The 121,896-nt window shown below is 37.7% G+C and overlaps 1 protein-coding gene across 4 annotated transcripts; it reads left to right on the forward strand.

Annotated features, from left to right (window-relative positions):
* Positions 1-44,760: 44,760 nt before the first annotated feature.
* Positions 44,761-103,328, forward strand: KITLG (KIT ligand). 4 transcript variants are annotated; one of them, XM_082064838.1, is made up of 10 exons: positions 44,761-44,984; positions 72,125-72,238; positions 81,901-81,963; positions 85,820-85,999; positions 87,881-88,043; positions 88,935-89,030; positions 95,713-95,822; positions 96,287-96,363; positions 97,824-97,907; positions 99,221-103,328. In XM_082064838.1, exons 1-9 carry the CDS (start codon positions 44,970-44,972, stop codon positions 97,861-97,863), a joined length of 858 nt encoding a protein of 285 aa, XP_081920964.1. In that variant the 5' UTR covers positions 44,761-44,969; the 3' UTR covers positions 97,864-97,907; positions 99,221-103,328. The 4 variants fall into 4 exon arrangements, 2 of the variants coding, with proteins under 2 accessions (XP_081920964.1, XP_081920965.1); XR_014185340.1 differs by lacking the exons at positions 97,824-97,907; positions 99,221-103,328 and adding an exon at positions 94,811-94,963 and having other exon boundaries at positions 96,287-96,306; XM_082064839.1 differs by lacking the exon at positions 88,935-89,030.
* Positions 103,329-121,896: the final 18,568 nt, after the last annotated feature.

Below are 121,896 nucleotides of genomic sequence, written 5' to 3' on the forward strand. Positions count from 1 at the left end.
CTTCCTTAGATTAGATAATTTTTTAAATGAAAAACACTATTTAGCACAGATATGTAAGTTCTCCACCTGTAGATTTCCTATCACGTTTCTGTTTTCTCTTGCTATGCATTAGACTTCGCTGCCATACAATTTTCCTTATCAGGTCAAAATGGGTACAATACACAGTTTCTTTGGTGAGCTAGATCTAGGTAACATATAAACTGGTATACTTGCCACAATAATCAAGAAAATGTTTGATGAAATTCTTGATACTGAAGTAGAAAGTTGGGGTTCTTTTTAGTATTATGCAAGAATTTAATCCTTTCCATTTGTCTACATAAATAATTTTCAAAAAGCCAATTAAAGATATTGCCCAGATAGGTGCAATACTTTCTTTATTAAATTTTCAAAAGGCATTCAGTACCTCTTAATGTTTTTCTTGTATTCACTTCACAGATGTGTAAACTCACATTTCTAGCAGCTGATGGCTGCAGTTGTTAGCAACAGGTGTTCCCATACTAGGGCTGAGGATGGGATACCTATTGAGCCGATAAGATTTATTGTTGACACAGCATAAAATCATTTAAAGGCAGAAGTTTGCAAAATGCTTTCCAAATCAGTTTGCAAAATGCATAACAAGAGGTGGAGTCTAAGGTTAATAAGAACACAGAAGAGGCATGGCTGGATGGGAGTGTAAAGATGATGCTTCTAGTATGCGTGGGAATGCAGACACAGGTCTATTGACTAGGAGAAATATTTTAATGTCCTTTGATCAAAATAAAAAATCAAAACAGTTAAATAAATTTTGAATTTAAAATACTAATAAAGCTAATGTGTAACGAGGGTGTGGGGTGAGAATTCCCCATGCTATGAAATGGATAACCTTGTTATCCATAATCATAGGCAACTGTTCATTACTTTGCTAGTCTGCACTCGTGATTTTATTGAAACAGTCTGAGATTTTGCATTTATACCCTGGAGAGCTAATTTTCTCTCCAGGATGCCCCAAAAGTTTTGGCAGTTAGTAGTGCTTTTGCTGCCCCTCCAGGAAACGAATGAGTTGATGAGGACGGATAAGAGGAACTGTTTGCTGTTCCCTTGAAGACTGACTGGGCAGAAAGCTAGTTGTTTCCCTAATGGGACAGGAAGATGAACCATGCCATGGTATCAGTGGTTTTCCCACAGCCATCTCATTAGACCTCAGCAGCTCAGTCTTTTTGGAAAAGCTGACATCTCCCTTTCTGATTTCACATCCAGGCCAGAACTAGCATGCCTCCTTTTAAGTGACAAAATATCCCAAAACACAACATCCATTTCTCTTCAAGTCTTTCCTCAAGTATCTCCAATCCAGCCATTTCTTCTCTACTGACAAGAAAACAAATATGGTACGAAAGTTGTCTTGGAGACTCATCCTAATCATGGGACATCTGGCAGCTGAAATTCACAAGTGGGACTCTTACACAGGACACCTTATCTGTTCAACTATTATAACCCCCTGGCCAGTTATATAAAGGTCAGTTGATTTGCCATTGTTATACTAGAAAATATACTGCTTACACAGCAATATCAACAGTAAGTGTAAGACTATTTGCATATGAACCACTTGAAAACTGACATAAAATAAACTTATATCCTTTCAGACATTTAAACAATTAACACTGAAAGGCTTACATTTGAAAACAGAATTGTTAATTAAATGCAAAAAAGTAAATTAAAAAGTAAAGAAAAACATATAATATCCAATTTGGCAAGTGATGTTTTAGACATTACTAGAAATCACTTTCAACAATAATACTTCTAAAATAGCTTGTAAGAGCTTAACAAAGACTTTGTTTTTATTCATAATGAGAGCAGCTAGGCTTGGCTGGCCTTGACTAACCAGGTGTTCCCTTTCAGAAAACAGAAAAATATCCTCAGTGGTTTTTAATGAGCCCTCCCGCTGATTTAAAATAATTGCTAAAATCACAATTTACTTTCATCCCTTACCTATAAACAGCAATTCAAATGCCAACAAAATACTTTATCAAACACCAAATTGCTTAAAAAGTAACAATTATATAGATATTTCTTACACAGTATACAGTTACACAGATTATTAAAGCAAAACATCTGCTCAAAGGTGCCTTGACAAAACCTGTGGCCTATGAGATATTCCTTATATTACTGCCTCCCTTGAACCATTAAACTAGCAAACATTTTCCCTTCTTTACAAACTGGGTCCATGAAACCAAATAAACATGTGTTTTATGTTTGAAAGGCCATCATTATGCCAAAAAATAATCTGAAGCAAGGTGCAGAAATATGTTCTTCTGACTTCGAAGTTTGCTGCACTCCTTCTTAACACCGTTGAAGTTCCAATGGCATTAAGGATAACAACAGTATTATTGTATTATGCTGAAAACTGTGTGATGAGTGTGGTATTTTAAAATCAGTTTTAGAAAATTAAGTTTTTTAAATTATGTTATCTACTTAAATGCCCAAAAAGCCTACAGCCAGAAGTCTTCTGTGCAAGTGAATCTACATTAGAGGTCATAATTTTAGATATAAAAATACTACAGCAGACATGACTGTAAAGAATATCTCCTGGACACTTATTAATGAAAACATTTAAATGAATTATGTAAGCAACTTCAGTGGAGATTTAATGCTACCTAAAGGCACAATCAGAAGCAAATATCAACTACCCTTTTAAAATACTCACTTAACATCTTGAATCCATAGTACATAAGTATTTTAAAAGGGAAAAAAGCCTGAAGGAAATTGCTTAGCACTAACAGAAGGATGTAAAATAGTCCAGCTTAAAAAATCACAAATCAAAATGAGTTAATTAGACAGATAGATAAAGTATATAAAATTGAGTACTTCAGGTGCCCAAACAGGATGTATTTTTCAAAAATAAAACAAAAAAATCAACAAAATTTACACAGGTCTGATTTCAAGGTGAAAGCTGATTCTAAGTTGCACCATGGTGAAACATGGCAAGATAGCAGCACAAATTTAAAATTCATAAACAGAAATGAAGATGCTTCTGTTTAGCAGAAGCACTATAGGAGCAACAGGTGGCTGAAGTGCAAATCTTGTTCTCACACCCACTTTTGCATTGATTTTATGAGGTTTATATGGGAAGAAGGAGAAAGTTTTTTCTTCTTTCTGTTTTACAAGAGAGCTGCAGTCTTAGGTTAGTTGATACATGTATTAATTGCTCTCTCATTTTATCAAAAATATTTTTCATACTTTATATCCTCTTCAAATTCATGTAAGTGCAGTAACCATCATACTGCTTGTGAAAAAAAGACTTTAGAAAACATTCCTGAATTTAGAAAATTTAAGACATGAGAAGTCAAACGAGTTATTCCTAGCTACACCAATTTCTGGATCTCTGCCACATCAGTTTCTCTTCAGGAACTACCCATATGCAATGTTCTTACCCTGAGGCACATGCTGGTAAATGCTAAGGAGGATATTCCTCTCTCTCTCAAGGATATGCTCTCTCATGTTTCCACAGAGTGAGAACATGCAGACAGTTTGTCTGCCTTGTTGTAAATCAGTACATAAGTTGACTTGCAATAAATAAATTGTTTAAAAGAAAACGGCCCACCCATATTCTTAGAATAAAAATTTCAAATACACTTTTTGTAACTTAGAAGAGAGCTAATACAGAAAAACAAAAACATTGCAGATTAATTCATGTCTCTCTTCTAAGAGAACGATACCTTGACCACTGTTTCATACAGAAATGATTGGGACACAAAAAAAACTGCAGTGATCAGCAATAATTGCCTGAGAGCATGATATATTTCCTACAGAGGTATTTACTTTAGTTGCAAAATTAACTAAATAATACAATCTTATTAGATCATGTGTCCTACCTGCTGTATAATACAGACTGCAGAACTTAATCTAGTTCCTCCATTATAGGTACCATAACTGGCATTTAGCCAGAGTGTAATCAATAAATCCATTAATGTTTTTTATAATAAAAACTCTAAGACCCTGATTGTTCCTTAGAAAACACATCATTTCAAGTTTCAGTAACAGGTATAGCGTGAACCTGTCTCTTCCACACGAGGTAAGTCTTATTAAGTCATTGCTTGATTTCATTTGTAATAACATGAACAGACTGAGCTTCTTAGCATAGGACTGTTTTCTGCTATTAGAATATTTTTTGTGTTTTTCTGCTATACCTCTAATTTTTTCAGTATTTTAAAATTATTTTTAAATCTATAACGAGAATATATATGGTATTCCATTATGGGACACAACTATGCTGTAAAAATAATTTCTTTTTCAGCTCATTCCTGATTTATTTATATAGTCTCTAGATCTAGATTTATACTTTTTCCCCGAACATTCATGCTGGCAACTCATTCCAGAACATCTATCTAGATTTTTTTTTTGTGTACAGGAAAAGATAGTTTGGAGGAGATCTGAGAGGAGGAAGAATTAGTTGGATATTCTGAAATTTAGGAGAAGCAATCTAGCTGTGGTGCTTGGTCAAGAAAAACAGAAGTACTTCTCCAAAAATTGACAATGGTGCAACTGAGGCTGGCAGCATAAACTGATCAAAGTGAAGAACCAGCTTTTCAGGACTAAATGACTCATAACTGACAAAGTGAGGGTAGCCTGTTCGGAGCCTTGGCTAGTCTTTGGGCCCTCTCCTACATCATATTGATAGTAATCCATAGGAGAAGAAAGCTATCAAATGTACAGAGAGGAATATAAATATGACCAAAGTGGCTAGGAAAATATTCTTTACTTGTTCTTGGAGTAAAAATAAGGTTCCACAAAGACTAAGCTAGGGCAATAGAAAGACATTTGGGAAGAATACACATGTAGCATCAGTGGGCTATGCAAAAGTGTGTTGTTGACCTTTGTCCAGTTTCCAATTCTATAACTGAAAAATGTCAGAACCTCAACCTTCTTTAATAACAGTTTCATGGTTTCACAGGAAAAGGTCATCTGGGTAGATGCAAAGCAGATACTATGACTCTCCGATAGGCTGAAGGATTAGATCAAGTTTAGGAACATTAATAAAAAGTTCAAGCTACTTGTACTAGCGTGCATGCTATCTTCTCTTCAAAGTTATTACACCTTTCATCTACAAGGTTATTAAGCTTTCCAACACACTTAATATCCAGTCAAAGGTGAAAAAGAAGTTTCACGCTGAATAAAAAAAAAATAGAAATTAGGCATCCTGAAACTAATTAACACCTTCCCATTTGACCTCCCACCTCACAGAGAGCGTGTTATTGCCCAGAAGGTGGATTCATGCATTTAACTCATTATTTTTATGACCTATACTTTTGATTAAGTTGAAATGTGTTAGACAACTATGAAAATTATACTCTTCAAATACCAAAGATATTTCCACTTCAGTTTTCTGTAAAAATACTTTTGATGCGATGCATTAAAATCACACTAAACACAGCAAGTTAAGACATAATGTAGACTTTATGCAGGTAGGTCTACAGCAGAGTCTCTAGGTTTAATTTAACACATTTCTACCATAGTCAAATTTTCAATATTATACTTCCTTGGTATAAAACAAATTAATTACCTTTTATAATATGTTAACTATTATCACTGGTAGATTTTTTTTCTTTTTAAGATCACACTGACAATCTTCTAAAAGTCACTGCTTAACGCTTTTCTACATTCACTAGTGTATTGATTTCTGTAACCTATTTACATTTTAAGCCTGCATTTAATCGTGCACCCTTCATGAATTCAGGCCAGCCTAGAGCCTCTGTAGGTATGACAAGATCTCAGATATAAATTTGACCCTGTACTTAGATTTCCATTGTAAGTACACAGAAACATCATTTTCTACAAGGATGAGAGTCTGGCAGTCACTAATGTATTTCAAAATTGACTAGGTCATTTATTCTCTCAATCTAAATAACCATTTACTGACAGGAAGCCATTAAAATGAATGGGAAATCTTATTTTATAAAAACAGTAAGGAGATGTTTTCCAGATTTCTACTGCATTACCTTTCACTTCATTCTAAGATAAAATCTTTAATAAATTATGTAATTATTAATCTTAGTATTTTCTTTTCTGGACTTTTTTTTTTAAATCTTTAAATATATAGCATGCAACTGTCCTAGTATAAGAGGACAGAAAAAAAAAAAATCAATGAAAACATGTATCAGATATTTTTAGATTTTTTTTCTCTGAGGGAGTAGTTCTAATATGTGGCATTTGAAGAAAGATGAAGAAGGGGGGCCGAATTAGTGTTTTTATTTAAAAAAATATATTTCCTGTTTCCCTTTTAAAATCAAATTATCAATAGACAGAAAATTTAATTCTCTGAACATCTGCTGTTCTTAGATCAAATGGTTTAAAGTGATTCTGTATGAGGCAAAGCAGGCAGAGCAGGTGCTGATCAGCAGGAATTGCTTTTCAATAAAAATATATTTCAAGATGGGCAACCCTTCTTGCCCCATTGTCCTCTGTTTGTCAGTTTTGATAAGAGAGCAGATTACTTGTTGGACTCAATCTTGTACAAAATTTGGGTTGGATTTAGTTATAAAGCATAGGCCAGGACCTTGCACTTCAAAAATTCCTTGCTTAAGGACAGTGCTGGTGCTCTTTACTCAGTAGTCGTTGTAACCAGAAACTGATTCAATACATTTTAAACCAAATATATGGGAATTATACTTTATGTATAGTCATTCACAAATATGAAAAAAGCTAATATTCTAGGTCCGTTTTCTTTTCACAGCAGGTTATATGGAGATACTTACATTGCTGTCCTGGTTTCAATTAAGACAGAACCAATTGTCCTTTCAGTAATTTTTCCTTTCAGTTAAGTTTCTTCCAAGTATTCATAGCTTCAGTTCCCAAAGTTACCTACATTTTTCAGTGAGTATTTGTTCCTAGAATTGATAACACTCGATGTTTACAGTTGCTCCTAAGGTAATGACAGAAATTATAAGCAGAAAAACCCATGTTTAAACTTATCCCTATAGAAACCTAGGTCACTGACAGTTCACTTGTGTTACAGAAGAAAAGGGCGTAAAACAGTCACACCAGCAGGGAGCAGCAAATAGAACAGGTTATCAAAAATCCTATATAGGTCATTCTCGGTTTAAAGCTGAGGGGTCATGAGGGTCACACTCCCTTCTTTCATGGCTGGCATCTGAAGAGGATTGTTATCATTGAAGCCCAGTACTGGTTTTGTGTAGTTTTAACTATTTCTATTATTAGTAATATTAGTATTAATATTATTACACTTTTCCCATTGTTACTGTTTTATTAAAGCTGTTTAAATTTTCCAGTCTATAAGTTTCTCTCCCTTTCCTCCTTTCCCTGGTGGGGAGGGAAAGGCTTAACAGAGAGCATCTGCCACTGTTTTTAATTCAGCCCACCCTTAAATGGTGACAATTGCTGGTTGATAAATAACAAAGCCTGATACCTAATTTTGGAAGATAATTTCCCTGGGCTATCTGTCCAGGGAAAATAATTTGTGTGGAACCCTTAGCTTAAAGATCCCTAACTTAATCCAGTCACAAAGGGTCAGGTGTTGGAGTCCCTGATTTGGGGAGATTACTGTAGTCCAGACATACTGTGGAAGATGAAGACGATAAGGCCAGCATCATTGCTCTACAGTGCCAGTGTGACATGAGAAAGCTGCCACCTGTATCAAAGTTTCAATGTCATTCTGTCTCCCTGTATCTCTTAGTGTTCATACTTGGAATGTTCTGATTTAATCTGTTCCTAGCAGAATGAGAATCATCTACTTTCCATCATGATAATATTCCTTGGCAGAGTAGTAGACAACAAATTACTTCAGTGCATTAATATTCATATTTGAGGGTCTTGTTTAAAGTACACCTTTGTGAACACTGTTCAGACTTGCATCCAGCAAATATTTTTAATTTAAATCCAGTTCTTTCTTAGAATATAAACACTTTTATTACTACAATGTTCATAAGCTGCATAAATACAAGACCTTTTTCACCTCTGACATTTCTTGTTTTAATACATTTCTCATAATTATGAAGAAAATTAAATATGGCTTACCATATGCTAGCTGCTAGCTATAGACTGAGAAATGTCCTGATGTCCCACACAGACATATTTAAAAAAAAGTTATATAAAGGAGAACCTTGTAGGCTGTAGACCTGAGGCTCACTGTTCATAACTGAACTTCCCAGCCGAAAGCTAGCTCTGTCTTTACTCAATATGATGAATAAGGCCCGGATCTTACTTTACGTCATCTTTGTCCGATTTGCATAACTGTATTCCTGATTTTAATGATGAGCTTTTTCTCACCAAATAAGCAAGAATTAGTTAAAAATGAAAGCAGGTTTGCTGCAGGTCAGTGTAGAGATTATGCTTTAGCCCTGCCTATTTGTATCATACTTCCATGAAACTTACAAGTCTTCTACTTCTTCAATTATTAAAGCCAAAGAAGTGGAGAAAATGTTGTTTTCTAATAAAAACGTCTTTTGGTTTATGTGCTCCTTACTCCAGATACTACACACAGAGGCTAATAAATGCTGTTGGTTTTTAATGTTTTCTTCTTGGGTGTTACATGATAACAGTAATGGTCTAGCATCAAAAGTGTATGTTAAACAAAGTCGGAATTAATTTCCAAGCACATAAAAATACTTGCAATGTTTTGTCCTTCATTAGTTATTTCATCTTTTTCAGTTTAGCTAATTGTAGATGTCCAGAGGCTTATACAGGCTTATTGACTTCTTTATCAAATGTTCTGCAAGGACTTGTTTAAAAAGGGTGTTGGTATTATATACTTTAAAGCATTTTCTCATTTAATAATCCAGAACATGACAGACAGCTTTGATTATGCAAACAAAACCCAGAGCTTTGTTTCATAATATTTTCCTCTTGTTATTATTGACTGCAAATAGTAACTGCTTTTCAAATAATTTTTCTGCCCTTTATTTTGCTGTGTTTTGCACTAAAAGCTTCTATTGCCTTTTGCTTCTTTTCATGTTGTTGTCACACAAGGACTTGATCTTTCCAGAAGGAATTGGTGTTCTTATCTGCTCCCTGTTAGCACTTTTTGGTGCTGTTTAAATAAAATAATCATAGAAACATAGAATGGTTTGTGTTGGAAGGGACTTTAAAGATCCTCTAGTTGCTACCCCCCTGTCATGTGCAGGGACACCTTCCACTAGGCCCAGTTGCTCAAAAAATAAAGACCAAAACTATGTTTCTTTTCTGCATACATTGTATTCAGAATAGGACAACAGATATCAAAGAAACAACAGCAAGGAACCCTGAAGTATCATCTAATTCAGTCCACTCTTCAAAGGCTGAACCAACCATCTTTAAAAACATTCTTGTATATTCTTCTAACTTGTTTTAGAGAACTGTCAATGACATAGATTTTACCTTTGCTAGTAACCAGTCTCATTGTTTAGGTATTTCTAACAATTAACCAATATTCCTGCTTCTTAAGTTCTGGTCTTTAATTCTTGTGCACTACCAGCTGGTTTGTGGGATTGAGTAAGGATTATGATCTGTTTGCAGTGAAAGTGCAGATGAAGTAGGAACATCATTGCTTTTTTAGAAAACCAAAGACATACACCCGAAAGAGCTGCTTGTGCAACAACGTTTAGCCTGGGGCAGCCCATAACATAACACACCTTCCTCTTTTACTGACAGCTTTCTAAAATCCTAATTTGTCCTCTCCCCATCCACTCTGCAGTAAGAACAGTGGACGTGACATGAGAAAGGATTGAGGACACCATGGATGGGCCTTTCTCACTACCTGTAGATTGGGTTGACCAGAAGCCCAGGTGGGACCATTCCCTTAGTCTCTTCTCCTCAAGAATGGGTTCAGGTTAAGTAGGACAGTGTAGATATATGGGACTTTTGCAAAACGAGTTTTGGTGAGTGCACTGTGGTAAATACTCTTGTACTGGGGCAGAAAGATATTAGAAGTTGAAAAAGTTGATGGCATGTAAGCTTTGCTTCAGGGTCACCCACTAAATGAGTCATTGAACAGGTCTGGCAACCAGGAGATGAAAATCAACAACATCCTGGCAGAAGGAGAAAGGTTCATGTAGACCTCACTCCCCTCTACCTCTTCCCACCACTCCCTGCTCCCCGTCAGCACCCAAGGGGAAATCCAGGCCCAGCCCAAGAGGGCCTGATGCACAGGGACTGCCTGGTTCTTCCTTCTCGTAACTTAACATGCAACATTTCCAGCTACTGCTGGTCAATCATGGGCCACACTGCCCACACACGAGGGATACTGTCAAAGTGTGCTAGGCCAGCTGTTGACAACTCATCCTGTCAATGGCCACTCACATCCAGTGGAGGTTTCTGATGGCAATGGATGTATCCATACTGTGGGTTGTCCAAAACAGCAGTTTTGACAGAGTTGCTATTTACTATTTTGATGCTACACCCTGGTGATTGTAACCCAAATCCTTCCCAAACAAGGTCCTCATGCATGTCTGTCTCTCCCTCTTCTCACAAAAGCAAGTGGCTGACTGAAGTGTGCAACGTCCCCCTTTATCTCCCTTCTGTCACCAGGAAATGTTCTCCCATAGTCCTGGCCATGCTCTGGAGGTTTTCCCACTCCACGGAATTCTGTTACAGGAGTCAGGAGGGAGGTGGCTTGTATCACCAAATGGCTGCCACTCCAATGGGCATCAAGAGAACTTCCAGCCATGCTCTGGACTAAAAACATAACATGGGCCTTTCTAATAATTTCTAATAACCCTTAGACTGGGTTCCTGTGTCCCAGAATGCTCTTGGGACTGTTTATTTTACTAATATTGGCACAGGCTGATTTTATAGGATGTACCCCTTTCACAGGAAACATCTTCAAGTTTACATCAACACCTTAGGTCTTAGGTCTGCCACACACAGACACGCAAATAAAGACTTGCCTAATTTGGGGCCGTGTAGAGGAAGTTTTGAGTATGAGTGCACTCATTTTTCTCTCCATTGATCAATCTGTTTCTTAGTATATTCTGTACCTCAGAGAAAATGGTTCAGCAGCAACACATCTGCCCTCTGCTCCCTTATAAATAATGGTCCTTCTAGCTATTTATCCTTGATACTGTTTTACAATCATTTACACTTTGTTGATTATGTCATGTACTCTTGAATGCTTTCCAATCTAACTTATGCTATTGGTATTTCTAACCCTGCTTCCCAAGAGATTTGAGTAGGAGGCATGCTAGATGATTTTCTATTCTCAGCTTTCATTGATAGAAACCTCCGGTTGTAGTGTCCAAAAGCTGACTGTAGATCAGGACTGGGAATGCATAGGCAGAAAGGGGGAGAAAGCACTCAGGATCTTTGTGTGAATGCATCATTCATGGTAAGAAAATCTGTCATCATTAGCTGCAGTTTGGCTTTTTTTTTTAATCGCTGTAGACTTTTCTTTACGCTCTTTCCTGACAGTCCCTTGTTGCTCATAGTTTATCTCCCACTGTCACCTAATCTGTTAATTTTTCAGCTGTTTTTTGTGTACATAAAGCCTTGTCCTTTTGTTAGGTATCACCAGTAACCAAAACCAGTGACAACATGACAGCCAGTTACACTTTTTCATTCTCAGTCTCCACGTAACACCCACTCAAGCAACAGGCCTGACACTATGAATCACCCACACTCTTCCATATCTTTCCATCCTCAATTACTTTTGCAGCACAAATTACAATTTCTTACACCATTGCAGGAAATTTTAGGAATGATAATACTACTTTTTCATTCCCTCAGTAAATAATTGTTTTCTTCCTCACCTAAATTCCAGAAATCCTTACATCTAACTGACAAGCAGCAGATGAAAAAGAAAAAAGGAAAAAGGAAAAAGAAAAAAGAAAAAAGAAAAAAGAAAAAAGAAAAAAGAAAAAAGAAAAAAGAAAGCAGAAAGCAGAAAAAAGAAAAAGAAAAAAGAAAAAAGAAAAAAATAAGAAAAGAGAAAAAAAGAAAAAAGAAAACAGAAAACAGAAAAAAAAATAAAAAATAAAAAAGGAGAAAGAAAAAAAGGAGAAAGAAAAAAGGAGAAAGAAAAAAGGAAAAGGAAGAAAGAAAAAAGGAAAAAGAAACAAGGAAAAAGAAAAAAGGAAAAAGAAAAAAGGAAGAAGAAAAAAGAAAGAAGAAAAAAAAAGAAAAAAAGGCATTCTGTTCTACAAATTAATACTATGTCATAACATGATGTCATAAGGGGAGAGAAGGGTGAACTAAATTTCACGGGATGCTTGCCTATATCATTTCATAACTTCTGAGCACTGACCTTGTCACCTTAGATATTCTTAGAACAACATTTTTAACAATATCTATTAGTCCAGCTGAAACTACTTCTCATTATTAAAAGTTTTGTTCTTTTACTGCCCAGTGGTTTCCATTACCTTAGAGAAGACAGGTTTTACTGCTTGAATGCACAGAGATCTGTTCAGATCTTCATCTCTGAACTTGTTTACTCAAGCACACATCCTTTCCTTTTGAATTTTCTGACACCTACCTTACTCAATCTACTCTAAACACAGACACATCTATTTTTCTGCCATTCTGCCATTCCTATGCCTACTCAGAATTCTCTATTGAATAAAATTCAAACTGCTGCTTCTCAGCATCAAAAATTTTACTCCTCTCTACTTATCCATTGTCTTGCAAGTTATTCAGTCATACCTTAAGACACCTCCTGCTCTTCCAGAAATGCAACATTTCATAACAGATGACTTTCTGTTTTCTACATTTCCACTTAAAAAACCTCAATTCTTTAAAATTCATGTAACTTATTACAACACCCAACTCGGAAGGGGTCAAAAAGTAGTCGTATCATTATTTTGTCATGTAGACATGAAAACAACTTATAAAAATATATAATCATATGTCTATTAATTTATCTGTATTCTCTAGCTTTTGTGTATTACATCTGTCTTACTCTTTTGAGCTCTCTGCAAATACAATTTCTGGAATATCAGCAATATATAAAAGCTGAAATACAAAGGTCACAGGTTATAACAAGTTAGGAATTTCAACACATTTCAGAACGGTAGATTAGCACAAAGACCTGAGTAACAGTAGAAACATGGAGAGTGTATATCAAGAAACACACTGTTAGGCTTTCTGACATTGAATATGACTTTATATCATCATCAAACTTGCTTAAATAAAATGGCAATTGTTCCAGATTTACTAGAACTAGAACCAAACACAAATAATCACAATAAATTTTGGAGGAGAAAATATAGAGAGAAGATACTTGTCAAGATGTGCTGTGTTTCTGAAAGACATCTTGTTCAACAAATTAAATGTGAGAGATTTGGCAGCAAAAATCCAAGCACAATTTAGGTTTCACACAGAGAAGAATCAAGCCACACTGCACAAAAGCAAAAGTTACTTTCCCCATTACTCTGGTGACACTACATGTGGAATAAAATTTACGTCAGACAAATCAAAACATTGAAAAACTGGAAAGTGTTTGGAGAACCACAACTTTTTAAGGTGTTTAAAGGAGGAAGACTTACAAGAAGAAATTAATGGAGCTTTTTTCTTTTCTTTGTTAAGATATGGTTAGAGAAAAAGTCTATTATTCACTGTTATTATTTATGTCCATATACTAGGAAACAACCTCAGCTAGCATAAATCTGTGCATTTTATATGAAAACAGAGTAGCTATGCTGATTTATATTAGTGGAGGATAAGGCACTCAGAAGAGAAGCAAAATTTAAGTTTATATGAAGATGTAGTAAGAGAATTTTAGTAGAATATAATGAAAAAAAAACCCAAACTGTAAGGAACCATTACATTTTAGAGCAGCCTCCCAAGGAACTGGAACAATGGAGACTACTATGACTAAGAAAGTAAGTGTTACAAATTGTAATTATTAATGGTAAAGATGAAGGACATCATCAATGTGACTAGGGCTTTTTCTTTTCCTATTTCAATCTTGTGGAATCAAACTAAAAGATTGAATTAGAAGATTATAAAGCTGTGATGTGTTTTTCTTACTTTTATACACATTTTTAGATGACAATAAACACCACAGATTTGTGGTCTCTCGAATTACTATCCTGACATTTATACAAACAATAACAGATGATCATGCTTTAGAAAATCACAATGAAAATATTTTAAAACCTCACTAAACAGCAGTGTCTGATTCCTGTAAGAAGTGTTGTGCAGTGCCACTGTCATTTGCAACAATCTGAATTCTGACACGTACTATTATAAAAGGAGGGCACTCTCCCCTTGCGACAGTCATGTCATTTAATCATATATATTGTGTGGTATATATTTTATTTTCTTTTTGATATGCTGCCATTCCACCTGGCAGGCTCACAAGTTTGGAAGACATTCTCTCTTTCACTCACTGTCTTCCCTCTCTGCCCTTGCAAAATATAACTGTTCCCTACAAAATGGAACAGATGCAACAGGAGACACTGAAAGGTTAGCACAGACTTCCAGCTGAAACTTGAGTCCAAATTCTCCCATCGTGTGCACAGTTTATGTGTTGAATCAAACTGTGGGCTCAAGGCTAGCATCAGCCAACTGGCTCAGCATTAAGCAGAGCTTTACTCCAGAGTACTCTATGGAGACTATGACACAGGAAGAGGTGGGAATCAATCCAGCTCTCCCAGATCCTGGAAGAGAATTTGGACTACTCTTCCCTTGAGCAAGAAGATGGGCGGTCTGTCATCCTGTGCAGGGCTAAATTCAAGAGGTTCAGACTGGGAATGTACAATGAGCTGGACTCTTCAGGGAAGAAGTGCAGAAGGACACTTTGACAGATGATCTCAGGTGAGAACAGCAACCAGCTACTCAGTCCTGTCGAGACTGTGGCAGTTCTGACAGACTGGTACCCTAGAACCTCATTCAGGAGACAAGGGGAAATGTGGGCACACACAGTTTATAAATACCCAAACCTTTCACCGGCAGGTGTTGCTGATTATGATGCCTACTTGGAGAGTATTTGAGCAAGTATTCACATTTTTGTGAATCTTTGGGTGAGTGAAAAAAGGGAAAACTGGAAGCAGGACCACCTATGGACTGTTGGAAATCTGGTGCTGGGACAGGTTAAGTTCTACAGCTGCAACTGGGGGAGTGTAACACTGAGAGATAAGGAGATTTGAGAGTCTGGAAATACAAGAGAGACAACTCTCTCAAAGCGGTGGGGACAAGGCAAGACACAGTGGTGACTAGGGAAGGAGGGTGATCTGAGGAGTTGAAGAAGTGTTGGTGAGGACATATATGGGGTCCAGAAAGAAAGACTGTAAGTAGAAGAAAATTGTAAGCAAGAGATATGTAAATGAGAAGAAAACCAGAAAGAAGGAAACAGAGTTGTCTGTGCCAGAAAAATGGGATTTGGAAGAGAAATCAAGGGTAAGAAAGAGAAAGGAGTGGTCCTGGCTTCAAGTTAAAGAACACATGAAAAAGAAAAGAGACCATGTTTTGAGTGAATGGGCAGAAATATATGTATTCACAAGAGACATAGATTCTGAAAGCCTGCAGTGAAGCTGGCACGAACTGAGTCTCTCTCAGTCATGGTAATGTTTAGAATTAGAATGTTTAGGCTTAATTTTGCAAGTTTCCCATAATCAGAATTTCTAAAAGTCACTAACAAAACAGATGTATAAATTCTCTGTTTGTTATTAATAAATGACTGTATCATGAAGTTCTTATTAAAAATCTATCTAATATGTTTATACAAAAAACATAAAAACAGAATGTTGCACAATCTGCTTTGCTATACTCTTGGCCAGAGTTAAACAAAAATCCTACAATGAAGTGGTTCACTTCTAGCAACACAGCTCTGCTGGCTATACAGTAGATGCTAGTATGCATCTTAAAGGTTTCCTTTAGTTTTGCTACAAAATGCATAGCTCTGTATGAGCAGCATGATAGCAGAGGTACAACTAAGCATTGTTTTAATCTCTCAGATGGCTAAATGAGAGATCCACAGAGTCATAAGTACTTTTACAGTTTTCTGTCCCTTAAGTCATTTCCAGGGAGGAAAAGCCAAGGATGATTATATTATTCTTCACACTACTAATAGGTGTAACTTCCTCCTCCTCTGATATCTGGAGGTTATATATAATATTTTTGTCATTCCTATCTTAGGAGGAAGGAACTGAAGTAATTCCCTATACTGACAACATCAGGAATCTTAGTCTACCCTCCCCAAAAGAAAGTTAAAGGCCGAATGTGTTAAAATTCACCTCAGACATCTGCACATATCTGAAAGGAAGCACTTATTTTATTCCTATCTAAATCTATTCATAAGGGTAGATCTTTGGTCTTAAAAGTATCATCCTGCTCTTAAAAAAAAAAAAAAAAAATTGCCTAACTGGCATTATGCTTCTAATTTTTTGTCTTGTATCTGTTCAGTTTACAAATAATAAATGTTCTTGTAATTGTGCCAGCCTTACATACTCATTCTGAAATGTCACACTGTGGGCTTTCTCATGTGTATGTCAAAGAACAGGCGCAAACACAATTTGAAGTTAGTAGAAATCTACCCACTGAAATACATTCAACAGGCTTAAGACTAGAATTAGAGATTCCAACAATAAAATTTACATCTAAATCCTAGCATTTTATGTGGATTATATAGGTTTAAATAATCCCAGAATTTCACAGTGGAACACAATTTTTTTTTGTCATGATGCACAAGGTACATATGTGCGCATGTGTCTGTCCCTGAGGACCCAATTAGATTCAGCTGTCCAGAATAAACACAAAAAATATCCTGACATACAATACAGATGGCAGTGTATTGATGTGATACATGAGCTAGCTGTAAACAAGAATCAGAACGTACCTAGCCACAGTCACAAGATGGAGTGCAAACCACTGTACTTTAAATATCAGAGATTTAACCACCCTGAGTGTCATGCCAGACAGCTGCTGGTATCCTTTAGAGCTGCCTTGGCTGTTCTCACACAGCTTTGCGGCCTGGCGTGCAATCCAATCCATAGCCCCTCTGTAGAGGAGCTTAACAATTGTAGGAAAGCAGCATATGAAGAGCAGAAGAAATGACAATATGTCAACATATTATATTATTTTATCTTCAAATTTATCTTTCAAATGTTCAGCACTAAGATTATAAATCAGGCACTTAATTTGAAACAGTTATAGAATCACAGAATCATTTTGGTTGGAAAAGACCTTTGAGATCATCGAGTCCTACCATTAACCTAACATTGTCAAGTCTATCCCTAAACCTTGTCTCTAAGAACTTCACCTATGTGTCTATTCGCTTTGACATTAAAATCAACATTAGTTCCAGATACGCGGAGATCAGATGCATGGAGTAAGTGTGATGTTTTTACAGTTTAATTTTAATTAGAAATCTCTCCAACACCACCCTCCAGGACTGTATTTCTGAGAGTTATACAAAATAAAATATATTATTACTAATGTCTTAAATACAGTTATGTAAAACAACATAACGAATGTCACTATAATTCTACAGTAACATTAGAAAATCTAGAACTGAAGTTTGAAAACAAGCTTTTAAGCTTAATCAGAAAAAAAACCACCATAGTCAGTTCGTAATTCCACATCTCAGTTATGTTCACGGTGCCATTCATTGTTAATTACATTTTCAGTGCTCTCTATTCCTCTCTGTCTATGAAAACAGACATCACAGAAAGAGATGTATCTCTAGCTATGACATCATCACACTAAAAACCAAGACCAGCTTACTAGCAAGACTGGTCATGCAATTAGCTGTCTGAAAAAATGCTTCTCACTAGAACCAAACCTTCCTCTTTGATCCCTTTTTCACTACCCACAATGTCAGAACTCACACTTCCCATCTACCAGGCTCCTACCTCCCAGGTCTGCCTCAAGTCCTACGCATTAGCACTGATGTCCTTTCAAGCTGTTTCCTCAGAATCACCATGACACTTTTTGAATTCCTTCTGCCTGGCACATAAAGCCCCCTCGCCATGCCCCAGCCTAGGAAGGTCTCCACTTCTCCTCACCTCCAGCAGAGGTCTGTCCAATGAAACCCCTGAAACCAATCATGCAGCTCCCAGCAGCAGAAGAGCTTCATAGGAGGCCACTGAGGACAACAGCTACTTTCACCCCTTGCTGACAGGCGGGGTTGCTATGGCACAGCCTGTTCCCTCCTGCAATATGCTTGGCCAGGTCAGGGAATTGCAGCATGACAAACCACTTCTTTCTTCTCAGAGGAATTAGGCAAAAAAAATCCCTTGTGAAGTTACTGGTACTAACGCAACAAGAAGAGAGAAATGTGATCGCTATCTAGTATCTCACATTAAAAACAAACAAACAAAAAAACCCAACTGATTGAAATTTAAGCAAACTTAATGTTTCTTAGAACTCAGAATTCCTGTGTGTTGTCTAAACTAAAGATTATTCACCTCTCTGTCAGTTTGGCCCCACTTCCAAAAGGAAAATAAATCTAATCACGCTAAGAGATTTGAAGATTTTTAATGCATCTGCCCATTAGCTTCCATTTTTTAACACTTTTATACTACTTGCATTCCAGTCATTAAAAAAGTACCAGGAAGGTAGCTTATTCAAAAACTAAAAAGCCTTCATTTCTGGCACCACACTGCAAACTAAAGTTGTAGAACATTACAATATATTAAGGGTACACAATCAAGCTAATCAAATTGTTTCAAATGTTTCTCATAGAGATCCTGGCAGCAAACCGGTCTCTTATATGAATTTCAAATCTCAAAAAAAAAAAAAAAAAAGAGGTTAAAGTAAGCTGTTTTATTATACAGAAGAAGAGAAGGAAGATACCAGTGAAGCCAAAGATCTATATTCTCTTTCCACCACACACAAAGATACAATCTGAAACATTTGGAAGTGGGAGCAGTCAAAATCAAAGAGCAGTCATCCAGATTTACAATCTACAAATCAGCAGTTAATGAGCTTGTATGTAGGTTTATTACTTAACAGCTCTCTACTTCAACCAGGGACACTACAGCTGATGATGCTTTGAATGCAACCAGCTTAAGTCCTTTTCTTCAGTTGCTTTAGTGTTCTTTGGCTAAAGCCCCATTCATCAAGAAAGATAAAGGAATTGTCCACCACGAGCAGGGGCAACATGCACTATTACTCCTTGAGTGTTGAACCCTCCTGAGGGAATAGTGGGAAGAAAGAAGTTTTGGTTAAACTCTTCTCTCAGATACAGCTCTGTTATTGCTAAGTAGCTGCAGCTGCAGTAGGCTCTTATCCAATGTGGTCCAGCCACTGAAACTGGGTTTTGTAGTTGTTTTTTTTTTTCTAAAAAGAGAAGGGTCAGATTCAATAGGCAGCAGGCTGAAGTAAAACTCGGATGATTGTCATATGCTATTAAGAAGATAGTACATGATGGGAAATAAGACATCTGATATTTACTCACTGAGCTTTCCATCTTATCTAACGGCATTTGTAGACCATACAATCCTGCTTTGGCTCCATTTTCTGAACTAAGTTGTGGGATAGGCAGTTAGCCTACTGTGACACAAAAATACATGAGTTCCAGACTTGGCAGCCAGATACATCACATCCTGGGCAAAAATCTGAAGATTTCATAATCATCTGAGTTGCACAACTTCTGGTGGTTTTCTCATAGCTTGCCCTTTCATTCAAAGAAAATGCTCTTACTTTTTCTTTTCTAAAAATATAATATGCAGTGTAAACTACTGTAGTGCCAATACCTTCACCCAGATTTATTTAAAAATGTTTTCTGCCAACTGCAGATACAGGGAAAAATAACTGTGGTGTCTCAGCAAATATATCAGTTCTAGTAAGGTTGTGAGAGAATGTGGAAATTGGGGAAAATTCCCGTTTTACTAAGCAGGTAGGAAAAACCATAACTAAAGGCAAGCTACTTTTGAAAACTCTTGCTTACACTTCTCCTCTTTTTGAAAAAAAAAAAAAAAAAAAAAAAAAAAGTTCTTTCTCCACAACCTATTTTCCTATTTTAAGTAGCTGAAAAAGAGCATTTTTAGAGCAATAGGACTAGGAGAACATTAACATACCCATGTAGATTTATTTTTCTGTGTTACAGACTTGAAACATATTTGGGAAAAAGATGAACCTGTGCAGTTTACCTCTTCAAGAAAAATAACAGTGGGTAGTAATTCTGAAAGAAACATTAAGCAAAACAAGCTGATGTACTCTGTACTGTATGTTCAGTCACCAGTGAATCACATCCCATATTAATAAAAATAGTTACATGTGGCCAACACTACTCACACAACCGTTTGCTGTTTAATTAGAGGCAATGGTGAAAATTGCTATTTTGGTGGATATCACAGTTCTTTCTAGAGTAAATTCAGCAGGTTATTTCACCAGGTCAATCACGGGAGATAAGAGAAGATTTACAAAGAGAGGGTAAAAGTAGATATAATAAATTCATTTGAAAAATGTACACTGTATATTATACATTTTGAACATATGTTACTAATTATATTAAAACAAAATTACTCAAATTGAATGCAATGAGACAAAAAGGCTATAACTATTTTAAAGAGTCCCATGAAGATTCCTCTAAGTTAAGTGAATCCCTAGGGTCCAAGCAGCCTGTGTTATTCTATTCTTCTGACATTTATTAGCATATGCCTATGCCAAGACATAGGCAGGATGATTCTGCAACAGAGTCTAGCCAGATATACTAAAGCATTTTTTAAATAATTGCCTGTATGCTTCGCTCACACTCTTAGATAGACACTGATGCAGTAGAATGTACTACACAGAATCATTTAGCCTGTCTCCAGCCTGGACCTTAGAAGGAAGCTCAATTCCAAAACAAAGAATTCTAGGAAAGCTTTTAGGGGAAATAATGGTACTGAAGAAACTGGACAAAAATGTTGTTTGTTTTTACTCTCTGGAGAGATGTTCTATTTCAATTCAACTCAGATGTCTTCATCATGATTTACCGTCAAAGAACAACTTCATGAAAATGACCACAATATGCTTTAAAATATTAGCAGCAGCAGCAACAACAAACCACCCCCCCTGCCTGGCAAAAACAAAAACAAAAACAAACAAACAAACAAAAAACGCAAAACAAACCAAAAAAACACCATAAAAAAGTAATTATGACTATGGTCAATTCTGAAATGAAAAATTACCTAAGAATAATGAAGCCTGCTAAAATATCTGCTAGAAGAGGTAGCTAAAAGATGAAAAAGTAGCTGACTAAAAGAGTTAAATCTCTGCCAGCAGCATGAGTGCAACTTAGAGACTATACCAAAGGTAAAAAGGATATGCATACTTCCTGTCATGAAAGACTTGAGAAAAGCAAAAGGAAGCCGGCATGGCTAAACAACAGCACAAGAAAGATTAGTAAATGCAACAAGGCAAGTTGGAAAACACTGAAGTAGTATCTAAATATGGAAACTAGAGAGGATGAAACTTTGGTAGGTTAAATATAAAAACAAGGCAAACCAGAAGACCACTTGAAGAAAGTTTTCAAAAAACAATGATAAGTATATTTTCAAACATATCAGGCACAGGAAGTCTGTCAGTGAGTCCAAAGAGCCAGCAGATATTCAAGAGATAAAAGGAGCACTCAGGGAAGATGCCGCCATAAAAAAGAAACAAAATCAATCCTCTATTTTTGTGTTCGTGTAGATGCACGTGAAAAAGCTCAAAGTCCAGAAACTTTCTTGACTGGGAACTCGTTACAGCATCTAACTCAAATTTGAGTGTTGGTAAAAGAGGCTTTGGCAAAAATAGATAAAATGATAACAGCCAGGACTGGATTTCATTCACCAAGAAACTCAAGGATAAAATAGCTCAGCTCATAAGTGTGATGTGCAACCTTTGAATTAGAAGTGCCTGAGTGTCTGTGGACTGGAAGGGGGCAGATGTGATGCCAGTTTTTAAAATTGGTTCCAGAACAGACCCAATGAGCTAATAACTAGTAAACTTATCATCTGGACAAATTGGTGGTAATTACAGCAAAGAACAGAATCAGCACACACATGAACAAATACGATATACTGTAGAAGAGCTCAAGGCATTATTGATAAGGGAGGCTTTGCCTTACAAGCATTCTTTGGAGGCAACAAGCTTGTTCCTGGGCTGTATTAGAAAGGGGGTGGTTAGTAGGTCGAGAGACGTTCTCCTTCCTCTCTACTCTGCCCTGGTGAGACCACACCTGGAATATTGTGTCCAGTTCTGGGCTCCTCAGTTCAAGAAGGACAGAGAACTGCTGGAGAGAGTCCAGCATAGGGTAACCAAGATGATTAAGGGAGTGGAGCATCTCCCTTATGAGGAAAGACTGAGGGAGCTGGGTCTCTTTAGTTTGGAGAAGAGGAGATTGAGGGGTGACCTTATTAATGTTTATAAATATACAAAGGGTGAGTGTCACGAGGATGGAGCCAGGCTCTTCTCGGTGACAAACAATGGTAGGACAAGGGGTAATGGATTTAAACTGGAATACAAGAAGTTCCACTTAAACTTGAGAAGAAACTTCTTCTCAGTGAGGGTAACAGAGCACTGGAACAGGCTGCCCAGGGAAGTTATGGAGTTTCCTACTCTGGAGACATTCAAAACCCACCTGGACACGTTCCTGTGTAGCCTCATCTAGGTGTTCCTGCTCCGGCAGGGGGATTGGACTAGGTGATCTTTCAAAGTCCCTTCCAATCCCTAGCATTGTATGATTCTATGATTCCTATTCATCTTGCCCTTACCTGAATTGTATAGCCAGTAAATTGTGCTTGCTCTTTTGCCAGACACTCCAGTAATGGGTTGCATCTTTATTCTCACTAGTCCAGCAGACTGCAGACAGCACTTTGTAGATATTCCTTATTTTGTTAGTAAAGCTGCATCTCTAACCAGAGTGGGCTTAATACCTAATATTCAGCAGTTCAGGAATTTTTCCATGAAACTTTGGGAAAAAATTGTTATAACCAAAATTTTCCATGCTGTCTTGCCATGTTAAACATGCAGGGGGATTGGACTAGATGATCTTTCGAGGTCCCTTCCAATCCCTAACATTCTGTGATTCTGTGAAATACCACCACTGCAGTCTACCTGGATTTCCCAAAACTGTTCAATGAGGTGCTTCATCAAAAACTCTTGTGGGATTTAGAATAAGATAGAGCATTTACTCATTAATTAAGACAGGATAAAGAATGGAAACACCCAGTAGCATTAATGTGATTCCTGTAAAAAGATCTACATGTCTGCATGCTGGGACTGTGCTGCTCAAAATTTTAGAAAATAGAAAGGTGATACTGTTTCCGGAGACTCTTACATTATTCAAGGATAGTAAAGATAAGCATCAGCTATGAAGTGTAGAAAGAAAGCAGGAGACATAGTGACTAGATGCTAAAAGGGTAGATAAGATTTAGTGACAACCAGTGTAAAGTGCTGTGCAAAACAAAAATGCTAATGACCAGTACTCCACAAGAATGAATTCAAGGATTACAGTAGATGTTTCTATGCTCAGTACCTAGTAACCATCAGAAAAACAAACAGTGTTTAAAAGTATTATGAAGAAAACAGAGAGCATCATTATGTCACTGAATAGACTGTACCCTCTTTCTTCCAATAGAAGGCATCAGCAAATAGAACTAGTGATTGACTGGGTCAAAACAAACAAGGTAATGTAGCTGAGCTATGAAACCTATTGCTGCAGAATTTTCAAAGAATTAATGAAATACAAAATTATCAAGGGCTATTAAAAAAATTATAACCCCTGACACAAATTTAGGCATTGAGCCACAAGTTGCTGGAAGGCAGGAGAGTATTCTGGGGAAGTAATACTGCAGGATCTCTCTACTTCTCTATAAGTTGTCATGGAGAAGACTTAGGACGGACCTAATTGCAGTCTTCCAATACCTAAGAAGAGGTTACTGAGAAGATGGAGGTTGGACTGGAGATCTTCTGATGCCCCTTCCAACCTGAATGATTTTGTAATTCTACAATTTGCTAAGTTTCAGCACTACTGGAGACAGGCTACTAGGCTAGTTGCGCTGTGGTCCAATTCAGTATACCAATTCTCATCTTATACACATGTATGCATTAGAATACACACTTAGAAACTCAAGATCAAACTCAACCTCAGTAGCAACTCACTATCTTTGCAAACGGAATGATACAAAGTGTCGCTTATATTTGCAGCTTCAAGAAATAAAACTGGCTTCCTGAGTTTTACCTTAATGCTTTCAAAAAGACAAAAATAATTAAGTCTTCACAATTAATATAGATTAAAATATCATATCTGAGTAATTTAAAAGAAAATCAGTATCAGAGAGAAATTCATTCATAAACTGAATATTTACTGGGTTTTGGTAAATAATGAAGACACCAGTTTAATTGGCAATTTTAAAGCCAGTCACAGGACTGACATATTACTGCCAAAATGTGACAGATTCAGGAAGAATGAGCAAGGAAAAATGGGAGAAGGCAGTCTACTGTAAATTAAGACTGTTCTATGTTGTACAGATGTACAAAATGTTAGAGGTATAAAATATTATCTAATGAAGAGCTGAGAAGGTGAATAAAAGAATACTACAAATAAAAGTAAAAGAGAAAAAAAATATGTACACTGTCAGCACATGAGATTATATAGCTATTTTCATTTGAAATAAGTTTGTTGTTGTTTTTTGGTCTTTGTTTTTTTTTGTTTTTTTTTTTTTTTTTTAATGCAGACTCTCCAGTAAGATACTTCAATACACTCAGGCTTACTTTTTTATCTTGGAAGTAATTATTAGTGGGCTGTTGCATTAGAGGAGACTAACAAACAGAGCAAGCAGTTGAAAACAGGAAAATGGGCAATAATTTGTATGCAACTGATCAGAAAATACTGCAGTACCACTCTAAAAAGAGCAAGGAAGGGAAAGAGTGAAAGCAATAAAAAAAAAAGACAATAAAACAGATGTTATAAAATCTAATTTGGGAATGTGTGGTTTTGATCTCCTGGGAAGGTAGAGGAAGGGGAAAGTAGTAGGAAAGCAGGCACTTACTGAAAGAAACCTTATCAAGCACACAATTAATCTGAGACACAAAGAATAGAGGAGGAATGGCTTTTGCTTCATTAGGCTCAACTGAAGCAGAAACAAATCATACAAGAGGTGGAACATGACAAAAGGCACATCAGAAAGAAGTGTTACAAAAGAACATTAGAAGTGCATAGGGTAAATCAAATGCTATTGTTGACATTGAGAAGCAGCAGCTGAGGAGAGCTGGATGGGAAGAGAAAGGAGTTAGCAGGAGTGCTAAAAGACATATCAGTGTGGTGTTAAAGGAAGGCAAACAGGGCACTGCCATAGTTTGAATCCCATAATTCCCAACCCTGCAGAAAATTGGCTGTGGGACAGGCAAATATTCAGCGTCTGTGTAGAAAATGTGGGCCTAGGCTATACAGAGGATCTTCCATTTTTCTGCCATTTCAGGATTTCTGCGATGTTGTGTAGAAAGAGAATACAGTCAGATTTTTTTAAAAACACAAAGCCCTTTCAATATGTATCAAATCTGAGTTTGTGTAAAAACAACACTATATAAAAGAATGTTAAATAAAGTATTAAGCTATTCTACAGAGTTTAGATATAAAGGTATATAGTTCTTCTATAATATAATTTCTCTTCAGTTTTTATCTTAGTCTAGTGATAATTTAGAAATGTAAAGCATTGTCTTGGCTCTCAGATAGAACTCTATTGAGAATGAAAATGTGCAACAAGACTCCAGCAGTTTCACCTGCCTTCTTGATGTGGCCCTAATGAGTGCCTACCCAGTTCTGAGAGATACTGATACCACTCTTAGCTCTGTATGCGTGTCACCAACATCAAAGGGTGCTTCCCTTCAAAAGGAAGAGAAAGTATTCACCATGACCTAAACCAAAGACTCATCCATTAGGAGTTTATATTGAAGTTCACACTTGGACTGAGTGGTCAAGTGATGGAAAATGTTACTGGTAAATTCATCAGCTTCTTCATAAACTGAATAATCACATTACTTTGGATAAATTAGCACAGTTAAGGTTCAAATAAGGAAAGCAATATTGCATTGGAATACATCTCTTTTGTTTCCAGAGGTGTTCACACATAGCATTAATGTTCTTTCATTCATTTTACAAAAAACACAGGATGCTAAGTCAAACACTATGAAGAACATGCAAGAGCAATACCTCCTTTCCTTAAATGATTGACTGTCCTAGGAGCATGATGTGATTTTTTTCATTGAAATAGATTACAAAAGGCTTGTGATTCTCTGATTTTAAAATCACTGCAAAGCTGTTATCTAAAAGATCTTGTTAGAGGAAACACAGTTTGCTGGGCTATATACATGTTGCTGCTTGAAATTTTATGCCATATGTGATACAGTAGGTGATTCGCTTTTCATCTCTACATTGACTGTAATGATGAAAACTCTATAAAACATTATATATATAAAATACATGTAAAATATATAATGTATAGAATATAAAATCTGTAGCATACAACATGTAATATTTAATATGTTACATGGTATATAATCACATTAATTATATAAAACAGATCAAAAAGATAAAAACTTTCAAACGCAGCGGCAAACATTGCCTAACTAAATACATAGCGTACTGTGAGAAATAAGTGGGAAGACTGCAGAAACATCTGGAATTTTTTCGCTGGAAAATTCGTTCACAACAGAAAATCAAAACAAAGAAGGAAAAAAATAAAAAAGAAAAAGTAAAGAGCAAGGTTATTCATTCCCATCTGGTTTTCTTTTTTTTTTTTTCTTTTTTTTTTTTTTTGGTCTTATATGGGCTATGTAATCACAATTCAAAAAAATCACAGAATTACAGAATGGTTGGGGTTGGAAGGGACCTCTGGAGACCTCTAGTCCAACCCAGTTACATTATAACAGAAGTAATGAAAGTAAAAAATTTGTTTGTTCTATATGTGTTTAATACATTTGTATAACTTTACATATAATTACTTTCAAGCTAAGGATAGAAAAATGGCATTGTTTGTATAACTATTCAGGAGTGAAGCACCAGAGTTATTCAGGAACCAAGCAGCAGAGCCTAATTATCCAGTCAATAAAAATATTGTCTTAGAACTTATTGTCTTTTATATTCTGTGACATGGATTTCTTCACTTTCATCACTTTGAGCTCAACCAATAAATGAGATTCAAAAGGTACATAAAGTCTATGCCTGCTGGCAAGTACAAGAACTGATCAAAGCTAAAGCTCCAGTTGTGCAATGAAGGAAGAGTGTCTAAAAATGCATCTGTTTTGTGGAGTGCTTTTTGTTTCCCAGGAAATGATGGTATGAAGCATGCACTCCCACCAAACAACTCTATAAAATATAACCTCTAGGTGTTCCCATAGACATTATCTACCACAGGCTAATTAGCCTTTCCTCCTTCTAGCTCTGGGCTAGTTCCATGGAACATCTTCAGAGACCATAAACCTCTCTTCAAGCAGCTAAGGCTACATATACATTAACATGTAGTTCAGCAAACAAAAGCAGATTGCCAGACTGAAGCTGCTGATACCCGTATATCCACATTATGTGTGTTTCGGGGACTGTCCTTAAGAGTAGATCTGGTCTGATGCCTTGAACTGAACATCACCATCATGCACATGATTCATAGCTGCTCCAAGGAACGGTCAGTGGTTTGGACTGATACTAAGAGTTAGAGCACATCTGTAAGTTCATAGGGAAAAGCTTCTGGTTTAATTTCACACAGATGGAAACTAGTACACATGCACAAAACTGCTTTGAACTTGCTTTAGAAACCAAGCCAAAGTGCATTAAATGGGGATGACTGAGACTTACTTTCTCAACTGCACTACTGTACTGAATCAACACATTCATACACACAAAGCCTACATCCAATAAAGGAGTGTGAGTGGTCTTTTCATCTAGCTGTGCATATGATGAAATTTCTGTTCACAAAAACCTATCTCAGAACTTTGTGCAAGCAAAACTGAATTCTACCTTTATCTTCAGAGCAGCAAAGTTTGCCTTCATATGAGAAACAGACAAACTCCATTGAAACCGCCCTTCTGGATGGTGAAGGTAAAGCCCTGCTGAAAAGTCTGGTGTGGCTGCAATGCAGTCATCTGCAGGGGAAAAGAAGAGGAGATGATTATGGCTGGGATTCACTTGGCTATCTGTGTCTTACTTTCCTCCTCCCATTGCTGGAACTCCCTACTACTTCTATGACCTCTCCTCCAGCACAAAGGGGACAGGGTAGAAGCGACCGACCAGACAAGTGCAGGGTCATCCCTGCAAGCAGCAGGGATGTGGCTGACTGTTAAAGGGAACAAGAAAGTCACTCAGTCCTGTCTAAGGACAACATCTGTAGAATCACTCCACTGTAGCAAACTATAAGATTTTTGCTCTTGTTAGCTCCAGGCCCCTATCCCTTAAACAACTGGAATAGTGTTGCCTATTCCCCTTAACTTATTGGATGATATAATTCGGTGCTTCTTAGACTGCAGAAGCCACCCTGCAGAGAGCTGCCTGTGCTGTGGAAACAAGGTACAGGCAGAATTAAAGTGGCCAGTCAGGGTTGACTAGGAAACCAGGAGGACAATTTCAATGCTGTAAAAGCTAATGAAGTGAAAGCTCCAAATCTCCAAGTCATACAATTCAATTTGTGCTAATGGGCAATAAAAATTGTCAGACTCATATTGCTGCCACTGTCAAGGAAGATAGGCAGGTGATAAAGGCCAGCTTTGTGGCAAAATTATTGTAAATGGAAGATTTAATGGAATGAAAGCTAGAAGAGGGAAAGACAGCATGGTTGTAGAAAAGTTCTGTTTCTCAGGTTGTGCACAATGGTTAGATAAACTTATAATTTATATGTGAATCTTTTTCCATGTCAACTGCCCTAATGTTTTCTTCACTCACAGCCTTATTTAGACAGTAATAAGACAAACAGCAAAATGTCTTTCTCAATAGTTGACTTCCTCTATTCCGCAGAGCAAAGTTGGCTTAGCGCTTACAGGTCTAACCTTGGCTAAAATTAAATTGGAGAAGGTCTCAGAAAAAAAAAAAAGAAAAAAAAAAAGTGAGAATGTTGTTAGTCCCATCAAAGTGCTTAACAATAGCCTAAACTATTTTTAAAGCACTTGTTTAAATTTTAAAGCAGTAAGGGATTAAGCACAAACACAGGCATTTCTTGTCTCCTTTGCGTGTAAGTAATTTTAAAGGTCAAGCATGGCTTTTTTAGTCCTTGAAAAAGCCCTCTGCATTTTTGAAAGTTAAAAAGCATAGGCCAGATAATCAGCTAATGTAAATTATAAGAGCTCAGTCATGGTCAATACCAGAGGCCAATTTACACCGGCTGAGGTTTTGGCTGCTGTTTTGTAAAATTCCAGGAGAAAAAGATTACAGCATTTTTAAAGAAATATATCCTGAAAGAGGAGATTCAGATTTCCCTGTTTGAGTCTTGGCCAGAGGGAATGAACTCATAAGTACCATAAATCAAGACAATGAAAACAGGCAGTCAAAGTCCAGTTCTTGTGACAACAGGTATACTCTTTATTTAGGTTTGCAATAGAAAGCCAGGCTGTACATGCACCTGGGTAGGAGCTCTCTACCAAGGCAAAAAACAAGCACCATACTTTTCAGATGCCATTCCATTCATTCCAGTAAGTGTATTGACTTAAAAGCCACTAGAAAAGAATCACACATGCCTCTGACACAATAGTTCTCTCAAAAGACTTTAGAAGCCTTGTTGGTATCCCTTGGACAGAAGCAGCAAGTCAGCAGCTTGGAGTTCTCAAGAACTAAACCAGGAGTTTCCTAAAGCTGACTTTAGAATATGACACTAAGAACACTGTTTTCATCATAACATGTACAAACTGTTTCTTCTGGAATATCAGAGAGGAAGTTTGTCAGTTTTTAAAAAAGAGTTATAATTCACCTCTGAAATGTCTTTTTGCTGATTCTTGCCATGATGATGAAAAACAGCAGAGTGGTATTCCAGAGCTCTCTTTCCAGATCTGCAGCTAGTGGATATCTAAAAGCTGCTTAAGACCTGATCCAAAGGCTAATTAAATCAATGATATACCTGATCACTAGAGGAAACAAAATCATTATTAGCAGCCTAATCCTGATTCCATGGAAATCAAGGAAGTAAATTTTCAATGGGAATAGCATCAAATACTTAGGCTACTTTTTAGACCTTTACTGAATATCTTTTAAAGTATTTTCAGTAGGTACTATTTAACTTAAAATTCCTCATGAATAAAGCATCTTGAAAGATTTAGTATGAACAAAATTAGTAGCTCCTTATTATAAAATTTTGCTATTAAAATCAGACTCATAATCATTTTCCCAGTGCTTCACAAGAAGACATTTGCAGATCTAGGAGGAGGATTCCTGAATCTGTCTTTTCTTCTGCTCTCCCATGCTGTAATCACTGCGGAGTGTAAAGAGCATATTCATGTGAGAACACTTTATTTTCTAAATATGGACAACTGGTTATTTTTCTGAGTGAATTTCTGAAAAGAAATGATCCTTCTTTGGTCTGCTCTTCTAGGCTTAAGTCACAATAAATACGTTTTCCTTCACTTTTACTCTCCTATTTCAGTGCATGTAAATAACAACCAGGTTGTAGTAAGTTTTTAACTTAGTTCTATACCAGAACTGACTTGTATTCTCAATTCAAGAATCTAACACAATAAGCACTTCTGTGATTACTGCTAACAGAAGCTGAATAGTAACAGAATAGTCACATAAGGATTACTCCCAATGAGTAAAAGTTGAAAAGTATAGGGACAGATACATGTACTGTTTTGACTGAAAACGAGTCAATTTTCTTTGTGCAGTTAGAAACTTTTCTCTTTCGTAGCTAGCACAGTCATTATTTGGACTTAGTTTGAGAACAAAAAATAACATCCCAACACAGAGTTAATGTTTTTAATTGCTCTGGTCTGAGAGTCAAGGACATTCTGAGCGTTCTGCCCACAGGAGTGAAGCAGCAAGGAAGGGGGCACGGATGGGGCAGAGCTTGACTGACATCCAGATTGATCAATAAGAGTATTCCATCCCATTAGCATCATGCTTCATATTGAAAGAGAGGGGGGATCTTCTGCTCTCTCTCTTGGGTGTTCTCACTCTTGGTTTTGGGCGTTTTCTATCTCAAGCCTGGGGAGTTTGATTCAGGACATTTAGTTCAGCTATTTGCCATTTCGCAGAGGCCTCTGAGCCGTTCTGCCTTTTTCCTTTTTTTTTTCGTCTCTTGGGGACCAGGGTGCTGCTTCCTGGGACTGGCTGCTTAGTGTAGACGGCGTTCATGAATAATTGTCTTGAGTATCTTTTATTTCTATTTTATATATATATTTACTAGTAGTGTATTAGTATTTTGTTATTTTATTAAACTGTGTTCATCTCAATCCAAGTTTCTCCCTTCCCTTTTCATTCTCTTCCCTATTGGTGGGGGAGGGGGAAGGGGTGAGTGAGTGGCTATTGTGGTTATATTGCTAGCATGGGTTAAACCACAACAATATGCATACTCCACTCCTGGTTGTCTGAGAGGTTTCTAATTCCACATTTAACAGCAAGCAGGGCCACACATTAAACTGGTGTATACCCCACATACAATGAGTCTTTCCTAGCAGATAAGTCCTCTGAGAAGAGCATGAGGCTGGGTACTGGAATTTAGGCCACCTGAATATAAGCCATCAATAGGATTATTTAAAATGTCATGTTTTATTATTTTGCATTTTAAAAATTCAAATAATTTCTACATCAGGATCAAAGTATAGGATTCAAAAACAAAGATACAAATATCAACATACAAGCAAGACTTAAAATGCATTCGTTTAATGATCTTTTGCAAAAGAGCACTCTTTCTGTGCTTAGAAGGCATTTCAAACTGCATTTGACACAGAATGCAATTAATTACTTTTGGCGTATTTATTTTATCATATTCTGCTCTGTGACACTCAATGTAGAAAAAAGAGCTGCTTGTTTAAAATCTATAAAATGCTGGGGTTTAGCTTTGCTTCCTGGGGATTTGCATTCTAGGGTGACTACTCTTCTCTGTTTTCACTCTGTTCAAAACCACTAATAAATCTGTGTGATAATTAAAATACTTTAACTTTTTTTTGTTTGCAGTGAGTGATGCATACTTAGAGACTGGATTAAATATTATAAATACACACAGGAGGAGGGAAACTATGTTTTGGGTGAAGCATCTTTATTATCTCTGCTCTCTCAAGAAACACTAATAGAAAGTGTCACTATATAAGGAACCTCCAGAATTACAAAGCCTGTGTTATCTTTTTAAACCATATGCAGAGATTACTGCAGTTCTGGCATGCATTTTCCAGCCTATGAAACACTAAAAGTGATGCTATCCTCCTGTTATTAAAATATTTTTAGGATGCAAAAGCAAGGACTAAGAATATGAGGAAATGCCAAATCAGTTTTAGTTGTGCATTAGTTAGTCAGGATATTTTATCTCTTTATGCATCTGTTCCACACATTAAATGAAAGGGAAACAGTAGATGGGCATATAATTAGACATTCTGTACAATTAATTCATCAAAGACACATAAATGTAGTTTCAACAGACACACTGTATGTACTATTTACTAAATTCTGGAGCACTCACACAATATGGTCTAATGGTTTCTGTAGAGAATTTCCTGTCTTTAAAAAAGAAAAAAAAAAAAAAAAGAGAGAGAGGGATGGCACTTTCTGATTTATAAATTAAGTTACATGTCCAGGGAAAACCCCTAAACTCAATTCTTCAGCATGTATGCAGACCTGAGCCTGAGCTGCCAGTCTCATTTGAATAGCTAGCAGCTAAGGCCAGCTTCTGTTCCACATCAGAAAATAAGCCGCTGCCACCACCACCATTCCAGAAAGCCCAGTCCATCCTGTTTTCTTTCCCATCATTAGAAGCTTGTAATATGCCCACCTTTCTCCTTCACCTTCAACTTCCACTGTCATGGCTCTGAAAGCTTTAGGGCATTTGCAGTTCTGCATGTACCTCCATGGAGCAGAACAGATTCACTCTCAGGTTGTTCATGTTCAGCTAGTGTTTTAGCAGATTGCTAAAGTTTTCCTGGGAGATACAAGTCCCAGAAAAGAAACTGCATTTTTTTCAGTTTCTAATTTAGACAAACTCAAAGAGGGTTTCATGAGATAAAGGAAAATGCATTTTTCTAGGCTAAATTCTTGATTTGTGACAGCCTTAGAGGTATCAGAACATTTAACACAGATACAAGAAAAATGTAAAATGAAAATGGAACATATTAGGCAACCAGGCTGTTTCCAGCTCCCTGTATAATTATTTTAAACCTGTTTTCACTCATCCTGTAGATGTTCTGTGTGTTTGGAGACAGAGCGGAGCCTCCTTCCAGTATGCAAGTTCCTCTTGTGTATAATTCCTTTTCTGTCAAGGAAGAAACCTAAAGTGGTTACTAGACACTTATGTGGTTCCAGAATTCCAGAAGTGAATGTTGCCATTTGTCTCTTCCTAATTACCATGAATTCTTCCTTTGTGTATTCAATGCGGATTGGATTAACGCAGCTATTCTGTTTAAAAATCAAACCTCAGCATCACCACTTGCAACGCTCTAGTAGCTAAATTTATAGTATCTTATCTTACTGAGGAATCTTTGCTGTGTTCCAGGACCATTTGTTAATGTCAGCACAGCCATTGAAATGGCACAAGTTCATTATATTGTTATTGTACATACAGCATAACAAAAAACTAAACAGAAGGTCAAATTCTGATCATGTGAGTATGTATATAAATCAAGAATATTTCCACTGAGTAAAATGGAATTGTTGGAATAGCTGGCCAAAGATCCAATTTATTATTGTGTCACCCACAGAAATAATGATTAGAAATAAATACGTGGGCACAGATACAGTTAATAGAATATATAACATTATAACTCTGTACATTTAGATTTCCCTTAAAAAGCAAATGGAAAAAGATCAAGAGTACAAAGGGATTTTTCATTAGTTTACCACAAAAGAAAATCCAATATGGAGCCTAAACTGCTTGAAATAAGAACTTCAGTCAGCTAAAGGAATTTTTCAATACGATGAATATATTTGGCTTTAAGCCACTTACTTTTGAAGCCTTTTTTCACCACTCTACTTACCCCAGGAAAACCGGCCATTGAGAAAACAGGTTTCTTAAAACTAAGTGCAGGTTTTTTTAATCCCATGCTTTGATCAACAATTAATGCAGGTTTTATAAAATAAGCAGAGATGAGACCCATTACTAAATCTGTCCCATAATATTTCCTGCCTGGGTCAGAGATAGGATCCAGGATAGTTTCCAGGACCATTCTTAGTTCTTCTGTTTCTAGTACCCGCCTGCCCACTCAGGCCTGCCTGAGGATATTCAAACATGTTTGAAACATCCAAAGCCTGACACATTTCATTTCTTCCCAGACAAAAGAAAAGCACAGAGAGAAGGGTTTTAAACTGCTGAGGATCTAGCTCACATCACAGCACCAGGAAAGGATGGGTCTCTTTTATTATAAGTGTACGAATACATTCATACACGTTTTGAAAGACCAGTTCTTGTCGGCATCCTTGTCTTGCAAAAGACAAGTTTAAGATATTCCAAACTCCTTCCAACATAATATAGTCTATTTGCAGCGTACCTCTACATTGTAATGAGATCTTTTTCCTGGTTCACAGCATGAAAACATATGACTTATGAAGAACTTGCAAGACCTACTGATCCTTAGAGTAATGAAGAGACGTGCCACTGCCTCATGCAGGCTAGGGAAAACTCTTCTCCCTGTTTATCAATCACTACGTCACACATAAAAATCACATTAGGTGGTTCTATTGCTGAAAGTACAGATTACAAAGGACAACAGTGACAATGCTTAAGAGGGAAATGTTTCTCATCATTATAGAGAAGCATCACGTACCTGTCTGTGGGGGCATACTTGGATATTCATTTGTCAGGAAATGCAGAGATTAAAGAATTTCATGTGCTGACATTCACCAGGCAGTTAGGATAACTATCTCCCTTCTGATATGACAGCAAGGGATGGCCTTGGCCACCAGCTCTTGTTACCTGCCAATCTCTCCTACAAGCACAATGTATTATCCACTCTGTATGCTCACCAAACTTCACATAGGTATGATTTCTTCCCCCTGTTCCTTCTGGAAGGCCCAAGCTATATATCTGTATATCCTAGCTTACTATTCCTGCTTTACCTCCTTATTTCCTGACCTCCACAGAAAAGTATGTCTTAGCCTTTAGCCTCCCAGATGAAGAAAACCAAGATCTTTTTATCCCTTTCCACAAAACAAACACTCCATTCTCCAAAATAAGCCTTCTTTCCTGGTGTACAAAATGAATAAGATTTTTTATTTTGTTTTTTCAGCCAGGGTTAATAGAATTCTTCATCCATTATCAAAGGTGAGAACTTAGGAGGGCCTCATGCCTTGACACTTTTCTATTGCTCTAGGGTGTATGGTAGACCAACTACCATATCTGCCTCTCCGCAGTCACAAGAGTTTCTTAAATGATAAAAACACATCTGATTTTGCTTTATTTCATTTACAAACCTTCTTTTCACTGAAAAAGGTTTTATTTCAAATACTAAAGAAAACCCCTGTTTTCCACATTTGCAATTTCTGCCTTTTAGAATGAGATTTAATATTTCATTTTGCAAAGAAAATAAATGTGTTGAGAAAGTAAATGTGTTACAGAAGATGAAGCAGGCAGCTCAAAGCTGTGTATTTGTCACTAACTGCAGCATACAACTGTAGAGCTCCAGGATCATACGCTGCCAAGGGAACAGCAACCCACTTCAGGGCCAGGGCCAAGACCAAAAAGTTGGCAAGAATACACCCGTCCTCCTATAGAGACAAATGGACATACAGAGAAGGGGGGACATCTAGAGCTCAGTCTAAAAGAGGAGGGCGAAGGGCCATTCAAATACGGAGAGCCAAAGCTTCTAGGGAAAGGTTGCCATCAAGGACAGTAGAATTTGTTGATGGCAATTTTTAGCAGCTGGCTCCCGTCAGATCTAACAACATCATTTCCAGTACCAGCCTGTAGTGTGCTGTCCTCATCATGACATAAGCTCACATCCTGTCTGTCAGAATAAACACACCTCCTTTTTCAGACTCTGTTTGACAGGGTACGCTATGATAAAAGATAGAGAATGGAATTTATCAAAGTTATGGTATGATTTTCCTATTAAAAGGCACTAAAAACATTGAATTATTAGTTGAGAAAAGATATGCAGATAGATGTTAAATATATAACAAATAATTAAGCACCAAAACTACAGTAAGTGCTGTTTTGTAAATTCACTAATAATTAAAGAACACAGGGTAAGTAAATCATACTAAAAGACAGTTTGTTTAAAATAAAAAGTAGATCTATTTTACAAGATGAATAGTTAGCTTGTGGAATTGATATCAATAAAATAACAGAGCAAAACTTCAGAAAATTGAAATAAGACTCAAATGGATAACAAAAACAACTGCATTGCACTTTATCTTTCACTTGCTTTCCTAATGCTTTCTGAAATAACCATTTGCTAAACCTAGGACTAAGGTAGAAAATATGGCAAATCACCCTTCTGGAACAGCTGAGGATGATGGCTGTTAGATATTGCATGACACAGGGAAAAGGAAACAAAATGAAAGCCATTAAGCACAGTCCTCCAGAGCTGGAAACTCTGGGAAGGGAGTTGTCACATGAATCTGTCCTTCTGAAAACAATACTTTGAATTCGTATTACTTCATAAAGGAAAGCAGACTGAACTACATTTCCTTGTCATAACTACTCTTTAAAACTAGTGAGTGACTTAATAGATTGAATATAGTAAATGAAAATTGCCACTGTTTACAAAATCTTAAGAAGAAGGAACAGGAAAATACATCATCCTTTCAACAAACAGGTGGCACTATTTTCATGTCCAGTAGAAGAGCAATGTAGTGGTTAACCCCACATGAAGTCAGACGGAGGAATGACTCAGACTTATGTATTTGTCACAGCTCTCCATTTTGGATTATTTCCAAAACAGGGAGGTAGGGGAAAATCTCATTTCCACATTTCTTGATTATCTATCCTGTCAGACCTCAGGGACTGTGCATGGATTAGTATTGCCATCTCAATGAAACCGAATATCAAAGCAAAATACTTTAATTCTGTATTTTCTTATGGAAGTAAACACATAGTGAACTGGACACTCAGTTGGGGGGAATTAAACTGTCACAAAAACTAATTTAAAATATTTATCATCATTCTAAGTGGAAGTGGCCTCTTCCTACAGCTGCACTGAAAACAGCCCAGTCACATTGAGTCATTTTAAATAGGGAAAAATCATTAACTTTCTACCTTTCCTCTCTCTACTATCTTTAAAGGGAAATCTAAAGCAAATTCATGGTCTCCTTCAAAAAAGTCTCGACTCACTGCCTGATGTACCTGTTCTCCCTTCTTCAGCAGTTTAACAGCTTTGCCTGTTTCCCTACAATAATACATAGGGATAACAAGAGCAGACGATCTGTCAGTGTATCATAACCTCTTGTTGGCACAGTGAAATCTCCTTCGGTGAGCTCCAACAGCAGAGGATCTTCCAGTCAAGGACAGAATACTTCAGCATGAGGTCATTTCTGCATTCTCACTTTTTTCCATGTTAATAGAATGCTATGACTGAATTTACAAACCTCAAAAGGGAGGAAATTCCAGAATTAAGATTGACTTTTACTACACAGGTGTTGCCATTGGGCATTTCCTGAACACCTGTTTTACCAATTTATTTTTTTTTCCCCAATATAATTTGCAAATACTATTTTTAGTGCATGCATTAAAAGAGGCAATCCAAACCACAGCTTTAGGCCTGGATCCATTGCCTTGCCCCAGGATAAGTGGCAGAGGATGGCTTGCATCCACACAGTTTGACTCTCTTCCTTGCCCAGAATAGGGGGGAACTGCCTGTTGGAAATGGGTGCTGGCTTGTAGCCTTCCTCTGGCTGAGCTCAGACCTGGAGAACTTCAGTTGGCTGGACCAAAACCGTGCCAAAATAAGTACTAAAAATCAAACTCCAGAGGCCATTGCGTGCCAGTACTTGAGCCCACACTTTGTCTCTGCTTTGTTTATTAATGTACTTATTGCCAGTAGCTTGGGCAGTAGGATCAAAAAGTAGTAGGGAAAGGAAAGAGCTATTTATGGTAAAGGATAACTTTGGCCCACGAACAAACATATATAAATTGACAATGAATATATTAGGCTTCAAGTTAAAAGAAGGTTTCCAACCATGAGATGAGTCAAATTCTACATCAGCATTCCTATAAAAGAGCAGGGACAAGAAACTTAACTCATTTTATGCTGGAAGTGGATAAGCCTTCAAAGGACTGAATGATAACAGTTACTCTTGATGGCAGGGGACTCAGCCTTGGAAGTCCTTTTACTCCTACCTATAGTTTAGTCCTTCCAACAGTCCTAATGCAATCAGACTTCATCAAACAAAGAGAAGAGTGATGACATAAATATAGTTCTGAAGTCACTGTATCTAATACTGTACTCTCCCTTTCTTCAGTTCAAATGTACTATATATTAAAAAAAAAAAAAAAAAATCATTGAACAGGAATAGTCTCAGTTTTCCCTGTAAACAGGGAATATTTATATCCAGTCCCACTTATGTAGCTTTTTGTTTACAGATGAAACCATTTTGTCATGAAACTCCCTAGGATTGTAATTACTGTGAATAGGATGACATAGACTAATGCAAATCGAGAGATGTAGGCAACAAATCTGGGAACAGAGATATTTATTTCTCATACACTTATGACCTATAAATTAATGGAAACAAGATACAAATATAACAAGGAGCTACTTAAGTATGGTAAAAATTATAAACTATGTTGTTTTCTTTGAAAATAGAATTGTACAAGTAAAATAACATGGGTTTTTTTGAGCTTGTATAACTCTAATTAGTGCATTAGGCTACACAAACTGCTCTCATGACAGGCAAACAACTGAATTTCAGACATAATAAGCAGTGGTTGTGTTTTCCTGTAATAAACATCCAGTTGCACTGTAGATGTCCAAGATGGTATATCATCTTGCGTCTGCCTACCTCTAATATTGTCTGGCTTGCTCACTGTAGTGTATAATTGTCTTATTTTCTCACAAAGTGGAAGACAGGGCAAAATGTGAGGAAAGTTACAAAACATATGAACATTAGGGAAATAATGATTATTTAATACAATAAGTGTAACTCTTTGTAATGCTGTAGGCAGTGTGTTTTACACTGTCTGTGAATATGCTTCTTGGAAGCATGAGCTCCAGTACTTCCAAGTAGTCATCTCAGTGACTCTGGTATTCCTGTTTAAGAAGGAATTACAAATTTTCCTGTTCCTTTGTGCTTGGAAGACTGTGGAAACTGAAATATCCCCTGCTATAAATTTGGGCATAGAATTTAATCCTTAGAAATCACATCAACTACAGCATCTTAAAGAAACCAGTATCTGTAGCATAAATTGTTCTTTTTTCATCCAACATGTCAGGGGCAGGCAGCAGTGGATGGCTGGTGAACTTCAGGAATAAAGTATTCTTCAGAATTAGGACTACTAACTGCATTTGCCAAACAGAGAGTTGAGCACTGCTCTCCAATCAAACCCAGTACAGAAAGCTCTGCAAATAAGAATGAATTGTCCTTGCAGCTTGGGTACTCCATCATTTCAGAAACAGGACAAAGGTGGTATTTGGCCTCTGGCAAACTGAGCTGTGCTGAACACTGTTGAACTTCACCACCAGCAACTACCACAGCATGGTATACTATGGTTACATGCAAACTCGAGGCTTAGAAAAAAGCTGACCTGTCCATCCCAACATATACTCTGGTCTATTTCTGACCAAATGCCAAGACCAGAGTTAGATGGGCACCATTCATCCCTTCAACCTGCTGCAACACAGAAGGAAACAGAGGCATGCCATCAAAGTAATCACAGTGTACTCCAGCAGGTCTCCCTGATCTGGACAACTAAATAACTTTCAAGATCACACTTGTAAGTAAGTCTTCAAAAGCATATGTAGTTCTTTTTAGTGCAATCGCAGATGAATCAGATTCCTCTTAGAACACATGCAGACCAAAAAAAAATGAGTCACAACCAAAAAAATGTTTTAATGCTGCTGTCCTCTGATCTTCTTGGGATCTTAGTAGCTGCAAAACTTTACAAGCCTTTCACAGAGCCTCACATTTCTATTAACATCTGCTAAAGCATCAGTTTTTCCCAAATTATGTTCTCCATGTACTTTTTTTTTCTAGCTTAGAATTCCCTCATGCCAATGAGATCTTCAGATTCTTATTTTAGACTTATTTAAAACTGTAATATATTGAAAGAATAGTAGAACGAAGCTTTCATGTAAGTCAAGAAACGGACATTTACTTTTTAGCAGCTACCACTATGTTTTCACAGGCTCTGATCAAGTTTTATACAACATCAGTGTAACTTCCTAGTTTGGGCTACTCTTCCCTGCCAAAAACTTTTCTTAGCAAAAAAGGGTATCTTTCGCATGCTAATTATCCTGCTGTAAAATCCCAGTGGAAATAAAACTGTCACTTTACTGCAAAGTAAACCAGCAAAGGCACTAATAGACAGAAGCAGTTTTAAGCTTTCAGTAAAAATGGTTCCTTCTCTCCATCAGTATTCCTGACCAGTATGGAAGTCAGATGAACAAAGTCCACTTTCCCTCCAGGGAAAACAATGACTACACTCCAGTTTTGCCTACCTGCTTGTCTCTGTAGCTCCTTCTGGGCAAACAAAGCTCACACACAACTGTGCATCTCTAGCCTCCTTCACTGGCACTTTTTAAACAATTTTCCAGTAGTCTGAAGCCACCTGGTTCCAGTTCTGTGCTGTGCTGCTTGCTTCTTCTTTTTCCTATATCTAGATGGCTTTTAGAGTGCACACTTTTTTTAAAGAAGCTTCATTTTGAGGTACTGAGTGGCTCATACTGCCGTTTCAATAAATAACTGATTTTCAATTCATTTTTTTAATATAGAAATATCTCTATTCATCTAGAATATTGCATTTACCCCCAGCTGGTCTGCCAATCAGTCTGACAAATGAACTGGCGAATTAGTGATTTTACCATATCACAACATCGTTACCCCTAAAATCCCAGTCTGTACTAATATATTATGGAGAATCAAAGTTACATGGAAACTGCCTTTCACAAATTAATCTTTGGAGCCAAATCATGTGAATGAAAAAATGCAGCTGAATCCTGTGTTCTTATGGTGCTCAATGAAATAAAAGCAGCTCCATAGTGGTGCAGGTGTCCCTGTGGACTGAAGTCTTGATTGACTCATTCACTTACTTGTTGATTAGTTACACTGAATAACCACAAAAGTTCTCCCTGTCATGTGTATAAAGCACAAAGGATGTATGGTGCTCAAAATAAACAAACAGTCACTTCAGTATCTGTTAAGCATAAGAAAACTTAATTAGAAATTCAAAACACATACTTTGATCCAATATTAAAGCATTAATACTCAGTTGTGGTTATGCTTCAAGACTAGAATATATGAGTTCTTAATCACAGAATAACACTTAGTACATTTTGTTGCAGCAAAGACAAGGAAGTTCTCTTAAGAAGTTAGTTATCTCAATGTACTTCTTCAATATCAAAGTAATTCACATAACTTCTGTAGATCTTGCAAGTTTGCAAAGTTTTTCTTTTCTGTAGAGAAGCAATTCCTCTATCATCAGGTACTTCTGTAAATAAAACCTAAGGAAGCTTGCGGACACCTTTTGAGTTTGATTGTATATACTTCGATTTTAACTCTTATTTTTATTTTTTTCTGCCTGAGGTAGGTTACAAAACTTGTATCTATTACTTCATGTCCCCAAAAAAGACCAGGGGGAGTGGAATTAGCTGAGCTAATGCTACAGAGTGGGCCTCTGTGCCAGAAAAGACCTCCACATACTCAGCGTCTGTAACAGATTAGATGGGATCAGTGTGTTATCTTTCTAATATACACACACTGGTGTTTGCTTAGATGATTCCGTAGGAAAAATTTTTCAATTTTCCAAGCTGGTGCAGAGCACTTTTTAACCCAGAAACCTCAGTGGCTGACACTGGATCTAATTCTGCATACACCTGAATTCTGACTGTTCCAGCCAGCAGCCAAGCTATCGACACGCTGAGTAGGGTCATTCTTCTCATACCTGGAACCATAGAAAGCACAGCAGACATTCTATAAAATTCCAAAATAAACAGCCATTTCTCACCTGCAGAAGATGGTGAGACTCTTCCATTCACACTAGACTGGAAAGGTGTCATTTATGCTTCAGTTGTTGCTATTTCCATGTACACAGAACAGTACTCCTGGCGAAGGACAATCCTGCTGAGTAGGTGGAACCAAATCCTGTGAAGAGAAGACCTGGGTTGACCAACACTATTTTCCATAGCTTCCCTGTAAAGAAACAGGTTTACACAGAACTATTAGAAGAGCCTGTGCTCACCCTCAAGCATTTAGAGATGCAAATGAAGTAGGCCATAAAAGACTAAATGTGGTTTGCAGTTTTGCTTTGGAAACCTACCACTCAATTCACTAACAGTCCATGGCTTACTAGTTCTCACATGGTAAATCAAAAGTTGGTACTACATTGGAAATGGCCAAGACTAATAAAATCATGCTTTCTTATGGGTTATGGACATAAGTTAGTAATAAGCTTAAAGTATTAAGCTGTGAATTTCAAAGAAAAGACTTCCCAAACTGTACTGAGGTCAACGTCAGCAGCAATACACTGGCAAAGTGCCAGCATAAAGGGAGAGATGTAAAGGACATTATTTGACTATAGCTGGGCTTGTTTAAACACAAGGGCAGATTCAAGAACTTGGATCAAGGATGGAGAGAAAAGGTGTATGATGCCAGGGTGGCAAAGAAACTTAAGTCTTACCATCTCTGCACAATTATCAGTAAGGTAACTGGATGCATTCACTAAAGCTTTCCTGTCATGACTAACAGTGGACTATGACGAAGCTCAAGACCGAGAAAGACCAGAAGTGTTTTCCATAATGTAGGTAACTGCTACAATAGACTGCTCTTTCACACTTTCCAGGGCTTCTCCCCAGGAGACTAAACCTGTCATCTGTTCTAAGGAGGAAATATGCCATAACATTTTAATCTCCTGGGCCTATTTGCTAAACACGTAAACCGTGGAAGCAGCCTGGGTTGATCTCCACTAGGTGATATACAAAATATCCTTTCAGTGAGTGTGGTCCTTGATTTTTTTGTTGTTTCAGCTTCCTCCCTTTCACTGCTTGTCTATTGCTTGAATCATAACCTTTTAGAGGAAGAGACTATTACTATATGCATATAAAACAGTCTGACAAAGCTCAGAGCGTAACACAAGAACTCCAAGGTAATCCAGCAAGGTAATAATAAGGAAATGCAAAAAAAAAAAACCCACCAACCTGTAATGAATTCATCAGCAATGTCATGCTGTAACAGGAAATGATCAATCCATTTGTCTGTATTAGATGTAGAGTCACAAGAGATTAGGTGTTTATCTGTCCTATACTTAAACCCAAATATATAGTTGAGTTGGGGATTGGTTCAAAATCTTTCTGTACCTTAACAGCTCATCTTTACTTTGGAGAAACCTAGACTTTTGAAAGCTTGCCATTAATTCTAGGTTAAAACTAAGCAAACTTCTCTAATGAAATATCTTACTGTGTACTCTTAGCATATCTAATCTCCCTTAGGAAACGACCTTTGACTTGGGTAGACTATTATTTCTTCATTCCATGTTAATATGCTTCTTAATCATCACCGAAGACTCCTGTCTCAGAAATGCTAGTTCCATAAAGCACTCTGCTTTCCATTTAATGCACACTCAAGACTTAGCCTGTGTTAACCTGACAGCTGTCTTCTCTGACGAAGACTCAAATTCTGTCGCTACTGCTGGGATGGATTTGCCAGCAGGACTCCACATGGTATCAAGCACCGTTTTTCCACCCCCAACACATATACATTATTTACACAACATGCAAGCTGTAACAGCATGTTAAAAGACCTGCAAGATCACCTTTACAAAGCATTAGGAGGCACTGCTCAACAACTTATCTGTGTCTGGAGCAGGTAAAATGAGTTCTGAAGCTCCAGTTGCAATGCATATTACACTGCCTAACTTGTATTCGCCGATTATGGAAAAAGCAGCACTGAAATGGAAGTCGCAAATCCGGAGTCGCTTCCCGGCTGTGCGCGCCGCTGCCGCAGACGGGTGCTGCGCTGAAAATACCGGGCGCTGCCCGGGAGCCCTGCCAGCCCTCCGGGCCCGCTGCCTCCCCCGCCGCGGGCCGAGGCGGCACCTCGGCGGCGGGAGGGACCCCCCGTTCTCACCGGCGTGGGTGGGGGAACCCAACCCAAGGGCTTGGCTCAGTGCCGGCAGCCTAATTGCCCTGGAGCGCGGCGGCGGCAGGAGGTTTCCCTGCAAGTTGTCAGAGCCCACCGCGGAGGAGGTCGGGCTGCTGGGGTGGCTTCTCTCGGTCACTGCCGAGCCCCCGGGCATCGGATGGGACAAGCCTTCTGCCACCCTCCCAACGCCGCGGCCGTTACCGAGCTCCTAATCCCACCCCGCATCCCCTGCGCATCCCCTCCTGCCGCTCCTCCACGGCGGTCAGCCCGCGGCCCCGCCAGCCCCGCGGCGGGCTCGCTTCCCTGCTGCGCTGGGGAGGGGCAGGCTCGGCTTGTTCCTCCCTCCAACTTCCCCTAAGTTTACTCGGGTTTCCCCCTCCCGGCAGGGTCTGCCTGGGCTCCCGGTCCTCCAAGAGGGAGGGAGGGAGGAAGGGAGGGGAAAGGCGTGTCTTGCAAGGGCTGCTGCTGCCGCCGCCGCTGCTGGAGGCAGATCTGAGATATAAAAGACCTGGCCGGGGGCCGCCTGTGGTTCCAGTCAGTGCAGGCGCTCACGCCGCGGGGAGAGGGGCGCAGCGGGGCGCGGCGGGGCGCGCAGAGCGGCGGCGGGGCAAGCGAGGCAGGCAGAGGCAGCGCGGGGCTCGCCGTGGGCAACCCCAATGCGTGGACTATCCGCTGCTGCATTATGCTGGAGCTACAGTTCCTCTGAAGGGAGTTTGCACACGGCCGGCTGGGCTGGACTGCAGCGCTGCCGTTCCTTATGAAGAAGGCACAAGTAAGTGAGGCCGGGCTGCGGGGGCGAGGGGCGGCCAGGCGCTGCGGGGGGCGATCGGTCCGACCTGCTGGGCAGGGCTGGACCGCGGCTCGCCGGCGGGGAAGGTCCGCTGCGGACCGGGGGGCTGCTGGGGTCGGGGCAGCCGCCGGGCAGGGAGTGTGAAGCCCCGTCCATAGGGGTATCCGCGGGGCGCGGTAGCTCTCAGGGAGCCCAAGAGGTGACAAATTTTACAAAAATTACGGCACGGTCTTGCCTTTGGCTCCCGCAGCCCGTGGAAAAGTTGCAGCAAGCGGCCGGATCAGCGGCTGAGCCGTGGGAGATCACAGAAGGCACTTGGAATAATTGCCTTAATGAATCAGTTGCCTGTGTTACACTAACGAACTGAGTGCGAAAACGTGAAATAATCGGAGGCAGCAGTGCCGCGGCTGCTGTGCTCAGTGGCTCCATTCAAGCCGCTCCGGCGTGCGGCTCCCGGTTGGTGTTGCGGGCAGCCCCCGGCGTGCCGCCCCTCGCCCTCCCTCATCCCGCCGTGAAGAACCCCGCTGTACTGCTGTAGGGGATCCCTGACTTTTTTTTTCCAAGTTCTGTAGAGATTGCAATCGCTGCACTGCCCATTTTTTACAAAAAAAAAAAAAAAAAAAAAAAAAAAAAAAAAAAAAAAGAAGAAGAAGGATGGGGGACAGACACAAGTGGAAAAATTATCTCGTAACAAGAAGCAGCTCAGGGAAACTCCATAGAGAAAAAGTTTAAGGCTCGACTTTGCAAGGTGTCGGTACCCTCCATCCTGGCTGACCTCAGTGAAGGCCAGGGGTCACTCAGTGCCGAGACTGAGCTCTGAGAAAGAACAGTGCATGGACACACACCACTGATCCTGCACTGGGGGCTTTTGCCTTCATCTATGTTGCCTGATTAGAAGCAAGATACTTATTGCGTTCATCTTCTTGGAAATTGCTGTGTCGTCCACACACCAGTAGCCTGAAGACACCTCAGCATATGGTCTTGGAAAGGACATAAAATATATTATCAGAAGAAGGGAAAGACCTTACTGAAGCCTTTTGGGCAGTTAAGTAGTTTTTCAAGAGATGTCAGGAATTAGAAATATTCACTTTTTGAAATATTTAAATCTCATCTGACCAAAGTACCGGAGGATGTACCCATGCTTAAGGAGTTATAACTTGGAGACAATTTTTGTAATGCTGAAGTACAGTGAGGTGTTATCTTAAATTATCAGTTCTTAATTCTAACAGCATGTATCCATTGCTGTTATTCTCTTTAGATGACTAAAGATGCTTTGTACCTCAAAGCTGTTGTTTCAGACCTTATGTACAAACTTGGTCAAATATGCTGAATAGATTATTAGTTGGGAAGGGTCTGTTAAAGTGTAAGGGCCCTATTTATATGAGCTTAGCTGTATGCATTCATTTGATATCAGAGTGGATAGCAATGAGGTCACAAGACGTTATACTAGCCAATGGAATCATATATGTAGGGCTGTTTCTTCAGAGAAGAAAAAAACTGTTCAGCAAACAAATGAGGATTTATGAGTGCAAGTGGTCAAGGATTTTATTTCATACAAACTGTAAACTTCTAAAAGCAACAGAACAGTTCTGCAAATTCAGAGCAAAGCAGGAATGATCCCTCTCTCCCAATAAACTGGGGAAGACAGGCAGTCCTGGCATTCAAGACCATATGGCTTGACTCAGGAGCTTACGAGCTGTAGCCTGTGGAACAGCTTCTTGTCATGGTGTTGAAGCATCTGTCAGCCTTCAAGCAGTTATGCTTCCTGCTTTTTGGAGATAGTGACAGACTCCTAGCTCTCCAAAGGATTGTTTCCTTCATTTTAAGGATTAGCAAACAAATTTGATACCAAACCATTAATCATTCCAAGGGGATGAGAGCAGGAGGTACTTTGAGAAGGACTTTCCATTAAAACCGTGAAGACTATTGTGCAAAGACAGAGCAAGTAAAGTGGATACAAGGAGGACTTCAGTGCATTGAGGCACCCAGCACAGTAAAGTACATTATTGTCTTTATGCTCTCGTGTGGCTACTTTTGCCCTTGTCTAGTCTGCTAACTGGCATAGTGTAAATAACAGAATTGGGAAGCCAGGAAAGAAGTTTACATTTCTTAAATAAAATATTCTGCAATAGCCATAGTACAGAGAGTGAGAACAACTTCATCACTGAGCCTTGAAAACACTTAGTAATACCTGGATAATGCTTAAAATAAATTGGGGATTTTGATGTTTGAGGTAATGTTACACAGGGATAATATATAACTAGTGCAGCTGAAGGAGTAGCTGAGTCATACGTCAGTGCAACGGAAGTGCTGAAAGAGAAGTGTTGGGCTGAACATTAGACTCAAAGCGAGCAGGTTGGTCAGTTTATTTAAATCAGTCTTAACCTGAGAAACCACAGGAGCTGTAGGAGCATGTTCTCCAACAGTGTCAGTCCTAGAAGGATTGTTTCCGAAACTATACAGTTTAATAAATATACAATCCATTATTTTAAATGTACCAACATCTCCTGGATGTATTTTTTTAAGTAAAATGGCTTTGAAAATGTGATTAAGCATTTAGGGTCCAGTCATACAAATCCTTTTTCAATGAATTAATCTTATTGAAGGATTACTTGTATGAGAGGATTTGCAGGCTTATATACTTAGTAATTAAAACTGTTATCAGAAGTGAGTTTATGTCATTTTACCTGCTAATATAACAACAAATAAAATATCACTCATGTCTGGACAGCCTTGGTGTTAGTGTGATACAATCTTGCAAAAGCATGTAGCAGATTTCTGATTTGCTTGTTCTTTGTTTGATTTGAAGGCAGTCTAAATAGGATTAAGTTACTAAGAAATATGCCACAAGGAGGGGTCACCCATGGGGCTAGCTCAGAAGGCTGCTGATGTTAAGGTATCACAGATACTTGGTTCAGGCACTTGATCTTCAGCAGTGGGTTAGATGCAGTATTAGAAACTGCAGTATTAGAAGGGTCTTAGATCTCAGCTCAGCTTTTTACCTCCAAATGTGTGCATTATTGCTGGTAGTTAAAGGACCTTCTTAGGTTGTCCTGTCTGTAGTACGTTTGTGTCACTGAAGTGGGAGCCTCAGGAGAAATTATTATAGAATGGTACTTGAAAAAAGAATTAGTACACAAATTGCCAGTTACAGTCTCATATCGACAAGCAAAATCAAAAACACAAAGTAGATATTTGATACCTTGGTACAAGCTTGCAGGGTCATTATTTTAGGGGACATAGCGAGCTCTGATCTCCAATGTTTCTTGCTCATGCTGCAAAAAAAAAATGAACACTAAGCACACTGGAAGACATTTGGAGCTCACCGTAGGTATAGATCTGCTGCTCATCAGACAGAAAAAGAGAATTTGCTGGAGCCAGAAAGATGTTGTGCTATTCACATTGAGCAGTGGACTAAGGTCTCATTGTTTTTCCCTTGGTTTTGACTCTGCTTAGAGAGGCCAGTTTTCAAGTGCCGCAGTTGGAATGAATGTCCTGGAATAAAGTGTTATATGGAAAATAAACAGCAGATGACCTGGAAGACTCTAGGGTGGGGGAGCATTCTGAAGGCATGTTTAGTGATCTTTTTATTATTTTTTTTTTCTCTGCCTACTTGTATTGAGTGCCTGTAAGTTTTTACCTCCATGAAATACGCAGCACTTGCCTTTGTAGTTTAAACTGAGGCCGCTAACCCAGTATGCTTCTGACCCAGTTCTGCCGTCGTACTGAAATCTGGTTTCTCCTTTTGTGTACTGCATGTCAGTTGTTCAGGTACAGTTCTGCAAGCTGACAGTGCCATTCTCCAAGTTTTGTTATGCGGCTTAATGGTATGCTGGCTCATGTAATCGCCATATTGTACGAAAGTTAAGAGTTGGCAAGATGCAGCCCTTGGCTTCGGGTGGGCAATGCTCAGTATGCAGTATGTAAACACAACACCCATTTATTTGAAGCAAGGCAGGAAAAATCTCCCTACGCAATTCCATTTGAGTGTTGTGGGAGCTGACAGATGAAAACGAAAGCGTTTGTTCTTGCCCTGGTCTTTGGTAAGCCAAACCTGAGGTTAGTCAGCCTTTTAATCACACTGCAAATCCACTTGTTTTTTTGGTTTGCTTCTTTTTTTTTTTTTCTGTGCACTTGTGGAAAAAGGAGATGGACAAAAAAAAGGTGAGTAGAAAGGAGTAGCACTTCTCTTTATTTTTGTTGATTGGCCTACATTTGCATTGCATAAACCTGCAATACCAATGTTTGTAAATATTACCAGTGCCGAAATAACTGACTGCAGGGAGTATGTAAAATATAGGTTTCTTTGCAGATTATTTTAGTTATTGACAAAAGTAAATAGTATCAGACATTATTAATATGAGAACGAAAGTTGAAAATATGCTACAGTTACTAGCAGAGAGAACAAAGATAATGTTAAGTATTTCATTTGATTAAAGCTGGTAGCATTCATAATATCTGAGGCCAATGAAAGTAGATACGCTAATGAAGATATTATTTCTACTGTATGTCTAAATAAAAGCCAGTTTAGGAGTTCAAATTAATGAACACTTTGGATCACAATGATGTAGGAAATAAATTATCATCTCATTTTCTATTATTATCTAATAACCACTAGGCGAATGATTGGTTATTGTTTCTGTTTTAACCATGTTTAAATTATATGAGGTAGATGGACGCAATAACCATTTTAAATGTGCTTACGAATTTTCTGCTTTGTACATTTTTGTGTTATTGTTGCAGTATGGAGCAGACTTAAGTTTGAGTGCAAGGCAAAAATATCATCAGGTCTAAGATGTCACTGCAGGTATTGTTTGAAGAAGGTCCTTGTGTTACCAGCCGCTTTGCAGCTGTGCCTTGGAGCACACTCTTTTACAAAATGTGTAAGTCCCAAGCCTTCAGCTATTCCATCACCACTTGAAACGACGTTAGAAGTGAGACCAGGTGGTGCAAGCCAGGGGGGAGACTGCAGGGTCCCCCTCTGCAGGGCCAATAGTTGACCACTAGTTAACAGTCTGAGATGATCCCGCAAGCAGGTCTTCTGTGGACACTCCTTTCAGATACCTGCCAGGCCCAAACCTTCACTGCTGTTAATGAGCACTTGTAAGCATGCAGGGACTGAAGTATTTGCTTATTTTTATTTTTCTTCCTTTTTTGCTGCAAAATCTAGTGGATGGAGAAAACCAGGTTCGGGAATAACCATTTAGATCCTATTTAGCTCAAGCCTTGAGAGCTGCATTTTCTCCCATGTGCATTTGGACACCTTTATAACAGCCTTTCACATGGTATTTTTTAATGTTCCAGTGAAGAATTTCTAAGAGTCAGGATGAGTATCTCTGTGCTCTTCCACCTTCACTGGCATCTCACTGGCATTGGGCAGCAGAGATGGGAAGTGAGAGACGAGAGTGTGCTGGAAGCCTTGGGGCCCGGGGAGAGGTGGGTTGCACACTTCAACTCAGACTCATGTTCTGCAAAGCCTACAGGTTTAGTCTGGGCTGTCACAGGAGGATGAGATTACCTCTGGGTTTGTGAAAAACCTTGATTCAATCCAGACAGAAAAAGGCTAATCTAAGAATTTACCTGAGCATGCTCACTGGAGTGAGAGAGACACAGTTCACCTCTTTTCTTGGGTAGAAACTTAAGTCTCTAGGACTTCAGTCTGTCTTGTTGAAGCTGTTCTACATTGTATAAATAATTATGCATTGTGCCAGAGGGAAGAAAAGAAAAATTCAAGTTTGGACTCTGAATCTGGAGTGTAATTTCAGTGTTGCTCCAAATCTGAACTGGGTCTATGCAGATTAAGATTTTAACTCCCCCGAGTTAAGTTATACTTTAAAACCAAATTAACTGAGCTGCTACATTTATTTTTTTTCCATCTTGAGGGTGGCTGACACATGAACTAGGAATACAGAGGTGCCTGTATTTCAGGCCACAAGTCCAAATTCACAGATTGCGAATCATGCCAGCCTCTGAACCTACATTCAGAAAGATTCAGGCATCTGCAAATCAGAGCCTTAAAATGTCAGTCTGCCCATCCTATCTGTTCATGTAGCTTGGTGTTTCCAAGAATGGCCACCCCATTTGAGTGAACCTGGCTTCAATACAATCACATTAACCGTCTCAGTTACAGTAAACCCACATCCAGTGTCTTTTTCAGCTGTTCTTCTGCCTCTCGTTTGTTCTGCTACCATCAGCTCCAGGGACATCGGTTCATTGACTGTTAAGGCCAAGGATAAGTGTAGTCCTGTTCACTCTACTGTCTCTTCTTTAGAAGTACCTTAAGAAGCTATTTGAAGTATTGAATGTGGGCACAGCTGAGTCCTGGGAATGTCCAGTTTCAGCCTGGAATAACACGTGCATGGAAATGTGTGCCAATGGTGTGGATTTCCTTTCCAGTAGAGGCATAACCTGTGTGTGAATTCACACTGTGCTTTATCATGAAATAAATAAGGCAGAGGACAGCATAATAGAACTTCCTCTGCATAAGGGTTTATCTGAGTCCTGTACAGGATAATCTGAAACCATTCTCGTCAAATGGATCTACAGTTTTTTTCATTGCGTAGTTTTGTTGTTTACTGTGAAACTCAGAATTCAGTGATAAGTAAAGTTATTTTTTGAGGAAGAACTTAATAATGCTCAATTACTTTTCTGATAGGCGTTTTATGATGATATGTGATAGGTATATACATTTTATATGAATTTGGAAGTGTGAGGAAAAAATACAAGATTTGCCTTGCTACCTTTGGCTTACTTGGTAGCAGCAGACCCATATATGTATTCCTTTTATGTTTGCGGCATGATACATCATTGCTGAATGGATTCTTCAGTCTGTTTAGTAACACATGACCTCTAATTGCTTTTGGAAAAAAGTTACTCTGGCAACATAAGTCAAACTGTAAAACTAAGTTGTGCATGTCCTGACAATTTATTACCGTTTAGAGCAGAAAATGAATTCTGCAAATCATACAGCTGCTCTTTTTGTAGGAGCTGCTCCTGGACAAAAGTATGAACCTATTGATGTCTACAGCACATACGGAAAACTTGAAGTAATATACTGTTGTGCAAGGTTCATTATTTTAAAGTATGATTTTGGATTGTGCCTGTAAATGTGGAAGTTTTAAAGGGTGTAGAGAAGTTTCTTCCTCGATTTCATGTTGATTAAAAAAAAATCCTCTCTGTTTATGGTGATTTGGTGATTTCATAATTGTGTATAAAATGGGAATAGGATATCAAGGTGCTGGCTTTTGTGGTCTGGCTGAAATAAGGCAGTAAGGAGTTAGTCCCAATACATTTAAAATAATAATATGCTGCACATATGCAAAGTAATTCACTAAATGAAAAGAAGTGCTTAGAAATTTCAGAAGGTTGAAATTTAAAGATCCTCATGTTTTATTGTAAAGTCCTGACTTCCAGCCCTCTAATTTCCAGCCTCCCTTTACTTGTTATTAAGTGAACTCAGCAAAATTTGTCTTTTGCATTAAATGGCAAGCAGACAATATTATGCATTATGTCTTTGAGCTGATATAGATCTGAATGTCAGTTCTTCTTGAGATTTGTTTTTCTTTGACTACTTTGAAGCGTGCAGGAATAAGAACATTAGTCAGCCAAATGAATTTAGGAAGCTTGTATAACACTGCTTGGCACCCTCTTTCATTTGGATTAAAAAATATGTTCCTGAATAAACAGAGCTTTTTAGTGGTTATATTAAAAATGAGGGAAAAAATATATCTCTAATATTTGTAATTGCTGTATTTTTCAAATTACTGTGGTTCTGCAACGTGTGAATTGCATTTCTATTCTAATAGCAAAAACTATCAATGCTGTATTTGACACCAGTTTAAATGGTTCTGATGAGTATTGCATTCTTTATTTTCAAGGAAGTATGAACCTCATTTATAAGCCATAAGTTTAAATACTGTCACTGAAGATGCTTTGATCTTCTGTATTATAATCCCTGGCAAAGAATGTGCCCTAGATTTGCCATGCATTCTCTAAATCCATGTCCTTTAAAAATCCTGGCCATAATCATAGTCTGTTCCAAACTGTTTTGACAAATTTCTTCAGTACTTGTTCCTTTAATAGTGTAAAGCTAGGCAGTGAAAGTCCTCTTTTCAGGCTACTAGATCCAGTGAAAATCTTGCTGTTTTTTAAAATATATAATTTCCAAGCAAGGTGGTGTTCATAATTCCCCATCGATTTTCTTCTGCTATGGATGTTGGAAGATTTTGTTCCCCCCCATGTCTGTGACCAAAATTTCTGATTTTTTTTTTTTTTCCTATCATCCCATCTCAAGCCCACATTGTAAAATGATCATTCATTCTTCAAGTTTCTCTCTCCTCTCCCTATTGAGAGAGTAAACTCACAGTGCTACCCTCATTTATTTGTGCACCTTTTCTGGCCTCTGCTGTGTTTAAATCAGCATCCTCACCTCTGACAATACAACTTCAGTACTTTTGGTAGCCAAAATACTGAAGGTGTCTCTGTCACCATCCTGTTTCCTTTTTCACAGTGTAGATTTCATCTCTGGCGAATGTTCTATATGGTTTTATAGTAGTCTGTGCATCTTTTTGAGGCCCACTTCAAATATTAATCATTTGAATAAACTGGTTTTAGTGTATTTCATCTTGTCTATAAAAACAAAGCAGCTCAGAATTAGGATGAATCCACTGTTCTGTGGAATATATTGTTTATTTATATGATTGTACTCATAAGCTATTAATATGAAGAGTCCTCTGAAATACTGGTCTGCCATTTCTAGAAGCAACAATACCTTTTTCTCTGTAACATCAGCAATTTTCTTAATATATTTTAAACTATTATAAATTATTATAAATAAATTATTTATATATTTATATATGTATATATTTATATAAATATATATTTATATATTTGTATATTTGTATATTTATATATTATTATTAAATTTTATAAATTATTTTCTTAATATATTAAGAAAATCCTTTCTTGCTTTTTTTTTGTTTAAAAAAAAAGCTCATATATTTATTGACACCAAAGCAAATCCTTTTAGAAGTTATTACTAATTTCTCCTGTATCTCAGCTTTGTCACGTAACCATATTAGAAATATCCAATTCAGTGTTTTCATTTGGCCTTTAAAAAAATCTGGCCTAAAACATTCTTTAAATCAGCTGGAGTGAATTTCCTGTCTTTCTTCTGTTTCTCCTCAGCACATTTTAAGAATTTGTTCTCACACACAGGTTTTAGTGATCAACTAGACATTTGCCAGTACTTTTGGTCATTTCCCACTGTAACAGAATGTTGTGGACATTGGAAACAGTCTGATGCATATATGAAGTTAATCTGAATTTAGCCCACTGGTTTCTTTCTATTGCAACAAGCCCCTTTTGCTTTGCATTCAATAACATTGTTTCAATTACTGTTGAATTTGTAGCTGTTTAAAGTGCTAATTGTCAAACTATAATGTGCTTTTTGGCTTTATTCACTGCAATGGATTATTTTTCTTAACATACGCACTTCATTACTTATTTCAGAGTAAATGGCACAATTCCTACAAAACTGGGGAGAATTTTTTTCCTGCACAAGTTGACAAGTATCGCTTAAGTAAACTTGCTAAGAAACTGTGTCACTTATGAAAATACCTAACTAGTCTTACAGGAGTTTCAGAGTGTAAACATTGAAAAGTATATAGTCTGAGGAGCTTTGCACTAATCTGGGATATATTTTCTGTAAGATTAATTATGGAAGCCAAAGAAATTTCGTGATAGGCCGAGCAGCTTAATGTGTCTTCTTTAAGAAGAGCAGTCCTAGGAAACTTGTGATAATTACGTGTGTAAATCACATAACAAATCATATTATATTTTGTCAATAGTTGCATGAGTTTCTCTATCAGCACATCTATAACAAGGGTGCTGTTGAACATATATCATAAGAGTAGTTTCACTATTGACAACTGTGGTTCTTCGTAATCCACATTGATATTTTTGACCATATATAAAGCTCTATAGGAAGCAAATGCTCTGCACACAATCTACAACTGCATTTTTTATAAGTAGCTTCTGTGAAAATCATCAGTAAAATTCAGGTAAAGTAGTTGTTTTTCCAAAGCGTTGCATTCTGTCTCGTTGTAAATGTTGTGAGTATACCAAATACTTCTTATCAGTTATTAACTGAATTTGAAGTATTGTGTTACTGGTGTCTTTGGAATCATATTGTATAGGCACCTCTATTTAATAGGCACTTATATTTCTGAAAAATAGTAGAGATTTGGGGAGCTTTTTTCCTCAGATTATTTTTCTTCCAGTTGTGTCTGCATCTCCATAGTCATGCCGAGCTGCAAACTGTCTGACTCAACATCTTCTTTCAGTATGTTTACCCCACGATTTCTGCAGTTTTTAAGGAAAGCCACAAGTGGAGCTTCAGGTTTAAGTTTAGATATTTACAGTTCTCTCTAGTTACCACAACTCAAGCGAAAACGTTGAGGTAGCATTTGAATGACATTTGTATTAGTTCTGTGGTCACAATTCTGTGACAATGGAGTTAGCTGTGTCTCTTTGTTCTAAGCAGAGGGCACTTGCACGTTGATGTAGATCATGGGAATGTGCCTGTTCTTCCTGGAAACACAGGGGAATTGTGGGGTAACACTCAAGTGCTAGAAACACGTTGGTGGAGTTTGTAGTCACTAGCGTCTACAAATCCCAAACAACAACAACAACAAATAATAACAAAAAATAAAATAAAAAATAACTAATGCCATCCACAAACCACCAGGACATTAGAATTACAGTTTGTGTGGACAGGTTTAAAGTTTGAGGCAAGATATAAACTATGACTCAGGTTAATTTTACAGGAAAGACAAGGTGTTCATAACTTGGTAAAAATAGCTGATCATGGTGTTCCCTTCATTTTCTTAAATATATAGTAACTCTGCACTCATTAACTCCTAATTCTTGTCTTTAGAGTTAATGAATATGCCCAGAGTTTAAAAAAGAATTTTTCTTAACAGCTTGCCTCTATTGTTGTGTTGTCAGCAGATCTTGCTGTATTTAAACCAGTCAGTGGAAGGAAGGTGGGAACATTGCATTAATAGAGTTGAATGAAAGGAGTAGAAAAGCCCAGCTACTGCAACACAAATGCTTTCAATGTACTAAAATTCTTTGTGCTTCAAAATGGGTGAATAAAGACAAAGTGTTGAAATTACTTATTTAGCTTTAAAAGAAAAAAAAAAAAAAAAAAAAAGATTAAAAAAGAAATGAGTAGCCCTATATTGTATCTCCCTTATCATAACAGTTTGAGAAAAACATGATTTAGGGACAGAAAGCAAAGTGTAGGAATAAGCCATTAAATTGTAACATGGCAAAAACCTAAGAGGTAACATTCCCTAATTGTCAGCAACCTCATATAGTTCAATCTGGTAAGAGGGTTCACAGATTGATGACAACATGTGCAAGCTACATAAATTACTCAGGTTAATTGAAACTAAAAGAGATTCCGAGGAACTTTGTAAAGGTTTAGAGAAGATAAAAGAACAGATGGCATGATGGCAAGTGGAGTTTGTTGTGTTGAAGTGCAAGGGGGCTGCATTTTGGAAGGAATGTTTTGAACTAATTGTAACTACATTAATAAGAACAGTTTTCATGACTTTGTACAAACTTTTTACAAGCTCTTTTTTAATATTCTTGTAGCAATACTTGGTCAGGAAAAATGGGTGAAAAATCCCTATATTTTACCTGTGCTAGAACAAATCAACCAACATATTGAGATGCAGTAGGAGCAGGAAGAGAAGTGTAAAAGGAGAAAGCTTTTATGATGGTGATAGTCAGCCATCTTGAAAAAAAGTACTGCTTGCCCCATCAGAAAAAAAGATTATAACAGAAATGGTGATTGTAAAATAGGGAAAAGCATTATACGGAAATAATGCATATGAAAGGGGACTGAAAGCTGAGGGCAAGAAACTACTGAGAGATCTGTATAGTGGTACATAAGAAGTAGTAGTGAGAAAGATTACTGGACATTGCTCATTTTTTCTTGGTACACAAGAAAAGAAATATTTAACACAACTGAAAGTCAGAAGATGCTAAAACACGCAATGCTACCTTCACACGCAATTAGCAGTCTGGAAAGCTTTTGACACTAGATATAATATGGCTTGAAATGGAGCTTGATAAATGTCAGAGTGAGTCCAAGAGGTCACTTCCATCAAAAGTGGTAGTTCTAGTCTTCTCATCCTTGCATGTCTCTTCTCCTCCTCCACCCATTCCTCAGGGATTAGTTTTCTGTCTCTGAGCTGAATTGGCTCATCACTGGCTGTGAATTTACTGACTTGCAGAGGGGTCGGGTGAATGTCAGAGCAGTGAAGCTGCAGAGAAGGAGATGCTGAGAGCCTCTCTTAGCACCAGGGAGCTGTTAGGTTGCTTAGACCATCTCATTAACCTCGACTGAAGAAAAAAGGATTATACACTTAAGTAAGTAAAAAGCCCTGGTTACTCTAGTTTGTGCCCTGAGCATGAAAGGTTGCTTATCTTCTAATTCATGCAATTAGGGAGAAAATTTCAAATAGGCAATATATTCTCTAAGTGTGAATGATCAGGCTGCTTCAGTTTTCTGTGGCTACCAGACTGATCATGTACCGATCTGACACCTCTTATTTTCCAAATCTTCATTCCCTTAATTGCACAAGTCAGATTTGGCCTAATTATAAACTCAGTTTCATATACAACCATCTGCCAAAATTACCATCTGTAACAATTCAGCCTTTAGTTTTGAAAAAAGGAAAATCCTTTGAAATAAATTGTAGCTGAACTCCAATTACAAATGAAAGTAATGACAGCTGAGACATACTGAAAGATCTTTATTTTATCATGTGAGTATGAATGGTTAGAACTCATAACATTTTATGCAATGCTGACACGTTGCATAACCCCAGCCATTGAAAGACAATGGAGTTCCCATGGACCATCCCTCAAAGAAGCTCTTTACAGTATTTCAGTACCAACAAGAAAAGGCACTTAAAAGTATGTCCTCCCCTTTTAGGGGTGCACAGGAATTCAAAGTATCCTTGAGTTTCTGATGCAGTAATGCAGTCGCTGGATTTTTATGTTGTAGGAAACATTTTGATCATTCCCATCCATTTTTGCTATCTTCAACTTACATTGTCCAGAAACAACTTCATACATTGCTTCAAATTCCTAAAATGGCCACTCTGGCAATTTGCTTTATCTAAAAAAATAACTAATGTGTATGTCACATGAAAATAATTTCAGAAAAAACTTTTAAAATTAACAGTGGAACAATGCATTTTAGTAAATTTTGAAAAAGGAACTGATGTTCATTTTCTGTGGTAAAAAGATGTGCAGTTGGAATAATAATATCTCTTAGTTATTTTTGATATATGAAAATTTTTCAATTTAGATTAAAAACTTAAGAAAATGTTGCTGATTTGTTCCTACTAATATGCCAACTTAATTACTTTTGGACAAGGCATAATGTATTTGTAATTCCAGCTTGCCGAGGTAAATGGCTTATTGCCTGCCCGGTGCTTACGTTGCCTTGCAAGCATACTTAAATGTTTTGAAGATTAGTTTCTAATTTGATGTGCCAGTTACCTGATTTGTCTGCAGTCTCACAAGCTTTAACTTCAAGGCGTTTGAGATTAATCTCATCTATCAGTATATCCCTTTGGATAAATATTATTGTCACAAAAAATATTGATTTGTTCTTAATTCATTTATATTTCAATAATAGTGTAAATGTAAGATTGTGTTGTTCTTTCACAGATCATTACCTTAAAGCTAAATTGTTCAGTTAGGTTCTGAGAATGTATAGGAAAGTGTCTAATTCAAATAATGTAGGAAATTAAATGCTGAGCTTAGAGCATTTTTTGAAGGTAAAATTATTTACTGGGTAGATTTCATGAATACATATGAGAGAACGGAGTTGAAATCAGGATCTGGAATTTAAAAAAGTTGTTTTGTTTTTGTTTTTGTTTTTTTCCAGTCAGAAAATGATTTAAATCTGGTTTTGTTTTACTCTGTGCTATTTGGAAAGAGCTGAGATAAAACAGCATGTTTCTCACATTTCTTGGTGCACTACTAACATGTGCAGCTCAGCTTGTCAGGTAGTGATAAGAAGAAGTACAGCATTCTGAACAACCTACTGAAATCTTGCAAATGAGTAGTTTGAAATAGGTACAGGGAGAATGTAAACCTGGCCATGTTGTTTCTGATGGGCTCATTGAAACCTTGTTTCCTTATTGACAAATGTGCAGTCATATGCTCAAAGTTTTTGAATGGTAAGGTTTAAACTTACACATTTCCCAGGGAAATATTGCAAGAGACTTTCTGGTTAGCTCACTATTGTATCAAGAAATGCCATGTAAATGAACAAAGAACAGCAGTATTTTTATTGGGACTAATCAGTTCAACATGTTCAAAGTCCTCAGGGTTTTTCCTGCATCTCCTGATAAAGGAAGATGAAAACTTTGCACCAAAGCTAGGACATGACCAGGAGATCATAGAATCATAGAATCATAGAATCACAGAATGCTAGGGATTGGAAGGGACCTTGAAAAATCATGTAGTCCAACCCCCCTGCCGGAGCAGGAACACCTAGATGAGGCTACACAGGAATGTGTCCAGGTGGTTTTGAATGTCTCCAGAGCAGGAGACTCCACAACCTCCCTGGGCAGCCTGTTCCAGTGCTCTGTTACCCTTACTGAGAAGAAGTTTCTTCTCAAGTTTAAGTGGAACCTCTTATGTTCTAGCTTAAATCCATTACCCCTTGTCCTACCATTGTTTGTCACCGAGAAGAGCCTGGCTCCATCCTCGTGACACTCACCCTTTGTATATTTGTAAACATTAATAACGTCACCCCTCAATCTCCTCCAAGCTAAAGAGCCCCAGCTCCCTCAGTCTTTCCCCATAAGGGAGGTCCTCCACTCCCTTAATCATCTTTGTTGCCCTATGCTGGACTCTCTCCAGCAGTTCCCTGTCCTTCTTGAACTGAGGGGCCCAGAACTGGACACAATATTCCAGGTATGGTCTCACCAGGGCAGAGTAGAGAGGAAGGAGAACCTCTCTTGACCTATGCAGGTTTCATTTTTCTTTTTTTCTTTTATTTTTTTTTTTTAGTTCTTTTAAATGTCTTGGTTGTTTTTTTTAATCTTTTCCTCTGACAAATTCTCTTCTCAAAACTTCCTGCAGTTTTTGTAGAAGTCAACTACAGATTATTATTAAAAAGTCTGTATTGGCTGTTTATGGGACCAGAAGCCGCCTTCATTGCCTAACAACATGTTTTGTTGAAGGTAGAACATAGTGTGGAAAGTTTTATGTATTTGTTTTAAAACTTACACTGTTTCTAGCAAACTGAACAGTGTTATGTTGAATTTTCCTCCGCATATTCACTTACGGCACATACTAGGTCTTCTATTGACTTAGTGTTTTGTACATAAGATGCTTGTAAAACATGCTTGTGTTAAATGTGTAAAGCCACATTTCTGAATCATTAATGGGTATACAGGCACATAATTTATAGGCATTATGTCCAATATTCCGAATTTCTCTGTTAAGTAAAAATAGAACAAAGGGCCAGAAACTCAAGTTTCACTATGGAAGACCATGACTTGGCCCCATATTTGCAGCTGAGCTCTGCACTGATGATACTTTTTCATCCTGCACTAGAGCTATATGTGAAGGATATTTTTCATCCCTGTTACATGCTCCAAGGTAATTACATATGTTTGGAATAGTGCTTATTAAAGAATCTTTTGAATTCTGAAAGAACGAGTAACAGGTTTTATTACTTATATTCGAAATTTGAGGTGTCACTACTGATGATGGAAGAAAACCTAAAACATCCTTTAAGTATTTCCCAAAAGATCCAAGATGAAAAGCAGCTGAAAAGCAGAATGACCTTCTTTCATCAATGCTGTAGTTAGTGTTGAAAACTTTGACCAAAAAGGCTTGGCAAAAAAACCCACACACCAAAATAAACAAACAAACCAACTAAAACAAACAAACAAAAACTCCTGTATCTCCTGGCTTTTTGGTGTCAAGTTTTCATCTTGTGTGAAAATGTCTCAGTTCTGATGCATCTGAATTTCCTGTTCCAAGCCTTTTTAAGTTGATGCAGATGCTGTTTTCTGGAATATACCCAGAGAAGACAGCTTTTATGTGAGTAAATTGAGAATACGTTTTATGTCAGCTATTATTTATCAATGGGATAAACTGCTCTGACTAATGAAGAACAATTCTATTTAAAAGTTGCATGACTTTGATTTTAAGTTGTTTGCTCCTCTTCAGAAGCAACCACCTGGCTGGATAACACATCCATTGTAATAGCTGCAACAAGGCTCAGTAAGAGGCAGGGTAATCCTCTATTTACATTTGCTGAAGAGAAGAGCCTGTGAAACTAAGATACCATAGAAAGTGAATAAATACAGTTTCTAATCTGAGAGGAGGTAAGAGAAAGGGAATGCTTGCTTTATTTTCCATGGGGTTTTGAGTTTTTATGTTGCTTCTATGTGGCACTGGAAGTCAGATGGGCTTTTTAATGAGGCATAAAGAAGATTCGGATTGTAGGCTTGACCTCCATAAATACATCAAAAGAACAAACTGGAAAGATGGGAGTATAAGCAAAGGAGCAGTGTTGCCACGAGAACACATTGATATAAACTGCTATCAGTACACTTAAACTGGACAGTGCAAGAAGGCTTTTAACCATTAGAGCAGTGAAGAACTGGAACAATTTCCCAAGATTCACCTCAAATACTGTGTTCAGTTTTGAGCCCCTCACAAGAAAGACATTGAGGTGCTGGAGAAAATTCAGAGAAAAGTGATGAAGCTGGTGAGGGGTCTGGAGCACAAGCCTTATGAGGAGCGGCTGAAGGAACTGGAGCTGTTTAGCCTGGAGAAAAGGAGGCTGAGGGGAGACCTTATTGCTCTCTGCAACTACCCGAAAGGAGTTTGTAACATGGAGGGTGTTGGTCTCTTCTCCCAAGTAGCAAAAGATAGGATGAGAGGAAATGCCCTCAAGTTGTACCAGGGAAGGTTTGTATTGGATATTAAGAAAAAATTCTTCATGGAAAGGGTTGTCAAGCATTGGAACAGGCTGCCCAGGGAAGTGGTTGAATAACCATCCCTGGAGGTGTTAAAAAGATGTGTAGATGTGGCATATAAGAACATGGTTTAGTGGTGGACTTGGCAGCATTAGTTTTATGGTTGAACTTGATGATCATAACTTGTATGATTCTATGATTCTATGATTATTCTGCTCACTCCCACTTTACTCCTACGCTATTTCTGTTTGGTTATATCCAGTCCGATTACACATTTAAGCTATCTGCGACATCAAAGGAGGGGGGTGTAACTGAACTGTTATCTGAAGCCTACCTATCCCAGGAGTTACCTGAAGTCCACATTGACTTTGAAGACTGATATCTGCTGTGGAATGGGGCAAATCAGTCAAGAGATATGTGCTCTAGGTTTTTTAATTGCCTTTTGAGGAAGACTGCCTACACCTAGCGTATGTTGGAATTGAGGTTGCTGATACCATTTGCATTACTAGCAGATGACGCCAGAGCTTTTCTGGGTGGACTGCAGAGTACCACATTTGCGTGATGTTGGTCATGATATCTTCAAAATGGCAGAGGGACCGAGGAAAGCTGCTGGGCCTCAATCCCATGATCTTTATCGTGATGTAAACTACATAATTTATGGAACCTCGGTTTCTCACCTTATCCTGAGTGCTCTTGTAGACCAGCAATGTAGACAGCAGCTATAAAAAGTCAGGAAATTAATAGTCTTATGATATATAGTACAATACTGTTGTGAAAAAACATCATTCTTCCATGCTGTCAAAGTTTATACTGGTGTTGGCATATCTGAGAGATCCAAATAGGGTTCTTTAATCACATCTAAATTCATAATTGTAAGGATGTAATACAATTTAGGTAGGTGGATGCAACACACTTAATCTTGGCCATACTGGCATCTAGTTTTGGTCTGTGTTCAGCAATTATCCTTTTGTAATGAGATTTCTCATATTGAGCAGGTCAGCAAAATTAGTTCTGAATTTGCATCCTGTAAAAACGCAGGGCCTATCAGGGATGTTATTAAATGAATTCAGAGTTCATAAACAGAACAATATCTTTCTGTGAATGTGTGTTCGCTTTAAGTTCGAGTTGACCAGTCTGTGATTTACATTTCAGAAATCATCATGTGGTTATACAAGAAAGTATAAAAGGATTGGGAAAAGAAAAGGAAAAAAAAAAAAAAGAGAGAGAGAGAAACTTGCATAAAAACTTTTAAACTTTGTATAAGAATTTCTTTTTCCTGGCTTAAACTCTGCCAGGGGAAATTTAGGCTGGATATTAGAAAGAAATTCTTTACAGAGAGAGTGGTCAGGCATTGGAATGGCCTACCCAGGGAGGTGGTGGACTCGCCGTCCCTGGAGGTTTTTAAACTGAGATTGGACATGGCACTTAGTGCCATGATCTAATAAACGGACTAGAGTTGGACCAAGGGTTGGACTCGATGATCTCTAAGGTCTTTTCCAACCCAGTCGATTCTGTGATTCTGTGATTCTGTGATTCTGTGTGATGTTTTCTTTCCAGATGCTCAAGAGTGAACTGAAAACTCTTCAGATTTATAATATAGTTTACTTTCTAGGAAAGTTTATGTGCATGAAAGAGTAAGAATGCACTTAACCTATTTTACTTCATACTACAAATCAAATACTAGGGAGGACAGAGACATTTTCATCATGTACATGGGTTTCATTGTATGCTAAGTATCGAAATAGATGATGTTTTTGCTGTTCTTGAATTTTTTTATTTTTAAAATTTTCAGTATAATAGTTGTCCCAGCCCAAATTCCATGTGTTTTGTAGCAAATGGTAAGAAATAAAGAAGCAATACAAAATTTCTGTAAGAACTCTTATTCCATTTTCTTTACTGGTTCTTGAAGGCCTAAGATTAAAAGAGGTGGCTCTATATAGATTTTCACTATCATTCAAAAGAATATTCAAGACAGTGGATTTTTTGCACAAACTTGGCAAACAAGTAGGACATCTGAAATAGATCTTTAAAACCAATCTTTAATTAAATATTTTACTTAAGAGAATGACTTTTCATTCCCTGAGGAAGTCAGATTATCCAGCTCCATATAGTGTGAGAATCTTGTCCCCCCTGCCAAGATAAACTTGTATCTTACTTTGCTTTCCCCTTTCAATTACTTAAAAATGCCTTTGGATTTATGCTATAAAACTCTAAAAAAGTTCTCAGGAGAGGAGAAAAAAAAAAAAGAAGACAACTTCCTCTTCGGAGCTTGTGGGAGGTTTTGTTGAGCCAACTGAAATCTGATTTTCTACTGATTTCTATTTTGATTGTGTAGGTATTTTGGCTCTCAGTGTCTCCATTAACTGAAGAAGTAGATATTGATCTCTATCACTCTAAAGTGGTATAGAAAAATGTCCTGGATGATTATAATGGAACTTTACAAGAAGGGTAAAAAAATAACTCTTGCCAGTACTTATGTCCTAAAAAGACTGTGCTAAGTCCAAAATCCGTGAAGGTGCTCATAATCTCTAACTATGACTTAACAGGAAGACTTCTTTCAAAATTGGGGGGGGGAGGGGTATTTGTTTATTTGTTTGTGGTTTTGTTTATTTTGTTTTGTTGGTTGTTTGGGGGGAGGGTGTGTGTTGTTTTTTGTTCTTGTGGGGTTTTTTAAATTTAATATTTTTTCCTATTGAAACCTTTTTTTCCATAAAACTCCTGGTTCTGTGCAGAACTAGAATTCCACCTGATGGATGCTAATCAGTAAATATTTATTTTGACACCATTACCACAAGGTCTGGAGGCAACATCCATATATAAGTACCTGTCTTTTGGTAACTTCACTTCCCAGTGTTTGGGAACTAAACAAACTGGCTGTCATCCAGGACACATTTAGGATGCATGGAAACTGCCTGAATCCCTGATTGTCAATGGAGATTAAAGAGTGGACAAAATTTATTATGGAACAGATAACATTTTTAAAGAGCCAAAGCCAACATTTTTAGAACAGCCAAATATTTTGCATTGGTATCCTTGCAGGGATGGCAGACACATACATTAATTTACACATTAAAAACACTCTTTCATAGTTTACTGAACATAATTGCAAAATACATTGATTTGCAAGGCAAACTATATCAATTTACACTTCTTGCTTATTATGTTCATCTTGATTACAGCTGAAATACAGCAGGAGTGTGGTTGCACCTTGCTAAGTGCAACAGAAGCACATTGGCTGGAGCAGCCTGCTGCTTCTGCATCTGTCAAGGAGAGCTGGAAGGAGTAGAGGATGATAGTAATTGGCCTGAGGTTGCATGAAATGAAGTTGGCATATAGTCTAAGCAGCTTCCTAGTTTGCCCAAGATCTGGATGGTGGGAAAGAATAGTGTGATTCATCACTTTCTCAGCACAGTAAGACCATTATCTTAAATTTGTCTGTCTCAGGAAAAGGGTGTGCATAACTTGACGAAACTAGAGAATGGTTTCTCCTTCCAGCTGAAGAAAAAGCAGTGAAGAAAAAGTAGTTCTGCATTAGCATTTAACAGATTTGGAACAATTTTTATCCATTGACCTGAACAGAGTTATTTCTGATTCATTTACAGTGTACCTTAGAAGGGAACACGGTCTTTAAGCATCTGGATACAGCAGTTGGTTTTTCCTTTGCACATGTGGCTGGTGGAGTCCAGCAAGTGCCACTTTAGCATTCTGCCACTAAATAGAAAGTTAGCTGAAAAATCCTCTTCTTGTCAGTTGTCATTAGGCATTCCAGAAGTACTGCCCAAGAAAGTGAGTGTACAAATGTTAGGGGGAAGAGATTTTATGGTTGGAAACATCATGGAAAGGCAAATACATAATGTCACAAAAAGATCAAACAGTTGTGAAAACAGGTTGCCTGTTGAACGCCTTTGAATTTAGGGGGCAATGCCACCTTTTCCTTCTTATGTTTGGAACAAGAACTCATTAATTTCCTTGTCCCTTACCCCATGAAGTACCCTCATATTATTTGTTTTAGATATTATATGCAGAAGTGGGTATAAGAGTATTCTGCACTTCATAAATAACATAAATAACATGTTCAAATATTTCATGTCTAAAGCACTCCAAAACTTACTCTGAAATAAGTGACCAGCATTTCTGTAGTCTGTGTTTAAATCAGAATCTAAATAAATCACTCTGATACTCCCTGCTGAATTTTGTTTACTTTTATCATAATTCTCCCCACTACACATCATTGTTTAAAAAAATGAAGAATAGTATCAGTCACTAGAAAAGTATGCATCTGCTTTTTGTAATCTTAACAAAGCTTATAGGGTGTGATCCAAAGATTTTTTAGGTGTCTCACCCCAGCAGGGTGACTCACTGAGCTGGAGTTAGCCTCTGTTTTGTTCAATGGACTGCCAAAAGGTTATTCAAGAAAACTCACATGTTGACTGGGGAGCTTCCCAGAAGTTAGGGCGCCCAGATGGAGGAGCATGTGCGAGGCGAGGATACACATAAACGTTCTGATGTCTGTGCAGCGAACTTTTTTTTTTTTTTTTTTCCTATGTGATGGCTTGCCAGTGTAAAATGCATACATGTTCTGAATAACAAGGTTCAGGAGTGTCAGTGTACCCCCATTTTGCCCCTTCTGGCTAGGAAGCCATTGTAGGTGGGAAAGTGCCTTTGGTGGTATTTACAAGGGAGATGTCAGAGGAACAGATCTCAACTCCCATGAGTTGGAATTACCTTGGTTAGAAGAAATTTAACCTTGGTCTGTCACTCATTAGTAAATACCCTAGTTGACAGGCTATTATGTTCGGTGAGACCAGTGCATATTTTTTGAAGGACAGGGATGGGTGTACACTGGACTTAATGCTTCAGCTATGTGTTTTTCAAGGATCATGCAATGCTTACTCCAGCTACACTGAAGTTATCTCCAGGGTACCTGAGAGCATGTAGGAACCTTTCCAGTTCCAATTTTGCTTGCCAAAGTACTTCACTGCTTCCAGAACTAGATGGGTGGGTGGGTGACTTTTTTTCCACACCTAACTCGCTCTTTTGGGGTTGGAGCAATATCTAGCATTTAAGCAGTATTTAGGCACAGCCATTTAGACTATTAAAGTTAGTGCTGTCATTTGCACAGGTGAAAGTATCACTGAATACCATGAAAATGGGAATTGGATTACATTCTGTATAAATGGTCTTCTTTCAGTTGAAGATAATTCCACACTGAAGGTGAATTTCTTAATTGGTTAAAGACAATCCTTCCATGACTTTAATTATCTCTATCACAACAAAATATCTAAATAGATTAGTAGACATATGAGATACTTATTGTGCTTTTATGCTTTGTGGTTAAAAAAAAAAAAAAATCAAGATCTTTTCTTGCTATTTTCCTTTTCTCTGAATCTTCTTACAAAAGGCTTTATAAGGCATAAGTATGAACACTGTTAGCTATCCCAGACTGACTAACCGATGTTTTCTATGGCAGAAGTTTAGAAGATATAGCTCCCCAAAGCAGCGTGCAAACACTGCCTGAGGAGCCAATATTTAGAGATGTTCCTACCTCAGCATTAGGAGAAGTGAAAAATAAATTTGGGAAGCCTGGCCCAGGGTAAATGTTGTTTCACATTGTCAGCTAACCCTAATGTAGCCATGGCTTGGTTGTGGTTAACTGAATGATTTATTCAAGAAACTGGGCTGAAAAATTCTGTGGCTCACATGCTCTGAATGCAAGAAATTTTATAATGAAGAATTCATTCATCTGTATAGTTACTACATTTCCCTGTGTTTAAATAGGGTTTTTTTTTGCATTTTATTATTTGCCCTTTTTTTTTTTTTGTGGATGATTTCTCCTTAGTTATGATTAGAATTGTTAGCAGAACAAAGAGATATTTGGAAATATCCAGACTTTCCAATATTTGTCTTATTTAGTAATGTGGTATTCCCCTTGCTGCTTTCCACTTAAAGAATTAGGTGAACATTAACCAGCATGACTCAATATCTTTGATAGCATACTGTGAAAAAGATGTTAACACATTCATTCAGTAGCTTTTGTCAACACTCCAGATCATAAATTAAGAACAAACATGAAAAAGTTGTTGATTTGCCACTGAAAGGATGGCCTTCAACACTCTGGATCACTAGCTAAGCTTCTAAAATGCTGTTAACCAAAATTATAGATTGTGGCATATAGGCAATAATAAAAATCTTTTGCAGAAAAATCAAAAGTGTATACTGTAAATCTTTGATCTGAATTATCCTTTCCAGTCTAATCATTACTTCCCCCCCCCTTCACAAAATCAACCAAAATATTCAGTATTTAAGAGATTTCAGAGTACAAAAACAATTGAATAATTTTTGAGTCAAAAATAGGAAGAGGCCCTGTGGTATACAGGTCTGCCTCCTGCCTGCCACTTATCTTCAATTTAATGCTAGTAGATGATGTGTGATTAAATCCTGTGGCCAGCTTTGAAAATGCCATTTTAGCTTAGAAGTAATTATACATGGAAATCTGTTACAAGTGTTGTGTGGGTAACATTCATTTATGCTTAGTAAAGTGTAAAACTGGAATCTCTATTTATAAAGCTGTTGTTTAAGGTTCCCTTTTGTTCTGTCCTTGATTTAATTCAGTCTATACAAGTTTTGCTCAAACAGCAGGTTTGGTCATTAGTAAATAACACAAAAATAGCTTAGCTCTTTGATCTAAACAGTTCTTACATACAATGTGCCTGTAGGCATGTGTAATATAAATATTTTGTAAGTGCAAATAATTAAAAGATTTTGGATAATAGGCATGTTGAAACTAGCAGTATATTGCAGATTTTCAGTTCATGTTGGATGAGACAGGGAACAAATAAGCAAGAAAAACCTCAAATCTTCTCAAAGATTATAAAGCATTTCTTTTTAATAGCAGTTATAAAAAATTACTATGCTTTAAAATCCCAATATTTACATAGGAAAAAAACATGTGTTCTTGTTGATTTGCATAATTATAAAATGTGTAGTGATTTTAAGCTTCATGTGTGGGGTTTCTTTAGATCCAGAAGTATGAAAACTGACAAGATGCATCAGAGTTCTGGTTTTATTTCGAGAGTGCTGCCACTTTTGTTAATATTCCTCAGTCGATCTGCCAAAAAAACTATTTCCAGTTAAAGAGTGTTGTTACTTTTTTGATTGTTTAACTGTTAGGTTAAACATCGTCCTATGACAGTGACACAAGTCAGTGAACAAATCCCATCTTCCTTTACATACTACTCAGTGGTGAGGAACCCAGTAAAGAAATCAGTGATTTCTGGTGTGGACTCCATCTGCAAAGGACACATCAGGGAAATATCCCTGAATCCCAGGAAGTGTAACTGCAAGCATACTGTTTAACCCTGAAGGTAGAATTGCTTTTCTGAAATTCTTAAAAGGGGTATAGTTAGTCCATTTTGGAGCTGGTTGTCATTAATTTCTTGCCTTTTTATAGCAGTTGTGTTCCAAAAATCACAGTGGAGAAGTAGTCTGTTAACCTGAGGTCCTCTTTGGTTTCCTGTGATTCTGGAATTTATGTGAGGAGATGTTTCTCTGGCTACTTAAGGATAGCTCTTAAATGACTTTGAGCTTCTATACACTGCAAGGAAATCTCAAAGGTCCTTTCAGATACTAGCAGCATTGTTGTCACTGTTATATGCAAAAGACAGAATCACAGAATCATAGAGTAGTTTGAGTTGGAAAGAACCCTCAAAGATCATCTGGTCCAATGCCCCTGCAATAAGCATCTTCAACTAGATCAGGTTGCTCAGAGCCCCGTCCAGCCTGGCCTTGAATGTGTCCAGGGATGGGGCATTTACCACCTCTCTGGGCAACCTGTGCCGGTGTTTCACCACCCTTATTGTAAAAAATTTCTTCCTCATGTCTACCCCGAATCTCCCCTCCTTTAGTTTAAAAACATTGCCCCTCGTCTTACCAAAGCAGAAGTACAAACACACCAAGGCTGCCCAAATTACCCAAGAGGAGGAATGTCAGCAGAAACAGGTTCCCACATTCCAGGTCTCACTACCCTTTCATTAGAAAGCAGGGAATAGATACAAGGTTGTTATCTCTTTTGTCTCGAGTGTGGCTCCAAGCATCTCCTGAGAGCTTGGCTTGTGCATATATGTTTAACTGCAAAGCTGCTGCATAGCACAAGATACAGAGGTTTTGTAAGACTGCTAAGTACCTAACTTCATGTTAGGTACTTAGTGTCAATTCTTCACATAGGTAATTCTTCTCAAAAATTATTTCTACAAATATTAAATTAAAAGTATTTCTAAATTCTAGTTATGTTGAAGCAAGAGGCATTCTCAAAAGACATGCTGCATATTCAGTGTATGCTTTGCTTAGAAAATTTTTGTGATCCTGTAGTGTTTGAAGGTACAGTTTAGGGAAAGCTGAGTGCAGGCTCCACCAAAACAGGTGGTCATGGCTTGTCCCATCTGTAATGGAACATTTCTGCTGTCTCAGTCACCTGGATCAGAACGCTCTGCCTGAAAACTAGCACAGGAAAACAAAAATGGAAGTTGTCTGCTGGTACAGCTGACTAAACCATCTCATCAGTGCTAGTGCAAGAGGCAGGGGAAGAGGCTAGATTGTCTTTTCTAGCAGCAGCCCACTCTGGTTTTGCCTAAACGAGTCAGGAAGCAATATTCTAAGAAAGCAAATGACCAGTTTTGCTTGACATGTAAGATACATGTAAGACTTAAGAGATAATAAGATACGAGAGAGATTTACTTGTCATTTAACAGCTCTAGGGAAATTGGCTGGCACTGCTCCATCATGTTTATGTAGCTCCCAAGCGATCTTCATCATCATACTTCCCTAGCTCTTCTAGGTTACTATAATGATACTTAATCTTTTAAATCTGTGATTTTCTCTCTCTGCTTTTCTAGGGATCTTCATCTATGTTGCTTGATTTGCTTTGGTTTTAAATGGAAAGTTTGGATAGTGTTTGAAGCCAGTGCTGGAGATGGGAGCTCTCTACTTGAAACAGGGAACAGACAGGGCTGAGATGCATCTTAGCACATGCAAAAGCAAATTCTTGTCTCAGTCCTGCACTCATGGAGGTTTGGGAGCCTGCACAGGCAAATTCCTTACTTGCAGTAAATGTACACCATCATCGGCTCTTGCTGACAGCTTCAGTCAGCTGGCACAAGAAGCTTCACAACCCGAGGCAACTTTTGATTATCCATAACTTAAATGCTTTAACATTCTGGAAATAAAGATCTGTAGCTTAAACTTGGCACAGGGCTCTGTGGGAAACCAGCAAAGCACAAGGAACAACAGAAGGCGAGGAAGTTCAGGCAGTGTAGCCAAGGAGACACCCAGGTGCATTGCAGCTAGTTATCTGGTGCTTTTCTGGCTGTGTCCCACAAGCCTTTGTGAGTACATTGCTCTGCTATTCCTAACAGGATTTAGGAGGGGATGTAGTGCCAAAGCCAAACTGCCACTCCTGAGATGCCAGGGCACGTCACTTAAAGAAAAATGTATTATATTGCTGCTTGAGATCTCAGTATTTGACCAGAGTTCAGTTGTAGTTTTGCTTGCAGTTTAAGTACCCAAATGTACCCAAATGGTTGTGATTATGAACTTTCTCCTTTTATCTTGCTGTGGTCTGGTATAATTTTGTTCCTTATCATCCATTATCACATTAGGGGTACAGGTTTATCAAATGCCTTATCAGGTGAATGATAAGTATTTAGTTAGTTTTGTGTCAATGATGAAGAATATTGTGAAGTTTGCCTCTTGCTCTTGGTATTGGTAAACTTTGCAGAAACTCGCCTAAGTGGGATCCTGTGCAAGTAATCTGATGGCTCAATGCCAGGTTTTCCATTATTACTCTAAAGGTACTTGTTTCCAAAAAAGATCAATTAAGTGCATTTCTGTGGATCCCTGCCATGAAATTATATTATAGTGCTACGAGTATGTCCTCATGAAAGATGAAGAGTATTGTTGCATCTAGACTTCGTATAGAAAAAACGTTACTACAGTCTCTTGTTACTTCATATTTGGACATTGCTTACTTAGGGTTTCTTGTTTCTTTTTTTTTTTTTTTGTTTCTTTTTTTTTTTTTTCTTTTTTTTCGCTAAATAGACTTGGATTATCACTTGCTTTTGTCTTCAACTACTCCTACTTAATCCTCTTGTCAAAGCCCAGAGTTCCTGTGGGAATCCAGTGACAGATGATGTGAATGACATTGCAAAACTGGTAAGTAGCTTTTATTTAAAATTATTCTTTATGTTAAACAATAATCAATGGCTAATGGCACTTAGATTTTTAAGCAAAGTTAGCAAATCTATATTAGAACCAGAGAAATATTTAAAAAAAATCTGTCAACATCTGTTACTTGATCAAAACCAAAACCTTTATTGCAGAGAGCTGAGAATAGTTTCAGTGTTCACCTTCTTGACCAAGCTGAAATATATGTACATACGTGCTTTCCTCCCTCCAAACTTCCATAAAAATTGTCAAAAGCCTTGATTTCCTCAAACATTGCCTGGAATCCAATTGCTTCCCATGAAGATGAAGGATTATTGTCTTTGTGTTACTAATTTGTGTGAAGCAGACTGGCAGCAAAAATGACTGAAATCTATCAGAAGTCTTTACCTTAGGTATATGGGAAATGTGCCATATATGAAAATAGTATGATATTAGACGTTGTAGCAATCAAGGCAATAACAACTGAACAGCTCTTATAGTCTTTAGGTGTGAGTGGGCTACACTCATTGCACTTTTCTCTCTCTACTTGCTGTACCTAGAAGTTAAAGTCTGAAGGACTCATGGCTTCATATAAGAACTGAATCAATTTAAGTACATTTTAGCTGTTACTTAATTGAACACTGCATTAACCTGAAAAACTGCATCTCCTTGTGTGAAGTCAGTGATTATGCTAACTTGCAGTAGTGCAGGGTTTAACACCGAAGTTTTTTAAGAAACAATATATACTGAACACTTAACAAGTGTACCATCATTTACATGTTAACTTCAGCTGAAACTTATGGCTTCATTATATGGAAAAACAGTTGCAATACCAGTGTTAATATTATCAAACACTTGCATTTGCTGCCAGTGCAGTGTTCTTAACTTGCTTTCTCTTGGCATTGTTATATACGTTGGCACATAATGTAAGTCTCGAGGGGTGCTCTGCAGTTCTGCTCAAATGCTTAGCACTTCACATTAGTTCCTTTAGGCAGAATTCTGAAGTATAGTTATGTTTATTCAAGATAATATTTCATCTCTTGAAAGAGTATTAAGCTTTGATTTAAACCTGTTGAAAGCATGACAGAACAACAGAACTCCTGTGAGGGCTAGTGAAATTGTCTAGTACAGGGTTAGCAATAACTTTTTGTCAATTGTGTATCCTCAGAACAAATGCTTGAACTTTCCTTTTAGTACAATTTAAACTTCAAGAATGCATAAATACAGGTTATAAAAATTTGCATGCAGCTTAAGAAATCACACTTTGCTTTTGAAATAAATTATGAAAGAAACCAAACATCATAAAAATTAGGTTAGTCTTTAACTGTGATGTTCCTCTTTCTCCAGACTACTCCAGCAACTGAAGTTCTTGCACATATTCCTGCAGTACTATGTTTCCATTCCCCCACCCTCTTCCACATCCCCTCTTAGTTCTCCACGCGCAGTGGGGTTGCTGGTTCCCTCGCATGCACCCTGGGCATGATGCCCACCTGAGCAGTGTTTCGAGAGCTGGCCAAATTTTTATCCCCTTCTGCTCAGGCTGCTGCTGGGGAGGAAAGACTGTGTGGTGACTGTTTTGGTGCATATGCTGCTTGTCCAGGAAGAAAACCTCTGTCCAGGTTACGCTGCACTTCTGCTGCTACCAAGTCTGAGCAGAGGGCGGTAGGGCTGAGCTCCTCTGGCCACTCCTCGGTGAGGATGCTGTATGGTCCTTCTCCTGATTTGCACCCATACCTTTCAGATCTCTCTACCAAAGAAAAAATTTGGATGAAGTTAACTAACAAGTTCAAAGATATTTTGGGTTGGACAAATAACAGAGAAATGCAGAAAATACGAAGCCCAGACACCTGGATTGTCTCTGTTTTGAGTTGTGCATCTAAAAATGTTTTGAGGAAAGTCCCTGTTTGTCTGTCTGTATTAATATTTGCATAGATTTTTCATATGAAAATAATTTCTATAAAGCCACTTGAGAACTGAAAGGATAACATGGAAATAAGTTTAGTATCTTAAATTTAGTATAAGAACTCTTGGTTTCAGTTAAACTGACTGTATCGCAAGTTGGTCATTCTCTTTTAAAATGTTACACCACGACTACTTGACATTGAGAACAAAATGAAAAAAACCCTATATTTCATAGGTTTAAAGTACTTTTAAAACAAAATATCATTACCTGACTGATCACATTACTTTCCTAAAAAGTACATTGGTTTTTATGCTACACTGAGTATATCCTTAGTACATATAATGTGGGCTCCAACATGATATTGCTTAGAAATATAGTCATAGAATCATGGAATAGTTTTAGTTGGAAAAGACCTTTAAGATCATCAGACCCAACTGTTAACCTAACACTGCCAAGTCGACCTCTAAGCCATGTTCTGAAAAAACATATCTACGCATCTTTTAAACATCTGCAGGGGTGATGACTCAACCAGTTCCCTGGGCAGCCTGTTCCAAAACCTGGCAACCCTTTCGGTGAATAAATTTTTCCTAGTATCTGACCTAAACCTCCCCTGGTACAACTTGAGGCCATTTCTTCTTATCCTGTCACTTGTTCCTTGGGAGAAGAGACCAACACCCTTCATGCTACAACCTCCTTTCAGGTAGTTGTAGAGAGCAATAAGGTCTCCCCTCAGCCTCCTTTTCTCCAGGCTAAACAGCCCCAGTTCCCTCTGCTGCTTCTCACAGGACTTGTGCTCAAGACCCTTCACCAGCTTTGTTGCCCTTCTCTGAACTCTCTCCAGCACCTCAATGTCTTTCTTGTAGTGGGGCTTCACCAGCACTGAGTACAGGGGTCTGATCACTTCCCGAATCCTGCTGCCCACACAATTTCTGATACAAGCCAGGATGCTGTTGGCCTTCTTGGCCACCTGAGCACACTGCTTGCTTATGTTCAACTGGCTGTTGATCAACAACCCCTAATCCTTTTCCTCCAGACAGCTTCCCAGGCAGGCTTCCCCGAGCCTGTAGCACTGCATGGGATCGTTGTGACCCAAGTGCAGGACCTGCCACTTGGCTTTGTTGAACCTCATACAGCTGGCCCCAGCCCATCAATTCAGCAGGTCCAGATCCCTCTGTAGAGCCTTCTTACCCTCCAGCAGATCAACACTCCCACCTAACTTGGTGTCATCTGCAAACTTGCTGAGGGTACCCTCAATCCCCTCATCCAGATCACTGATAGAGATATGAAAGAGAACTGTCCCAGTACTAAGCCCTGGGGAACACCACTCACAAATGGCCACCAACTGGATTTAACTCCATTCACTACAACTCTTTGAGCCTGGCCATCCAGCCAGTTTTTGATCCACAAAGAATATGCCCATGCAAGACACGATCAGCTGGTTTCTCCAGGAGAATGCTGTGGGAAACAGTGTCTAAGGCTTTACTAAAGTCCAGGCAGACAACATCCACAGCCTTTCCCTCATCCACTAATCTGGTCACCTTGTCACAGAAGGAGATCAGGTTGGTCAAGCAGGAACTGCCTTTCATAAACTCATGCTGACTGGGCCTGATCACCCAGTTTCCCTGTATATGCCATGTGATAGTACTCTAAATGATCTGCTTCATAATCTTCCCCAGCACCAAAGTCGGGCAGAACCTACAACACTTGTAAATTACTATAAATGTTTTTGTAGCACTTCTGCTTTTTGAAACTAAATATACTAATTGAATTAAGGAATAATATTCTGATGACTTACATCTTCAAAATTAGACATAGCACCCATAGGTCATTGAGTTCTTGATTCTATTGGCCATTAAAAGTTTTATTTCATGACTGATCCAAAGAGTTTGTGCCAGTAGAACATGCTGTCTTTAATAAAAATCCTCCTCTTTCACACTGAGAACAAATTGTAGCACTGAGGATTTCAGAGGAGCTAATGTTATGTGTACAGTTATTTCCCACAGTTACTGTAATGTTATTTTCCAAAAACTCTATCACACTTACTGGGACTGGTAAGACAGTTGTTTCCAAAGGCTTTATTCTTGACCACATTATCATGTTCTTTAAACTCTTTCATCCACAGTTGTGAATATAGTCCCATTTCTGTGCACGATAAACTTGTCATTCAGCAGTAGTACAAAAGTCTCATCATTTAGCTTAGTGTATTGACCTGTCTGCTCATCACAAATGTTCATACATCAACTTGAATTCAGTATGGCCTGAATTCTCCACTGAGACAGATTATGATCTCTTCATCTCCTCAAAATGTTATTTTTTCCTGGGCCTTTTCTTCTCATTATAAAGGTATATTACCATTGGTCCCCATCCATTCAGGTGTATAACAAAAGTGTCGATACTGGCTCTTGCCACTTCACAGACCCTTGTAAGTTCACTTTTAATACCTCCATTGTTTTTCCTGTCATAATAGGAAAAAATGTTTTTGTAGCTCTCTGTCCATACAAACTCACTTTCCTTCCAAATTCTTGGTGAATAAAAATCCAATCTACTGACAAATCTTTTTCTGGCTTCAACTTCTATGGTTTTGCCCTTCTTGTACTTCCTTCAAGCTGTTCCTCCTTTTTTTCATTATCGACAGCAAGCTTCTTGGTTTTGTCTCCAAAGGCATTAAGTATTAACACTGTTTGTGATGTTTTAACACATGCTGAGTTTGCCCTGTTGTCCTAGCTCCTCTTCATTATTTCCATGGTATCTGTTACACTGCTCATAGCTGCAGGAATGGTGCTCCTTGATGAACTCCAGACAGATTCTCATCCTCTTCATATCTCATGCTAAAATTCTTTGCAGCATGAATCTGTGCCTCTATCTTTTCTTCTTGCTACTCTGTTCTTTCCTACCTCTACTGTAGTTCACCTGCAGGTAGCAAAACAGTGTCATAATTCCCTACCAAACTCTTTTGCATGAAGCTTGATCCAACCTAGTCTTCATTTATTCATCTCTGAGTTTCTTGTTCCAAGTACTACAAACCCCCTCTATCACTGGTAGAAAACCCCTGAGTGTAACTGCAGCTGCGTTATGCTCAACTGTGTTGTATTCTAGGAATGTGGGAAGAATATGCCTCAGTCAAAACTTTCTGTGAATGTAGACCAGGGATGTATACTAAACCTAAGCTATTAGAGAATAAATAAAGCATGCTGTGCAGTGCCTGAAAATGTGGGTCATTTGCCTTATCAACTTCGTGTTGAGTAATAAATTGAGGACAGACATATGGTGCAACTTGGTGTTAGTGGTGTTATTCTGGATTTTCACTGGCATCATACTAGACACATGCCAGAAGCTAGAAACAGAAAGAAAGCACAGATTCAATAACAATAAGGATTCTGAGCATTAATCAACTGAGACCAAACCAGGCTGGTATCTGTTCATACAAAAATGACTTATATTTTATGTAAGACTAAATTTATTCAAATCTTTGTAATATAATTTTGTCATATGAAGAATGTGTCCTAAGTAAAATGATTTTTAGAAGAAAAGAACAATTTAACAATCACATTTTGTTCATTTTTTAACGGTGAGAACTTTAAAAGAGCATAATTTCATACCTGTAGAGAATGAAAGTATTCACTTTCAATCACTTGAGCTCCTGCTTCTTATGTGATGAAGATGTCTGGAGGGAAACACATTACCTGATGAACAAATGTTTTGTATTATGAAATCGTAATTGCAGCACCTGTCAATAAAGCCTGTCCCCATTGTTCTTTTCAACATAATAAGTCACCAGAAAGATGCATTGCTGTAATTGTGACTGATTTTGCGTAAGAATTAGGAATCTGTTGTATATATGTTTCTTAAATATGAAGACCAAACCTCTATATAAGTAGAATTTTCACTGAGCATAGAATGTACCTACATATTTTGGTTTAATCCAGTATAGATATCTAACATACTCACCTTTTCTTCCATGATCTAGTTCTCTAAAGCAATTTTTTTCTTCAGCATTTACTGACCAGGTTGCCTGTTGGAGACGTGCTGTTTCACTTTGCCTTCACTTTGCATCTTTGCTGTAAATATGTCATTTACACTCTCTGCAATATTTGATATTTATTGTTAAATGGATCTAACTCTCCTGAGTGAAGGGGTTATAAAAAATGATCCAGTGTTGTTATCCTGCAAATATTCTGCCACTATGGCTGTAAGAAGTGTGAACGGAAATCGTTAGCATGTTGTCTTAAGCCAAATGATGAGGATTTTATTAACTGCTTCATTAGCAGATGAGATACATTGCAGAGATAATGGACAGAAAGTGAAAGCTCCTGCAGGAAAAGCCAAGGATGCAAGGAAGGGAGATGCAATGGCATTAAAGAGTAGGAAAGGGAAATGAGGAATAGAGAAATGGGAGTAGAAAAGGTAGCCAAAAGCAAAGTATGGTTTTCCCATCATATGCCTCAGTGTAAAAAAAGAAATCACTGACAGTGATGAATGGTTATTTTTACTTTAAGGACTTACTTTATCTTTGATCTGTGTAAGAAACAAAAACAAAAACAAAAACAAAAAACGTTATATCTATGCTTGTCTCCTTGAATTTTTCGGAACAGTCACAATTAAGAGAATTTTCAAGAGCAGTAGCCCTCATTTTAAAGCACTTGACTGTAGGGATGGATCATCTCATTTCTTTTATTCTGTTGTGATGAAAAAGTAGTTTATGGAACCCAAATTGCTTTTACAACATGCCTTTTTCATCTCTCTATCTGACCATGAGCATACTTTAAAAGCATATTTGGGTTATGCAATGTTAACAGTGCTGTATTAAATATTCAGACTCTGTATGTCAAAAGGAATTTTACATTTCCCAGTTTCAGGTTTTGTTACAACTGGGAATATAGCACTTAATGTTGGTTTTATATGGATTTAAAGACATAAATCTAGATTCCCTGTTCTTCACCTCTTCTCTGAGCTTGGTAGGCATTCTACAACCACTCACCCCCACCAAATCAGAGAATTTTTGGTGACATTTTAATTGCAATGTAGGGTTATTTTATTTCCATACATTATTTTGCAAGATTATCAGTTGACATTCTCTATAATCATAAAAAATATTATTTTAGTCTGAACTAAAGAAAATCATGCAGGCAGGTGTTCTGTGGCCCCCAAATTTATCACTGTACTTAAGGAGCTGAGTACAGAAGCCAAAAAAAGACAGTCCAGGACTCAGAGAGTTTCAAAGAAGTCACTTGCTATCCCCTTTGCTCAGGCAACTCAGAACCCTCATGTCCTCCGCTCCTTGTTCAAGTGGAGCCACAGCAGTCGGGCACCGCGAACAGAGCAGGTACTCAGGGTCCTTTCATTCCTTTCAGCATCATTTCAGCAGCTGCAGATCAAGTGCTTGGTTTTGGATCATAGTCTTGGTGGTTAGTCTTCAACAAAATTTCAAGGTTTTTTTCAGGAAAGCAAGGCAGTACAACATGCACAGATTTGGTACAAACATATCCTTCACTCTTACATCAGGGGCTCTACCCTATTTTCTATGCATGATTTGGGGAGTCCAACTGGGACACAAATATAACTCCCTCACATTGACTGAGCTCCACCACTCGCCATCAGCAGAGCATCTGGCATGTGGAATTTAATCAATAAAACTTTAACAAGTTGTTTCGTCTTGAGGCAGGGCTTGTATTTTGTGTTTGACACCCTCCCCTCAAGTGATCTTCATTTTTAGTAGTAAATTCAAAGATATATTTTCTGATTCACAATCTGTCAAGGAAAAAAATATCTGAGGCTGAGCTGTATTCTCTAGCTTTGTTTGAGAAGCTGTAAGAACTCTTGGGCACTTAGATTTTTTTTTTCAACTGTGCATGAAAAGTGCTTGACAGGCTCTGATGTCAGTAAAGTAGATTGTATACATAATGCATATCAGTTCTTGTAGTGTTCACTGATTTGGAACAAATTTAATCTTCCAATGACCTTTCTTAAAGAACAGTGCTTTTGCTGACATTGCTAGGTGTTGAATCCCTCTAGAGTGAGTATGGGAAACTTTGCACATACAGTAGCATCTTCACTATCTTTGCTGCTTGAAGCGTTGCTAATCCTGCCTCTCTAGGCACGCAAAGGAAGCTGGAAAACAAACTGGATTACCTGTTAGTGTGTCATGATGTCAGGATGTTTTTAGAGGAAGGAAAAAATATACAAAAATTGTGGATGACGATTTAAAATAAATCAGATGCTGCAAAGAAAGAACAAATGAATTGAAAGATTTTTCAGTATTTATAGCATCTTGAATCACCTCCCCCAAATGCCAGGTAAATAGAAATTGATATAGAGAATTTTAGTGGTATTTTTGCAACTGCTGCTTTGGGCATATGTAGGTATAAAAAAAAAAAAAAAAAAAAAAAAAAAAAGAAAATTGATCCTTGGAAAGGACTTTACCAGGATAATTTGTAGAAAACTTGTTTTTTAAAGCTGGAGGAGAAAGCTAGATGTCATTGAATTGAAAGATTGAGGCTCAGCCCATGTTGTAAATAAAAAAATGCTTGGAATTCATTAGTGACTGACTGTGCAAAAGTAATATCCTTGCTTATTTCCAGAACCATAACATTCTGAAATTGCTGTTTTAATTTTTAATTTAAACTAAATTTTAATTAACAAATAAAACATTCTGTTGTGTCAAACAAAATGCTACCTAAAACTGCACAGTAAAAAAAATAATCCCTGTGTTGGTTGCTATAGCAGCAGAATCAAAAACAGCCATAACAGGATGATCTTTAACCTGAACAAGTAGAAATGCTTTGCTGAACAAAGTGTAGATTCTGGTTCACCAAAGGAATTATGTATATTTTTATTGTCTCTTGACTAAATGGGTTTCACACCAGGATGAGTAATACCAATTGAATATTTCTCTGATATGAAAGAAAATTGATTTGCTGTATCACTAAGCATCATAATATTGATAAACCTTTTGAAAAAAGTACTTCAAGAGACTGTGGATTGCGACAGCATCTCCCTCTTCATCTCCTCACTCACCACATTTCCCAAATGATCAACTATGCCTCACAATAGAGTTGAATCCCATCTGTGGTAGATTGCATTATATCATTCAGTGAGAACCCTTCTTCTGCTCCTTGTCCTTGCTTTAGCCCATCCCATACTCACCTACATCTGCAAGGCCACCCTCAGACTACGTGTACGGAAGCTCTCCTTTGCCCCAGGACATTGCTATGATATGACATATTGCTTATCATTAGTAAGAGGCACAGCTTCAAAGTTAAAGTTGTCTGACCTGTTACAGAACTAAGCACAAGGCTGGCAAGTATTTCTTGAGTTTCAGATGCTTGCTGAAGTTGGAAGTTGAAGGAAAAAAGGTTTAGAGACTACTGGGTCCCCTACTGTGTGGAGTGGTTGGGGTTGTGTATAAATTGTCACATTAACACTTCAAGATGTCATTAAAATATGAAAATATCATGGAGTTTCTGCAGTAATTAATAAACCCAGATCACTTCTCCTCACCACATTACTGACTTTCATTCTGCTGAGAAGGGGTAACATTGAACATGGTCAGATCAGATCAGATCTGGGAATGTTACAGAGGTGTGGAAAGATACTTCACTTGTGACAAATAACAGTAGCAACTCTATAGGAAACAAAATACGTAAGCTCTTGCACCTGGTACGTTACTGAAAACTTATGTTGAATATTTTATAGATTTTTTTGAATACAGTAATGAAAATTGAGTCTTTGTGTCGTCAGCGATAACGTTTTAATTATCTGTTTGTTGTAGGTTGGAAATCTCCCAAATGATTATATGATAACCCTTAAATATGTCCCGAAGATGGATAGTCTGGTATGTAAAACCATTTCAAGTTAATCCAATAAAATGGCCCACTGGAACTAGTGATGGCTGTAACATTTTGTACCTAGTCCTGTATCTCAGTAATTTACAGTTAAATAATGGTTATTTCGCTTTTTATATGCTTTGCAAGTACTCATTTAGAAGAAAAGTGGAGAGATTCCTGCAATCACTTAAAACCTTTTTAATTACAGGAATCTTAGAAAAATGTTTCTTCATGTTAAATTTTTTAACATTTTCTCTGGAAAAAGTCAAACTATGGTATTATTTCATCATGTCAATTGAAAATTTTTGCTTTCTTTAAGAAGTAGTTTCTTTCTAATTGAGCTTTGGAATATACTGTAGTATGTCCTTCCCATTTCATCCAGTGGAAATGCCATTAAAGTACAACAAATACTAAGCAGACAATAAAGAAAACCCTAAGTTTGGCAAATGGTAGTGTCAGTAGAAAGGGAGGACATTATTTCATTCAAACATGCTTAATACATAGTGATATTTTCAAATAAGCATCATCTGCCCTCTTTAAAATTTTATAACATTTTGTATTAAAAAAAAATTCATGTTATCTTATTGCTTATTCTACTAAATATTTTTATGTTTTTCTTTAATTTAAAAAATATTTTTAGAACGATGCATTGAAAATGCTCTCTTAGTTGTTGCATACACTGCAAGAAAAACGAGAGAGGGAAACAAGCTGAAAGAAATTATGCTGAATGTTGTACTGTACTATATTGTTTAGGAAAGAAAAATGTAAGAAAAGGACTTGTTAGTCAGTTAAACTGAACAATATTGTGCCTGCCTTAAGAATGAAACATTGTACACATACATCAGTAGCTGGGAATAATTTGGTAGATAGTTTTGTACAAAGTTTTCATTATGAAAATCCAATTTATGTGTGATACGCATATGAAAATGCGTCCTGTCCTACAACTTCGTAGCAATTCTAGCAATATTCCCTATTGATATTGGAGAACGATGCCAGAAGCAACATTCTCTGAGTCCCAAATAACAAGAAGATGACTGGAGGAAAAGGAGGCTGTGGGATAATGAAGGGCCCTGAGCTGTGAATTTACGAGGTATTATGGCAGATCTGGCAGTGTTCTTACGAGTTTTGTTGGAAGCTCAAGGCTTTTACTAAAACTTAGAGCACTTTAGAAAACCCAGTTTAAACTTGCTTCCTTAGATAGAAAAACTTTGCAGAACAAATGTTATGGAAATTGGGTACTAGATCCTATATAATGTAATTCAAACTGATGGAAAAAATTCCATTTCAGAAAATAGCCAATATCCAGAGAAAAGGGAAGTAAGACTGGCTGGCACCATCCCCTGGTTGCCATGCATTTTGAAATTCCATGATTTTGGTGCGGGATGTGAGGACAGCCATAGCTGAGCACAGCAGCTGATGGGCAAGAGCTGGGCTGGATTGGGGCTGATCCCTCCTCCACGATGCTCCCAGGAAGGCTGGCACTGTGGATGAAGGCAGCCAGGGACACTGCTTGAGCGATGAGACTTGGTCGTTCTCACTGCTTAACTCCTGCCTTGCTCTGTGGTTTGTTTTTGGCTGCCAGTACACAGTTTCTTTTCTATAGTTTAAATGGCATGTCATCTTGCTGCATCATGTCTAGAAACTTAGATCCAGTTTACGTTTATGATGTGCAGCCAAGAAAGGGAAGTTTAGAGCCAGGATTTCCATATTCCTTTTGCTCACACACCACTCTCAGTCATAGTGATAGAAGGTGCAGCTTTTGGCCACATGCCTTCACAGGAGGAAGTATTCAGTGGTATTCACATCCCACTTTGCCAAATTCCTCTCTGGGGATTTCAGGTTGTGTTACGAATACCACAGCAAAGGCTGGCTGAATTTGTAGGTTTTGCTCTGGGTTCTACAAGGTCCCTGAAAGCTGGGAAACCCACAGCTTTGCCTAAGGCAAATGCTCTTTGTTCAGCTTGGAAAGGAGTGAAACAGTGCTCTGCAATTTTTTTTCAATAGATCTAAATCTTCAGTGTGTGCATAAAGTAGGAAATGTACTCCAGGTAGCAAGTCTCAAATGTCAGTGACTGAAGGTACAAAGGCAGGGTGAAAGCAAAGCAGATGGGAAGCCAGTGTAGTGCATGTAACAGGAACAGACTGACCCAATCCATTAAACAGAGGGGTTGTTGCATTATGCACTAGCTCAAGGCATCTGAGTGGCTTTAAAAGTAGTCTTGCATTGAGTGAACTGTGTAGTTTAACCTAAGGTTAAAAGGCAAAGATGACAGCAGGAGGGGCTGAACTCGGAAGAGGAGATAAACTTGAAACTTTTACATGGACACAGAAAGAAAAAGCTAAATGAGGACTACCTGGAAGTATAAGGGAAGTCAGGTTTGCAGTTGCCCTAAAATTTAAATCTTGGTCAAACTTTACAAAAAAAAAAAAAAAAACAAAACAGAGTTAAAGCTCAGTTTCTCCTCAAACAACATCACATTTCTCAATTTCAACAGTTTCATCCTTGTGTTTTGTAGGTTTTGAGAAAGCAAGCAATTGCACAGCTTGATATTACTGAAAAGAAAACTTTAAGCTCTCATGAAATACAGCTTTGTAGGTCAGAACAGTTCAGTCAGAGGACACTCCCACGCACATGCTAAATCACAGGAGCAACAAAATAGATTCCCTGCTGGAATTGCCAAATGCTCACTAGGAGAACCTGCAAGCTTTTGCTAGTCCCTGTCAGAAGAGAATGCACACCCACCAGACCTCAGAGGAAAAGGGTTTCCAGGTTTGCAGTTCAGGGAAGCACAGAAATTCTGTACCCTTTCATACATTAAAACAGAGAAAAGTGCGTGATCTGTCTCATGAGGGCTGTGGGACATGGCACAACTCATACTGCTTGAACACAGTATGTTTCAACAGGCTTTTTCTGATGTATTTGCTTCCGTTTCTCCCCTCCCGTTGTTGTGCTTGAGGGAAAAAAGGGAAGCAGGATCAAGCCAAATGCCATCCATTTCATATTTTGTTTTATTCTTTTTTAAGTCATTGCTGAGATAATTACAGCAGGTGATAATACTGACTTGCCGCTTGTTATCAGTGTGTGAGAGAGTTATACACGAAAGCGAAAAGTCAGGTGGAACTGAACAATGTATTTACATTTGGTTCTCTAAGCCTGGAAGCCCAATAGTCTTGTTAGTCTTCCAAAGTGTGAAGTGTGTGTCAAAAACATTTACACATCAAGGCAGAACAACACCTGTGTCACTGAGAAAGTAATTTGTTGCCAAGTGATGATATTAATAGTAATAGATAAACTTATTAGAATAAGGAATCTGTATGCAGGTTTGTTGCAGAAATTGAGTAAAATGAGATTAAGTCTAGAAACCAAACATTTACTGTGGAAGGGATGGATTTAATGGATGCTGCCCATCCACTTGGAAACAACTAGAAACTGTTTTAGTGATACTGAGAGTACTTAGGGGTTGCTGGGCCAAAATCTTAATTGTTTAACCAGTAATTATTAAAAAAAAAAAAAAAAAAAAAAAAAAAGTTAATGAAAGCGTGGAAGAGGGTTTGTAGTAGTAGGTCCCAAGGCTCAAATTCTCAACAGACTGATGTTTAGCATTCATTAAGAATTTAATGAAGGGATGGTATTTAACAGCCAACCATAAATATGTCAGTATCAGTGAGAACAGAAATTTTACCAAAAGGACTGAAGAGAAAGTTGGCCACACTAAAGAAGACAAATTTTAATTTAAACTTTCAAGATAATTTAAATTGGAAAGAACAGTCTGATCTACTTTTGCTCATTGAATTGCTTAACCAGTTTTTGCAAAAGTCTCATATTTAATCTACCTCTCTCTTTCTCTTTTTATCTTCTGATAGCCTAATCACTGTTGGTTGCATTTGATGGTTCCTGAATTTTCAAGGAGTCTACATAATCTTCTCCAGAAGTTTTCAGATATTTCAGATATGACTGATGTTTTAAGCAACTATTCAATCATCAATAATCTCACAAGGATAATTAATGATCTTATGGCATGTCTAGCTTTTGATAAAAATAAGGTAATCTTCTAGTACAAATTTTCTACTTTTATGCTGTATATTTTTATTTGAACTTTCTGTTGCACAATGCTCAGTAATAGTTTAAAATCATCAAATTTGTACCCACTTCTATTCCCGTACATCTGAAATCCTACTCTGTTTAGAAATGCAACAACTACATTGTGCTAATGTTGGCTAATCATTGTCTCCTGTTTCAAAGGAAAATTACTTACAAGGAATTACAGTATATACCATGACCTGTATACAGTTGTTTAAGAAGTCAAAAATGTAACCATCATTTTAAAAACAGTTTATTCATTCTGGTCTGTTTGAAACTGTCAGAAATCTTTGTGCATCCAGCTTAAATTATTCATTTTGCTGGTGATCTTAATGTAAATTTAAACATGATGTGGTTGAAGCTATTAATATGCTCTAAGTATGTATCTGAAAGCTCTGAAAGCTTCACCATGGTAAAATGAACTTTTTTATACAAAGAGACAGCAAAGACTAGAGGATATCAGCCCATTTCCATGTGTTTCTGGATGCCAAGAGCAGCTGGAAGGATTCCAGGAGTCTCACTCAAGAGATGTCTGATTCTCCTGTGTGAAAATGATGGGTAAAAACAAAACAAAACACTTTGTAATCCCTTGCCCAGCTCTAATCACCTATCAATAATTTAAAAAAGCCATGTAGTTGAAGGTTTTGTCCCACTGAACAAAATGGGTAAAAACCATCATGTTCTCTAAGGCAAGGATTTCGTCTTCCATATACATTCATTTTTGTTAAGTAAGTCCTTAGATGTTGTAATTGCACTTTTTTAACATCCAAAATTAATCAAATGGACTAAACCCGTCAATCTCATTTAGAGTGGCATAACCTTGTAATCTTGTCATATATTGGCATTATATTGCTTAGAGTATTTAGATGTTCCCGACCCTTCAATTTCAATTTCTTCAGTGTATTTTTTCTTTCTTTTTCTGGTGCTGATGATTCAAAGCACTCAGCTAGGATGTGGTTGGGAATAGGAATTTTATTCTGTAGAATGAAAAGTAAATATCCTGTTATTCAGAGAAACAACTAGCTATTGATTTCCTCAGGGAAGAATGATCTCAGGTCTAGTACTTTGAGCATTAAACATAAAATAATTTTGGAGTCAAAACCAGGAAGTTTTCCTTAGTACATATTTAACCTGTGTTCTTACCACTGTCCTTTATGGGAGTACAGAGTAACCCCAGGCCAAATTCAACCTGCTAGCAAAAGAAACAGTTGTTATGAAAGCCAGAGTCAGGTAAAAAGAAAAAAAGAAGATAACCATCAATGATCTTAACATGGACCTCAATCTTGTTGTTTAGTCTGGCATAACACGCTTGTCTGTTAGACCTCAGAGTGATTTGGCTTCCTTGTTTATAGTCCTGCTCATATTTTTAGGTACATTATCAGGAATCTCAGCCTGCTTCTGTGTAGTAGTATATCCCAGCTATTGTATTCTGTTCCCTGTACTCTTATGACAATAGCTTTGATTGTGTTGTGTTCCTGTGTTCAGATTAAAAGGATCATGTGGAACATTGCAAAGTAATGTGAAACCAAGGTAATTTTTTTAAGGAGGGAAATAAAAAAAAGAGTTTCCTCATTTTCATTGTAGGATGGGAGACTGCCTTTCATTCCTTCAGAATTTAAAACACTCGATTAATAAATTATTTCTATTTACAAATCTAATTTGAAGTCCTTAGATTAGAGGGCTTGTATGTTTTATGGAGATTGCATACAGAAAGTTTGGTCTTCTGCAGCTTAAAAATTTAAACTATTTTGTGTGACCTTTGGATATTTTTGTCATCTGTTGAGGTGCTGAAATGAGCAGCTCTCTTAGCCTTCTTTCAAGCTGAATTCTATATTCTACCCTAGGATTTTGTAAAAGAAAATGGTCACCTTTATGAAGAAGGTCGTTTCATTCCTGAGGATTTTTTTAGGCACTTTAATAGTACCATTGAGGTCTACAAAGAGTTTGCAGATACGCTGGATAAGAATGACTGCATTCTGCCTTCAACAGTAGAAACACCAGAGAATGGTAAGATGGCTCTGATTTTGGGGAATAGAATCTAAGTAGATATAAATGGGTGATATGTCTTTGATTTCAGAGATGCTAAGGATCTAATGCTGTACTTCCATGTCTTGTTGTTACTGCCAGTTAAAATTATTACTAATGCCAAAGCTTGTATTTCTGTTCTAAGTCAAGTTCTATCTGGCAGTAAAACTAGTGCCATCGTTCCTAGTGACATCATTTATTAATATAATCCAAATAACCCCACTATACTCTGCCCTGTTTCTTTTCATCCCAAATATATCCTGGATCATCTTTTTACATTGTTCTTCTTATCTTCTATTAATGCTTTATTTAATTTTTATAAGGCAGTAAAGGAGCCTTAGATTGCACTACTGAAAGGACAGGAAGCTAGAAAAAGTTGTAAATTGCAGCAGACTCAAGTCAGCTCTGTATTCATCCCACCCCTCCTGAAGAGAATCATGTTTACTTCATTTAAAAAATTTAACAAGCTCAAGTCAGGCTCCTGCAGTTCATTCTCATCCCTCCAGTAATTGGTGGTTTTGTATTCTCTTTTAGTCTCTCTAGTGAGAGCTATTAGATTTTTAATTAGGGCAACATATCCAGTTGCGCAGTTACACCAGTAGTAACTAGAATTAGATCAGTGCCATAGCCTAAGAACTTGTTTAAAGCAATTGTTTTTCCAAAATAGCTATTCAACAGCAGCTCAGTGTGTAGACACATCTGCCTCATAGTAAGACTGTCTTTTTTGGTTTAATCTGCTCTATAAACAGCCCTGTAGCCAGATTTTTAAAACAGCCCTATAGCCACATTAGAGTAACCCTATAGCCCGTCATCTTATATAGAGAGAACTGTATTTTAAGTTACATAATGCTGACACACTCATTTTCCATTTAGATTCCAGAGTCGCTGTCACAAATACATTTTTGTTTCCTCCTGTTGCTGCCAGCTCCCTTAGGAATGACAGCATTGGCAGTAACACTAGCAGTAACAGTAAGTACAAGTGATTGAATTAATATATGTGTCTCCATTATGCTCTGGTAGCTGGTTGTTGTGAGAGCTCAGAGGAAAAGAGTGTCATTAATTGTGCAAATTAATGGAAAGTTACTCATGCCTGATGGTGTACCATGTGTTTCTCAGCTGTCATATTGAAATGCAATGAACTTATCTAATCAAAATTTAGAGATGCTATCGAGTTACAATGATGTGACAGCTCTCTATATCTCAGAGAGGGCAGGTCTCTTTGTTTTGGCTGTCATGAGGTCTCACTAGTCATATGCCCTCAGCAAACTTCGCTGTTGCAGACACCTCATTGTCATTCTGAGAAAAGGAAGTTGCTCCAAATGACCAGAGTAGCTGTCCTGAATCAGGCCCAGAGTATTGACATGAAGAAAGAGGTTGCCTGTACATTTTGAGAGTATTGTCAATGCCAAGCTTGACACCAAACCTGAAGACACTCCCCATGATTGCTTGCTGTTGTCACAGTAGGGCCAACTCCACAGTCAGTGTGCTTTTGGGTGAGGTCAAGGGTAAAGTCACCACACTTTTGGCAGGCTGTAAGCTTCTCTCTGGCCATCTCCATGTTCCTCCATCTGTCATGCTCGGTGTATTACATGACTGGTCACTGACAGATAAGAGAGCCTGGAGTTGTTGCTGTAAGAGTTTCAGCATTACCCATTATGAGGTCAGAAGGTGTATAGGAATCAGAGGTGAAAAGAAAGAATGGAGTTTCAAGAGCTTGTAGTGACATCATGTCTAACAAGGTGAATATTCTCTGGAGGCTTTCATGTGAATAAAAAGAAGGGGATTTTCCTTAGAAGTTCTTGGTTAAAGCTTAACCACGTTGTTGTTTCCTTTGTTCCTGTTTCCCGGATGCATCAGGATGACAATGTGTATCTCTCTTACAATTTTCCCCTTTCACTTCACAAGTATCAATGTTATCTATATGTGTGATGATGAAGCATGTGGCTGGTACTCCTTGTGCTCAAGAAAACATGGGCAAGGAGGCAGCCTTGATGTAGTCTGGTGGGAACAATGGCAGCTCCTGATGTTGGGACAGATACTACTAAGACTGGGTTTCTTCTCATGCTACTTCTCTTGGGAATATGTAATCTAGTTATTCTGTGGGGTTTTGTCACTATGCGTGCTGCCTCTTAGTTGGCTCACAGTTGCTGTCAGGTTTGAAGCTCTTCCTGATTGCTTTCTAATTAGGAGAAGGTCTTAAGCCATCATTCCCCAGAACCCTCTGAGTAGAAGGCTGGAACAAAAACCACCTTCAACTCTTAGCTCCAGCCTGCCTCTCTAGAAAACAAAAGGGTCACTGTCATAAATTCCTCACCAAGAGGTCACAGAGCCTGGCTGCAAATAACCTGAGGAGCTCAGGGCCAATTATGAGGAACCAGGAGGGGGCTAAAAAACACATACCTGTCTCTTTCGGGTCTGAACATGTGATAATTTTTGCTGTTGCTGCTAGAGGAAGAATATTCAGCTGCAGCCTGAAGCAATGGGAATGCATCAAGGAGCCAAAAGACAGGCAAATAGATTGCAGGAACAGTTCAGATAAAAGGGGTTTGACCCAGAGCAGTAACAGGAGGGATGCTGGGCAGCTCAGAGGAGTGTGGCATTCATGTTTGTACTGTGGAGGGGAGTACAGAAGCAGGTTTATTAATCTTATTTTATAACTGGAACTGATAATCCAGTAGGAAAAAACCCTAATTAAAATAATGCAGTAAGTCAAATAAATTGCTTGGCTGGCCATATGCTGTACAGGTGTGTTTTAACTGATTATCATTCTCTTAAGCAATTTATTGGAAAATTGGATATCAGCTAACAGTCTTATGTAGAAATGACATGAGGAGTGCATGTCTGGGGCTTGGGACAGTTTGAACTCCTAATCAGATTAAATTACATTAACTTGGACTTTGGATTCTGACTGGTTACAGTTGAGTTATTTGTTTGGACTTTTTTTTGCAGGGAGGGACCTGTGGTATCTTTGTTGCTGTCCCTGTCTTATTTGCTGGAAATGGTCTTCAGTTCAAATTTTAGTTTTATCTTGACTGTTTATTGCTGAATGTATTTTCTTTTTTTTTTTTTAGTTAATATCTAGCTTCTTGAAAGGAACAACAATGAATAACCCTTATTACTTCTTCTGTGAAGACTCCCTAGCACAGAAGACTCTGTCTAGTGGCTTCAGTATTGTTCTCAGAACAGCACCATTAGATTCAAATTTCAAAAAGGAAAACATTTGGAGAAGAGGGGAAAAAGATGCTGAAAAAAGCATCTCCAGACATGACTACTGTAATATTTTATTTAAATGACCCTCTTTAATTTTAAACAGTTTTAAATTGACCTGTTTAAAGTTAATGGTTTCTAGACCATTTAGGAGCATTCACTGTTTGCAAAAGAACACCTCAGATTAACAATAAATTTTGAATCCATTAATAAAGTCTGTGTAGGCAGATTCTTTGAACTGCTCTTAACTCTAAATTCAATTTAGACAAACCTTAAGTGCATCACCTAATAAAATCATTTGTGAAATAATGATCATAGAAATTGTATATAAATTAGCTGAATTATGTTTTCTGTGTGTTATTGCTTTCTGTTGAGAGTCCCATTTCATGACTTCATTGTTATGACACAACAATAAAATTAAACTACTATAATAGAGTAGAACCTTGACTAAGTCTACACCACAAGTCTCACCCCAACTAAGAGTAAAATGAAACTATTATCCCCTTCTAATTTTTTCTGAATGGCAATAGTACTGTTTTCATCCTTGTAATATTGAATGTAGATCTGTGGCATGTTCCCACTCCATCTTTTCTCCCATAGAATTCTCAAACACCATTACCCCCTCAATTTATTGAGGTTAGTTTGTTTTCTTCTCTTTGTGTTACATGACTGTAGTCCAACTTAAATTCCAATTAACTGTTTAAGACGCGGTCTCATTGACATTTCTTTGAATCATTAAACCATGCATAGTCTGGGGAATCCAGATTAGATGGTTCCTATGAAAAGAACAGGTGTCAGTATAAGTAGTCTTGAGTTCTGATCTGTTCTTTTCAGTGCCCGAACCAAACAATAAAAACTAGTCTTTATTTTTTTTTTCCCCACAACTCACTCAATTTACTACCATGGTATTATTTATATTTTCTTGAAAAAATCAGTGTTGCTTTCTTCCATTTTTGCCTATAATCTCCTCACAATAATTTAGTTTGATTTTCCAGTATTTAACAGCTCAAAGAACATGTAAACACAGAGATCTCTGTAACTGTTTTCAGGCAGAAGGTCTACTTTTATGATTAAACAAAGAATATCACAGTTTTATTCAGTAATTGCACAACAATTTGAAAATGTTAACCCATGGCTTAATGCAATTGGTGTTAACTTCTGTGCCTTTGTTCCAACTTTATAGTTAATGGAAAACCCTAATGAACAGGTGAGAGCTGCTCTGCATTTTTATAGATAAGATCTTGTGGTAATTGTGTTGGAGCTGAACAGAGGTAAAGTGAAAATTCCTTTGAGACATAGATGGCAAAAAAATTGAGCCAGCGCTTTGAATCATAACTGGTTGCTAAAACTACACACATGGCTCAAGGTGGAGAGCAGCTCAATAACTTCATTGTGTAGCTGAGTGACTTTTAATGTAAATATATTTTGTTCACAGTTTAATATCCCAACGTTCATGAAGACAATACGTAAATGTACATCAGATAAGCTTACTTCCTAAGGGTTTATTCCAGAAGGTGCAGGGCGAGAGCTCTGAGAGGTGCTGGCCTGCTTCCACACCCCTTTCTCACCTTGCTGGATAGAGTCTATTTTAAGTGAATAACACACTAACTGCACAACCAGCAGTTCCTCTGGCATTGCCCAGGGAGTTCACAAAGTTACTGATACACCTGGTTCCTCCTACTCCTTCTCCTGCTCGGCCTTTACAACTGCTGGGAGTGGGAGTCTTTCTGTGTGGAGCTCTAAAGTTTCTAACAGAGGAGAAGATATCTATGGCAGCAATAAAAGCCTACTGGCAACCAGCTTGCTTTCCTTATCTCCCTCTTCTTCATTAGGACACAGGTCCTTGGGAGTTTCTTCAGACTGAAAATTCTCCAACCTGTTCTGTTTTAGATGTTACTATAAATAAAAGGCACATGAAGAAAATAGCCATGACTCATTTCATTCTCTCCAGATCTTTCAAGATACTTTTTTTTTCTGAACTTGAAAGTGGAATTAGATAATCTGTATTTGTTTGCTTTTTAAGGTAGTTATGGGTTACTTAACCTTCAAGTTAATTGGTTCAGTATCAAGTTGTGAAAAATATCTGTTGCCATTTTTAAAAGGTAGGCTGGGGAGGATGTCACAATTTAACTGTATTTAGGCTCTGTCCTAGGTAGCAGGTCCCACAGGGACAGATAATTATGAATTCCTTTCGGTATTCTATTGATGGTGAAGAAAGCATCTGCACTGGTGATATTTTCTCAGAAATCAGATTTTTCCACTTTTACATATCTCATTGCAAAGGGAGCTTTTCTGTTACCTGACATTCTCTAAAGTTCGTGAAAAATAATGGTAAAAATGAAGGTGCTAAACTATCACTGTCTGCCCTGCATACAGAGTATTTCTCTAGAAATTCATGTAAAAATCAGCATGCTTGCCATGGCATGCTCAGCATTTCAGAGTAGGCAGAGGATTTTTGAGGTCATACACTCTACCATATTAAATGAATTATGCTCTATATGACTTGAAGAGTTTTTCCTTTGATTTTTGTTTCACTTCTCTATTTTTTCTGAAGTTTGCAGGGCAGAATCCAGAAAATATTACCATCCCCATAGAATTCTTATAATTCAGTTGTATAACTCAATGGTCTCTCGCTGAAAAGAATTGCTAATGGTATTAGGCAAATCAGTGTTGCATTTTTCTTGACAAGAGCAATATAGAAATTTCTTCTGCAAATATGCTGAAACTACAATTCAGATAAATTAATGACAGGATGATTTTTTATTTTTTTTTTGAGATGTTCAGGCTGGCTCTACCCCACTTGAGTTTGTCCAGATTTTTTGAAGGTCAGTTCTGCAAGCAAACCTCCTCTATGCCTAATCTGGGACAGACAGTTTGAGAAAAGATACACCTCTCCAGTTAATTTCTGTTCTTGGTTTTAATGTCCGAGCAGACAGAGGCAGACTAATCAGTAGCCTCTCTTTTTCAGCTGATCTTCACCTCTGTAGAACTTTGTCTGCTATTTTTTCCTTCTCCTCTGTAGACAGATCTTTTTCATGGTAAGCTAGCATTGGTTCTGCTTGACCAGTGTTTTCCTTTAGTGTGCCAGGTCTGCTGGATGTAAGTAAAATTCAAGCCCCTAGATTCAGAACCTAGAATTTGTAAACAGTGTATGAGAGACAGAGATACATGTAGTATATGAGTATGTAAGATACAGACTTTTTATTTTTTTACTTTTTAGTTCTGTCTACCATGCCTCCAGAAAACACAGCTGAATTTCAGAGATAAAAAGAACATTTGTGTGAAAGCTTACAAAATGACAACCAGAAAATCTCAGAGAGTTGAAAATGAGTTGCTAGTTAATTAAGAGAATGCTCCTTTATAAACTAAAGTGTTTTCTTAGAGACTGTTCAATAATATACTAAATGCACATTGCTTGACTCAGTATATCATGCCATACATGCTTAGACATTTGCTGTTTGCATGAGTCACACAAACCCCCAGTGCTGTCAGTCCATTTTAATTTCTGTATCTAATCACTGATACTATTCCGGTTCTTACAGTTTGGTTCTTTTCCTGTAATCTGACAAGACACTCACCATTTGAGCCGGAGACACCAAATCTTGAAATGAACTAAGACTGGCTGGATGGTGTCTGAACTGGCAGTCTCCTGTGGCTGGCTTTGCATTTCAGAAGGCGGATCCTGGGGAGACTCTGTAGGACTTTTCACATCCTGCTCTTGATTAAGTAACTGAAGGGCCACATTCAGTCTCAGCATGCATACAGCTCTCTGTGAGGGGGATGGAATTGCTAGTGTACATAAAAGATTAGGATTTGGGTTCTCCCATATAAAATATAAAAAACTGTCAAGAAATGATTACAACAAAATAATACACAGCTAGACTTCCAGGTACAAGGGTTGGATCTTACTGAAGGCAATGGGATCTTTCCAGGCACACATTAGGAGTGAAGTCAGGCTTATTTTGTTAAATTAACCTTCCTCAAGAGGTCTCATGTTGATTGTTCATTGGTGGCAAGGCAAAGTGTCTACCTGCAGTCAGTGGGATGTGTCTTATGGAACTTAAGCAAATGCACAAAGTGACAGGTATATCCTCTTTCAAATAAGTAGTTTGTCTTACAAAATAAGACCTTAAAAATTGATAAACCCAAAACTTTAAAGTATGGGAAAGAGAAAATGCTCTACAAATGATAAAGTGTACTAGCGTTGGAACTATTCAACATAACCATTTCAGAAATGGGAGGAGTATCTTTGTGGTCAAAAATTTCCTGTGAGATTTTTTATGAATTTGAACCTCATGTACTCAACACTTTGAAGTATCTGTTCTGCTATTTAAGATGCTGTTATGTAGGTCGTGCATAAAAGTGGTCTTGCTAATACTGTTGCCCTGAAGATAGTTTTCTGCTATAAATCTGTCTTCCCTGACAAGAACATCTGTAATTGCAGAAGAGGCAGTTGGCTTCATTAGCGGCTCCAGCCTGCAAGGGATCAGCATAGCACTGACATCATTGCTGTCTCTTCTTATTGGCTTTATTTTGGGAGCCGTATACTGGAAGGTAAGAAGTATTACATTTGATTGTTTACATAGTGATACTACATTTCTTAGCTATGGGGAGGTGGGAAGTATCATTCTGCATTTGAAAGTGAGAGATGTTTCTTTTTATCTTCACTGAGCTGTGTGACATGAAAATGTAAATTTATGTTGTCTAATTCTTGAATTCCACCACCAAAACGCAAATCTTATCAGCGTGGTAGCTAATTGACAATTAAAAACATGGGATTCCCATGATTTCCCAGTTCTTCTATTATATCTTGAGAAGAGGATTCTTTTGCTTTTGCCCCTTGTTCCCCTGCCTACAATACAAAGACTTTTTTTAGTAAAGTTCTACCAACAGCAGATGTATGTTAGAGGACTAGATTTGACCTACATTTTGCAAGATGACTTTGAAAATTTGAAGCAAACTGAAACATACAACTGGTTAAAGAAAGCTGTAGAATATATAATGCATTTTCTTCCTAGAAAATACATCCCAAATCCAGACCAGAAAGTGATGAAACTACACAATGTCATGACTGTCAAGAGGAAAATGAGATAAGGTACATTGTTTTACTTTAAACACCTATATATAAATGTAAGTTTATCTTTGAGAACTACTTCCTGAAGGCTTCTCTCTAGCTCTAGGACAAACAAAAAAAAAAGCCAAACAGAAGGTCTTTCTTTAGAGGCAAAATGTGTACTTAAGGTGGTTCCTTTAAAGGAGCTCCTAGTTTAAATACAAAAATTGATATGGAGGAGATTTCTGTATACAAAAATTTATTAACAGGACATTAGTTTATCTGTCCTTGCAAGAAAGGATTGCTGAGACCTATAGGGGAAGTAACAAAAAAAGTGAATTTTGTTGTTTGCTGTGTGGTATAAAGCTATTTATTATATAAATAAATGAGAAACAGTGTCTTCTTGGTAATGCTTCTAAATCCTTTCAAATATTTTTTAAATTAACATTTTTTGTGTTCTTTCACTTTTTTACGTTCTCCAGGGTATGTGTATATAAACATCTGTGTTTTCTGCATTTTTTTAATGTCCATAGAAAGTTAATGAGAACTCATTCAAATCCTAACAACTTCATAATGTCATCCTCAAGTGATTCACATGTTTGTTCATACTTAAACACTGCTTTACCTGATTTTTAAGCAGAAAAAATATCTGTCTAATTCAGTCAATCAAGTATACCTTAAAAATAACAACCGTCATTCAAAGTTGCTTGAAGAAGACTTGGTTAAAGAAGTCTGTGAAATTCAGAAAATGACTTAGGGATAATTTAAGTTCATGCTAAAGGATTTTGAGAGTATTATTTAACTGCATATTTCAGGCTGTTTATTGAAATTTTAACTATGAGGGATTAAGGGAAAGATCTGATGGAGCTGGTAGAAGGACACATCTCATACTGTGTGTATGCCTGGTGCTGCCACTGCTGAAGGCAGGAATAGGCAAGGTTCTGATCTAGCAGTTTTGGTCACAGGTGCCGAAATTTTCAGTGTTTAAACTTTCTAGAATAATACATTCTTAAAACAAATTTCGTTCATGTACAATACATAGAATAGAAGACTGTGTATTCACCAACTATGTTAGTTGCTAGAAATAACTCATCCTGCACTTCGTCCTCCCAAATATTAAAACTTCTGAAATGGAACATACATCTTCATTGTAAATATAAAATATTCTTTTATAGGAGGAAAAGAGGAAAGAGGAAATAGAACAATTAGTTAAATGCAGGAGATGGCCTTAATAAGAAATTTAAGCAGGTTACGTTCTCCATCAGATGTCTTCTTAAATATGTGGTGTGTGTTTTTTTCTCCCTCCTCCTTGAGACATTTGGAATATTCATCTATAACAAAGAAGACCTATTAGGAACCATAAGCTCTAAGACTTGGGCTTCCCTTTTATTATGTGTAAATGTTTTTATTGTAAAAAACTTATAAAGCCTTCCATTCTATTTCCTTGAAACACTAGCATTGCAGTAACAAGTATGTTTGTTGTTTGGTTTTTTTTTTTTCAGCGTGTTGCAGCAAAAAGAAAAAGAACATCTACAAGTGTAGCTGTTGCTTTTTCTCCCTCAACACTGTTACTGTTTCGTGTACTGGTAAGTTGTTACAGTTGAGAGTATTACTATAGACTTAATAACTTTAGTCTGCTGAAAGATAAAGTGATTTGGAGTCCATTTTGAGGAAAGAAAACAAAACAAAGCCAAATAAAAAACAAACAAAAAACCAAAACAAAACAAAAAACAAACACCACAAAACCCAAACAAAACAAACAAACAAACAAACAAAAAAACAACAACAAAAAAAAACACAACAACAAAAAAAACCCACAAACACTTGTTCTCTGTAGGCTTCATTTGCACCTAAGATCTATCTTTAGCTGCTAATGTAATTAATCCTGTATCATTAATTTAGGGATTTTACTTTTAACCCAAATGTTACAAAATTAAATATGGTGGAATTCCAAAATCAAGGACAGCTACTGCTTCTCCTTTTTGACCTGAGAGCTGACATGGAGAAGTCTTCAGCTCTTGTCCTACAGCTGTTTCAAAGCAGCATGACCTAAAAAACACAATCCTTAAACTAGCAGGTGAATGTAGGAGAACAGGCCAAGTAGAGCTGAGCTTATATTGGTTGTTGTTTACTCAGCATAGTTTGCAGTCTCTGTAGCCTTATCAGATCCACGATTCCTGCTTTAGCAGGTAAGAGTGAGCAGCAAATGCGAATGAGTTTTCTTGATCCCAGCTGTCCTCCACAAGACAGTGCAGGTGTCTGGCAAGGGGCTTCTTACTGCACTAGTGCTGCACTTAACCTACAGCATTTCTCACATGGGTCGAGAAAACTCAGGCAGTGATGAATTATTTGCTCATATCAGGAGTGAAAAGAACAGGCAATACAGGTTCTGCAGTTCATCCTATAGCGGTTGCTCAGGTGTGTATTCCAGAGTGTTTGCTGTGATCAAGTTAGCTACAACTGGAGAGATTTCCAGTCTCCTTAACTGCTTTGTTCTAAAACTTTACTCACCGAGAAGGGAAATCATCACTGCATTGGACAAGCCATTTGATTTTCCCAAAGATGTAAACTCGGTTTGGTATTGGCTCATCCAGATGATTTCAAAGGGAAGTTTTCTGCCTGAGTTTGCAGTTACCAACATGCACAAACATAACAGTTCCGTAAAATCATGAGAGTTGTTTCAACACCATAGATGGCATCAAGGAGCTTTTGCAGGCAACTGTGTCAATCATTTTTCTTTCAGAATAAGGGAATGTTTATGCAAGTGTCATTGAATTTATCTGTTTCCAAAATTATAAGAAAAAATGTCTATGTTGTATCTCTTTGAAAAGCTTAACTATTTAGTAATACAGAGAGCAAAACTAACCAGCAAAATTATGATTTCTATTTTTCTCTTCAGGCAGGTAACAGTTCCGTGTTCGCTTCATAAATGAAGCAGCTTAAAGCACATTCGTATTCCTTCTGGAGTGACAGACTGAGTCTGCATCTGTTGTTGCTGCCCATGACTCCATAGACATGATATAGAAATGAGGAGAATTTGTGTTTGTTACTGTGAAACCAACACTGAATTGAACAACGACAAGAAGAGTATGCATTTAGCAGGACTGTATCTTTTGTGAATATCTACCTTGTATGGCATTTGGGGACTTTTTAATTGCGTTAATACTCACAGCTGACTCTGGCAAACAAAGCACTTGTCCTGAACAAAATGCATCTTTCAAATGCCTCCAAATATGTGTAATCATTGGAAGTCATAAATACCTTTGCATCCTTAATTTAAGTTCTGTGTCCTCTGCCTTACCTTGATGTCTTCACATGGAGTTCTCTGAACTGACAGAAAACACAGAAATGGATACAGATAACATACTCTTCATTATTGTATATAAAACTTCAAAGCAAAGTCATACCATGGACCCATGTTCTAGCCTTTTACTTACAAGGAGCTGCATTTATACCTGGTGAGGATCATGTGTACAGCAACATGTGATCTCTCTTGGGTGCTAGGTGGCTGGTGGCCCACCCCAGAAAAACTCAAGAGTTCATCAGCATTGGTGGTCTCTGTTCAGGAGAAGCAAATACTGGATGAAGACAAAGGAAACAGGAGGTGGATGTACCTCATGGAGCTTAGAAGCATTAAGAGTAACTGCTGGGTGTGTGTACACTGGTGAAATTTCTAGCCATGCCAAGGGAAAGTAAAGAGTCTGAATTGCGTTCAAACATCAGAATAAAGACAAATCTACGAAATGCATTTTGAATGCTGAAGAGGCATGCCATTGATATCTTGTCTTTAAATGTATAGCACAGAAAGCCTGAAAGATCCTGAGAGTGTATTTAGCTTTTACTTACATCAGCTGTAATTAATGTTTGCATTGTGTTTTTAATGATTAGTAAGCTTTAATATCCTGGCCTCTACACTCTTACAGTTAATTCTCTTGAACCAAAAGAGAAAGGATTTATTTCCCACTTGTCTTCTGCATCTATTGCTATTACAGCATCCATGGAATCTGTACAGGATGTATTTTCAAGTAAATCTTAAAAATACTGTAGTAAAAGTTAAAGGTGTAGTTGTGCATCTTTTCTTCCTGGATTTTTCCAGATAATGGGTGTGAATTGTTTATCTGTATTAGGGGTTTGTACTTCAGAAAGTAAAGGTGGCTCACTTTAGATGACAGACTGTCATCTGTGATCAAACTGACCAGGTCAGCAAGAGTTTTCATTTAAGTGACTTGAAAATGTAAAACAAAAACAAAAACAAAAACAAAAACAAAAACAAAAACAAAACAAGCCAACAAAAACAAACAAAAAACCCCACACACACTATCCTTTTAATGTTTTGCATAAAGTTTGAGTTGTCTTTAAAGTATATTGTTACTTAATTTTTAAGAATTTTTGTACAAATTTTAATATTTTAATCATTTGCTGAATTTTCTGAGAACCATGCATAAAAAGAACATGACATATATATAATATATACATGTGTGTGTGTGCGTGTGTGTGTGTGTGTATTATTGGTAAAACTGATCCATCTTTCATACTTATCAAAAAGAAAAAAACCTCAAAACCTTACTATGTTTCATGCCATAGCTTATGCGTGCATGTAGCCACTCTATGTGGAATTTTGACCCTACTGAGATCAATGTCAAAACTTCTCATTAATTCACTGATACAAGGATTTGATCATGTGGGACTACTTTTTATTTATACTAAGGCTTTTTTGTACTTTCTGCATGTCAGAAAATGATCCTCAAGTCCTTGTCAGCTGATATAAATTAGCATAGTTCCATTAATGTTAACAGAGCTTTGGGGTTTGCATCATCTGAGGAACCTCTCTTACAGTAAATCAAAAGAATCTTAATGTGAGAATTAGGCTTTCATTTTTATTCAGAAGATGCCGAAGCATTCAACACTTAGTGAGAAATAAGTTTGCTTGTCACTTCTAAAAGCAAGTGCATTGCAAATTTTAGCTCTGTAAAAATCAAGCAACAGAATTCTACATCTGCAACACAGTCTCATTTGACACTGTGTAGTTCTTTACCTACAAGGCCCTCAGACCTCGTGTTTCAAACTTGATTAAGAGTTACTCTGAAAGAAATGTCAGCATGACCTAATTGGTGGGAAACTTTCACCTTATTGGTAATGCAGAGAATAACTGCATATTGCTTTTGGCAGAGAGGAAAAGTATCCACAGTAAATGGAAACAATTATCCTTATGCATTTTACAAAAATCTTAAATACTTCATGTTGCTATACAATATGTTCTCAAAGCAAGTTTGAGGTTTTACAGTATTTTTCTTAAATTCAGTTAAACAAAAAATCATGTATTTATTTATGCTCTTTGTTCAATGCATTTTTTCCAGAAAATCAAATACACAATTATGTTGCACATTGGTGTGCCCCAAATTATACTTTGATATTTAAAATGCACAATGCTTTAGGCTTCTTAGCCTCCTGTTCAATACTAAAGAAAATATCAGTTGTAAATTGAAACATACATTAAACCCACATAGACTGCTGCAAAATGTTCACCTTCCCAGAGTAACATCTTAAAATAGTAGCTAAGTCACTTCCAAATAATGTCAGATATTTTAATCCTTTCCATAAAGCAAGGCAAATTTAAGGCTACATAACAACAGAAAGAAAATTTGTGCATGAACCTTCCAACCGCACATCACAAACATTGTTCTTTTATTATATACCAAAGTAGTATGACACATGGAGTAGCAGAACTGTTGTTGAAGCTCATGGTTTTCCTGTTCTCTGTACCCCCTTTTGGGAGATCTGAATGAAACATTGGGTGTTCTTAGTTCTTTTGCAAAACAGCAGGACACTTCTAGACATTCATGGATACAGTGGATCACATGACACTTGAAAATGTGATAGTGAAATTATTTGAAAATTTCTGTGCCTGGTTTGTCTACCCACTGAGGAGGCACTTACTTCAGATGTAGTGAAATTTTGGAAGACTACTGACTTGTGAGACAGCTTTGAAATTGATGGAAATAGAATAAGTTACTGTTCAGTAGAAGCATTGGTGGAAAGAATAGTCTCTTAATTGCTTCTTTATCCAGTTGTAAGCTGTTTAATCATTTTTTCAGTCTTCTTTTTGGGTAGACAACAACCCATGCATTAACACAGCTAGAAAATGAATGGTCTTTCTCTTAAAATGAAATAGGGCCAAAGCAAGTGTTTTATTGTTTTGTATGAAAGTCAACCAAATTTGGTTTTCAAATATCTGTGGTTTTGTGAGAAACTAAGATTTTTATGTTTCCTTTGGAGTAGTTGAACTTTGCATGCAATTAATAGTGGCCTTGTGAGAATAAAAAGCAGGTAGTAATATACTGAGTAACTCAATGTGCTACTTTAGATGTGTGTTTACTTGAATAAATTGATGGTACTTATTTTATCACAAGGTCATTTTATAAGTAAGGTTATAAAATGTGCTATACTATGGAGTATGTGTACAACCAGCACATTTTTTTAGATTCTGATCTTCACCAGCTGTTTTCTCTGTTGCTCTCTCTTTGTAATATGCTAAAACTATCCAGTACACACAATACAACTTTTAAATTGAAAAGCTAACCGTATATATAAAATACAGATATTTTGAATTAGATTTACATTTAACAATTATCCAACATTCTTTAGTTCAGGAATCTGATTCAACTGTCTATTAAATGCAGATCTACAGTAATGGTGGCATGTTGCTATTATGTTATCAAATTGATGGAACGCGAAAACTTCAGACTCTTTAGTGATAGAGACACAGACGTTTGCTGGTTGTATCATGGGAAAATTCATTTATTTCAGTGTAAATGTCAGCACAGTCTTGCATAGTTACATTCTGACTGAAGGGAATCAACAAAGTTTATAAAATGTGATGTGTATGTATATATGTGTCCTCTTACAGATAGATGTTTTCCCTGATCCTTTTTTATACCAGTTCAAATTTGGAATTTACATTATATACATATACTTTATTGTTCTAAATAAAGATATTATGCACTGCCAAATAATTAATGTATTGTCTTGTGTCAATCTGGTTTAAGACCTTTTTTTAAGTCCTGTCATCTCCTGGAAGAATTTTCTGCCAGAATTTATGCTACTTAGCTGCATACTTCTTCATGACATGTTTCATTTTGAACTCTTGTGCCACCGAAGTACATGTTCTCATTATCAGCTTTCAGTTCTGATCCATAGTATATCTATGATTATGAAAATTATTCCAAATTCAAAATTAAAAGTTTCTTGTAGCTCCTTAATGAGCTTAAGTTTGTGCCCTGCTTTAGGCAGTTTTTCACATCTTGCTATTAGCCACATATTGGGATTTTAATTTAATGTAGCACTACAATGTCTGAATGTTGTTAATGCATTTCTTTTGCAGTAAGCGGCATTTACCGACTCAGAAAAATTATTAAAAATGACAGGGTTTTTCAGCTGAAAACAGACCATATCCTGTAAGGATGGCATCCTTCCTTTCAGGTTTCAGCAGTCCATTGTGGATTTTTAGTCAGAAGCCCAGGAGAGGTGATGAAGTTTTGAGGAAATACTGAGCAGGTCAGGGAGCTCTGGCACCTCTCCACTCCTGAGAGCAAATGAAAAGACACCAGCCTAAGAGGAAGAGATGAACCTGCTGTGGCTTTCAGCCTACCTTGTAGAATAGTAAGTAGCCTTGGAAGAAAGAGAACCAAAAGTGCATTAAGCAGATACAGAGGGTTTACAAACAGGAGTGAGGTGCAGGCAGGACTGAGGAGAAGGAGCGGAGGGAGAGGTTAATGGGCTCAGAAACAGGGGAACAGAATTTGGGGATGGCAGAATTTGAGGCACAGACAAGAATGGGACCTGCTATTGCTGGTCTGGACACAGCAAGAAATGCAGAGCTGATGGGCTTGCAGAAGGCCATGGAGCAGCAGGGTCTTACACTGATGGTTTAGCAGAAATAATGTGCTGAGTAGCAGCATTGGTGGCTCAGGTGGGTTGGACATACAATGGACACCTGATTCAGCTAGGGCTAGGTGAGCACCACATAGCTGCAGAGGTTGGAGGTGAGCATATTTGTGTGGAAAGCAGTATTAAGGTAACAAAAAGGAGGCACACTTGACCTGGTGGTTCGGGCAGGCAGAATTAACAGCAGGGCACCTGGAAACGAAATGTGAAAACTCTGAAAAAAAAATGCCTCTCCCTGAACTTGAGAGCTGGTGATTGTAACATACATAGATGGAGTAAAGGGTAAGAGTGAAAATCTGGGAAAACAGATGTAACTCTCCAGCCAAAGAGAGACCACCATAACGTTTTGGTAGTCTGACTTAAAAATTTTGGTGTCTTACATAATGCTGACTAACTACTCCCCACCACCACCACCGCCACCACTTAATCTGAACCCTGGAGACTTAAATGTGCTAATGAAACGAGATAAATGTTTACCTTCAGTTTTCCAGTTTCACCATCTCCAAAATAATGCATATAAACATCTCGTTCAGCATATGAAAACAAAGGCAATCTTTGTTCAAGGCATGAAGAGCATGAATGTTGGCATTTTCCTACTTCTGTCAAGTAGAAAAACAATGCTTATTGTAATAAACTATTGTTTCTTGATAGCAATACCTTTGAGCAGCTTAACACTCCCATGAAATGACAATATTTTAGATCAGCTGCATATATACCCACTCCCTGTTACACTCCATTGTAACTTTATTCCATGGTAACGAATAGGCATTACTAAACATATTTTTGCCCAGACTTTCTGAAATGTAATACATAAGATGTTTTTAGTTCAAACAAGATGGGTTGTTTCAGGATTTCACACTACATTAACAATTTACAGAACCACTTCCTTACTACTCTTCATGTAGCCATTGATGATAAATTATCTTCCAAAGTTTAAACTTTTCTAGAAGGGATTGAGTTTCCCAATAGCTACACTGAAACATGTGCTAACACAGTCAAGTTTCATATTGTTATATGCTTAAAGGAAACTGTTTTGTGCTGGTGTGTAGTAGAAAATAAGGCTAAATTGAAACAGACTGCCAAAGTTGTGAAGAGTAAGGGAGTGAAAGTTTAGCACTCGTTTTCTTCCACCATATCCTGAGGAAAGTTATTTCAACCCGTAACAGGAAAAACCCCAAATGCGATTATAGTTACCCTGCCTTGTAGCTCTTTCTGCAAGATCCTATGATAAGCAAGCAGGAAGTAAAAATACAGATTAGACTTTTTCCAGACAATGTGAGCCTTGGGCTTCTGGTCAGCCGCAAAATACAGGGAAAATTTTCATTCTTTTTGGCAAAGAAGATATTTTCTTGAGCTCATGGAAATGTATTTGACTGAGATCACAAAAGCCTCTTTGTTTGTCACCAGTTCTGCTATGCAGGATATTAGCATGATAGTAAAATTGGCCCAATTAGAGTAAAGAAGCTGCAGAGCAGAATGTATAGCTTTTGTCAGTTTAAGTGACTACCCCAAGTGACAAAATGTCATCTTAGAAATTTCACCTTGTCATCTCCTACATTGTGATTGATGATTATTAGGACCCCACAGGTTATTTAATCTGTCATGTTCTTAAAGTCAAATATTTTAGACCTTCCTTTTTCACGGCAATGCTGTCATCATTAACAAAACACAGAACAGCCTTCACCTTTAGAAATGACAAAATGGGGATGTGTCTCAAAACCAATTAATGGCATCAGTGAAGGCAGAGACATAGCATCTAAATCTTTTGAATCACATCTCCAAGAATAATGCAGTGAGTTCTTCAGAGTAATTACTCTTTTGCCAGAGGTTGAGGAGAAAGTATCCCATCAACATGGTTGTACAGCTCAGCATTTGTTGTTAAGTTTTTGTTCACACTGATCCAGAGTAATCCAGTTGTCTCAGTCAGTAAGCACAGTGTTTCTTGATTTTGTTGTAAATGTTCTAACCTTTGAATCAAACAAACAGTTGTGCAAATGAACAACGCTGTTACATGCTCTAATTGAGTACTCACTACTTTTCAAATTGAATCGCTGTACACAGTAAAGTTTTAAGCAGGCATACTGATATATACCTGTAATACAGTGTCTGCATATGTGTAGAATGGGGGGTGCTGGGGTGGGCAGAATGAATGGTGGTGTTAGGATTTTGAAAACTTTACAGGTAACTACCATGAACTTCAATCATACACCCTGAAGGAATGGCTGCATGTTAAAGAATCTTTTCACAAATCCAAACCTTGGCGAGAGTGAGCCTTAGGATTGCCAAGTTCCATGCACTGATCAAAAAGCTTGCTGTGCACCCCACCCTGCGTTGGGTTCCCCAGCCATCAGCAGCTCAACACTGTCACCCTTCTTGCTCCGTGGCTGCACGTGCCAGAACCACACACACCTACCACATCCCTGGGGGCACCTGTAATGAATCCATCTATATTTCTACATAGGACACCAAGGTTATTTCACTGAGACACAAAATCTGGCTCTGGCTTGCATGACTCAAACAAGTCTTCCGCATTTCAACCTGGACCACAACTGGAAACTCCCCAAATCCCCTCTTGCATACATACACCTTTGTGTCCTATCACTATCTAGTCCCTCCTTCAGCCCTGTGATGTCTACTGCAGAGCTGTACACATGCAGGCTGCCAGCACAGAAACTCCCTGAGAGGTTTTCCTCAGAGAGGAAAAAAAAATAAAATTACGCTGCATAAATATGCTAACCCTGTTTTACTCTAAAAGTATCTACGTGTCAAATTTAAGTTAGCAACAGCTGGTCGAATTAATCAGGTGGTTGGTTTTGTGATGAGATCTTGTAGGGTTCCTGGCCATAGAGCTGCCTGAACAGACTGACTGAAGTCTAACCTCTCCTTCTGGTGAACTTCCTGTTGGTCTTGCTCAGGCTGATTATAGCCTGAGCTCATTTTTCTGGGTTTTGTCTTGCTGCATCCCTACTACTTCCTGTGACCCTTGCCTCTCCAACCAAAAGTGAACCCAAACCCCATACTCTTCCCACCTCTAACTCCATATCCCTTACTGAACCTTGCTATGTTGACCAAGGCTGAGGAGCAGTGCGTGTTTCTTGACCCAAGATAGGCAGCGCACCCAGCCCAGCACTGCCTGCACCTTCTTATGGCCACCCAGTAGCCCAACTTGTATGCTTTGGCCAGTCAGACACCTAGAGGGAAGCCTTGGGGGACAAACCGTCCACTGTGTGTTCATCTCGCACCAGCAGCACTGGTCCACACGCTGTGGGAACCCATGCCATGCCTGTCTTTACCTTCCTTCTGCCTTGGTCCCAGGAGCACTGCGTGGTATTTTACACAGCAGCCCTGATTCAAAGGGAAAGAGAAGCATGGCCTTGCTCCTAGTCAGGCGAGCATGTAGTTTAGAAGACCTTTATTTCATTTTTCCTCCCTCCTTCCCGGGCAAATGATTTAACAATCAAGCTGTTCGGTAACAGGAGGAATATCTGTCATTCTCCTTGGGTGCAGTGATGGTGAGATAGGTGACTGATCCTATATATTTTAGAAAAAAAAAAAAAAGTTCTAAAGAAAATACAAAGATAAGCAACAATGCAGGAAGTCAATATGAGTCAGCGCAGCCTGAGATTGTTGTCAAATTTCCTCATGGTTTTGTAAATAACATGCCTAAATATCATTAAAATAGCTTAAAAATAAACTGCAAAATTTGAATTTTATTCATTTTTAAGAGCAGAAAAATGAAATTACTCTGAGAAACTGTAAAGCAGCAAAAAGCTAAATAGTCTTCACAAAAAATGATATTGTTTCAAAGCTAAATAGTCTTCACAAAAAATGATATTGTTTCAAATTATACTAAGTCTGACTAGCTTTGTATATAGTAACAGCGAGCAACCCAAGTAATTAAGAAAGTAACATCAAAGAGATGTCATGGTGCACAACAGCTTTGCACTCAAGAGATCAGATTTCGAGGGTTTGCAGGTCATTTATTTTTCAGAAAAACTTATTTCCAGGTCCTGGAATTCTATAACTTCTTCGAAAGGCCAGAGTAAGCACAGAAGAGAAGAGCATAGCAAATTATTAATTCACATTAACCAGATAATTATATGAAACTCTTGCATATACAATTTCACACAGAGATTCCTGAATTTAATCTGACAGTTTATAATGGAACTTGTACATTGCAAATATCCATTTAATCTGAACTGAGAGACATATGAATGCAAATTTACTATGCAAATAACTATTAAGTGTCATTATATAAAATATTAATTTCATTTCCACTTCAAACTTTTCTGTGTGGTTCTACAAAGTGATAAAAGTGCTCTAATAAGGGAAAAGTTCAACTGCAGGAGACAGAGGCAGCCACCAAATTATTTTGGCAATTACATAAGGCATTTGAAATATCAGAACATGCCATCTACTTGTTAAGATGTTACTCTTCTTGGAAATGTAAAAATCTGTTCGCAGAAGAAGCAGCAAAACAAGAAAACACAAGGTTTTTTTCTTTGAAGAGTATAAGATATTCAACCATTTTTATGACCTTAAATACTTCTCTGTTATATCAGTCAGGTATGTAACTTGCTTTCAAAGCCACTGAATACATTTCTGAACTAAACTTCATTCATGACTGATTCTTCATTAGTTGCTTCCAGTCTCATTACAAGTTTCTTTCAGTTTCAACACATGTTTTGGATCTTAGCACTTCTGGAAACCAACCAAAGCTACAGTTGTAGTAAAAAACTATCTGCAAAGAAGTCTCTAGAGGTTGTATGTGTTGCATTTTCCCACCATTTATCACAGCTTGTCTGTCCAAGGTTACTGCTTTCAGAGCAAAGCTGGCAGAACAGCCCAGGTAAGCATTTCTCACCCATTTTGATAAAAAATTAGCCAGACCAACTTGAAAAAGACACTGTTATTCAATAAATGAAGCCGAGGTAGGCAATACATCACTGCAAGGGTTGAGGACTTCACCCATCATATGTTCTGCCATCTCTGGAAGCAAAGACAAAGTCCAGCACAGGACTGCTAATGGACACCTGAAAATGTGAAAAATCCCATCAGAGCCAATGGCAATCAATCTGACTGCAGTCTGCTACTAAAAATAAACAAAGAAACATGCCAAGAGAGTGAGCTGGCAAATCATCCATCCAGAGAACAGGCATGTTGACTGAGCATAGCAACACAAAAGCTGATACTTCCCATACCATATGATCTTCAGAAATCTCAAAGCACAAGTTCAGATTTTAAAGTTATTCCCTAGAAACTAGATTTACAATAATTGTGAAGATTAAAGCCTCCTTTCTTGCCTCATTTCCAGTTATATGAGGCACACTTTCTTCATTCCAGGCAGTGTTTCTCAATGACAGCCAGGACTGTAGAGCACCAATGGGTCAAAAATAACCAAATCCACTGGCTGTTGCTTCTCTGGGTTTAAAAAAAAGCTTTTGAGTCACTCTGTTTATTTGTTGCAAGTACTGATATGCAGAATTTACTTCCAGCTGTAACCTTGAGGACAAAGATTTGAGTTTTTGCCCTAGAAAATAATATCAATTACATTTTATCCATCTATTGCGAATATTTACTTTACCATGTACAGAATAGATCAGCGTCTACAAAAATTTTCCAATTAGAGTTCAGCCAAGCATAGTATCTGAATTGTTTATTCCAAGGACTATTGTACTTTTCCTTTTTTTCTTTACTATCTTTTGCAATCCTTTTCTTTTAAACTTAAACCACTTCTGGATGTTTTTCTCTTCAACCCATTTGACCTTTTCTGCCTGTCTCTAGGAATAACAAAGTAGAATTTTTTGTCAAATGGAAGCTTTAAAAAATACTAGTGTTTTCAGAAAAAAAAAAAAAAACAACTTAATGAATTTTTTGAAAGACCTAATATTTAATCTTATGTTGATCTAACACATGTGTAGCACATTAAAGTGGGTCTAGAGAAATCTCATTACATTAAGTAGGTAGCATAAGAAAGATACAAAAGATGAATAAGTCTCATAACAATAAAAGACAGGCATTTCAGCTTGTGAGAGATCACCTGTTTTCTTTCCTGTACTCATAACTATCTGTAAGCTCTCCTCTCCCATGTGTCTACAAATATGAACTGAAATGTTTTATCAGAAATTCCTACTATATTGCAAAGCTTTAAAATTGATCCGTTTATTATTTTGTATTTTAGGAAAACAGGATAGAAGAGTAGTCCATCCTTGCATTCAGTAGAGAGCCACCAGTAACTTTGACATTTTTACCTGTCAGTAATAAAAAGCCCATGGTCTCCCTGGGTCTACTCACCTGAACACCAATCTTTATTCTTAAAATAATGTGCTATAGTGTCTCACTTATAGCTCCCATGCTGTGTTGTGGTACTTACTTTCCTAAAGAATGGAGAACAGACTATTCCCCTTCCCTCTTCAGAAGCCCTCTGTACATTTTAAGTCTATTAACTTGGGTCTTTTCAGCCTTTTACAGGTTAAGCAATCCTACTTATGACAGTCCTTCACAGGCCATGTTACCAGCAAGGTCCATTTGCTGCTGTTCTCTGGACTTCCCAAGTTATTCAAATCTATCCAAAATATGTTGCAAATAAATTAGCAGTACATTCTTGAAGTGGCTTCTATCTGAAATAGGATGAAAGTCGTTATTACTTCTCTGGACTTGATCAGTAGATGCCGAAACACTCGAACAAATCCCCTAAAGATTTTACTTTTCTCCAATACAACATGGATATGAGTTAGCTCCTGTTGTTTATGTATCTTCTTGGTCAGAGTACTTTCTGTGAACTCTATCCCCTTTTGAAGAACACAGCAGTAGCTGTTCCTGTTTATTTTTTATTATTTAATGTACTGTTACCCAAAATATTGAAACATTTTTGTCTTGCAATTAGAAGTGGTCCAGAACAAAACAAGTTAAGATCTTCACAAATGAAAAAATTCTAAAACTAAAGTGAATTCAGCCATATAGTGGCTTTAATCAACTAAAGTATGTTGCATATTGAGAGGCTTTCTTTTTTTGAGTGTGTTATGATGAAATTAGACATAGCCTTTTCTGATTTGGTTTTCAGCTAGGAAGTCACTGTGAGCATCAGCAACCATACCGTACTTTCTCCTAACATTGAACAGTCAATGTGTTTCTTAAGTTTTCTGTTAAGAAATGTTTACAGGGTGTTTTCCTTAGACTTTTTAAAAAATGGTAATTGTATGTGACTTTAAAAGTCAGCATTTTTCAGATAGTACAGCATTTCCATAAAGAAGGAAATTCCATTTCTGTCTCTGAAAGAGAAGTTTGTCTACATGGGAGTTGTTCCAGAAAAGCTACTTCTGATTAAACACAGGAGTGGGCCTTTTAAATCTGAGTTAATACTGTCTACTTCCAAATAAGTGAATTCATTTTGAAAAGCGATGAAGTTCATTTGGTATACACAGTCTCATTTTCAGTCAGGATGTCCAACACCGTATACGAATTAACTACATTACAGAAATAAAGAGGAAAAGGGGTTTTGCTTTCATTTAAGCTTTGTTTTGCTAGAAATTAATTTTGCTGATAAACAAGTCACCAAACCAACCACATTTCTGGTGCAATAGAAATGCCAGCAGTGGAAAATCGTCAAAATCCATTAGACAAATAAGTTGTACAAAGCTGGAAAATATACATTATCTGGGAACTAATTATTTTATTGTTACAGGACTTTCTCAAAATTTTAGTACAATTATTCCATCACCTTCAATAAATGCACATTATGTAAATAATAGAGCAATTATGTCTAAATATCTGTTCATTTAAGTAAAAATGCTATCAACTTTTGGGTTCCAGTCATTACAGCCATTCTAAGTTACCAAGTTTTATATTTTTATGAAAAAATAAAATAAACACACACACACAAAAAAAGAAAGAGCTCTCTGACTCACACTGAAATGAGATCAGTAGGCACTGGTGCTTCAGCAGCAGACAACTACAGTGAAATGCATATGTTTAGACATAGGCTTTACACTCTGTTTTTCTCCTGCTTAGTTGAAGAGTCACCCATTATCAAATGATAACATCAAAATTTAGCATTCTTTGGAGCACTAGACTATTCAAAGCATGTGGCTTGTATCACCAATGGGCATGTAAACCATTGTTTGCTTTTCAGATAAAATCTCTCTAGTCAATTCTGTGTCACAGGCCAAAAGCATAAAAGAAGCAGAATTTAAATCACACCTATGTATCATTACATATTTGAATGGTCTCTTTTTCTCTGGAAAGCCACTTAAGTTCAGGGGAGGGATGCAATTTTTCAGACTTTTTTGTATTTTCTTACCTGCTGCCAGGCACCTGAAGCTGATTCAAGACATGAATGGGAACAGTGTGGCAACACAAGACTTGGTGGACAGGCTAGTAACCTCTCTAGCTGTATATGAGCTTTTTTACTGCTAGTTGCAAGGGTTAGACACCATACTTTTGCCTCAGAGATTATGGTAAAGACCTGCCCAGCCCAGACACTGAGCAAGTCTGCCAATTTCCTCCTTCCTATGACTTCTCAAGAATCTGGGTGTTCTCTTTTTTTTCTTTTTTTTTTTTTCTTTTTTTTTTTTCCCCATTGACCCACCCATGTTTGACAAGAAAGCTTGGGAAACAAGTAAACACATCAAATGATGGGAACTAGTGAAGCACAGACTGCCGCAGCACAGATCAGCACCTTTAGTGTGAAGACCCATCTGTGAGGGCATCCCCAGTGGTGACATATTTGCCTTTGTGCATGACGGGGACATTATGGGAGGAATACTTCATCTTTCTCACCACTGTGTTAAACCCAGCTTTCTCTGAATTCATTTGCAACCTGCTCTCTCTGTTTCTTTTTCATCTCACCTAGCAAGGAGCTGCTATCTCTAGCAGTGACACAAGAACAATACTTTATGTAAATAACTTCCAAGTGGAGGTAGTCATTAATGCAGACAGATCTGAAGGCAATGAAGCAGCATTTGGCAGCAAGCACCGTTAATGAGACTGTCTCTTAGGATTGTAGTCTGATTCAGAACGTGCCTTTCTGACTTCTTTATTTTTAATGTAATTTACAGGAATAAAATCCTCTAAACCATAAGGCTTTCTCCTGTTGTAGCAGAGATTATTCGGGAAGTTGTTACCTCCAGTGCAGAGAGGAGATAAGGAGCAATTAAGTGCAGGATTGAACAACAACACAGAAAGGAGGGAAGTGTTAAATATCCATCAATAGTCCATAGTCTGTAGGTTGTCAGCCTATACAAAGTCAAACTCAAGTTCAAAGCTATATCCACAGCCACATGTACACAGCTGCCCACGTTGAAAATTCAGATAGTGTTAGGTAAGTGCCAGCTTGCCCTTTGTGAGTGGCCTGCTCCTCTCCTCCTGCCCCAACACACACTCACCCAGACACACAAGCACAGCCGAACACACTGGAACATATTTCCTCTAAACATGCATGGCTCCATAAAACATTCTTGTGCAGATGCCAGCTTCCAATGGCTGGACACAACAGACTGATTTCAACCCAAAGCAAGAAAAAGCAGAGCTAAGTGTCTCATGTAAAGGATTTTAGAGGAGGATGAAAGAACAATCTCTCCATTGTTGGCAGAGACACTGCAAAGTGCTTGTGGGATGTGGATTATTTTGGTTTTTATTTTTTTCCTATAGTACATAAGGAAAACTGAAAAATTAACAGGGAAGCAAGTGAACATCTATTTTTTCCAGCATGTGTTACCATGTTATCACACATAAAAAGACTCAGAGCCAGTAGTTGATCGATAAAAGTGCAGCTAAGTCCTCAAAGTGGGAGAATTGGCTGGTATGTGCTCCCTTGTCTGTGCTTAAGCCACTGTATCAAATCAAAACCATAAGATAAGAATGTATGTTGGAAGGGACACCTGGAGGTTGTCTGGTCCAATACTTGCCAACATTTATCAGATCTATTACCAAAGAGATAGAAGGTATTCTAACCTTTCAGACAACACTAGAGTACTTTTTGGTGTGGGAAATGGGAGTTTTAACTGTAGCACTTGAGTTATATAGACAAGACAACTACAAGGGGACGACACACCTAAATGAAGTGAAGAAGAACAAAAGAAAAATACAGTGTAGAAAATAAGTTGGAAATAGAATGAGATGTAGGAAAAAATACAAAACAATAATCACAGTTTCTGAAAGGTACCATACCCACACTATGTCTTTTCTTAAGGACCTTTTGCTCTCTGCCTCATACTGTGTGGCCCTGTGCCCTTCCTTAACTGTAGGGTAATGAAATACACTCAGTAATTTAATTCGTCCATTTTAATATAAAATTTGTTGGAATACAATGCACTACATAAACACTTTTGCTTCACCCTTCAGAAGAACGGCTGGGAGACTCAGAGTCAATGCACAATCTGCTCTACCCTGAAGTAAGTTTTCTGTGGGGTTTGGGTTTTTGCTTTTGCATAAGCACCAAGACATGAAATAGCTTTCTGTAATTTACTAGGGAGAGTGAGAAAATAAAGAACTATTTTAAGAGAGTGAATCAATGTGGTATTGTGGCAAAGCATTATACTGTGTGTATGACCAGTAACTGGACATGCAGTGAATCAGAAACCTGAGCCTGAAGAGCCTGTATTTTTTTCCAGGTATTACCTTAATTTTCCCAGGGAGCAAACATTTTTTTCTGCCCTATCATAGTGTAGAAAACATAGAAAAGTTCAACTCTCTATCCTTCTAACAGAAATATATGTTCTGCCTTACTCCAAAACTACTGATGTACTATGCTTTCATGTATGAGTTTAATCTCTGTGGAACTTCTTTTCCACTCTTTATTAGTTACTAGACAATGAAAAAAAAAAAAAAATAAAACAAACACCATGATAGGTAATGTGGAATGAAAAGGAGGAGCTAAGTGAAATTGCTTACTGGTTTCCAAGTAGCAAGAATGACTAAATTGCCTGAGCTGAGTGATTCCTAATGACAAAAAGATGGGAAAATACATAGCCTACATGATGTGGAATTTTCCTAGAATAATCACTGGAATATTATCCTTTCTATGCTAGCAATTCCAAACATTCCATACAGAAGTGTATGTCCTGCCTCCTCAGTGGAACAGCATGTATAGACAGCCACTTTAGGACAGCCACCATGGAAGAGTTCGTACCAAAGTTTGTGTTCTAATCAACTTTACTATGTTACACAAGACTCACAGTAGTATTTCTAAGTCTATGTTTGTTTACATCTTGTTTTGCAGAGGGGAGCAAACAGCTGCAATATGACACAAGCCTTGAACCAAAAGGAACTACTCATACAGCCAGTGAGATTCCCAGTCACACATCATCAGGCACAACAAAAGATCAACTAAGCTCTTTTGGGTATTAAAACAACAAATAGTTTGGAAGGAAATGCCAAAGTACTGAGATGTTGGACACTAACATGGATGAGGATTTTCATAAGTCTCCATTTAGTTTGGTATTCCATCATGACTGCACAACAAACCCAGAATAAAATAAGCTAGAGATAAAAAGGGCTACTGTTCGAGCATCTAATAGTGAGTGGGAACTAGTGTAAGGGTGATGGTATCAGCACCAGCTGTGGGTTTCTGTGAGGGCAAAGTGGCAGATGGAGTTAAGACATGACACTAGGAAGAAGGAAAGAAGCAAAAGCTTTTGCAGCAAGAAGCTTTCTTGCATGGTGTACCTGAGTATTTCTGAGCAAGAAAAATGCTCGTTTTTTAAAAAATTCCCTAGTTAGGCAAGAAAGACATGGTGTTTATATTGTGAATAAAAATGTTACTAAAAACATAGCTATTTCATGTAATAAACTTTTTTTCCTAATTAAAAAAAAAAAATAGCAGGGCCCTATTTTGGTCTTTAAAAATGTAAACATATTTAAAAACATTAACTTGTCGTTAGTATCAAAGTTTCAGCAAAATTTGCAAGTGCGATGTTATTTGATGTTATTTCACAAATTATTTAATTAGTTTATTTTGTACTGAAGTGAACTAGAAGCACATTTATAGATACAGTTGATCTATAGATACAAACACAGGAAATTAAAATATCTAGGCTAAAGGTGATTAAATTTGCCACATCCTAACTGTCAAACTTGATCGCAAGACCTATCCTTCAGATACTTAAAAACTTAGTTACTGAGCACCAAAAACACCCACTGAATCTACTGAAGATGATAGAGAGCATGCTTATCCATAACTTCTGAAAAGCAGACCCTGATATAAAGTAGAGGCTAGAGATTTTGAGCTTCTAGTCATATTTCAATGTATTTGTAAGCATGTAAGTCATCTGTCACTTAAAGTTTGAAACTTGTCAGGCAAGTGCATTTTGATTGAAATAAAAATATATATATATATATATATGCAGATCACCTATTGCTCAAAGACACCACAAGCACTGAAGAAGGCTAAACTCTGAAACAGCAGTAGGTGAGGTAGGTTTTAGACCAGTCAATGCACTAATTGACAATCTACTTATTGAGGTAACTATGAAGTATCAAGAGAAAATAAAGGCCTTTCTGTAATCCTGCCCTACCTCCTGCCTTCACTAAGCTTACAGGATCAAAAGTACATTTCAGGGCAGCTTAACAGTTATCAGACTTCAAACAGAAAGAGAAACATCCTTTCAGGTTCTACACTGATCTCAGCAAAAGCTGAGAGAAAATGAAAACTTTCCACGGCAATCAAGTTATAGAAGTGGATGGAAGAGAGCTGGCACAGCTCTCAGCTGGTGGGGATACCAAGCAGCGTCACAGTGTGCCGCAGCATCACAGTGCACCCCAGCCTCCCCGCATTGCTCCTTCCACAAGAAATATTGACAGTCTCCGCAAACAATGTTGAGTCTCAGAAATTTTCTGACAGGCTTTCAGTGGCCATCTTCTGTGCCATCCTCAATGGTAGCGTGCCCAGCCCTCAACCCTCGTCCCTATCTCCTACTGTCCCTCGTCCTGCACATTTTCCCTCCTCCCCTTGCCCTCTTTGCTCATCCTCACCAAGCTGTTCAACATTCAGTGCCTCCTTTATGTCCTTCCACTTAACTCTTTCGAGATCCCTAAAATCTTCTTCTCTCCACGGTGGAGGAACAGCCAGATCAGTAAGCAGAAGGGTGCTAAGAGGACCCAGTAAGCCCCAGAGACAGCAGCACAAGGGCCTTTTCCAGGCAGGGCTGGGTGCGAGGAGGAGGGATGAATGAGGCACAAACCAACATCCATCTGCTCTGGCAGGCTGCTAAGCCCACCCAGCCACTTGCAGACATAAGGTTTCAGCCTAGGACTATGCAGGAGCTATATAAGGTCTGAGTGTAAGTTTTTACAAGACTTCCTATAGACAGCAAGAGGTTTGTGACGTCAATGGGTCAGCAGGGAAAAAAATAGAGAGAAAGAGCCATGATAGGCTATGTGGAAGAAGAATGCCCAAGTCCATTAACTGAAACCATGACATGTAGCCTTCTGTTCAAAATCACACCAAACATTTTGCAATTGAATTGAAATTGGGTTAAGATGTGGTATTAATGCAAACAATGACAATTATTTGTAGGATACCATTCATCTATAGACTTACCAGTCATTCACAGATTCCATAAATAACTGTTAAAGCCCTATGCTTCCAGTGGAGAAATACTACAATAGAGAAGAGAAAAAAAAAAAAAAAAAAAAAAAGACAAAGAAATGCAATCATTGCAATCATATTCATTCTTCTTTCACTGGAACAGGATGCCCAGAGAGGTTGTGGAGTCTCCTTCTCTGGAGACATTCAAGACCTGCCTGGACACATTCCTGTGCAATCTGCTCTAGGTGACCCTGCTTGAGCAGGTGGGTTGGACTAGATGATCTCCAGAGGTCCCTTCCAACCCTAACCATTCTGTGATTCTGTGATTAAAAAATTTTAGTGTCAAAGACTGATTTCACATTTTTTTGTCATGCTGACTGACAACTTTTTCTCATATCTGAGACTGATAGTATTGCTGTCATCTCTGTTTCCTCCCTTCTTTCCCTCCCTAGGAAAGTTACTCTTTTTCTCTTGGCAAACTTCAGTTCTCAGACCTGAGGGACCAAATGCTTCTAATTATGACAGATGATTCTCCATTTATTTTCATCCTCTTATTTTTTGGTTCCCTCTGCTTCCTCCCATATGGAACACTTCTGGAATACTGTGAGGAAGAGCCGACAGTAGCCACTTCAGATATATTTAGCTTGTTAACTCTCTTTTCCCTTGCTCAACTCGAGGATTATGTCAACACAATAAAAGTATTTTTAATGATAAAACTCCAGTTTTGCCAGTTTTTATTATCAGATCCTTTTTAAATGAACAAAATTGTTCTATGTATCCATAATGTGTTAAACTGGAAACTACAGATAGGAGTATACAAATATCTTAGTAGGAAAGAAAGCCCGTAAATGACTAAGGAATTGCTACTACACTGTTCCCACTCTCCCATTCCCATCCCCCTCAGAAAAACCTTAAATATCTTCTCTTGATTGAATGAAGCTGGATAAATTTAGACTAGAGTGCAGGCAGACTGAAAATAACTAGATCTCAAATAGAAGTAAGTTTTTTATTTATTGAAGCATTACTTGCTAACAAACTAGATCAGATAATTTTCATCAGGAGTATAAGGGTTAAGTTGAAGCTCTTAATTTTTACAGGGTCTTATCTGATTAAAAAAAAATCACATCATACTAATCATAAACAAAACTTTCATTAAATGAAATTTAGCATTGAAGCGTATAGAAGTAACATTTGAAATGAAGTTAGCAATATTTCACTCATTGCTTGACTAATTCTGCATTTGAAATGTGAAATGTGTTTCCTGTTAAAGTATATTGGCTATTATTTTAAGGATGCCAGATGGAAACAATTCCCTCATAATCTTAGGAAAACTCAGAACTCCCATCAGTTATTCTCACACACATTGAGATAAATCTAAGAAATAGACATCAAGAGAAGCTTTATAAGATTAAATTTCACATCAGTGGTACTGAAAATGAGAGAAAAAGACAGAGAGAACAGGCTGGCCCAATTCCATTTCATTAATGCCTAGGGAAGTGAGTATTAAATGCAGTTATTCACCTTAGCCAACAAGATGTGTTTCGCAGAACGAAATTGTCTCTCTCATGTTTTTGTTTTATTTTGTCAGATTTAACTTTTCCTCCTCTTTCTGTCTGTCTGTCTCTCTGTTGTGTGAGAGCAAGAGATTAATAAAATTTGTAGAAAAGCATGAGATTTTCTGGAGAATGTTATGCTTGTCTCAGTTAATTCAGCCACACTTAACACAGGGCTTGTGTTTAATTAATGTTAGGTGGTGATAAAAATAAGCCATCCTAGACTCAATCTTCAAAGATTTATGTTTGTGTTTGAGGCATAGTGGTTGTTCTTCATTGCAGCAAATGGCTCCTGTAACCTGCGACTTTGACATTTGGAGCTCTGCTATAGTGTGCACGTAGCCCCAACCCATATCAGGCCGAACTCTGCCCATGAAACAACACTCAACTTTTTAAGTAGTAGTTTTCACTGAGAGCACACATTACTCTACTAGAATGTAACTACATCTATGCTGCCAGTAACTTTATCCCTTGGGAGCACTTTCTAAAGTCCAGGCCAAGTTGCGCAGCGTGGGTCACGTTCTCACTGCAGATGGTGATGCTCTTAGAAGCACACAAGACATGTGCATGCTGAATCACGCTATGACCAAAGCCTTCCTCTGAATGTCCTCTGAATCTTACATGGTACTCATCTGAACTGTGAAAGAGGTATCATTTTGTTGTGATTTTTCAGTTGAAAGTACCTAAAATAACACAGAGAATGCTGCAGAGCCTAACGGCATGGTAGGATGTTGATGGTAGATGTTGCATACATTGAGGTATGAAGCAATGGTGAGGAGAGTTAGCTGAGGACTCTGAACCTGCTGAGGTACTGTTAAAGGCAGCACAGAGCAAGGAGTCTCAGATCTCATCCAGAATGACTCTTAGAAATCATTACTGAGGCAAAGCACTTCCTGAGTTACATCACAGAGGGAGAACTGACTAATTTGTTCCAAACCAGAATTTAGGCAAGAACTGACATTTATTATGTGCTAAAGAAGATGGGACCTGAGGAAAAAACAGAATGAAGCTACCGTGAGCTTATCTTCCCTCATGGCTGTCTACTTGTTCTGAGCTGGAAGTAACGTGTCCAAATTCCAAAGAGGATTTGTGAACCTGTCTCTCACCTTGCCAAAACACTGATATTGTGTAACAGCCTCCGTCATCTGTTACAATTCTTCTTTATGTTTCCACGTTTAACATTATATTTATATATGAAAACCAAACTTTGCAGAACAGCTTCTGATGTCTACTGTCTTGTTTTGCTTGAGGGAACTTTTCATAGACAGTAGTGTTCTAAGATTGCCCAAAGAATAATGATAGGTCAGACTTGGATAATGAAAAAGGTGTTTTTTTCAACTCAGTTTAGTCTTACTTACCTATGTTTTTTACTCCCTAGGAAGGGAGTAAAAACTATCCAAGAGGATTTGGGTATAAAGGGTATGAAAAAAGCCACCATTATCCATACCACAGCCTGGCTCTGCACCTTCAGAAGGCTTCTATGGGTGAGGCATTGTTTATAGCTCGTGTCCCTAAATCCTGTTGCTGAACCTGGATTTCTTGTCTCAATTCTTGCATAAAGCTGCAGCCAGGCCCCTGAAATCCTCTAAATATCCTTTGATCTCAGTCGTTAATGTTTGAGGCTGGTCAGAATCTTTTCTATTAGCACAAGCCCTTAGATTATGCGGTAAAAGGCACACAATGCTGGCTCCTGATCCATCTCCAGAGCTCTTGGCTGGATAAATCACATCCCTCTGACCCACGCCCCACCTCTGCCCAGGTCTGTGCCTGCTCCACAGGAATGAACTGACATTTATTTGTGCCTAGGGGATAAACCTTGCTTCTCTTTGAGCATTGTTTTCTGTCATTGTTTTCCCCAGGATAGATGGCTTTGGATGCCTATTTAATAAGTTGGCATTTCTCCTAATGCAGGCAATCCTTCTAAAGAAGTAGCTTTAGGTCTTTCTAGGTTTGATAGCTGCATAGGCTCTGTTGGTGGTGGTTTTATACGTTTATTTTTAAAAATGTATAAAGAAAAAGATATAAGGAATGTGGTCTGTGAAAAAAAATGCAATATTTTTTTCTTTGTCTAAAACAAATACTAGAAGGCCACTCAAAAAGATTTTTAAAGGGACAGAGGGTTTTGGCCCTTCACAATTAATTGGGACACAACAGTATCATTTCTCTTTAGAAAAAGCAATCTTATTTTTGGCCATGTTGCAACAGCTTTCTATAAGATTTGGATTTTTTTATTCATGTACATTACTCGTAATACATAGATATTGAACAACAGAATTACAATGATACATGTTTCTTTAAAAAGAAAGGAAGAGACTTATTTGTTTGCTTTTTTGGTCTGCTGGACAATACAATGGTGGGAGCCAGTTTATTACGACTTTTCCCACAGGCTTACCCTTGGGAATATCTTTCTATAAAATCCTGTTCTTGTGGCCCTACAGAAATAGAATGTAGCGCCTTTTTTAACTTGAAAATTATTACACCAGGCACCCTACTACAAATGAGCTAGAACAAAGCTGTGTCCTGTAGTGTGATACCAATTTCTCTGAATATATC

Source organism: Streptopelia decaocto, assembly GCF_964273445.1.
Source record: "Streptopelia decaocto genome assembly, chromosome: 1".
NCBI lineage: Eukaryota > Metazoa > Chordata > Aves > Columbiformes > Columbidae > Streptopelia > Streptopelia decaocto.

Bases quoted from the DNA above. Each gene is read 5' to 3' on its own strand.
- KITLG (XM_082064838.1), top strand. The intron at 95,823-96,286 runs GTAAGAAGTATT...TTTTCTTCCTAG, and splicing joins TGGGAGCCGTATACTGGAAG to AAAATACATCCCAAATCCAG. The intron at 96,364-97,823 runs GTACATTGTTTT...TTTTTTTTTCAG, and splicing joins CAAGAGGAAAATGAGATAAG to CGTGTTGCAGCAAAAAGAAA.